The sequence below is a fragment of the Strix uralensis genome, chromosome Z, assembly GCF_047716275.1.
Source record: "Strix uralensis isolate ZFMK-TIS-50842 chromosome Z, bStrUra1, whole genome shotgun sequence".
In the NCBI taxonomy this organism is placed as follows: domain Eukaryota; kingdom Metazoa; phylum Chordata; class Aves; order Strigiformes; family Strigidae; genus Strix; species Strix uralensis.
The window spans coordinates 34860685-35004863 of NC_134012.1; the positions used below are offsets into that span (position 1 = coordinate 34860685).

Sequence of the window (144179 nt, forward strand, 5' to 3'; positions counted from 1 at the left end):
ATACATCGGAAAATTAATTTGTACAATTTCCATCTTCTTCCAATTTCCTTAAAAGGAAGTTTTTGTCCATTTGAGAAGTAAAGAAGCCCTGAGCAAAATTAATAATGTTCCTTACTATATTCTCACTGTAAATATCAGTCACACTAAGTAAAACAGTTAAAATATATGACTTAGCAATTTCAAGACTTTCATGTGTAGATGGATCTGTTTACAAGAACAACAAAAAATAACTAGTGAAATACATTTGCTACTTGAAGGTGAAAAGGAGAAACACTGCAACAATAAAACATAGCACTTAACAAATAACATTTCTAAATACTTCTAAGGGGAAAAATTTATGTGGTAGGCATCATATTGTGCACCAGACAGAACTTGTAGTTGAACACCAGCTGTTAAACTATTTTTCCTTCCATCTTCCCCAAAGCAAATAAAGGGAAATTTCTCTCCACCCCATCCATACAATGCTGATGCACCAGGATATTGGCATATCATCGTACACCATTCAAACAGTTAATTAACAGGAAACCCCAGTAGCATTAATTAACAAAATCACTGTCCACTTAGTTTATAATAGTACATCTACTACCTTGCATAAAGACCACATGGTATCTATTAAATTTATAAAAGCCCATCTATTACATAGTTCTGCCCCAGAGAAACAAGTTAATTTTTAAATAATTTTAACGAAAAGTTTTTGTCTGCAATACTAACACGCACAAATCACATAAAATCATATTTGATGGTCTATAGTGGAAAAAAGAAGAAAATTTCTTTAATTCCATATAAATACTTTCTTTGAACATATGGAAAAATGAAAACACAAACTGTTTAGTGTTTGAAATAAAAAACAATCAAAGGTAATCCTTTAAAATTAGGGTTCAGATTAGTATCTGCAAAGGATGCTGTTTAACTGAAACATCTGGCAATGTTATGTAGGGAGACAGGCCTTTTTTAACTTTGGAAATTAGATTAGTAGATCAGTTATTTGTACGCATCCAAGTAATTTCTAATTATTTTATCTGGGTCACAGATAATCTGCTTTTACAGGGCTCTCACAATGACATCAGAGGATCACTGCTGAACTGATTATCCTGTTACCTTCCACCATCCATGGGAAGACAGGATTTTCCTTTTGTACAGAGGAAGAGAAAGAAGTGGCTGATTGCTTCAGACAGGTGGCAGCCAACAAAATAACGAACACCACAGATCTTGAGAGGAAGAACACCTCACATGTGCAAAAGGTACCAGCCTTAAAAAAGGTCAGCAAGCTGAATGGTTCTTAGTAGTGTCTGGTGCAGTTTAAACCTCACTAGTTATGAATAAATATCAAATAATCAGACAAGCCACTGTTTAAAAAAGCATGCTATATTATTTATTACTTGTTCTACAGTAACGCCTTGTAGATCAAACATAACCAATGTCAGACTCTTACTGCATAAACAGAAAAAACTGGTTTTTAACATCATTTAACTGAAGTGATGTGAAAGACATACAGAAGTACTTTCTTAAAGCAAAAATAGAACATAAGCAAGAGGAATACAAATTCCAGGGCTAGGCTTGTACTAATACATACATGAGCAGCCCGATGGTTCCACCTTTATAAAAGAGCCTGAATTGCAGCTCTTTAACTCCTAGAATCATAAATCAGAAGCAATCTGTAGTTGATAAGAGATTTTTTTTTTCTAGGTGAATTTATGTCTTTTCCTATGAATAAATGAATAAATAGGCTAGTTATGCATTTTTTTAGGAAAACAAGTGTCTGTTACATATAAAAATATCAAATAATAGAGGACTTAAAAAACACGTCAAGAAACTAGGTCTTGAGAAAGCAAGTAAATTTCTTGATAGCATTTCATTTGGCTTCCAATTAAATTTTATTATTTAAGGATAACTACAGAAAAAAAGTGATTAGAAATAAAATCAAGTAACAGAGATATGTCCTCCTCTGATTTTCTTCTACATTAAGTGCAAAATATTCTTTTCTAGATAGACTTTGCATGGTAAAGCAAGCACCAAGCATGGAAGATAAGCAGGCCTTCAATATAAATGCATGATCATTTTGGAAATTACATTGGACAGTGCTTTCTTCATGGGTGAAACTGATTTCTTCCACCCAGTTCTCTAGAAACATGAGAATTATAAGAAGACTAATTGTTATGCTGAGATTTTAAGAAGAGTATCTTCTTAGGATCATAGAGTTCCTAAATTAGGATCTTAAATTTCTCCCTATTTCAGAGGCTTCTGCATTAGAGAGAACTTAGATACTTCTATTTCCGAAGTATCCAAATAAAATGCTGGAAGAAGCGTTAAAATTCAGGATGATGATGAGACTAAAGGCAAACAGACCTTGGGGAAAGCAACTGGAGAAGGAAGATGAAAAAAGCCAAGTGCCCCTTCCACTAGAAGTGTGTTTCACATATGCTAGTTTCTAGGAAGAAAGCACTAATCTCCTATATAGAGGCCACCTCAGCTGGTCCCCTCTTCATTGGAACAATTCATGTCAAAAGTTCCTCTAAGGACATTTTTTGCAACCAACGGTTCTCTCGTTGTAGGAAGTCACCTCTTTGCTCTTTGGCTTCCTGGATCTCCAGATGATAGCCTTGTGCTAATGATGTAAGAGAGGCTGTAAATGTACTCAGAGAAATTACTGCATGTTAGCTAACCTGGCATATCAATCACCTTCTCAAGCCTTAAGAACATTCTCTGTTCAAGAGCCAAATTTGAGTACACAAGCTACAAGGTTTTAATTTTTACCAGAGAACACATTTTTCCCAAGCATCTTAGTATCTGTTGAACACACATGAAACAGGTTAACAGCAGATTACATGCATTTTTTTTCTTAAAGAACTTTTACATAATGGATCTACTGTTGTAACCAATAAGAGTTACGCAAAGACAGGCACAGAAGATCAGTCAACTGCACAGTAACACTGAATTTTGGAAAGTGCCAACACACACAGCAGAATTATTTCACCTGCACTTCATAATGTGCTGCTTTGCTTTCCTGTTTTAGCTACTGCCCCGTTCCAGAAAAACATGCTGGAAAATATCAGATATATCCTTTCCATTACATGTTCAGTTGGGCAACATTTTTTGACATCTGAAAAAATTTATCAAAGAGGAGAAAATGCCAGTATTTCCCCTTAATATCCTATGAAAGACCTGTACTCATTCTTATGGCTTGTCAAGTTATCACTTAGCTTAATTCTAGTAAAGAGCAACTCTGCTTACAAAAATGCTGTACACAAAGGTCAGTTAAGGCAGATTAATTCTATACATTCAACTTTATCTATCTTGCTGCAATGACAAAAGGGTAAACTTACGTAAATACAAAGAATCAGCATGAGTGCTCTGATCTAGGGTACATATTGTGCTTCATAATGCACTGTACATTCTAATCATTTACATTTGAGCAGAGCCATCAGACTGTGGAAATCAACCATAAACAATGAAGCACAAAGTTGCCATTTCAGGTCCTAGCTCCTTATTACTGATGATGCTAAAGAACAAACAACTCTGTGGTTTTATCATCCCACATCGCTTCTGTGAGACTGACACTAAGCAGAGCACATTCTGTGTATGTAGAAGATACTGGAAGACTGGGGATTTTTTTTATATGCATGTCCATATTCCTGCAAAAGTTAGCTTTATATTGCTTGGATGAAACAGAAACTAGTGGCTTGATTTCCAGAAAATTATTCAATGACAGTCAAACAAGTCTACCTTATGGAGAATCAGTGAGCTTTGCTACAAAAGGGTCAAAAGTTTTATAAATCTTGAGTTTATTTTTCTTTCCAAAAATACAATTTTGGCAGCATTTGAAATATAGGTAAATAATAATGTTAAACCCCACAAATCTGAACTCACTGGACACATTTAGCAACAGTATGTATCAATCAAAGTTTAGATCACAGAGCTGCAGTGCTGATCGTCTCTATTATTTAAAAATAGCTTTTATCCAGGAGCTGTGGAACTAATCTTGGTTTGATGTTAAACTGCGAACACAGGCATGGAGCACGAACTAGGAAAATGTTTATTATCTGATTTCCTGTACAAGCACAAGTTAAGAGCTCCTCTGCTTCACCTTTTTCAAAAGGCCCATGCTCTTGTCCACCTCTCTTGCACACATCCCTGGGCAGCTTCAGAAATCACTGAATATTAATGCTTCCAAGAATAGCTACGGAGCAATTAATACAGCATGAATGCTTTAACTGTGCATATCTCTGCCTTCAATTTGAGTTTCTTTTAAATTAACCTCAAGTCTGCACTATTACACTTCAAGGACAGTGTTCTGCTGTTAAATACATTTTGATCTGTACCTTCTACTAAGTTAAGCTTAATTTCATCATTAATTCATTATTTTAAATAGAGCTCATTTCAGATATGATTTGCTTAGTTTATACAGGAAGGTTAGATGCTGAACAGTAACTCCAGCACAGTACACAGTAGGAACATCACTGTCTCTTAGTGATCACGGTTCATTGCTTCTACAGGGCTTGAATGTCTTCCATGCTGTGCACTCAGCACTGTGGGTGGGTATACCCAGTTTCTTTGTTTCCCTATTCTATGCATCATAGGCATGTCTTTGGGGAGCCTGCAGCGAAACTACTCACTCACCTGCTGCCCTCTCCTCTGCCTTTCCCACTGGCTCGCCAAAGCTGTTACTAAGTGCTTATGGAGGAAGCAAATCCCCACACTACAATGCTGACAATAAAAAAACATTTGCACAGAAAGATTTTCTGATACAACTTGCAGACTAAGCACAACCTCACCAAACAGATTTGGCTTTGTTCGTTTGAAGTCTGACTAGTTGTTCCCAAGCAGATTTCCTCAAAATGACTACATTGTTTATTCTTGCCAATTCTATACTCATGAAGAAAGGAATGAAAAGAAAGAAAACAACTGTGCTGCTGGTATGGAAATGCTTTGAGCAGGGTATGGACTTGATGACCTATGTTCTTCAATGAATCAGTGCAACAGCATCCACATGGTGTGAATTAATTAGAGTTTGGAGATCCCAGTAATGGATTTCCACTTCCCCAGCAATCTCAACCCAACAATCCCAAACCTAAAAACTTGTCCATATGAGGCAAGCCCAATAGCTCCTCCTCTACAGGTAAGGTGAAGTGAGGGGCCCTAATGCAAAAGATCTGTACTTTCCAACATCTGCCTCATAGCCCATCCATACCGACAACTACTGTGGTGTGTTTGTTCCACAAAGTCTGACAAAGAGGACAAAAGAGACTATCCAGGCATACTGCAACTCAGCAATCCACAGCATTATGATTTGAGCACATAAAAAGAGGTTGGCCTTGAAAATGCTATTAGCCCACATCTGTTCCAGGGTAGTGGCCAGCTCAGTAAGTGTAATGGGATGTGCTTCACAGTATATTATACAACTGACATAGAATAAAAGATCTTTACAGCACTTTAGAAGAGTTTGAAGTGGTGGTAGCAGCCTGACAGTGTTAAGGCTCAGAGCAGTGAAAGAACACACTGGGAATTCATGCCTGTTGCAGACGCAGCACAGTTGGTATCCTGTGTCAGAACAGAAACATCCCAAGTTTCAGGTGTATCTGACAGAATCAGGTTCAGTCTGAGAGTTTTATTTCATGTACAGTAATAGTATCTGAATGGATGCTGATGGCCACTGCCAAAATTTAGTCCAGCTTCTGGCAGCACACAGAACACAATGGTAGACTCGAGTTTTGTTCCTTGTTTTCTTCTCTATCATTTCTGTGTTTTAGTGTAGTACCAATCACACGGCTTTTTGTTCCTTCTCATATATTCATTTAACAGAGACTAAAAAGACATCCACATTTCAGCATCTGAACTCTAATGTTCCCTGAGTTTGTCTCTCCCACTACTGGAAGTGAGGGTTAGCAGAATTCAGTTAGATACCCAGCAAAGCACAGTATCAGATTAGAAAAAAATCCCAACTCTAGAGGATGCAGACACAAAGGTTGTGTGCCAGCATTTAAACAGGGAGGTGAGAACCTGTCAGCAAGACCCTGGAAAAGAAATCAGGCACACAGTAAAGGGGCACAAAGGTAATCTGTAGACCTGAGGGTTAACAGAAAGTGCAGAAAGCAGTCTGGTGAGGTAGCTGGAGGATGGCAAAAATAATACACAGCATAGCTACAGTCACACAAAGAGCAGAAGGCAGTAAACTTATGTAAAGGTAATACAATAGAAACAATAAACAATATTATTGTTTTATCTAACAGAAGGGAAAACTATACAGTAATTTTTGTCCTTTATTCCATACAAAGGAATTACATAATACAGTTAGGAGGTTTTCCATTACGCACCTAGAAAGGTTAATACTGTGTAAACCTTCATAATCCCAAAATGAAATCTCAGGCAGATCTCAATCAGTTGTAGTCCCAAAGATGCTGTAATCTTGTACATTATTGTCTTTAAAAGGTTTTTCAGGCCAGATCATACACCCTTTCAGACACGTACAGATACAACTAATGTACTCTCTCTGTTCAACACTGCAGTACTTCAAACACTTCTATGGATTCTAAAGATAACTTCCAAGAACTCATTGGCAGTGATTAACTTCTAATTTACAGAGCAGGATGTCACAGCAATAAAAGCTTGTTTCTTTTAGATATTTATTACATTACCAAATTCATTTAACTGGAAAATTTTTTCCATGTAGAGGATTTTTTTTCTGTACCTTTAAACACAGAATATGCATTTGGACTATAAATTGTACATGATTCCATTCGACAGTTTGGTAACTGAAGAGATAGGAATGTAAGCACATTTAATAAAATACTTAACAAAAAGTCTGTGTTCTCAGAATATATGATTTATCAGTGGGACTCACTGTCACAAAGTATAATTGAGACCAGAACACATAAGAGTTTAAGACAGAAATAAAAATCAAAACCCACAAATACATATCTTGTATGCTGCACGATTCTGGGACAATGTATGGTTTTATTTTACTAATACAAATCAGGAAATTGCCTTAATAGGTGAATTATTAGACACTTGTTTGTTAGAAAGCTTCTTAAGATTCCTTGGACACAAGAGGCTTGACAGAGCACATACCAAATAGGTCCCCACAGTGCAAGTGTTTCTCTATTCTTCCCTTAAATGCAATCTGCTTTTCTGCTTTTATTAATTTTATTGAAAATAAAACATATTTATTTATATATACTTCTAAAATCAGATACTTACAGTGAAAATACCCATTAGCTGAGTGTAAAAGAGTCCACTTATTCCACCTAATATTATTAGACCCATGAAGGCAGATATTCTTAGGAGAGCAAGTTCATGCCTAAATACAAAAACATCCTAGAACAAGACAGAAAGAAGAGAGAGAATTTAGCCCTTAAAAATTAATTCCGTTCTTTGAACCAACTGGAAATACTACATAAGAGCTGTTCCCGAAGACTTACAGATAAAGGCAAGTATTGGATTTTTGAGCTACACTGGAAATCACTGATATATTTATGTGCTATAAACTATTAATCTTTTATTTATTCATGTAAACAGTTGGGGGTTTTTTGCCAGACTGTTAAAAAACCTTATTCAGGTATTTAAGGTTTAGGAACAGATCAAGCTCAAATGGGTTATTCCTGGATCTTCCATCTCAAACTGTGCCAGATTGCTACACACAAGCTCCAGAACATAATAAAACCATTCTGTTAAACAGTCTGATTTATAAGACTCCTGTATCTTGACTCCCAGCCACAGAAAATTTAATTTCAACATCACCTCTTTTGTAATAAAAATAACATTCCTAGCCTGACTCTTGCAGATGGTACCTACAAAACCCAAGTATCTCTATTGGATTGGTCTCATTGTAATGCTGTCTATTATCCAACATAAACCTATCTTCACCTTTTAAATTTTGCCCTTAAGTGGATTATTGTAACTTTAGATATGGGTGCACAACCCAGTTGCCTCAGGGTACAGGAGAAAATGAATTTACTGTATCAGCTGCTCTGGAAAGCCTGCTCTCACCCAGCAGAAAATATGAAAAGTGTAAGAGAGTTTTATAGATCTTTTTCAAAGGATAAAACACCTTATTTTTATCACAGGAAAACATTTGTATATGGCAGTTACTGTAGATGTACTGCAAGTTCACACCCCATCTTACCCTTTGATAATGAGTTAACACACACATTCTCTTATTTATAAGTTACAATTATGTTCTCAAGGCTGTCTTTTGAATGTACACATCTGTTTTTCCACTTAGAAAAGCAAGATCACAGCAGGAAACTATTAAAACCTTTCAAGTAAACTTTAAATTACAACCAGAACATAAAAGTGAACTGAATGAAAAAAAAACTCACTGCTTTTGAACTTTCCTTCTTTACGTTCAACCAGTAGGACTTAACAAAGAGGAATTCTTAGATTCAGGAATATTGGGTTTTAATTATACAGAGAATAGTTAAAGCAAATTATATTTAGTAAAAAAGTGAGATCTTAGATTTAAATTATATCCATGAAGGTTCAAAATATAAACCCAGGAAAAAAGCTTATACTGGCTACTAAAGCTGTGAAGAAAGACAGTATTTAATGAACAAGTAGAAATCTCTAGTTAACCAGCTAAAACAAAAAGCAAACCCCACCAGTCTTTTCTGAACTGGTAAGCCAGCTCTTGTTAGTATTGGCCTTTCTTGCTGCTATAGAAAATGCATGCTTCATTTCCATTTTTTAAAAAAACTCTTCTTAGTTAACAAGTTAATTCAAAGTTAAATCAACTCAAAATAAAAGCATTCACATAATCTTTATTCCCCTTTCCACCATCCCACCAAAGCTTTAAAGAAAAGCAAGGTAAGACACAAATTCTAATAGCTGTAAAATACTTTCTCTTCATATCTTCATAAATATGTTGTTTTATTATATCAGAAATGTTTTAATGTATTCAAACTCGACAGAAAACAGCGGAAGAGTAGAGTGCCAACAGTGAAGTCACACTCTGGATCTAGCATCACATTAGAAAAAACTTTATAACACAGCTCTTAAAACTCTAATTAGAAGAGTTCCTTCCTTCTCTTGAGCATCATCTTCAGCAGGAAGAAGAGACATCACCCTACACATGAAACAGAAAATCCTAGCATAAGAAAGGCAGATTGCATTTGCATTTGGCCCTTCTAACCCATGTTAAAACTAGAGGTACAGAAAAGGAAAGACTTTTCATACTGAAGTGAGGACCAAGGAATGCTACTCTGTCTTTCCTTCCTTCTGGAAAGATGAAAGTATCTATCGCAAAAGACTGGGGATGCTGAATTACTAGTGAGAAGAGGTGGCATCACCAGTGTTTTTTCCAGCCATTACACAATCCTAAGGGAATCAAAGTCTCTGAGGCAATGACGACCTGGAAATCAATACTGAGCTCTCACCTAGTAATCTGTACAGACAGAACAGCATCTTTCTATAAAAAACCAAAGCATATGCAGGAATAGAGTCTTTTGGTAATCAGACCTTAATAACAGAGCTACTTTCACAATTCTGCATTGAAATAAAAACATGTGACTCCATGAAAATAGAAAAAAAGACCATTTAAAAAAAAACATTTAAATCACAGCAATAATAATTATTATGATGATGATAACAATCATAATACATTTTGGATGTTGCTGCTTTACATAAAAGCTCAACCCAATTTATTTTTATTATTCCTTCTCAGACCTTACAAGAACATTTTTCCCCTCTAAGAAAACCAATCAAAACTATAATAAATCAACACCCAACACTAGTCAGTAATTAATCAATCCCTCTTTCAATGCATTTTGAACAGATCCTCTTGTTCAAACACCATTTAGGACTCACCAATCTCAGTGCAGTGTGAGTAATGAGACTGCCTGCCCCCACAAGCTCCAAAATCACACTATCTGTGCTAAGAGAAAGAACTACACAGACTGAGCCACAAAGCATAAGCACATATAAGCTAACATCACCAATGCATGAACTCTCATGGCACAATAGGGTTTTGTCCCATAGCAGTTTTCTTCCACATTGGGCCAGGCTGACACATGCGGTCTTGCCACTGTTAAATGCACAGTTTTAACCATGTGAGAGCTGCCCTTCAGATAGCCCCTTTTCTCCTCTCCTTTTGTCAGCATCACAACCTAACTGCTCTGTCAAAACTTCAGTTCACATGGGTAGCTGCCGTTGTCTTTCTACTTAGCATTTCATACACAGCTCAGACCGTGCCCTCCCTCTAGGCTGTTGCCTGTTCTAAAGGTTTTTAAGTTCCCTTTAGCCGCTACTTCTATCCATCCAGCCAAACTGCAAGGATTCTTGGCTACTTATAAAAACGGATAGAAACGTGTACAATAGAAACTTGTCACAAAATAAGAAACAAAGTGTAAATCTGTAGGATTATGTTGAGGAATGGATTACAAACCATGAGATCTGGCATCTTTACGCTAACAAGCAATACCAAAACATTCCACAGGAAGCCTGTCTCTGACGGATTCACGTGGGACTTCCTCAACCCCATGGCAGAATACATGACATGTCTTCATTTGTGAGCATCAAGTGTTATGGATGACCCCACCGATGAATGCTACCATTGACTAGGAAAACAGCTATTACAGCTTCATGCTACCATACCGGAGAGAGATCAAAACCAATGATGGGTCCAGCTCACTCAAGCTCATAAGCAATGATATGACCACTGCTTCCAAATTCAACTTTCTTTTTACCCTGCTAACAACTGAAAAAAAGGCATGCAAACATTTAACAGGTCCCTGACATTCCGAGTATTGGGTTATTATTTTCAAGGGTTTACAGTATTCCTTTAAAAACAGCACTCTTTACAGAGGATAGAGCTTTCACCAGGACCAACAGAGTTCTATTGTATCTGTTCCAGAAGAGACACGGTGAAAAACAACCTACATAAATTTTTATTTACAATGTAAGATTAATTTATTCAATCTTGATTCTTTACTGAAATATGATATACACAGAAATTAATATACTAACAAAATATATTAAGAGACTTTATCTTTCTCTTGGGGAAGAGAGATCTCATGTAACACATGTTAACCTGATCGTCTATTCTCAGTTGCAAATGCCGAGGATGTTTGTCCCAGTCTGGTGAAGTCAGTCTATCAACTTGGCTATCATAAAAACAGTGTAGAATATAGAATACAGCCAGGCTGTTGGATTCAGAAAAGCTAAACAAAAAATAGAGACTGCAGGTTTTGCAGAGAGAAAGAAGGAGAGGTACAGGAGAAAATCCACTCATGTTTAAAAAAAAAAAAAAAAATTTAATTCACATTCTGTATGTCATTTCATATCCATATACTAATGGATAACTGCAGAACGGGGAACAAAATTAAACTAGAGCAAAGGGGTTTAGGTTTTTATATGTCAGTGGTTTTTGCTATGACAATCATTCTAGCAACATTTCTAGGAAACAGAATATATCAGCAAAACTTCTTTTGATGAAAAGATTAAAAACCTGCTATGAATTAGGTAGAATATACTGCCAAAACATTTATTTTTGCTTCTACTTGACCAGCTGTGTCTAGAACCTGTGACAGCACAGCCATGTAGAGAGCAACTATGTAGTCATGAGAAGACTAGTATTTATTCTTCTCATCTCACTATCCACAAGACTGAATACTTCCTCAAAGATACAGACTTCCTGACCTTAATGTTTTTTAATGAAGATACAAAATTAAGAACATTTCACTCTTAGCCTCTGAAAATCACCAAAGCTAGCAGAGGAACTCATATGCTGCTTTATTCGAATTATATATTTTTCTTCTGCTAGGATCTTACATAGACAATTTAATTACCATTTCCTTCTTTTCTAGCAGTAATTGTACTCCTCCTGCTGGACAAACAGAAGCAATAACCACAATTCATCTTTCTGAGGGTGTATAAATTACAGGAGCCAAGAATATTATGAAGCAATGTTCTGCTGTAAGACCTGAAGTAGAAAGATTGTATCTTTATTGAATTGCTACCTCCATTAGCTTTAAAGCTATCACCCTTACCTTAACATACGTAATTTAAAATGTTTGGAGTTAGCTCTTTAAAAATAAAAACACAAGTTTTCATTCAGAAGGAAATACTAATGTACATAGAGTGATCATATTTTCATAATGCATTAATCAGCACTGTGATAAAAAGATTACTTCACAACAGCATTAAAAGCAATTTCAGTTCTACAGCTTCTGTCTTATGTACTATTTTATATCCAAAGAATAAAAATTAAGATGAAGGCACACCGCCAAAAAATTCACAAGTATTTTTAATGAGCAGGAATAAGCTAATTCCAGATGGCTGTTTAGAAAAAATTACCCAGTTTTTTGAATCTGTGCTGAACACTGACCCCTGTCAATTTTGAAAATGTAAGCTCCTGGTTACAGGCAGAATTTCAACAAAGAATAGTGCTTCCATGAAAGGTAGAAGGTACTGTGGTCTCTGGAATGCTGTGGTATTTCAGCTTTAATTGATATACAAAGACTGAAAGAATCTTGCAGGATGCTTACCTAAAAATCTAACTAACAGTAAGCAAATCTTCTCACTGGTCCTGCTCATTTGATGTCAAAATGACATAATTCTGGCAAATTATTCTGTGGCACAAAGTTATATGGCATCATATCCTTAGCAACACTTAAAAAAATCAGCTCAATGGGGCTCTGATGCCATCTTCCAGGCAGATATATTAACTAGACACCCAAACAAATTATTACTGATTTTCCGTGCTTCTGTGTGTGCCTCCCCAATCCTGCAGCTGAAAAACTGAGAAAGCTAAATACTATTCAGTGTAATACTAGACTTAACAAAGGTCTGAAGGGACCAGACCTGCTGTGTCTACTAAGTTTTCTATAAGGTATTAAACATATTTATCTGAGGCACAGAATGTTATATACTATAACATAGATACAGTTTTTCAAAAGGAAGAGAGTCACTTGAAGTGTCTACATATGCAAATTGATAAAGCCAAAAACCCCACAGCTAAATCAAAACAAAATACAACAAAGTACACCATTTTTTTCCATGACTCTAAATTTAGGCAGCCAAACATGGGAACCTGATCCACTCCTCAGGCAACTATGGTTACAATAATTATTGCGTATGTATTCTGCCTCCTAACCTGTCCCATCTTCTAAAGGATAGATATTAAAAATAGGTCTTCCTCCAAAAGACTTGAAATTAACCCAGTTAAACCATCAGGAACAAAGTTTTATATATAACTTTCATATATAAAAATAACTATTTATTATTACCTTTTTAGAGGTTGTAAACTGTCTGAAGTAAACATGATTTTCCTTTTCCTCCCTTGCACAGACCATCTCCAAGCAAATAATTTGGTTCCCTTTCATTCTCCTTTTAAAAAGCAAGGTTAATAAATAGAACTTGGGTTCATTATCTAAACACAGTGTAATTACTTAAATTTGAGCATTCAGGAGACTCTCACAATAAAAAGGAAATATTCTACCATGAAATTACACTATTAGAGAAGCAATTTCTGTCAATTTCATACAAAGATTTTAACTTTGGAAAATAACACTCTTTTAGAAGCACTGCAATACCCAATCCAGTATCACTGAGAAGCCTTTGTGTTTGAAACCTGCAAACCCTGTGCATGGGAAGCCTTCAGAATACAGAAAATATAAGATTACTCTGTCAAGAAATGTAGTCGGTTAACTTAGTGTATAAATTAAAAACAAGTTTACAAAGCTACTGAAACTAGAAGCAAAGTAATTTACCCTTAGTTACCTTTCAAAAATATTAACATTCCAAAAACCCAAAATGTAACATATTGGTAAGAAATTTTACTTAGATGACAGATTTCTTCACTAATACAGAAAGACTGCGATTTCGTATCCCTTTAACTTGACTGCACCTACAACAAATCAAAATAACTCCCTCAAACCTCACAATGCCTGTAAAACAAAGTGAGTATGAAAAGCCCATCTGCAACAAACTGGAAACAAAATGACAAATGTGAAACACATTTAACAGGTCTGTCTCAGTTTACAGCGCAGTAACAGACAACAAATTTTTCTCTTTTCTGTATTTTTAGAGTTCCGGTTTCAGCTTGGATAGAGTTAATTTTCTTCCTAGTAGCTGGCACGGTGCTGTGGTCTGGATTTAGTGTGAGAATAACATTGATAACACACTGATGTTTTAGTTGTTGCTAAGTAGTGCTTATCCTAAGGTAAGGATTTTTCAGTTTCCCGTGCTCAGCCAGCGAGCAGGTGCACAAGAAGCTGGGAGGGAGCACGGCCAGAACAGGTGACCCAAACTAGGCAAAGGGATATTCCATATCATAGAACGTCATGCTCAGTACATAAACTGGGGGGGAGTTGGCTGGAGGGGGGCAGATCGCTGCTCAGGCATTGCTCAATGGGTGGTGAGCAGTTGCATTGTGCATCACTTGTCTTTTCTTGGGTTTTATTTCTCTCTCTCTTTCTGCTATATTAATTTTCATTACAAATATTATTACTTTATTTTAGTTATTAAACTGGTCTTATTTCAACCCATAAGTTTTACTTTTCTTTCCTGATTCTCTTCCCCATCCCACCAGCAGGAGGGAGGAGTGAACAAGCAAGCTGCATGGTGCTTAGCTGTCAGCCAGGGTTAAACGAAAACAAATGGAAATATTCACATAGATGAAAAAACTTTAAAATTAAATTCCTTTAGAATGGAAGTTATTTTAAGAGAAATTTGCAAAAAACCTCAACTTTGATATGTTCCATGTAATAAAAAGTTGTTAACTATCAACTTGAATATAACACTGTTATCAGTTCTGGATGATCCAAGGAGTAGTCTTCCTACATTTTCAGCTCTCCTTTGACACATCATCTTCACATACACTTTCTTGCGAACATCACATCCACTGCAGACTGATATGGGAGCAAGTAAGAAGTTTGGAAGGCTATGCCCCATTCTTTTGCAGAAATAGAACTTTTCAGGAAGTTTAATACTGTTACTTCATACCATTTAGGATACAAAACAATATAACAAACTTAAGCTGTTCAACCAAATGGAAAATGGGACTTGCCTTACCCATAACCAAGGCTTCAGTAGCCTTGAAAGATGGGTGTGACATCATCAGCAGAGAGTATGCTGGGGTGTCTCATTAACATGGAATAAAAAATCTGCAGCACTTCGGTACTTGGAAAAAACCTCAACAAAATTTAAAGTACACTACAACTCCTGGGATGGTCTTAGACTCTTCACTTACCTAATTTTGAATATGTTTTAAACTTGTTTTCTAGGTTTTTCTCTTTATTGTGTTTATATTTGTTATAGTCCAGTACAAAGTCCATTTCAGATAGAAGTTTTTATGCTTCCTTAGGCATAAATTCTCATAACACTTTCTGCAAAAGAAAATCACCCTTGCTGTTCTAGCACTTTCAAGCATTCAGCAGCTATCAAGCAAACCTCTTGAATATTCTGAACATTACAGATAATAGACAAAAATGAGCACCAGACACAGAGACTTCATAACTTCAGTTTCATAATGGAAGAAACTCCTAATTTTTTACTCTATTCCAATCCATAAGTCCATTTTCTCTGTGTGTTCAACTGTGTTTTGCTGATGCCAAGATGCTGAAATATGATAATGGCATAGAGTCCAAGTAAAACAAACTGAACTTAATTCTCCCTTAAGCCACATGACCTTTTCAAGGCAACACAAAGTATAGCTTCAAAACCAATGTACATTTTTCTCCTTTCACAATGATCATATGTTTTTTTCTCATTTTTCTGGCAGTATCAGCATTTTTAAACAGGGACTTAGAATACATGCTCTGCATAAATTTACTTTGGAGAAAGTAAAAAGAAAATTGAATACACCTAAAGTAGTTACCTTGCTTCTTCCCAGTATTCATGAATCACTTCTGAAGGAACATAACTGGTTCTGTCATCCTTTCCTAGACTTCTAAGAAAACTAATGTTGTGTTTTTAACACAGAAATCATATACCCTTTTAGAATGATATTTTGTTACTTACCATAAATCAGTTTGCTCACTTGATAACATACATCTAGATGAACTCTCTTTACTGTCAACAACTGAGCCAGCAGAATTGTAGTAACTAGATACCAAAATAAATTACATTGCAGTACTAGCTATTTATTCACTTCATAGAGAAAACAGATTCTTACCCAGTTTTCTTTTTTCAGAGGCAAAAAGTAGTAGTAATGGCAGAAATCAAGTATCAGTGTATAGGAACTAAGGATCTGAGTGTAGAAACACAGCTGTAAAAACAGCCAATGATTGTCTTCACCAACACAATTATTAATCCTGCAGAGAAACAAAGTGTATATATAAAGGCAGAAATATAAAGCCTTTAACACTGCAGTTATGATACTGTGAATAAGAGAAGTTATGATTATTTATGGAGCAAACATAAGAACTACTGACCAATCACTCCAATTTTAATCAAAGTGATGTTCTGTATGTTAGAAATGGCAGTTACTGTAAAGAGTGGTTTCCTTACACTGCCACCTGAAGCGTAGGTTGACTTACTGAGATCACTGCTTAGAACAGGAGACATATATCTCTGTATCTTCATAGAGTAAAGATACTCCTACAACTTGAAGGAATAATCAAATAAGAAAATTATTTTTATAAACTCTGCAAAATTTCACAGTAAGACATATCATCTCCTGCTACTCAACACATTTCACTTATTGTGAACTATGTAGAGTCCAAAAACTGGAAATGCAAATGAATGGTTTGAAATAAATGTGATCACAGGGTACCCCAATGACAAATAAGCATGACTTAGGAAGGAGCCTAAGACACAGAAGACTAAACAGGCATCTCTATTCAGAAACTCCTTCTGTATACTCTAACATAAAGGAGTAAAGGAATCACAAGGATTCTAGAAATATTAAGTATGATATTCAAAACCTTTGAAATCTAGGTCTAGTCTGCTTCACAGAAGTTACACTGATGCAAAAAATGCAGTCAGGGTGCAATTTCATACAAGCATTGGCACAGACATCAGTACCAAGCTAAGCCACAATGACAAAAACACTATGCTGGCACTATTTTCTTAAGTAGCGATTGACAAAAAGGGTAGTTTGAAAAATGGCTAAATCAACATAGGATGATCCTGATGTCAACTCTGTCCTCTGCAGTTCATCACTGCAGTCTTGCTGGAAATGATATCTCAGAACTATTGACAGAAATGTTTACTTTAATTTTAAGCTACAAACAATCAGTTTAAATAGAGAATTTTAGCCAGATTAGTTCATTTTGACTGAACTAGTTAGAGAACACTAAAATAAGCAATTTCACTCACAAAATTGGAGAGCTTATGGCAAGTGGGGCATGGTATGAGTCAATAATATTTTCTAATCAGCACAGCCATTCGGTAAACCAAAATCCCAAAACTGTCTGAAACCATGATCTATTTTTATTACTATAAAGAGCATCCCCTCCTATGTTGAAATTGTAATCTTTTATTTCAATCCAAGAAACATAAAAAACTGAAAAAATGTAGTCTAAATTACTACAAAAAATATTTTTTTCCAGCATCAGAAACTAAATTGCAACAAATGAAATAAATCTGCAATGCACCAGTTAATTATGTTGAGATCAGTTTAGGAGTAAAAATTCCAAGTCTTTAAACAAAACATGTGAGTTTTCCAAAACTATATGGCATATAACAATTTGACAATGATAAAATGTTACACTGCAACAGTTCTTACTGTCAGTTTTACTTGTAGACATAAGGAAGTCTCAAAGCTGTTCTTTCCCTGCTCTAAATGTCTAAATGATTAAGCACTACTGTGAAGGAAATATGACAAATGAGCAACAGTCAAGACCATGGACTTTGAAATGATTCACTAGAACAACAGCAGATTGTTGGAACAAATGTCCTGATCTTACCATGGACAGTGGTGATCCATCCTTCTCACACAATGTCCACAACGACTGCAGTGGTGTGAACGCTTTGGTCTCATCATATTGCATTTGTTACATAATTCCCAATATTCTCGTTCTAGGTGAAAATTTAAAGACACCTTAGAGGGATTTAAACTCACTACAGCATGCTCGTGATAAATCTATATGCTAGTGATTCAAAGAGAAAAAAAATCATACCGTAATGTGATAAGGGTAAGCAGCATACAAAAAACTTTTTTCCCACTGTCACCTTAATTAAACTGGAAGATATTACTGCCACTCTGTGCCAGTTTTCTGCTCCAAAATCCTCTCTCCTCCTATATATTTCTAAGGAGTAATTATTACAGCACAAAAGCTGTCACTCAAACAACGAAGACCGTAATTCAATTATTTTCTTACACATCTACTGTGAAAAAACTATTTGCTAGACAGAATCATCACAGAACCTCACTGTCATTCCAAAACCTCCTGAAGAAATACTGCTACTCAGATTTGTAAAAGCTAGTTAACTAAAATAAAATACATAAGGAACACTTCAGGAGCATCTTCCATCTCAAAGCATTTCATGACATACATCTTACAACATGCAATTTTACACATAAGACAACCACAGAACAGATAGAGGATAAGCTTGTATTTAAAAATATACACTATTTTCGGGTGCCCAGTGTGAGATTCTTTAAGCTGATCTCCAGAGATACTGAGAAGCTGAAACCACTAGAAGCCACTATTGCTCAGTTTAGCTATTATTTCTCTCAAATTGCACCACCCATATTAGAGGAAGCCTTTGAAAACAAGAATACAAATCATGTATTCAGAAAGTTCATCTTCACGTGGGAAACAAATTGCACCAATGCTGTTATACTTCCATTCACAAAAGCATATATTTTCTGTCTTTAAGGAAAATAGGTGCATGAATGAGAATCTTAAATACTTTGACTGGTTGTTTCTATCTAAATGGAACTTTTTTTTGATGCAGAGAAATTTCTTACATCCCGGGGGAAAAAAAAAAAAAGCTTAGTTTTTACAGTAGTGCATTCTGAAATTTTATATGGTAAAGCACTGTCCTATGTAAACAAAGTAACATTAAATTTAGCACTTCTGAGCCACCTGCAGGCAGCTCTAATCTTCTCTTTCTTGCTGCAAAATAAGATTCAGACACTGGAAGTAAAGAAGCCCAGTATCTGAGACCATTAAACTTGCAATAATGCCAGATGGAAACTGATTTATAATCTGTTCCCATAAATTCAGAGTCACCAAGGTGTCACTCCCTAATAGGGTACCTACCATCAGAGTTCAGAAACACCCCAATCTCATTTTTTAATACAATTTATACTACACAAAAATGTGTCTTCCTGTCAACGTAGAGAGTACCAGAGAAGTAAAGTTCTACTTTAGAAAGTACAAAACCCCTGATATAGCACACACTAAATCACAGTATCAATGTCACAGTCAAGCCTAAGTGTTCCATCTTCAGAAGTATCTATAAAGTATCATTGCTGTATGAAATGAATGGAGCATGAAGAGGTTGGAGAGCTAGTCAAAGGGATCCCTTAAAACAGAAAGGAACTTTTATGCCCAAAGGGAAATTTTACTGGTCCTGGTATTTTGCAGGTAAATGAACATTCAGTCATAAATGTAATTGTCTGTAACTGTACTGAGTGTCTTCATTCTCCTGCTCGGGTTGCAGAATCCACACTGTCTTTCCTGCAGCAAGAACTCTGACTGCAGAACCTAAGTCTGAGCCACCTTTCATTTTACCATATCAAAGGAGCAGAAAGTACACGAACATGACATTTTCTGTGATATTTCATATATGAATCCCAGGGAGATACAGCCCTTTCTACTATCTGCCACCTAATTTGTTCACATTGTAAAATCAGTGCTGAGGCTAAACAAATCATATTTCCAAAGACATCATCCTAGATTCTAACATCAGGAAGAGTAAAAGTATTTTCTGTTAATGTGACAAAGCTCATGCTGTTTAATGGCCCTACTCCATTCTAAACTATTATGTAAAACTGTGCATTAGGCAAGAACCTTAAGAGCATCAAACAGTTCATAAAAATATAGACTTTCTCTGTGGAGAACTACGGAATCACAGAATCATCAAGTTTGGAAAAGACCTTGAAGATCATCTAGTCCAACCATTAACCGAACACTGACAGTTCCCAACTACACCATATCCCTCAGTGCTATGTCAACCCGACTCTTAAACACCTCCAGGGATGGGGACTCCACCACTGCCCTGGGCAGCCCATTCCAACACCTAATAACCTGTTCTGTAAAGAAATACTTCCTAATATCCAGTCTGAACCTTCCCTGGTGCAACTTGAGGCCATTACCTCTTGTCCTGTCGCTTGTTACTTGGTTAAAGAGACTCATCCCCAGCTCTCTGCAACCTCCTTTCAGGTAGTTGTAGAGGGCGATGAGGCCTCCCCTCAGCCTCCTCTTCTCCAAACTAAACAACCCCAGTTCCCTCAGCCGCTCCTCGTACGACCTGTGCTCCAGACCCTGCACCAGCTTCGCTGCCCTTCTCTGGACACACTCGAGTAATTCAATGTCCTTTTTGTAGTGAGGGGCCCAAAACTGAACACAGTCATCGAGGTGTGGCCTCACCAGTGCCCAGTACAGGGGTAAGATCACTTCCCTGTCCCTGCTGGCCACGCTATTGCTGATACAGGCCAGGATGCCACTGGCCTTCTTGGCCACCTGGGCACACTGCTGGCTCCTGTTCAGCCGGCTGTCAATCAACACCCCCAGGTCCCTCTCTGACTGGCAGCTCTCCAGCCACTCCTCCCCAAGCCTGTAGTGCTGCTGGGGGTTGTTGTGGCCCAAGTGCAGCACCCGGCATTTGGCCTTATTGAAACTCCTCCAGTTGGCCTTAGCCCATCGCTCCAGCCTGTCCAGATCTCTCTGCAGAGCCTCCCTACCCTCGAGCAGATCAACACTCCCACCCAACTTGGTGTCACCTGCAAACTTACTCAGGGTGCACTCGATCCCCTCGTCTAGATCATCAATAAAGATGTTAAACAGGAGTGGCCCCAAAACCGAGCCCTGGGGGACACCACTCATGACCGGCCACCAACTGGATTTAACTCCGTTCACCACAACTCTCTGGGCCCAGCCATCCAGACAGTCTTTTACCCAGCAACGCGTGTGCCCATCCAAGCCACAAGCAGCCAGTTTCACCAAGAGAATGCTGTGGGAAATGGTGTCAAAGGCCTTACTGAAGTCAAGGTAGACAACATCCACAGCCTTTCCCTCATCCAATAAGCAGGTCGCCCTGTCGGAGAAGGAGATCAGGTTTGTCAAGCAGGACCTGCCTTTCATAAACCCATGCTGCCTGGGCCTGATCATCTGGTTGTCCTGCAGGTGTTGTATGATGGTACTCAGGATGAGCTGCTCCATCAGCTTCCCGGGCACCGACGTCAAGCTGACAGGCCTGTAATTTCCCAGATCATCCTTCCGACTCTTCTTATAGATGGGCGTCATATTGGCCAATTTCCAATCTGTTGGGACCTCCCTGGTCAGCCAGGACTGCTGGTAAATGATGGAAAGCGGCTTGGTGAGCACCCCAGCCAGCTCCTTCAGCACCCTCGGGTGTATCCCATCTGGTCCCATAGACTTGTGTATGTCTATGTGATGCAGTAGGTCACTGACTATCTCCTCCTGGATTGCGGGGGGGTCGTTCTACCAGTCTCTGTCCTCTGGCTGAGAGGCTGGATTCCCTCAATACAACTAGTCTTGTTATGAAAGACTGAGGCAAAGAAGGCATTAAGCACCTCAGCCTTCTCCTCATCACTTGTTACCATGTTTCCTCCTGCATCTAGCAGGGGATGGACGCTCTCCCTGTCTTTCTTTTGCTGTTGACATACTTATAGAAACATTTCTTGTTGTCCTTGATTGCTGAAGCCAGATTAATTATTAGTTATTAAGTTTTCAAATTTCCTCCAATTTCTGGAGCATCTGATATCATACAGGAATTGTGGGATAAATTCACCAGGACAGAAGGAATTCTCACGTTAAGTTGCTGCTCTATTGCAATGCAATATAATTAGTATCACATTTGTTTGGTTAACAGCCCATAAGCCACTGGAAAAAAAGTGTAAAAAAGGCACAGGTAAAATCCAGCTTAAGAGTACCTTCTACCACCACTTTCAACATCTTATAAATTTACTTAGAAAAAAAGCTGTAGAATTATAATGACTAATCATCCTTAAACATTGCTTATTAAATATTATCAAGTTAGAAGTATACGCAGTATGTTTGAAAGCCTAGAATGCAAAACAATTCTTCCCATGGAAAAATTTCCTAGCAGAAGTTCCTACATAACTAAACTTCTGATGGAATACAGGTTTTGAAAAAGAAGTTTTGAGTCTACACAAGGGAAAGCACTGGAAATATACCAGTTAAAAACAGTGACATACCAATTTTAATTTCATTAACAATATAGGCTTCAGCAGAGACAGCTTACGGTTTCCACCAAATCTCACAAAATCAAATTGATTCCTAATTCTTTTGAGGACATTACAATAATTTTTATTCAATTATATAGAAACAACTTGATGTACCTGTAATTGGTATCTTTGGGTTTTCAGGTAGTTTTCCTGGATCAGCTACTGAGGCTCTTAGTAATGAAGCTATACAAAACAATGAGCAGAAGTAATAACCTGAAAAAATAAATAAGCATTTGTTAGTCTTTTTCAGGTGTACAAACTATCTCTATACACTGCATCAAAAATACAGATGCTCCAGAACTGAGCTGGAAATTACTCAGCCTTCTCATTTAGTTCCAGATATATTTTTGGTACTATACAGTCTACTCCCCAGTCTTAAAAAGGGAGAGGAAAAGGTAGCAGTGAACACTGTTTTGACAGCACCAGCAGGATGCCACTATGACCTTACTACTGTATTTAAGAAGTTCCTCCACTGTCTTATCAAATAAGCACCAACCATTCTAGACCTCAAAGCCTCTATGTGAAAGGACATTCCCAATAGTCCACCCTCACTTTAAAAGTTGGTTCATTATAATTCAAGCCTTTTCCTCAGCAAAACCTATTAGCATAACTCATATTAGTTGACTCATCCAGGGATGTATGACAAAACTAACAAAACGCAGTTTGTCAATCATCAGTACTACCACCCCACATTCTGACAAGCACTAAGAGTTGTGGGCCTGAAATTCTCTGAAAAGTTCTAGCTACAGGATCTGAAAGCCATATTAATGCTTTTTCCACGTTTCCACACAAAAAAGTTTTACCATAACAGCTTTGAAATGAATTGTCTCAGCAGTTTGAATTTGAAATGAAGTGTCTCAGCTTCTCAGAACACAGAAATGTAGGATGCATCCCAGTACTCTTATCCTTTATCCTTCACCTTATTCTTTATTTTCTGACCTTTCTCACCTATGTTAACTACTACCTAAAGATACTATTTTACTAGTAGAAAAAAGGGCTAAGTTAAATTGACTTACACAAAATTGCCACAACTGAAATATGTCCCTCTTCGTAGTGAGGAAAAAGGATGACTTTTGGAATGAAGATTGTATTGTACAGCCAGACAAAGATAATCAGGCCCATGCAGCACCAACCCTGAGGGTCAACCACAAAGTGAATTCGTCGTGCCATTGAACACAAACAGGTAATAATCTGTCATGACCCGGGAAGAAAATATTATCCTAGAGAGATAAATAAAATTTTAAAAAAGGAGTAAATTAACTAGTATCATGCAACCTACAGGATTCCATATACATTCAAATAGGAAAAAAAAAAAAACAAAACAAAACCCTGTCAGCTATTGATTTAAGGAATTAAGTGAAAACCCACAGACATTTTGCATACACCATTCAAGCACCAGGAAGAGAAATATGATTTAATTAATTAGTTACATCTCAGTAAAAAGTAACTTTATCATGAAGATGCAAGTAAAACAAGTACCTGGGAAAACTATTCAGTAACAGATAAAGTAAGCAACTGTCAGACAGCTGGCAGCAGCAAAGGATATAAACATTAAAGAAGCCTCCCATCAGAAAGGTTGCAAAGCCAAGAAGGAATACAGGGAATGACTTACGTTATACCAGGATTCATCCCACCTATCATAGTCTTCCAACTATATTTCAAGATTATTTTTTAAAAGCTTGTTTGTTAAAATAGTCACAAATTTCCCTAGAAAACTGTCATTTTCCCCTGCTTAACAGACCTCCTTCATGTCATTTATAGCAAACCAATAGCGGAGAGATCCACACTACCCTAACATCTTTCATGTAGATCATTAAGAGGTACCATACAATAGTGAGTTTTCTTACTATTAATCACACTTAAAACATCAAGGTTTCCATTCTGATAGTTCAGTGTGCTGGGTTCTTTTTCTGGTTTAGGCTGAAGAAACCCCGCCAATCCTACAGTATGAACTTCAGAGCTTCATAAACTGACCTTCATAAAAATGCAGCAACAAGTCATAAGCTCTGTTCAGTAGAACCTTCAAGGGAAGGATTACTACTGTTACTTTTTTTGTCAGGCTGCATTCATGTATGTATCTTGATATTGCAACACGCACACAAACCCCAAACTATTCTCCTATCCATTAGTTTCTCCAATTTCTGGGCTTCAGGAAACTTGTCCGTTTCTGATGAACTTCCTTCCATGCCTTTGAACTTCTACTTGTGGCACTGAAATTTCGTTTATCAGTCAGACATGTCTGTTTCCAGGGGTTTTGATTACTTGTTTCATGTTTGTCTATCCTCACTTGCATTCACAATTTCTCTGCTTAATATTATCCACAAGTTTAATTGTCTTTTCTTCTTTTTCTAGATCTTTAATCAAAATCAGACCCAAATAAGCTGACATTTTTCACACCTCTCCTATGCACTATTTATCATAACCCTTTGTTTGCTGTCTTCCAGTACAAGTGTTTTCATTCAAGTATAGCAGAGTATTAAGTGCTTATTTTTATCTGAAAAATGCATCAAATTTGCTAACACTTGTTTTATAAATCCATGTGGCATACTGAATACAGCTACTGTGCCCTTAAAACTGTTTTTAAGTTCATGATAATCACAAAAACCTACTTAGGCCTATATTTACTATTCATTTTTAATTTTACTATAAGTAGCATGCATGCACCCTAGTCTGTTGTATACCTGATATTAATATACTACACACATATGTACAGTCTCTAGATATATAAATGATGTAGTATTATACTCCTGAATCTGCGAGTTCTTAATGTGCCTCTGTTGTAAGTTAGCTTTGGCAACCAGCAGTTATAGAATTAAAAAACATTTTATATCCTTCTAAACGTGCACTTCTGAAGGATCTGTCTCATCAAGCAGACAAGCTGTGGGAGGAGGTGAGCAGACTGTACAACATCATGGATGCTGAAAAGGAGATGGACCAGATCCCCTCCAAGACTCTGCAGCTACAGGAACCCTCACTGCACCGAGGAGAAGCCAGCAGAGCCTTAACTTGTCAAGCTGGACACGGAGATAGATGCCAAGTCTGGTGAAGCCAGGGAGCTTGTGAGCTTTGGCACCAGGAGGACAGTTCCTGATCCGCTTGCAGCTCCGACCTACAGAGCAGGTTCTGAGCCCTGTCAGCAGGCAAAGACAGGGAGCTCTGTCCAATGAAGCCTCCGAATTGGATGTGCCCGAGTCCTGTGGCAGTGCAGGCAGGGTGGGGCAAGGCACAGTGGTGGGAAACTCCCTGCTGATGCAGGGACAGAGGCACCGCTGCTGGCCCAACCTGTCACCTGGCAAGGCTTGCTGCCTGCCAGGGGCTTGGGTCCTGGATACTATGGAGAGGCTGTTACTGAGGCTGGTAGCTGTCTGGCCATCAGACTATTACCCTCACCTGCTCTTCCATATGAGCACCACGGATATAGCCAGGGGAGACCGGGAGTGTGTCAAGCATAACTACATGGCTCAGAGGGTGTTGGACAATGCTTGATAGCCAGGTGGTGTCTCTTTTGTCCTGATGGTGAAGGGGAAGGCCTGGAGGAGGAGTAGACAGATCCTGCAGACCAGCAAGTGGTTGTGCAGCTCGTGTCAAAAGCTGAGATCCACCTTTACATCCACAGAACCTTTACAACCCACAGAACTGCTGGGGAGGGTGGGCAGGATCCACCTGACACTATATGAGATAAAAGCATCTTTACCAACAGGCCAGTCAATCTGCTAGGGGAAGGCTTAGACCAGGAACGATGAGAGAGGGAGGTAGTAACCTATGATCGATCAAGGCAGTGGTGGTTAGGGTTTGTAAGCAAAGAATGCAGGATGATGTGGACAATCATGTGGAGATCTTCTAATCAACAGAACAGAGGTGAAGTGGGGCCACACACACTACAGAAATACCACTTGGGTGTACTGGGATGGTATTAGGAAAGCCAAAGTCCACCTGAAGTTGAATCTAGTGAGGGATATGAAGTTCAAAAGGAAAGCCTTGTACACAAGCAGTGTACCTGGAAGGCTAGGGGAAATGTGGTCCTGCTATTAAATGGGGCGGAGTACCTAGTGAAAAGGTACAAAAAGGTCAAAGCACCTTCTTTACCTTGGTCTTTCTGGAATCCCAGGCCCCTGAGACCAGTGGGAAAGTCTGCAGCAAGAAAGATTTACTCTGCGTGAGGGAGGATCAGATTAAGAAACCTTTAAACAAACTGGACATAACACTTCCATGAGACCTGATGAGATGCCACCATGAGTGCTGAAAGAGCTGGCCCTGTCATTGTGAGGCCACTCTCAATTATGTTTGAAAGTTTTAAGCTGGTGAGTGAGGTTCCAGAGGACTCAAGAGAGCAACTGTCAACCCTGTCTTCAAGGGCAAGAAGGAGGATCCAGGCAACTACAGGCCTGTTAGCCTCACCGTGACCCCTGGGAAGGTGAAACAAATAATATCAGAAACTGTTTCCAAACACAAGAAGGTGACTGGGAGTAGTCAGTGTGGATTTACAAAGGGGAAATCATGCAGACTGACAGAAACACAGAGGGCAAAAAAAACCAGAGGCAGAAACACTGCTGACTGCTGAGGAATCCACCTGTTTTCCATCTTACCAGAGCAGCAGAGACTCCATGACTTCACAGCACTTCCTCAGAAGGGGAAATAACAGCTCAACAAATAAAAGAGAGAGATATAAGTACTGAAGTACTTGTTTCTGAGTGACCTAGTAAGTATAATGTGTGAGCAATTAGCAGCGAAATTCTGCAGAAAACAGTAAGAATGCTTTTATATATATACACACAATAGAAATATATCCCAGATTTTTATAACTCAGTGACTAACTTTTACCTGCATGACATTATTCACTTTTATAATTAGAAAAACAAAGGAAAAAACACCACCTCACTCAAACCCATACCTTTGATGGCAAGTTCCACAAATAAGTTGGAACTATGCAGAAAAAGGCCCCATTCTCAAGAAAGGGAGATTCTTCATCATCTTCTCTATCTTTTCTGAAAGAGACAGAAAAGAGCATTATACTGAAACAACCATCATCACTGGTTTGAAAGGCACCATATCTGGAAAATAAAGGGATCTGGACAGGCTGGAGCGATGGGCTAAGGCCAGCTGGAGGAGTTTCAATAAGGCCAAATGCCGGGTGCTGCACTTGGGCCACAACAACCCCCAGCAGCGCTACAGGCTTGGGGAAGAGTGGCTGGAGAGCTGCCAGTCAGAGAGGGACCTGGGGGTGTTGATTGACAGCCAGCTGAACAGGAGCCAGCAGTGTGCCCAGGTGGCCAAGAAGGCCAATGGCATCCTGGCTTGTATCAGAAATAGTGTGGCCAGCAGGGACAGGGAAGTGATCTTACCCCTGTACTTGGCACTGGTGAGGCCGCACCTCGATGACTCTGTTCAGTTTTGGGCCCCTCACTACAAAAAGGCCATTGAATCACTCGAGCGTGTCCAAAGAAGGGCAACGAAGCTGGTGCAGGGTCTGGAGCACAGGTCGTACGAGGAGCGGCTGAGGGAACTGGGGTTGTTTAGTCTGGAGAAGAGGAGGCTGAGGGGAGGCCTCATCGCCCTCTACAACTCCCTGAAAGGAGGCTGCAGAGAGCTGGGGATGAGCCTCTTTAATGAAGTAGCAAGCGATAGGACAAGAGGGAATGGCCTCAAGTTGCACTAGCTGTGGCTGTGAAAAGCTTCAGATTTACCAAAACATGACTGAGTCTCTCTTACATGATGAAAAATTGTTCTTGCCCTTCCAAAAATTACCTTTACTACAGGATGCCTGGACAGCATTTTTTCCTAACCCTTTTCCCTCTGCCCAATTCAGTTAATGTCATCATTAAGTCAGTATCTGTTCAGTACAGTCACCCCCAATATGACTTCTGATGTGACATCTACTGAATAATGAGACCAGAGAATGAGGCAGGCAGGCAGAAAGTCACTTCCAAGAAATGAGAAAGCTCTGCAGTAACCAGAAATATTAACTTGAAATAGTGTTTTAACAGGCTCATTTGAATGCAAACTTCAATTCTGCATCAAGACAAGTCATAAACCCAATACAAGCACTACTCAATTTCTTATCCTAAGAAGTATGAAACCAGCTCTGGTGACATCTTGCTCCTTACACTTTTATGGCTGTTGCAATGATACATAACTAGAAACCAGGATCCTATACATTCTGCCTCACCTTAGCCCTGGACTTCTACTTCAGTAAGAAAAGTAAGACTTGTGAGATCTGACTTCCAGAACCTTTTTCACAAATACTTTAACAAGTCCAGAATGACACAGATCAATAATTCATAGTATCGTTCACTGTGAAACACAATTTTAAGACTCCACGCAAACTGAACAATACTATGGTCTATAAAACACACTTCTGAAGTGAGAAAAACACCACTTTCTTAAAAAGATGCATTCTAAGCCATTCAGACAGAAAAAGGAATGGAGAGTAGAAGCAGGAGAGATACACTTGCTGTAATAGTCGTGATAGCCAAGGCAAGGCCATAACAACCAACAGCTTCCGTCAATTTGTGGATCCAGCTGTGGTTTTAGATGTGACTTTCCTGAAATCTTAAGAATTACTGCCAAAAATTACTGATCTAAAACTAAAAATACACTTCCCCAGGAAAAAAAAAAAAAGTGGAACTAAATTATTTTCAACATTTTAAATAAATCACTTACATGTTGTTATCAAGTGTCAGAATTACCATTATCGTTCCTGCAGCTCTTCCATTTAACAAAACTAGTATCTGAATAACCAGTTAATACAAACAGCGGTATATTTTTGCCATGACAAAATCCCATGTACCTGGCACTGCACACGCTAATACAGATGGTTGTTAGTAGAGACCTTGGCACTACATAGTTGCTAAGTGGCAGGTTGGTTAAGGTAGGCAAGAAATTCCCACCCAATTCTTTTTCATAGATAGGATCTTGCAAGACATACCTGTAAACACCTACTGCATTCATGAAAGATGTCACATGGGCCTGGACTGGGACGTGGCTTGATATTAATGTACACACACTATATCCTCACTGATCACAAATCCCTGCAAACTACCTTCACTGACTGCTGACCAAACAGCTGCTTGGAGACGGATAATATACGCTACTTAAGCACACCACTGCTTGGATACTCAGTGCGAAGGGAACGAAGACCTAAATTTCATTTTACTAACTACCAGAGCTGGAAAATAAAAGTGTGAAACTCCTAAAGGTCAGAGGGCATTGCATTTCCTTGTGCTGTTTCTGGAGCACATAGCCAACAAAACCCACACACCTCTTCCACTACCACCTCGAAAGTGGCAAGTGCCCTCCTCCTCACTTAGCAAAAAAAAAAGCAGCACTGTGGAGCTTCATGAAAATGGTAACAGTATGTCTTTATTTCATAGACCCGGAGATACTCATGAAGTCTCCCTCCCGCAACTCTCTATAGGTAAAACCGCACTCCTGAAGTTAAAGCTAATACAGGTGAAGCAGACATCGGAGACTGGTAACGCAGATTTAATACGAGCACAGCCGACATCCAAGTCTGGCGGCAGGGAGGGCCCAACGCGCCCCACAGAAAGCCCCCTGCCAGCCAGCCTGCCTTCCCAGCCTTCCCGGGACAGGGCCGACGCGGGCCCCGAGCGGCACCCGGCACTGGCCACTCCACCGCCGCAGGCAGGGCGGCTCCGGCCCCTCGGTGGAGCCCCCGCCTCGAGAGCAGCGCTCGGCCGCGGGACCCGGCCGCGGGACCCCGCAGCGGCCCGCCCGCAGGGCCGCCCCTCACGCCCGGGACGAACGGGGGCTGCCCTGGGACCGCCCCGCCCTCCCCCGCCGCCCCCCTCCCCAGGGCGCGAGGCGGAACCAACCGTTGGGCGAGGCCGGGAGGAGAAGGGAGGGGCCGCGGTCACGCGCCCCCCTCTCCCCCGCTCTCCATAGCAACCGCGGGGCCACCCCGGCCGCTCGCAGCACGCGCGCCCGCACGCGCCCAACCCTCGCCTCCGCGGCACCTTCCGCTTCCGTCGCCCGCGCCGCGCATGCGTGCTGAGGGCCCACGGGCGGCGGGGCGGGGCAGGGGCCTGCGGCGGAGGGTGGGCAGGCGGGCTGCCAGGCGGCTCCGCCCGGCCCCTGCCCGCACCCCGCGCCGCATTCCCCTCAGGGCTGGGCCGGGGGCTCCGCCTCGTAGCTGGGCTGTCGTGCCTCCTGGCGTTAGGATCGCCCACACAGGGGGGATGTGGGGTGTGTGCACTTGGCCTTCCCTGCGCAGGCGGGAGGAGCCGCACTGAATGCATGGTCTGCCCTGCCCAACGAGAAGCTGTGGGAAACCTGTTTGCCATAGCCGCCTCAGCGTGCAGCTGTTCATCCGGTGTCGGAGCTTACTCGTGCAAGCCCGATCCTGAGCACAGATGTTAGTCGGGATCAGTCCTTCTCTCTCCTTCATCTCTGTGGTGTCCCTTTGCAAAGTGCTGCAGACCAGGCCTCTGCCACGGCCTCCCAACTCCTGTTAGGAGACTCTCATTCCCTAACTACTGTACCAGTTAGTCTTTACAGCATGAAATTGTATGAACTTTCTTAATAGTACGAAATTGTATTAGCTTTCTTAAGCGATTCTTATCGTACACTGGTATACTGCATAATCATGGTTAGGTCAGCATAAATGAAGGGCCCCAGCTCACTGCAAGGAGGACAGTCCCCACCTTGGAGAAATGGGTCTTTTGATTCTTGGAATCTTAAAGCCGCCCACAAAAAAGAAAGGGTACCCCTGGACTAACAAGATTGCAGCAGCATCTCAGCCCCTCCCACACCTTTGTGAAACCTTCCAATTATCTGGCTTCATAGCTGAGTAACTATAGCAAGACCAACTCCTGGGACACCTAGATCAAGAAAGAAGATGGATGACAACACCACAGAATTATAGTTGGTTTTCAACACAGTAGTGTGTGCTAAGTAGCGAGTGGTCACACAATCACAGAATCATCCAGGTTGGAAAAGACCTTGAAGATCACCTAGTCGAACCATTAACCTAACACTGACAGTTCCCAACTGCACCATATCTCTAAGCGCTATGTCAACCTGACTCTTAAACGCCTCCAGGGATGGGGACTCCACCACTGCCCTGGGCAGCCCATTCCAACGCCTAACAACCCCTTCTGGAAAGAAATGCTTCCTAATATCTAGCCTAAACCTTCCCTGGTGCAACTTGAGGCCATTCCCTCTTGTCCTATCGCTTGTTACTTCATTAAAGAGACTCATCCCCAGCTCTCTGCAACCTCCTTTCAGGTAGTTGTAGAGGGCAATGAGGTCTCCGCTCAGCCTCCTCTTCTCCAAACTAAACAACCCCAGTTCCCTCAGCCGCTCCTCGTACGACATGTGCTCCAGACCCTGCACCAGCTTCGTTGCCCTTCTCTGGACACGCTCAAGTGATTCAATGTCCTTTTTGTAGTGAGGGGCCCAAAACTGAACACAGGAATCGAGGTGTGGCCTCACCAGTGCCAAGTACAGGGGCAAGATCACTTCCCTGTCCCTGCTGGCCACGCTATTTCTGATACAAGCCAGGATGCCATTGGCCTTCTTGGCCACCTGGGCACACTGCTGGCTCCTGTTCAGCCGGCTGTCAATCAACACCCCCAGGTCCCTCTCTGACTGGCAGCTCTCCAGCCACTCCTCCCCAAGCCTGTAGTGCTGCTGGGGGTTGTTGTGGCCCAAGTGCAGCACCCGGCATTTGGCCTTATTGAAACTCCTCCAGTTGGCCTTAGCCCATCGCTCCAGCCTGTCCAGATCTCTCTGCAGAGCCTCCCTACCCTTGAGCAGATCAACACTCCCACCCAACTTGGTGTCATCTGCAAACTTACTGAGGGTGCACTCGATCCCCTCGTCTAGATCATCAATAAAGATGTTAAACAGGAGTGGCCCCCAAACCGGGCCCTGGGGGACACCACTCGTGACCGGCCATCAAGTGGATTTAACTCTGTTCACCACAACTCTTTGGGCCCGGCCATCCAGCCAGGTATCTGGAATTGTATCTGAATGCTTGAAAGGCATAAGAACCATGTGTAAAACTGCATTTGGTGTGCCCCAATTTGAATGGGGCACCTCATGCGCATGAATAACAATTACTCTTGTAATTCTATACTTTAAGTCCTAGCCTCTCTCAGTCAGCACAGGCCAGTTGCAAAATTTTCATGACACTCGGGTCCCCTGCTGTTCTCCTTTCTCACAGAGGGCCCTTACAGGGCCATGGAAGCCAATCTGTTTTAAAAGATAATCCAGACCCATGAGGGATTAGCAATGGCTAAGATTTACAGACAGCTTGTAACAGACAGCATTTTCAGTGTTCCCAGCTGAGAATCGTCCCTTCAGCACCCATTGCTGATGCACATACATGATCTTTTGGCTACCTAAAGGTATCCCCATCTGTCTGAGTGGCATGGTTCCCAGTGTAAATTGATGGGCTCTTGCCCTGAAGCACTTTTGCTGCACAATGATGGATGAAATGGATGAAGAGTGGTGATCACCACTGATACAGAAAACTCTTCTTTATTACTGATAACATTCTTTGTAAAACTTAATCATAATACGATTATTCTGGAAAGAAAGTACCCAAAAAGTCACTTTAGGTGGATTTCAAGCTTTTGTTGGGACTTTCGGACCTTGTCCTGATTTATTTTTCTGTGTCCACAGGCTTCTGTTATACAGGGAAATAGTCAACATTTCAAGCTAAACTTTCTTTGACCTGAAAACATATATTAGCAGGACCTGGAGGTTTCCTGAAAAGAGATTGAAGCATGTTCCAGGTAAAAGAGAGGAGAGTGCTTTCTCAAGAACAACCTACATATGTTCCTAGGAACAGGTAACACTCAAAATAATAGACATATTAATTGGACTATTGAAAAACATGGGGAAAAGAATCACTGGAAAGGTTGTCATAATAAAAACCAGCCTCTGCCTCTATTCCATGACAAATTTCACATGTAAATTTATGTCTATATGTAAAAGACATAATAAGCTGTGAAAACTTTTCACTGATTTGAAGTATAAATGTAAAAACCAAAATCAATACCCAACCAAGGAGTGGGAAGGAAACCAAGAACTTGGGAAATAAAATGTAAAGATAAACAAAGAGAAATAGTATGATCAATGAAAGTTTGTAGTAGAGTGAAAAATAATCATTCAGTAATGTGATCTTCTAGTCAACTACTGGTGATTTGCATTTCTGTAGTGATACACTGGTAATGGATAGTCATTAGATCTGCGGTCTTACCAGACAGATTGTGTTTTACTCTTTTCTCCTCATGGATGTACAGAGTAAACACAGGTTGTGGAACAAGGGCAGTAGCCTATTCTGACTCAGTCATAGGCACAGCAGTTCCCATTTGTTAATATTTCTTTTGGGGAAGCACAGTGCTGGAAGAAAAGCAGGCAATCGTGCTGGACTTCCCAACTGTATCTGCAAATGCTCTGACTATAGGAATTACCTGACACTTTTGCCAGAGTATCAAATCCAGATAAATAGATAATTAGTCTTTGTGGTGAACTCCATTCTGAAGGAAGAAACATACCTAGGGGAAATACTAACTTTGCATAATAAGGATTTCACATAAAGTCCAGTATGGATGTATTAATAATTACAAAGATTATTAAAAGCCTGAAAAATTAGAAAAATACCCACATTCTTTGGTGCTGAATATTGCACAATAGCGTAGAATTCCTCTTGGAATTTCTGATGTCTGTGTTGTGTTGTTGCTGTTTATAAATTACCACAGGAGCCACCAGCTGTCATCATATAAATTTTATTGGCACTCTGTAAATATTAAATCAGCATGCTAAAATCAAGCCATGTGCAGTAACAGCTGATGCTCTGTTACAGAGAGCACATGCAAGAGAGAGGTGTGCACTGCGACTCCCATGATTCTTACTGCTTACAAGCCCTTTGCTTCATGAGACTGTTTTCCAGGATTTGTTTTGAGCCAAATCGTGCCCTTTGATTGATGTGCAGAAGGGGTGCTGCCCATGCACAGGTATCTTGTGGGTTGAGAAATCAGCCTTCTCAGTAGTACCTACCTTCCTGGGTCCTTCTAAATTGTCATTTATTACTGCCACTTCTTTCCTGCAGCACCACTGCATTGCTCACTTCCTTGTAGACTTTGCTGATGTACATAGGAGACACTTGTTAACTCTAGAATAGGAGCAAAATTCCTTATGTCATGAAGGTCAATGTCACGAAGACAGAGGTATGTATTAATGATATGCTGTGCTGAAACAAAACCTGTCCTGGCCCAGAAGTTTTGTCAGTCACAATGTCACAAACCAAGGATGAGGCAAGTAAAGGCAAATGACTCTCAGGCTCCGTTTTCTCTCTGAGCTAATCTCTGGAAAAATCAAAGGCAAGATATGTTTTCTGATCTGTCTGCCTCAGTAGTAGGCATGGTGAAATCTACTGATCCCCCAGCCCAGATAGGTTACATGGGGGCTAAGCTAGACCAGGCAGTTGTCTAATTTAGGGAGTTAATTTTCATCCAAGGCACTTCAATGGTGTGAATAGCTCTGCTCAGGTAAGGTCCAGCTGCAGATGTCCTAGCATTAGCTCTTCTAACGTCTCTCTCCCTCCAGAAGTTGCTGTCTGAAGTCCAGCCAGGGTAACAGACTGCCTGAATGCTTCCCTATCTGTTGCAGTGCAAGGTGAGTTCAGCAGAGGGTTCAGCTGAGATACTGCCTTGTTCAGAAAGGCAGCGTAGGTTCATGACTGCTTTGTTTGAACACCCTAACTGCAGGCTGAAGCCGCCAGCAGATCAGACTAAATGGCTTGGAATAGCAATGTGCTAAACCAGCAAAACGAAAATGCCTCAGAAAAGACCTTAAAGAAACATAAGACTGGCCCTGACTTTTTTTTTTTTTAATTATTATTATTATTACTCAATTTAGCTTTTGGTCCTTTTTTGTTTTTTCAAGGTGAAGCGCATTTTGTGGATGCCACGGAGCACGAGGCACTGTAAACAGGATGGCTTTGTTCTCAGTGTGGACAATTAATATTTTTATCAACATTCTTTCAGCAGGCCAACTACTGAGTCTTCTCATCCCCATTCTTTCTCATCGGAACAGAGGGAGTGTGTGCAGCTGTCAGGGAGCGATTTCAGGGGAGATGAAGTTGGTGTCTGCATACCAGATATTCAAGGTTTAGCAAAACAACAAATGTAAAATATTTATAATTCACTGTCAGTGTTTCCTGTTTTCACTGGCAAGCTGCCTGATGGAGAACCTGAGGTAGCCTCAACCCCACGCCTCTTCACATGCACAGAGCACACAGTCTCAGACATAATGTGGTTATGCAGCTGTAGAGGCTGACAGGGAGCTTCTCTCTGAGCATGGATTCTCATCGTCTTGCTATTGCAGCAAGGAGCTAGTACATTTAGGAGAAAGTACTGCAAGAAATTTCATCACCTGTCAGTAAAACATGTTAAAGCTTGTTAGCTGATAGCCATGAGGTTAGCTGTGAATATTTCATAAATGGTGAACAAAGTACCAAGCACAGCATGAAGCACAACTTCAGAGACCTTTCCCTAGAACACATGATTGCGCAGAATTCAGAAAGAGTCTGATGTAAATCTAGTGTTTGATGTAATTACAGGCATTAAAGCCAGTTCCATAAAATCCTTATTTAAGAGAATAGCCTGTATGGAAGATCTATTTTGCTTAACCAATTAAAATAAACATCACTTCAGTTATTTTCAAGGCAAAGCACACCCATTTGGAAAAGAGGCAGTAGGTCAAGTAAAATGGCAGAAGTGTATAAACTCCACTTGGGATTGAGCTGAATTTTCAGAGCACTATGGCTTAGTCATCTTCTGTAAAATAGGTTTGCACAAGGAGTGCTCTGAAATAGAAGAAATCACATTAACAGCACTTCCATTGTAAGCATAGTTACATTGGAGGAGCTTTCATTACAGAAATCATAGAACCTCTGAATGGACACAACTAAATTAAAGTCGTGCAGGTTTGCTGCTATAATGGCATTACTACTGGAAGCATCCATATAGTGGTATGGATCATACCCCTCACCTTACTGACCCACATCATTATACTAGTAGAGGCTATCATAGTTGTGCTGAGAGAGCAAAATCCTGTTAGCCCCCAGGTTCAATTTATGCCTAATAAGGAGTTTTTAAAGGCTGAGAAATCTGATCCAATTAACACATTCTTGATTTTGCAGAATATTGTGCTAATTACATGTAACCAGTCATTGCTGGGTTAATTAAACATTCATCCAAAAATCCTACAGCACTAATCTAATTAGCAATTACCACAGCTGTCATTACCTCTTTTCACCTACTTTTAAGGTGTGCAAATTCACACTAAGAATCTGGTCCTGCAAACTTCTTACATGAATAGCTTGCTTTCTTTGACTGCAATAATGCTTCAGCACACAGAAGGAACTTTAAAAATTAGGCTGAATGCTTTACAGCTCACAATATAGCTTCAGTTCTGCCATTCTTATGTGAAAAAGTCACAGTTTAGCAGTCAGTCGTGTAAAATTATGTCACTCTGGAAGGGTTTTTTTTGGTCTTACTGGGAGTGTATGTAGGTCCTACCTTCGAGTGGTTCTCTGCAAGTATCAAACCTAAAATATACTTACATTGCAGAAAAAAAGAAAATGCAGACAAATATTCTTATGTACTCACACAGGTTTAAAACATCAGTGCTTAGAAGCCTCAGAAGATTTAGCTTTTTCAGATTAAAAAATGAAGTTGGGAATAAAGAGAAAAAGGTTGGGAACTTTGATGCTTTGTGTGCTTTTCTTCCTCAGGCTTGATTAAAAATGATCACTAATAATCACACACAATAACTCACAAAGGTTTGATAAGGTGCTGAGGTTTGAACCTTATGGTAAGTTAGCAGGGAGTTGTTTCTTAGCTTTTCCACTTGTACACAACATGCTTTAACAAAGCGCTAATCATTAGGGCTGACTGTGCAGTTGAACATGTACAGTGAGGAGGAATCTCTACTGGAGAAAGCATGAGCCATAGAGAATGACTTTGTTCTCTGAAATTATACAGTTGCTAGCTAGTGCTACTGTGCCTGTTAGAAAAGCTTTTCTTTCTTTGGCCATAACCTGAGCCCATTCATGCTCAAAGCAGCCTAACAGAAGGTAAATTTCTGAATCTAGGTGCTAGTTCATTTTACTAGCATCCTGAGAATATTAATCAGCATTATAAAGCTAGAATAAATATTAAGTTAAAAGAAGTGTTTCCTGTACTGCATTCGATACAGGGATGATGAGACCTTGACAGCTTGTTGCTTGGAATGACATCATATATCATGCCATAACATACAAACAGCCATACACAGTTCGCACATCAGTCCTTAGTGTAAAAGGATAGAGAGAAGGCTTTTTTCAGTTTTAGTATACATTTTTTATTATTTAAAAACGGGTTTATATATAATGAAAAGTAACTATATACTAATCTTCAATTTGCTCACTGCAGGTGACCTGCAGAAGCAAATAGCTATTGCAGCAGTTCAGAGCCAGTATTAGAATATCATTCAGATGCAATTTTCAGTAAATATTAAACATGGGCCTTGCACTCTAAAACCATGCTGAATGTATTTTTTGACAGGATATTAAGACACTTCTTATCACAGTGCAGTTCAAATACAAGAAATCATTTACCCAACCCTTGAACTATATCAATACTGAATTCCAGTACCCCCAAAAAAGAGCTGTGGATAGTTTAACAACAGGGGCCCGGGTCTGAGAGTTTGGCAATAGCAGTGGAACAGATTCCCAGAGGACTGAAGGAGCTGGGTTAGAAATAGTCTGAAGTCCAGTGGCTGGAAGCTGATCAACATCTGCTGTGCTAGGTCTGCAATACAAATCCAACGAGAAGCAGCTGGAGAGAGCAGAGAATCCAGCAGTTCAGCTAACAGCTGTGGGTTCTATGTTGGCTAGTGCTAGACTCAGACCTTTCCTAGCAGAGAGTTTTCTTGGCTGTTCCTCTAAAGCTATACAGGTATTTCCATGCTGATAAAATCCTTCTGCAGATTTTCTATCACACAAATGCCTTTTCTGCTCTAGATGTTGAGAACATTACTTAAACTTTACCTTGGAGTCACTGAGGTTAAAATTCATCAGATTGGAAAACATATATTGCCTTTCCACAGTGAATGTAAATAATAACAAAATATTATAAAAATAACAGTCATTCATTTATTATGTTTTCTGTGGTTGTATACCATTTAAAATATTTTTTTTCTCCTACTATGTAACACTTCTAGTAAAAAAACCTTGTAGAGCAAATGCATGCAGAAGGAGAGTAAGTGGTTTCTATGGCAAAATATCCTTTGCAACCACTAATTGTGTAAATTGTGAGGTGTAATTAGTTTTCACTGTGAACTGAACTCCAGCTGGGAGCAATCAGAATGACCTTCACTAGTCACAGCTTTCTGTCTGCTTTATGTCCATTTATATTTTACTCTCTAGCCACTAACTTGATGCAAAAGTAAACCTGTTTTTGCAAGGAAGAGACTAAAGCCTCATCTGTGTTGCTAATGGAGCTATATCAGCAGTCCCTGCAAGCAAAGGCAATGTAAACCAGCCCATATATTAGGTTTTTTGCACAGGTAAATCATGCTAGTTCTTCACCTGTTTACTAGCATCCTAGAAACAGTGACAGGAAGGCTTGAAAATTTTTTTCAGGGTTTCCCTTGTTAAAATAAGAACTCTACACATAAGCGCACTAATTTTATCTCCATTTCTTTAACAGCTGCTAGGAAACATCTGTTACATTTTAGGTAAAGTCATTGTTGAAGCAGAGAAGCTGTTCAAGTGGAAAGTCTACATCTTTAATATTTCTGTGTACCAGTGTGATGAAAACTAGGTTTGGGGGTTTTTTCATTGGCAAATTCTTATGATCAAGGAGTTAAAAGAGTTACTTTGCACAGGTTAATTGTGTTCATGTACATTTGCATGCAAGTCTGAGAGTAGAGATCCAATTTCAGGGTCTTTAATCTTCTGGGTCTCACATTTACACTCTTCTACAATCATGACTTCTTTGACCACTGGGACAGAACTGGTACAGTTGAGATCCAGGCGTTTCATGGAGAACTTGCTGGGCAGGCAATGAGAACAAAAGGTATAAAGACGATCTCCTGGACCAGGAATATGAAAGGAACTACATTTTCCAAAACACAGATTATTCTGTACCATCACCTTCTCACAGCTCTCATGAGTAACACCCTGAAACAGAAAGCAGTTTGAAGTTTATGGTACATGAATGGCCTTTGCTAGAAGGCATGAAGGCAAAAAAAACCCCAACAAAATACTATATTTTTTCTTCTCAGAATATTTACTTTAAACATGTTTGGGTTTTATGTCAAGCAAGTGGTAAACATAAGAGCTTTTAAAAGGAAACTTTAGCGCTCCTATGGGTAGTCCTTAGATTGAACAACAAAGGCAAAAATCTGCTTCAGTCAAAGCCTTTGTGAGCTGATGGGGGAAAATCCAATAGATTGGATTGTTGTATTTAACTTTTAATAACTCTTTTTAGTTCTACATTTCTGACACGGTTAAGCAGTCTTACCCACTTAGCAAGACTTAAAACATCATTTTGGTCCAACATTCCTGTATAGAAACCACAAGCTGGACTCAGTTATAATCTTGAAGATTTGTCTTTATGTGAAGGAGGCATAATGTTCTTTAGCAGGTTTTTTTTAAATGAAAATCTTAAAAGTGCAATGGAAGTTCTGTAATCTCTTTGTTTGGAAGAATAACAATTCTCTGTATCAGGAGAGCCTATGTCAGCTCCCAAGTTGTAATAAGCTAGGCTGAAGTTAGCACTTTCATATTGGTATAACTGCAGCCATCCTGGAGAAATCTTGCCATATTACATGGCACAAAAAGTGAAATGGTAAAAGTTTCTAGGCCACATCTATATTTACATATGTCTGCCAGTGAAATAAATTGAATGAGGGATGTGAAAAAACATGGTTCTTGAAAGAGTGTGATTATAGAAACACTGAGAATAGATGTTGTCTTACAAGGAATATAGCACTTTTATCTATACTATTTGCTTGTCTTAATGTTACAATGTGACAGACTGGCTTCATTTGTGCATAACACAATCTATCATTTCTCCAGCATTCTTAGCACAGAATTAGATGTGCTAAGAATTAATACAGCAGAAAGGAATCCTTGCTTAGCTGTAAGAAAACAACCAGCTTCTCCTGCAGATACTTGCCCCGGGACTCTTTGTGTATGTGCATATGTGTATATGTATATACATACAAATATATAGGTAATTCATGTATTCAAACTGTTTAGCTGTATATTCATTGAATAGATAATTACTCACCACTGCCCTGCTTGCTCAGGCTAGGTCAGAACATCTTTGCATAAAAAGAATAAATAACTCTCTAAAAATTGAATGTGTGGCTTTCCAGTGCTACAATTTAGCAGTTTACCTCATCAGACTAAAGCATTTTCAGCCTTTTGCAGTGGTGTTTTTCAGCCACTTATAGTGTGTGCATGTTCTGAAGTGGCCCTGTGACTTAGCAAATGAAATAACCCATGTGTCTTTAGTGGTTGATTACAAGAAGCAGAGGAAAGGACACATTTCTTGATCTTGGACACCTGTTCTTACCTGGGGAAAAGGCAGAGTTCTGCAGTTTTCTTGGTGCATTTCATTGGTCTTGATTGGCAGGACAACCTCTTCAGATGCTGAATTTTTCTTTAACATGAAGTGGTCCCAAAATTTTCTGGCATCTTTTCTATAGGGAGGCTCAGCCTCCCTCTTGCTGGAATAGTGGGATGGAGAGAAGTTTTCCACAGGAGAGATCTCTCTGGGTGCTGTCCAGGTTCTCAGGTCTTGGTCTGCATGGAGTTCTGCATTGGGAAGAATGAATCTGGACATTTTTTTCTCCTCTTGCTTCTCACTTTCAGATGCCATCTGTGGAATTGCTACAAAAAAGCTTGGTTCCCCCAGGGTTTCCTCAACACCTACTGGGTTTTCCCCTACCAGCTCACGAAAACTCTGACTTTCAAGCAGATTTTTGTCCAGATAGAAAAGGTGCTGAAATAGCCTTCTGCTTTTCATTTGCAGTGAATCTCCCTGCGGTGCTGTGTCTCCAAGACGTGAGAGCACTAACAGATGAAGGAGAAGCAGTGACATGATCCTGTAAGGTGCAACCCTGTAGACCTGCTGCTGTTGCAGTGAATGTAGTGTGCGAGCTTTATACAAGAGCATGTTGTCAGTTTATGGCTGCTGTCTGGGTGCAGAGGAGGGGAGGGCTCAGAAGAGACACTGGTGTGGCTAATTGCATTCATTTACTGTAGATTACAATTATGATAGGGGAGTTTGTGCTAATGAAACTCTGCTTTCAATCTGGATTATGTGTATTAGAAGTTCCTATCTAAAATCTAGTAACCCAGAATGGCATGGGGGACAGAAAGAGTCAACAGGAAGAAATGTTTGGATAAGCTGTCTAGTTTAGGCCTAGGAATTAAGGAAACATTTGAGGTTGTGTATTAGCATGTTCAATGTGGTCTTCATTGTTTATTTTGACTTTCCATTCCACAAAGCCAGAGACTGTCGAAACAGGGAGTGTTATTTCATCACAACAGGAAAAGGCAAGCTGATTAAAGTTTGCTAAAACATGAAGCTGGACCTGGAGACATCAAATCAGCCCATGTTTTCAAAAGTTGAGTCTAATTTTGGTCTTTCAGATTTGGGATATGACACTGCAGACTGGTGCTCACACACCCAGAGGAATCTGGCAAAGAGCACTAGCCCTTGCTTCACCTCTTTCACAGTAGGTTTTGCAGCTGCTGGAGGGCAGACATACCACTAGCCCAGAATAAAAGGTCCCAGGTGAACAAACTCTGTGCCCCAGATTCTGAAGATTAAGTAACGCTGCTGCATCCTGTTCAGGCACCAGATCCACTACAGGCATCCTATAAAGTTGGTAAACATAATGAGGATTTAAGCAAAACATATTAGAACTGACATATTTTATGATTCTAGACCCTAAAATGGAGGCATCTTTTACAAAATTATGCTATGCAACATGTAAGAAAAAAATCTGATACAACATCATACAGAGGAAAGTTTTGAGAAAATGAAAAGATATTTTCAATAAGCTTTGCAAACATTGATCCTAATCTGAAAATACTGAAAGGAAATTCTGCTTCAGATAATTTGCTGTTTAGGTACGCTAATCTCTACATACTCCTGTTTCTACCAGAAAGAGTCTGTCAATAGACCCTTAAATTTGTAGCTAATCTGTTCATTATTCTTGAAAATTTAGGTGGTCTGTGTACAGAGTTATTTGACTTTCATTTCCAGGGAATTAATTTATTGCCTGTAAACTAATTGCTTAGCAACATCCTCGTGAGGCACTGACTTACAACTTTAGCATAAAGTTACTGGAGAGCTTTTCCATACTGTATAATTCACTTGAGTTGAAATTTGTTCTAAACTTGAGGTCCATCCTGAGACAGAAGTGCATGGAGCTCCAGCAAGAATGGGGTTCACACACCAACATTAGAGTGTATTTGTGCCTTGTCCTTAGTGGGATGATCTCATTAAGGGAAGCACAGCCATCAAGCACAAGCTTAATCACTCTGTAACTTCAGCCAAAAGCAATTTAATTCTGCCAATAGTTTGGTGCCTTTCTGAAGTCTCAAGTGTGCCCTTGGAGGGCAGATTTTCCCACAGTTATCAGGAGTAAAATCATAGAAAATACTGGCATCTGCAACAAGATCGGCTGTGAGGTGTGCATGCAAAAAGTCCTTACATCATATTTACACAAGCATGTGCAGCACTAGGGTGCAGCAACAATGAGTCAAGAGGATTAATTTGATGGTAGATAATTAAGTAGCCTAGAAGTGCAGTTTGAATCCTCAGATCCTATCTTTATTGGCCAACAAGTTGAACTGAAGCAGTTGACCACTGGAACTAAAATTCCTTGTATCTAGTGCATGTTAGTAGTCATTCAAAATTATTCAGCAAAGCTAAGGACATTACATTTGGAGCTTTTCTTCTGTTTTTTCCCTCTTTATTTTAGTTGCTCAGAGAGTTACAAGACTGGGCTGATACTCAGAACTATGTATTGTATTATATTGACACAGAAGGGTTTGACACATTTGGCAGTGTTTTTCAAACATAAGATTTGACTATTTGAAGCAACATATATTTTTGCAGATTTTTGCTTCAGAATTTAAAAATATAAAGCTATCTAAAACAATGTAAAGATGATTCCATCTAGATTATAGCAACACAATGGAAGTGTTCTTTCTGTTTGCTTTTATCTGTTTCAGCTATTTTTCACTTCCTTTGTCAGGAAGTGCCTTTTCTCTAAGTCTAGACCAGCTCTCTCTGTTTAAAAGTTCCAGCTGTGGCCTTAATCCTGTAATGTCTGTATTTAACTTTATCCATGTAAGCCAAATTGTGTTAAATTACTCACATGTATGTTTACAGAATTGTATACTTACTAAGTGCCTGAAAGGCCCAGATAACCTCCCTTCAAAGCCTGATTAAAAAATGCCACCATCTTCAAGGTAAAAGAAAAAAGGATTTTAAGTCTCAGTTAAATTTTATCCCAGTTTGCCCTGAAAGAAAAAACCACATGTGTATGTGTGCAGGTGTATTCTGCCCTTCTTATCTGATGTGGCTGAGGCATGGTATGGTGCCCAGATAGCATCTTAGTTTCTGCCGGAGGGTTTTCTTCTTTGTAACAAGAATATTAGCAAAATAATTTCATTACTGCTGTTTACAGAGGGTTCTTTCTGTAGCTCTTCACAAAGAATAAATCATGTTACAAGCAGCAAATATGGTGCAAATGATTTAAGAATGTCTCTGTCAATGCAAAGATAAAAATTAAGTAAATGGTAGTACTGGAATGATTGGGCTGCCCAGACACTTCTATTTAAAGTAAACTCGTCTGGGTTATTGGTGCAGTGCAAATATTAACAAGAAATGTATAAAAACCTTAGCATTGGCATACATGTATAGACATTAAGCTGCTAGTCTTACATTTGCAGTGCAATGGCACTGAAAAAAAACTGTTCAAGATCAGGATCCATTCATGGTATGTACCATTCTATCCTGTGGCATACAACAAGAAAAAAGGCCTGCCTTACAGGGCTTCAGAACAAAATATTATTTACAGAAGAGTAGAAGAGGCTGAAGCAAAGCACTCTGTAAGCCACTCTGCAACCCAAAGGCAGAAAACAGAGCTCTCTTCTCCTCTAGGTCAATCCTGTACTAGTTCCTGGGTTTTCTTGGGATGGTTTTATCCAAGATCTGCCAAGGGCCAGAAGCAGCATGCCAGCTATGGTTCTGCCAGGCCTAATACTGTTCCTTTATGCCTGTGATAGTAAGTTGTAGCTGCTTTCTGAAAGATGAAGTTGGTAAGAAATGGGACCTTGTACCTCTGGGCAGTTTGCTCTGTATTTACACACTGTCTAAATCTGTTTTGGAGTCAGCTGCCTGTATAACTGTACACAGGTAGCACATCTATCTTCAGCCTCTCAGCTCAGCCAGGATCCTGCCTGCATTACAGGAAGGCATACCAGCTCAGACAGCGAGTTCAGAGAATCATTGTGAAGTTAAAACCAGTATGTATTTATAAGTCAATTTCTGGTGATATCAACTGCATAGACTAACAATTGACAACAGAGATTGGGCTGGACACATAATCACTATATTCCAAATACAGCTAATCTCAGATTTCCACAAAAAGCAATGTTATGTCTTTTATAAAAACTTGTTTTCCTGCCTGATTACCCTTTCATATAAGCATAGCACATGTTGTCACTGTATTTTGGTTGTTAAATCTTGTGGCTAAATGCAGCAGTGTCTTTCAAGCAGGCTTTGATTTGCCTTCATAGTAGCAATTTATTCAGGACATTCCATTTTTCACTAGAAATAGTCACCATGAATGTTTGCCCATCCTTTTAAAACTGTCAGGTCTATAGATGACAAGTGCTATGCAAATGCAAAATGGTATTATTCCTTTGTTTCAGAGATGGAGTTTATTCAGTCATTATGGACATAAATGGAGTAATTAGTTACACTGCCAGTTGATGCCTAAAAATAATTCTTAGGCAGTGCTTGAATTACTTGCCTTCTGTTGAGCTAAATAGTCTCATCATAGCATGATTGATGATTAAGTGATTAAAATGGATTTTATTTATTAGAGCCCAATTCACTATCTTATCATTTTCAAAACACATCCCATGTAGACAAACTTGTATCCAGATATATCTTTTACAGAACCCGTATGAAGACCTCAGAACTAATGAATTAGCACTATGCAGTTTATTCTCCAATTATTGTACTTATCAAAGAAAGCCATCTGTGATCTTTGTTTTACTGAGTTTCAAGGAAACAGATCACATACAGGCCTCATGGGAAAGTTATAATTATGAAACCAAAAGGCTTTTTACAAGGTATGATATGAAAGAACAGGCGATAAATCTGTTTAGTTTTGTACCTTCAACCTTAGATACTGTACGTCATTAATTCCCCCCTTTGCTATTCAGTTTCAAGTCCTCTATTGCATTTTTTCCTTTCTTCACTCATCTATACCTTTTTGTTCATATTTCTATTAATGTTTCTTTTCTCTGTGCTGTAGCAACAGAACTGAAAACAGTCTTGTTTCAAACTGCTGCCAAACTGTAGATGCTCACACTTGAAAATGTTCGTGTGTGTGTCCAGCAGGGCTAGGATAAGTGTCCTTTCATGTGTATAGGCCCATGTTCTCGTGGCTGCAGGTATGTACACATGATGCAATAGATGTTCTTCTCTCTATTATAATTCTCAGGCTGGTAAATTTTGGACAGGTGTCCACCTCCTGAAGCATCTCCAGAATGGTACTGGCACATATGTACTGCCTAATTGAGAGTGTAGCCAGTTCCAAACCCAGCCAGAGGAGCTATGTTGGGTATGTGCTTGATTGCTTCAGGTTGTTAAGCTGTGGGACAGTGAGCCAGGGGAGAAAGAGTCTAGGCAAAGAGACATTTCAGTCTTCAGGGAAACACATCTTTCTTGGATTGCTGTGAATAATTTGAGAGAGCAGTGGTGATTCACTGAAGAGTTTGACAACACCGAGAAAATGTAACAATCCAAGGAAGAAGATGCAGATCAGATTTCTTTTATTAAAGTAAAAATATATTTAGACTTATCTGAAAATTTCATCTGTATGAACAAAATATTATTCTTTTGCTTACTGTCCTTATATCCAGTACTTCAGATACCAGATTCCTATTCATTAGGGCCACATCTGACTGAAAACAATACATTAACTGAACGCTATAAAAAAACCCCACACAAACCCTATTGTGTTCTTGTCTTCTAGCCTTCTGCTTGTGTACTGATGTAAGGAATAGTAGTTAAGCAATAGAATTAGAGCAGCAGAGGTCTCCATATTACAAGCAGCATAGCTTCTTAAAGGGTAATGAGAGAACTGACATCTGCATCTCTTCCATGAAGATGACTGAGTTAAGGAAGGACAATACATTCTCCTTTAAATCAAGAATCATATTAAAATTCAATTTTATGACTGTGAGAGTGTCAGCTCTGCGCAGCTGTGGGAGATTCAATATGTTAAGAGTCAAATCATGTGTTACTGGTAAATGATTAAGAGGCAAGTCGGCATTGGCCTGTTAGCCCTGCACAGCTGTGGGAGATTCAATATTTAAGAGCCAAATTGAGGTTGGCTGGGGAGCTCTGTTTGGGGAGCTTGGTGAAGGTGAGGAGCTCTGCTCAGGGAAGCTCTGCTAAGGTGGAGAGCTCTGTTCTGCGCTGGCTTGGAGAAGTGCCAGCTCTGCTCTGTGCCAGCCCTGAGAAGCAGCAAGGCTTGGAGGAGAAGCAGGCCTTAGAAGAAAGATAAGTCAGCTCTGTGTAGGCCTGGAGAAGCAGCAAGGCTTGGACGAGAAGCAGGCCTTGGAAGAAAGATAAGTCAGCTTGGGGAAAGTATGGAGCTGTTTCTGGGAGAGAGGGTTGATGACTATCTAGTTGCTGATTTGTTTATTATGAAGTAAGAGCTTGGATGAGAGCATAAGTATGTATTATTGTATGAGTATGTATTAATGTAAGAAGAGAAAAAGAGATATTAAAGAAAATAAACAGCCCCTGCCCTACAGAAAGAAGGAAGAACACTGTGATGTGTGAATTATTTTGACTGCTACAACTTAGTACAACTTAATACAACTTATTTAAATTTAATACAATGGGCTGACAGCCTTTCTTGAATTCATTCTTCCTCTTGTATATCTGCTTGCAGATCTGTAACTCTTCTTAAATTTATTTCTCAAAATAAAGAGCATTTTCTCTTTTAAAAATGGTTTGCTCATGATAGAAATGTTCCTATAGTATTAATTCAGGAATAGGCTCATGCATCAGAAGAAACAGATTTCAGAAACTGCATAAACAGTAGTTATATCATGCTTAATTATAAGTGCATTTCTACTATGCCCAACACTATAGTTTTCATCACTAGAAAAAAAGCTTTTGTGAGATTATGAAACTGAAGAAATAATGTATTCAGCAAAATATGTTTCAGTTTTGTATTAACACACATTGCAAAGTTAAACATAACAATATAGTTCTGAATACAAGAATTACAACAGCACCAGTCTTGTGATGTAAATAATGTAGAATCACAGTATTCACTGAATTGTATATATAATTCTCTCAAAGCTATTTTTATAATTTTAGAATGAGTGAATAAAGACTTGAAGGCATTCAGTAAGTTTCAGGATGTACAAAAGAGATCTGGAAAACTTTTCTGATTTTTTTCAGATTAAAAACTAGATCTCTGTGAGGTTAATAACACAAATGTTTTAGAATATTTTGGCTTGGAAGAAGTGCTCCTGTGACCAGTTGCCTGTCCGTTTTTCTCATAACCATTGCCTTTGAGTCAGCTACTTCTCTGTCAGATTTGTTTGAAATTGGTCAACAGATTTAAAAGATACTTGACAGGGGGAGAAGGTGGTTAAAAGCGACAGGCACACAAAGAGTTCACATTGCCCGTTCCTTTATAGAAGTCTAGGCTAACTGCTGGGTTCTTCTCACTGAGCTGTTGTGTCTTGGTTCTGTTGCTTTAAAAGGTATAGGGATAGTTCTGGTGAAATAAATGCTTTGTTTATACAGAACAGGTGTATCCATAGGTGAACACCAGAATGTACATGCTCCTTGTTCTTACTTTCAGCTTCTTGAAATTTCCCTGCTGATGCTGATCCTCTGAATAGTGATTTTCCTCTGAGTTTACTCAGAGTCTAATTCAAAATTATTGGGCTGGAAAAATTCCCAGTAACTTCTCAGGATTTTAGGCCCTTCCTTTACTAAACCTCTTGGAGACAACAACTTCCTATAGCAACAGAAAAAACTGATTTATTTGTGCTTTCTGTGATTTATGTCATATTCTTTGAACTCCAGTATTCTAATAAAAGCTGTAAAAATCTGTGAAAAAATACTTCACTTCTAAGGACAGAGAAATGAAAATTTATGAATAAATATTAAGAATAGTTCCTTGTATTGAAAAACAATTCAGCAGCCTTTCAGGGCAGAAATATCCTTGCACTGCAATATAAGAATTTTAGCTTCATTAGTGTACTGTGTTAGATCTAATGAAACCAACAAACATACTGTTTGCACAACTAGCAGTCTATTGTGTACTGAAATCTTCATACTCTTCAATCATTTTCAAGTATTTCAAATGAAATACAGAAAAGGGACATTCTCCCCTCTTCTCACAAAATGAAACCACTGAGATCACTGTTGTCTCAGATTAGGCATGAATTATTTATTAGTTACTGATCAAGTAACAAGCACCTTGGTCAAAATTCCCTCTCTGTTGATGTCATTTATAAATAATTAGGAGAGGTATTTAATAATCTTGAGAGACTTTATCAATATAGCACCAATTAACTCAAAGTTTTTATAAAAAGAAGGCCCTAAAGAAATAAAAGTTTATGTTTATGTCTAACCAAGCTATCTTAGTCAGTTTTCCCTGCAATTCCAGAATAAAACAGCAAGAGATCCCAAGAGGGCTTATTTAGATCCTAATTTTTTTTGCAGTGAAAACTATCAGAAATAAAAACAGGTCTAGATGGGTACTCAAGGGTACATGGTTTGGGGAATTCTTGAAACAATTAGCCTGTCTATGTTGATCCAGAAAACTCCTTAAGCAAAAGTGTTAGTGTCTAGCAAAAGCGTCTAGAAGCTTGTCATAAAGATTACTGTGACAAAAACAAAGAAATCCTGAAAATATCTGTTGGTACCAACCATAGGGGTGAGCAGGTTCTGTCCACAGTATTTTTGCTCTAATTTTGCTATGCAGTTGTGCTTATGTGCAACAGTCCTTTCAGAAGGGTTCTCTCCTATATACAAAGACTGTCCAGCTACTCCCATGGATATCCATTTAATGTGTCACAGGCAAGGAGGAAGGATTAATAACCCACACATTCCAAAGACAAAGAGAAGGCATAAATAATCTCTGAAACAGTGTCCCTCAGCCCAGAGAGGAGGGGTGATTCTGCTGCATCTGTCCCTCGAACTGAGAAACTGCTGTGAGGAACCCCAGAAGGAGGTTTTGCATCTCTGGTGCAAATAGTGTACAGATGCAGTTGATCCAGAGGCTGGCTGAATAGATGAGCTGATAGGGGGCAAGGGGAGCATCAACTGCCGGCAGCAGGCAGGCAGATGGGAGGGATGAGAGTTCGTAAGGTACAGGACAAATACACCCTACTCAGTGCCACACCAGCTGTCACACACTCACCATGGGCCTTGACAGTAGCTTTATTTTTTTGGGAAGCTTATGACTTCTTTATTTTTTTTTTAAGGCTGGCACTAAGAAGGTCCTAAAGCAAGATTTTTGACAAGTCAAACATACATTTACTATAATGTTATGAAATGGCAACTCCGCAACTGCATATATTTAAAATAAGTTAAAATTAAGTTACGGGCAGCTGTTTTTCCTATTAAATGCTGATTTTTTAAGCCTTTCTCAGAACTAAATCTGGATTTTTAATTATTATTTTTTAAAACCTCAAATCCCTAATAAAGACTTAGATTAATACTTTCCAAAAGCCATAGCTGCTTTAGTACAAAATATGTCTCATGACTACACTGGTTTATATACACATATAAATCCTATTGATGTTCATGTATCACTGAATATCCCAAAATAACATTCTAGGATTAAGCTTCAGTATTTTTTTTTGTGTAAATCATCCTTTGATATAGCATTAGATTTACAGAGGTCCCATTATTTAATTACACTAGACATTACGGTACCATCCTGCAACTCTAAAAAACATTGAATGCTTTTGGTTAGGAATGTGAAACATTATGCAGGTCTGTGTGACCAGATCCATTAGGATCTGAAGCTGGCCTTGGGAGGTAGAAAAAGAAATACAAGCCTTTGCTCCTGTTGGTACACTCTCACTAAATCCTGCCATCGGTATCTTCGTAAGACATTGTGCTAGGGCATCCACCAAAGAAGACCTGACATAATGTTCCTCCTCTTGTCACCCAAGAGGACCTGTTTTTAGCCAGCAGAGTGTGCCCTCATTTCCACCCCAAGTAGTCTTCCTCTTTTTGTGACTGCAGGGTAAAACTGCAGGTTTTATTGCAAATGAATTAAAGTAACAGCCAAATCACAACCCCTCCTTTAGAGTGGAGCAAATCAACTAATGTTCTTCTTCCTTTTTTAAAAAAAAAAAAAGTAGTATTTTTACACAGAAATGTGATGAAAGGCTTCAGGCCTAGCTCTCTGGTGTGAAAATGTATACAAGTGACAGATCAAAGTCTTTGGAGAGAGTTCAAAACCTTAACCTGAACTTAATCTTTGCAACTGACCTCTATTCTTTGGTTAGAGTCTAATGCATCTGCACCTCTGGCAGCATATAAAATAAACCTTGCTAATAATTAGGACAGTTTTCTTACTGAATGCCCTCACACGTCTGCAGATATACACAACTGAAACAACATGAATGTCCATGTGCTTTCACAGGGATTCTCCATTCTTTACAGCTTTCTTGAACATATATAGCTGTTCCGTTTGACCTTTCTACAGTCAGTTGCTTGCCATTTTCCTCGCTTCTGCACCAACACACAGTTTCTTCCTCTCTTTGGAAAGTGGTAGGAGCCTCCTCTCCAGTTTATGTAGGTTACAGGTTCTCCTCCATTCCACTCCCAATGTCCAGGATTGACTTGGTCATTCAAGCCTGTGTGAAATTGGTAAGACCAAATCAGTGATGTTTATTGTCTCTGCAGCCTGATGCCAACATGTTGTTCTATCCCTTTGTTAAAAAATGAATACAATGTTGTGCTGAGAGAAAAAACCCATCTGGAAGAATACAAGTAAAATACAATTTAATATTTCATAAGGCCATCTGAATCACAATTAGTGCCATCTGAATAAGGGAAAATACAGTCTTCTGCATTATTGCCTATCTAAAATGTTTTCTCTCTTTCCATCTATTGCATGTCTATCACCTCCCAGATTTCTCTTTTGATACTTAAGATGCCAAGCAGAATGTTGTATTCAAGTCTGGGTAGCCTCAGATGCCTTCAGATTCCTTCTGAAAATAAAATCCTGCAGATCTTTGTAGACCTGGTTTACACTGTTGAAATTAACAGTTGTGAAATTAGCTTGTGTTAATTAATACAACCTAAACCACATCTTTCCACTTAGCCTCTGAGTTACTAAGATCAACATGGGTGGCATATTTTCAGACATGACCTGTCTTCTTAGCTAGAAAAGACCAAGATCAGAAAATTGACACAATGGTCTTCTAGTCTTTGTTCTTGTCAGAGGAATTTGTTTCTCTCAGATTAACAGAATCATGATACCATTGAACATGATCCCAAACTAACTATAGGGGTTTTAAGTTAATTTAGTGTAGCTTGTAAATCCATCTCAGAAAAATACTGAGATGAAAATTGCAGTTCACAATTGGAAAAAAGAACCTAAAATTTAGACAGTATAGCAGAAACAAGAAGAGCTAAAAGAAAGTCATAGCACTAGTCCATAAGATAAGGCAGTCATTCACAGATAGGGATCAGGAGGTACAGAGAAGGCCCATCTGAGTTCTTTCCATTTCTCATGAAATGAAAGGTGCATAATAAGAAATGGACAGCTAAATCTAAAATGATGTGATGAAATCTTCTTTAGCTGGTCATCTGATTATTTCACAATATTTCTGATACAAGATGACACCATTAAATTAGTAACATAAAAAATTATTTGAAGTTAAAAAGATAAATTAGAGATAAATAAAGTAACAGTCAAAAGAAAGGTGAGATAAACAAAAGAGTAGAAGCTCCACCAGCATTTATTTTACCAGCTAGTATTAAAATGGGAAAGGTTTCAAGGCAAAAACAATCCAGCAGTAGGCAACATGACAAACTCTTCTTTTTGATAAAGATTTATAAAATTAGCCAGGTAAATTATGGCCTTGAGTTTATGCCTTGCTCTGAAATAATAAAAGCAGCATAAAGTTGAGGAGAATGCAACATTTGAAAACTGGGCTGGAACTGCTGTGTCAGTTTCTGCTTTCCGATGTGCACAGGAACTGTAATCCTCAGAGGAAACAGACAGCTGATGTACTTGCCTATCCAAAAAGGCTTCCTCCCACTGAAGTCCCATAGCCACTGCATGTGTTGTTCATTAGCCACGCTTGCTAGACTCCCCAGGTATCTAGGCTCAAGGAGAGGGGACAGAGTAATTAGCATTCCACAGAGTGACAGACAGCTCCCAGTGACTTATCAACAAGGGACACTGATTCTAGTATAAAGCATATAAATACTGTTTCACAGAAAAACCACTACTTACTGTCATGAAAGAATAATTACATGAAGATAAGGTCTTAAAATTCTGGATTACCTGGAAAGGAACCAAAGACCTAGTCTGATTTTTCTAACAGAAAAATTAAATCAGCCAAACAACTGAAAGAAATGTATACAGGAAATGTGTACCTCATACTCACAAACTGTGTTTTAAACTGTTGTCATATTCATTGATACATTCTTTTCTTTAAAATAATAATCTGCCCACACTAAAGTCCAAGCCACTGAAAGATACAGATTCACCTATTTGGTAGTAGAGCAGACTATCTCTTTTTAAAATCATGTTCTGGCAAAACTAAAGCTTTGAATCACATAGTTAAAATCTTGGCCATGTTTCAAAACAGAATTAAGTGTGTGCAATTTAGGGGTCTGGCTTAGAGTGGTAGTGTGGTTTGTAGAGTTAAGTTGGGTGGTCTGCAATGACTATGCATTTAGTTCAGATCGGAGAGCAGTTGTGGTGTGTATTAACCAGACTGTTTCAGAAAGAAGCCAATGCATAAGCTCTGCTCTGTGTTTGTACTTAAAGTATGCCAACCCCAAAGGAGAACTGGCAAACCCTAGCCACTGAGTGGTCTTGCCACTGTGAAGTCTTCCAATCAACACCAAGCATGTAAGCACCAGCAGGCTGCTCTTAAGCCATTTAGAGATTAGGCTAAATCCTGAAGCATTAAGAGACAAATGGTATCCTTCACATTTGCGAGGAACTGTCAGCCATCAGTGGCTACACTTTCTTATTTATCCGTCTTTTTGCCTGCCTTGATATCATGTCACCTTTTTACCTGTCACACCTGCTGTTGCCTTCCCTCATGCTGAGCCTCTGTCATTTGTGTTGTCCCATATTTTTGACTGCCACTCAGTCTAACAGTGATACCAACCCCTTCAGCCTCCCTGAACATCCTGGGTGGTGCTTGATAGGGCCCAAGCAAACAACGCTGCTCATCAGAACATGTCTTAAGAGACGAGAGCAGAATAAGTTAGTGGCATTTTGATGATTTTTCTAATTTCGTGACTGTTGCCAGATAATGGATACAGAAGATCAGTATTTCTCCAAAGAAAGTAAAGACTGTTTTCCTTAAGAGCTGGGATGACAACCAGACCTTAAGAGTGGCATGGCACAATTGAATCCACTATGGAGACCATGAACAGATCTTGGGGTGTAAGCCCACCACCAAGCCTGCTGCCCAGTTAGAGACCCACGCCTGGAGCTCTATTCCTGTTTGCTTCTAACAGTACTGATCATCTGGATGCCATATAACACCACACAAGACAGAGAAGCCGGCCAATTTTACATCAGGAGTTCAAAGTAGTAGCCTAGTAACCCACAGTATTCTGCAGAGTCCCCACTGCACAAAACCTGGACCATTCCTTAATTTGGGCACGCAGGGGCATGGTATACAACAAATTGACTGTAATGCTGATGAGATGCTCCTGCTGCAAAGGCTTCCTCCGTTATCCCTCCAATCAGCCAAAGCCCTCTGCTCCACTTTGCACAGTGTGTCTGCCAGGGTCTGCAACAGCTGAGTGTTAGCCCTCACAGTCTGTGTATGCATGGCTGCCTTAGACCAAGCACTGCACAGTTAACGTAGGTCCCATCAAGGGCCCCCTAAGTTCAGAGGCCACCAGAGAACAAAGTGTAAAGGATCTCATTGACATCTGTGTACACTCTCCTCAGGTAGAGGTGTGGCAGGATGGCCTCAGAAACATTGATCATGACTTTAAAAATGGGAGACTGTCCCAGCACAAAGTGGCTAGCAACTGTCTGTCAGGGGTCAAGATTATGCAGCTGCTTATGGTACAGGCTCCCAGAACTTCACCCAGTGAAGCTCCCAGTGGAGGCTTTGACTGTGCTTCTCACCACAGTAAAGTTTTATGTGTGGTGTCAGTGCCTGTATGTCCCATTGGTGGCATGTTTCCACAATTCTAGGCCCATCTAGAATCTCTAGTGAACAAGGAACAAAGATGTTACAGTGACAAAAGCTCGGAAAGTTTTGTACTCCGTCTTCTTCCTTGGACAAAAAGTCCAGGCAAGCAGGCTCAGTAAATTCAGGGTGTCCACCCAGGGTAACTGATTCAGCGACAAGATACCATTCCCCCTCACAGTGACTGTGGTTGGCCACTGACCAAACTTGGGACTAAGAAGAAATTGATTTCAGCAGCAGGCTCTGTGGTTATGAGTACTAGTCGAGCAGGAACAAAAATAGGGCAATTTTGTCTGACTTCTGCTTAAGGGCAATCAAAGCCATGGAACTAGTCATTTACTTTAAGTAAGCATAGCTTACTCCTGTTGTTTCAATTGCTTTAGAAAATGTGAAAAGAAGCATCAGTAACTGCTATATCATTTATGACATATAGGGGTGGTCTGAGCAACCACAGTTTCAGACTTTTCTTCAATTCAAGTACCAGGGAGAGACTCTAGCACCATGAAAGGAAAGCACTGCAATAATTATAATGTTATCTAATCTTTTCTCAATAGGAGTGCTTTCTAAATACAGCCTGAGAAGCACACATGACTGAAGAGAGAACAACCATTCTGATTGTTACACTTAGTCAGGGGTTTTGAAGTATTGTAGGGAAATGAGAACAGTCCTGAAGGAACATACCACTTACGATACTATTACTAGCTGTACCTCTAGTCAGAGCGCCAGCCACAGGAAATGACAAGATAATGTTACTTATGGATTTACATAAAACTAACACTTCCTAATATAAATGACTCTAGAGAAGCGGTCATAATGCCTTATTGACAGAAAATCAAAAAACAAATACCCACACACATCACTGACTTCTGTGCTGAATAAGTCCATTTGAAATTATTCCTGTCTGCTTTAAAATTTTTGCTATCAAGTCAAGAGCATCTGTCATCTTAGAGCAGTTGCCCAAATCAAGGAAATGTTTTGGGTAGCCATTGACCTTGAAGTATTATATGCAAAACACTTAGCACAAAGACTTTGCTGATTTTGGAGCTTTGTACCATTCTGATAAATTTAACTTGAGCAAAAGCACACTTGACGAGCTATGAAGGTCTCCACATCACAGGAGAACATTTAAATTGAAAAGCTCACCAAGCTACTTTCCATCATTTACCAGCAGTCCTGGCTGACCGGGGAGGTCCCGACAGATTGGAAACTGGCCAGTGTGACGCCCATCTATAAGAAGGGTCGGAAGGATGATCTGGGAAATTACAGGTCTGTCAGCTTGACGTCGGTGCCCGGGAAGCTGATGGAGCAGCTCATCCTGAGTACCATCATACAACACGTGTGGGACAACCAGATGATCAGACCCAGTCAGCATGGGTTTATGAAAGCCAGGTCCTGCTTGACAAACCTGATCTCCTTCTACGACAGGGCGACCTGCTCACTGGATGAGGGAAAGGCTGTGGATGTTGTCTACCTTGACTTTAGTAAGGCCTTTGACACCATTTCCCACAGCATTCTTCCGGTGAAACTGGCTGCTCGCGGCTTGGATGGGCACACGCTTTGCTGGGTAAAAAACTGTCTGCATGGCCGGGCCCAAAGGGTGGTGGTGAATGGAGTTAAATCCAGTTGGCGGCCGGTCACGAGTGGTGTCCCCCAGGGCTCAGTTTTGGGGCCTCTCCTGTTTAACGTCTTTATCGATGATCTAGACGAGGGGATCGAGTGCACCCTCAGTAAGTCTGCAGATGACACCAAGTTGGGTGGGAGTGTTGATCGGCTCGAGGGTAGGGAGGCTCTGCAGAGAGATCTGGACAGGCTGGAGCGATGGGCTAAGGCCAACTGGAGGAGCTTCAACAAGGCCAAATGCCGGGTTCTGCACTTGGGCCACAACAACCCCCAGCAGCGCTACAGGCTTGGGGAGGAGTGGCTGGAGAGCTGCCAGTCAGAGAGGGACCTGGGGGTGTTGATTGACAGCCGGCTGAACAGGAGCCAGCAGTGTGCCCAGGTGGCCAAGAAGGCCAATGGTATCCTGGCTTGTATCAGCAATAGCGTGGCCAGCAGGGACAGGGAAGTGATCTTACCCCTGTACTCGGCACTGGTGAGGCCGCACCTCGATTCCTGTGTTCAGTTTTGGACCCCTCACTACAAAAAGGACATTGAATCACTTGAGCATGTCCAGAGAAGGGCAACGAAGCTGGTGAAGGGTCTGGAGCACATGTCGTATGAGGAGCAGCTGAGGGAACTGGGGTTGTTTAGTCTGGAGAAGAGGAGGCTGAGGGGAGACCTCATCGCCCTCTACAGCTACCTGAAAGGAGGTTGCAGAGAGCTGGGGATGAGTCTCTTTAACCAAGTAATGAGTGATAAGACAAGAGGTAATGGCCTCAAGTTGCACCAGGGAAGGTTTAGACTGGATATTAGGAAGCATTTCTTTCCAGAAGGGGTTGTTAGGCATTGGGATGGGCTGCCCAGGGCAGTGGTGGAGTCCCCATCTCTGGAGGTGTTTAAGAGTTGGGTCGACATAGCGCTGAGGGATATGGTGTAGTTGGGATCTGTCAGTGTTAGGTTAATGGTTGGACTGGATGATCTTCAAGGTCCTTTCCAACCTAGATGATTCTGTGATTCTGTGAAATCCATGTCCTGTACTGATGGTGAAGGTGGAGGAGTGACTGAGGGGCCCTGCTTATCCCAAGCTTTTGTTTGATCACCTAGGGAGTAATCCTGGTGCCTTGAAATAGGTGTCTAGTGTTGCTTACAACACCTTGTGGTATTCAAAACATTCAGGTGAGTCTGGCAGACATGATGCAGAGCTTATGCCAGCCCTGCTGTTGAGTCAGACAAGATACACTGGGCCTTTAAAATTACTCTAGGAACCTGAATCCCTGTGCTGGAGTCATCAGCAATAATATAAGTTAAAACAGTCACTTACAGAACTAGCACAGCATTAGGAGAGGAGGGCAGCAGGACCCATCGTGCTTTGCACTAGGCAACACTGAGCTGTCATGAATGGTCTAACCTATTATTTGAGATGTGGTTCTGCCTGTAATTCCCAAGGACTGAGGCCGCATGCTGCTAATATACAAACACCAAACAAAATAACAGCCCCTGCCTTACAAAGCTGGCAGTAAAGGATCTAAAATCTGACCACATTTAAGCTCTAATTAAATGTTCATCTTCAAGAAGATGAAGGTGTAATCTGACTAACAAAGCAAAAGATGCAACTGTGGGTTCTGTTTATCTGGTGGAGGGTCCCTTCAGTGGCAGTAGTGGAACCATCTCACATGCGAATGACCCCAGCTGCACTGACCCTTGGGGAGGACATGTTCCTATGGGATAAACAGGAACTGTAACATAAATCATCAAAATTGCTGCTAAATCAGGCTGCTGTGGTATCATTCAGCTCTAATATTCCCCAGATGCTTCTCCTCATGTTGCCAAGAGCCTCTTCATGCATACAAAACAAAACTGGAGAAATGAGTTCTTAATACACCTTTCCCTCTGATGTATTGGAGAAGAGTTAGAAATGGTGCAAGATTTTCACATCAATTAGCTGAGATTTTTTTTCCACCCACACTATCACCATGGCATACAGCAACTTGCGTCAAAACAAGAACATTTTTGTCTCTGCTTCTATCCCTGCACATGGAAACTGAAGAAAAGGTTGGTATGCCACCTGCAACAAATGGATGCCATGGACGTCAAAGCTCATTAGAAGCCCAAATAGGTTTGCATAAACCCATATGTCCAGACAACAATTGTTTCAGCAATAAATTGATAGCATTGCTTTGATGGAATAGAATCATAGAATACCAAGTTGGAAGGGATCTCAAAGATCATCTGGTCCAACCTTTCTTGGTAAAAGGACAGTCTAGGCAAGATGGCCCAGCACCCTGCGCAGCTGAAGCTTAAAAGTGTCCAATGTTGGGGAATCCACCACTTTCCTGGGGAGATTATTCCAGTGGCTGATTTTTCTCATTGTGAAAAATTTTCATCTTTGTGTCCAACTGGAATCTCCCCAGGAGTAACTTGTACCCATTACTCCTCGTCTTCTCCATGTGACTCCTTGCAAAAGGGGAGTCTTCATCTTCTCTGTAGCCACCCTTTAAATATAGGAACATGGTGATAAGGTCTCCCCTAAGCCTTCTTTTCTCAAGGCTGAACAAACCCAGTTCTCTCAGCCTTTCCTCATACAGCAGGCTTCCCAGTCCCTTGATCATCTTTGTGGCCCTTCTCTGGACCCTCTCCAGCCTGCCCACTTCTTTTTTGCATAGCTTGGTCTCAAGTCCATCATCTCAGATTAACAGTGTTTTCTGTAGGAGGTTAGAAGATTGATTAGTTGGAGACTGTTACTGAAACAACTTTAACAATGCTTGTGCTTTATTCCTGTTCTGTATAACAGAAAAAGTCTATCAAGAAAATTGAAGTTTAAAATAAAGCCATTTTTGTAGTAACAAAAAGTATTCTTATTTTTCAGTGAAATTAGCTGATTTACTGAAAGTCAATTCTAATATGAGGATTGACCTCCATGCTGATTTTGTTTGCTTGTTGGAAATGTCAGCTATTTAAATGTCAACAGTAGAAGTATTAATAACAGAAATACCACAATTGGTGGTGGTGGTGATTGCCAGGAGGGAGCTGGGCAAAAGCACAAAATAAAGTTTATGAAGTTACCTTCTTGTACCACTTTTAAGTGTGTGCCTGGGGTTGTACTTTTGTAAATCAGTTCCAGATGGAGGCCAGGAGTACTGCATTTACCAGGATAAAACTTCCTCAGTCTGTGGTAGTCTGACATTAATTGAATCATCACTAGTCTAGGTTTCATTTGCTTGTGGATTCACTGATATGCCTTGACTTTTGTTTAGCTGTTTAACACTGTTGTTAATTTACTGTTATTCATCTTAACATCTACATTGCACACTATAGCCTTCAGAAAGAAGTTACCACCTGCAAATAATATGGGTCACCAGGAACACACTGTTTAAGAAAATGGGGAACACCTCCAGAAGATTGACATACATTCCTAAAGGATCAGTTGAATGTTGAAGCCTTCAGAAAAAAAAATACTAGAATATTCACAATTGACGGCTTTGTTTGGATAAGTAACAAAATAAAAGCAGGTGATATAAACCATTTCAGGAGTTGAAATTTTAAGTAAACCAATTAACAATGTGAAATTTGTGGTGAGCTCATAAGAGCAGGTAACATGTACATTTTAGTAAAGAATAACTTCCATCAGCTGGGAGGTATTAGAACCAAGTCTTTCTTTTTGCGTGTTACCAAGACAACATAATCTGGCATAACTGAGTGGAATGAATCAAGGTTTGTTACGCATGCTTGTCCACATTTCATGTTTCCTGCATGTCCTTCAACCACTTATGGAATATATTCTGTTTCTATCATCTCCAACTCTTCCCTGTTTCAATTTTCATTTCATGGAGTAATGAAGAGGTCTGTTAAAGCCCCTCCTATTGTTCAGCTTGGTCTTCAACCTGGTGCTCACAATTCAACACAAGGTACAGAACATGCATGATACCAGGGCAAGCTCCTTGTTACCATTATTTCTTTCAGTCCTAAACTATCACTCTGTCATGGTTTGAGCTCGGCTGGCAGCCGAACACCACACAGCTGCTCACTCACCTCTTCCCCCCTAGCGCTTCAAAGCAGAAAATAAGCAAAGACATCTCTCACTTCCCCCTTTCCCCCCAGTGCTTTGAAGGAAAAAAGCAAAGGCCCAGAAAACTGAGATTAAGGACAGGGAGGGATGATCTCATCCTTTAAGGCACGGGCAAAACCCAGACTCATTAGGGGAAGGAAAAAAAGAACATAAATTTATTACAGACACTAGCAGCAACACTCAACAGACAGAATGTGAGAAGCATTACCACATCTTGAAAACACCTTCCCCCACCCCTCCCTTCTTCCTGAGCTCAGCTTTGCTCCCTATATCTCTACCTCCTCCTCCCTCCCAGAGGTGCAGGGGCAGGGAATGGGGGGTGCAGTCAGTCCTGCCTCTTCTTCCACCTCAGGGAGGTGGGAGGAACTTCTGGCATTCCTCCCCTGTTCCAGCGCAGTCCCCCTCTCACAGGAGACACAAACCAGCTCCGACATGAGTCACTCCCACAGGTGTGTGGGTCACTCCCACGGGCGTGTGGGTCACCGCCACGTGTTACAATCCTGCCAGTGCTGAACTACAACAGTGGGGGCTTCTTCCCATGGGGTCCCGGCCTCCTTCAGGCACAGTCACCTGGGTTGGCGTGGGGCCCCCCACATGCTGCAAATCAGCATCTGCTCCACCAGTGACCCCCACGGGTGGCAGTGGGGGGTGGCCATGCCATCTCACCATGGGATACAGGGGAGTCTCTACTCTGGCACCCCCCGCCCCCCTTCCTCCTCCTTTCTTCCACTGACCTCAGTGTTCGCACAGATGTTCTCCTCGCAACTTCTCCTCAAAACTCCAACAGCTCCTCACAGGTTCCCCTTCCTAAATACATTATCGCAGAGGCACAGCCACCATCGCTAACTGGCCCAGACTTGGTGCAAAGGTGGGTCCCACTTGGAGCCGGGGGAGCTTTGAGAAGCTTCTCACAGGGGGCCACCACTGTAGCTCCCTTCCCTACTACCAAAAACCCCTGCCACTCACTCAAACCAGGACACACTCCTAAAAACAAAATCACAAAGCAGGCCTCCAAAGAACAAGACTGATAGATTTTCTATTTGTCTCCTACTTTGAGGCAACTATTATTATTATTATGTATTAGCTTTTATTTATCCTTAAAAGTCAGCAATTTACTTTTAAATTGCATGTTAAAGTTTTCAAGTAGTTACAGAATCTGAAGATCTGCATCTTCAGAAGAATATGGTGGGTCACACAGGGTACTGTTGCTATGTCAAGTGAAGGTAGAGCCAAAGAAGTGGTGGGTCAGAGAGGATGAAAGACTGAGTTGTTGCTCTGTTTCTCTTCTCCCAAACTAATTCTCCCATTAGCAAAGCATCCTCAATGCATGTGGACCACTTCAGGAATTCATGTTGTGAATAAGGTAGCATTACCACATTATGAGTCTAGTAATATTTCTATCCTCCACTGAATCTGAATCCCAGGGCTTGTTCTACTTTTTTAGAGAGCTGAGCATAACCAAAGTGGGGCTTATCCAAATAAACTCAGCCTCAAAAGCAGCATTCAGTTCAGGACAACAGCAGTGCACAGCAAATACATTCACTTGGAGAAGTCTCTTACTGTTCTCTGCAAGCCCGAGCAGCAGTGTTCCAGGTGACCTTGTGATTCACCACCAGGAAGTAGCAGCTACCCTCGTGATGACTCCATCCGGAGGGACACTTCTTCGCGCTTACCTCCTAAAATAAAAGAGGAAAAGGCAAAACAGGCTTCTGCTCAGTGATCTAGGTCTGTGCATTAATAATCAGACTGAAGGCTGGAGGTGCTGCTTATGGCCTCTTCAGAATTAAATTGAACATGAACTTTGGTGTGTACCAATAAAGCTACGCATTGCTTAAAAGATGTAAAGAAATAAATGTCTGTCAAAGGAGCCTACAATTTACAATGAGTAGCTTTAAAGGTGACACAAGGTTTCAGTTCCAAAAATCCTTTTAAGAAACCACATTAGCTTGGACACCATTTTCTGTCTCCTGCAGTCTGTGTAGGGAATGCAGTGCCACAAAATTCAGCATGACATCTTACATGGGGGGATGTATGTTTACAGAATACCTACATCAGCTAATTTTACTATCTCACATTCATTCTCTCACAGACTTCATTCACTGACTTTCTCATGCCCACATCCCCACAGCACCAAGACATTAGTGCTCGCGTGGTTTGTCCAGGAAAGGCAGACCCAGCAATCAAGCTCTAATCATGTCTCTGGGAATCCTTTTTTCTGGTGACAGCAAACCTGACTCTGGACAACTCTTTTATTCCCTGTACAAGTCAATAGTTTTTACAGGAAGGTCCTTTGCTTGAGAGTCTCACTCATCGCAGACTCCATGCTCTGATTTAGATGCATATTCGTGACATTTTTACCTTGCTTTGGGAATTCCAGGACTTCCATATTATCCCATCGCACTGAAATAACTTTTGAGAGCTTTCTTCATAATGCAAGAGCCCCTTTAAATCTGGTGTACAGGCCTTTGGAAAAGAGTAAAAGTCCTGGAAAGAGAAATGTCATTTGAACATTTGGAGGAAAATAATTACACAGCACAAGCAAGCTACATAAAACAGATCAAATAGGTCTTATATTGAAACTTTATGCCATGAAAACTCTTCAAGGATTGAGTTGTTAATTTATCTGTGTATTGGTTAAACTCAGCTTTGGTGTGGGAAGGGTTAGGCTGCAGATCTCAGAGGTGTTAAATCATTTTGGAAAACAGCATGACTGAAAACAGATGGTGAAAATGCCTATGAAACAAAAGGTTTCATACCTGATGTCTTGAGCTTGGTTCAGATGCGAGTTCTGCCTTATCAGCTTGTGGGATTTCTGTCTTCCTAGAGGAGACGACATTTGTCTGTGGTTGTGCTTGGTTAATTACTGACACTTGAGCCTTCTTGTTTGCTTTAGCTGATGAGGTGTCATCCTCTATTTTGAGTGATACCATCCTGTGATACTTCATTTTACATTATCACACACACAAAGAGAACAGGAGAGTGAGAAGAGAGGGTTAGCACATACAAGCATCTCTTAAATAAAATCAAATATAAAAAAAACTATAATACAAATTGTTGCAAATCAAGGGAAAGTGACATCAAAGAAAAAGAAAGGTACATAGAAAAATAAAGTATTGGTCATAATGAATTATTAAGAGTGATAAAGCCTGGAAAGAACAGAATTGAGATAAATCACAAAAATGTCCGAGCAATACTCATAATACTCTTACTTTGAAAACCACATCAGTTCCATTTCTAAATACAGACGAAGGATGAACCTGAAAAAGGTAGATTAGCAGAATGAGGTGGGCATATTCATGCATTATAGGAAAAAAAAGACTTCATGCAAAATTTACTACAAGATCTAGGTTACAAATCATGCAGAACATATCTTGGTTTTAGTTCTTTCTCTTTCAGAATGGAAATAGATCACCTCTGAAAACAGCCATTAAATATCACACATTACAAATGTGTTTATAAACAGATTCCATTAACTTTTAGGATCACAGTAGCAGAATGTTACTAAACCACCTAACTAAACCAATATAGCTTAAGCAGGAAAATCAATGGGCAAGTTTTAAGTAACTGTTCCCTGTTTAAGCTAAGAGTATTTTCAGCTTTAAAACTTCAGGACCGGATGCACAGCCTCTATACATTTTCCTGGCTCCCATGACTTCTTTCTTCTAACTGACCCATAATTTAGACAAGATTAGAAGCTGCATAATTGCTGAAGTTGCTTGATGCCTGTTTCTTCCCCCACCTGTTTTTCTTCCTCTCTTGTATACACGGATCTTCAAAATCAGGAATTTTTTATTTATCTTTTTTTCCTTGCAGTATTTTTAAATAGCTCTCGGGTCTGACTTAGAGCAAACTCAGGTACTTTATGGTTATTACATGGTCAGGTAGGATCGCTGCAAAAACTTGACAACTAAATGAAGATATCACATCACAATAAATTCACAAATCAGGCCATCACTGCACTACAGATGTGTCTTACTATTCTGCCATTTCCAGTCACTCTCAGCCTGGTCCTAGACTGATTCACCAAGCTGTGTTCCTGCCGCGGGTCCCCTCCATGCTCTCTCATCCCTTTGGAAGGGGATGGTGGGATCCCTTCCAAGGGAGCATTGCCAGGCCTGGAAGGTGTTGAGGAGCCCGAGGAAACTGGAGACAGCGTGCCTCTCCCCCAGAAGTCGTGCTTGCGTTGGCCAGAAGAATAAGAATAGCTGCACTGACCTGAAAGCATAAAAAATGGCAGATGGTCAGTTCTAACTGCATGAGCAGATAACTGGTCACGTTGACATGGGCACATAAACAGCTTGTCATTAAAAGTTGGATGATTCTTTCACTTGATGTGGTTGATTTGCTGTTTGTTCAGTCATCCTCATTTGTGGGGTATGCTATGACTATGACTGCAACTACTACCTGTATATGTATGTTTTTATATATAATGCATCCGTCTACCCACAGATCAGAATTTCAAACAAGCATCTGCTGAAAATGCCTGTTTTCATGCATAAATTGGGGTTTGAAGTGCTGGGGTTTTAGTCATGGATAGACAGGTATCTTTAACTAATGTTGGTGATATTTCCATCATGCCCAGAAAATTTTCTCTTCAGAAATAAAGGATGCTATTGTTCCTACAAATGAGTTGTGTCAATTAACTCTTGATTTACATTATGAATGTTAAAGATAAAATAGATATGAAATTTTAAAAGGAATTTTTGTAAAATGAAGACTAATTCATTGCAACACAGGTATTTAAAATATTGTTTCACTAAGCACCAGAAAAGAAAACACTTCAGCTTTCAGAATACTCAACTGCTTTGCTAATTGTTTCTATTTTTCTACAGTTGCTTCTTTTTTGGTGTGATTTTAGGCATACCACATTTGATCACTGAAAAATACAATAATGATGTAGACATAAAAGCCTAAACTTTGTAATGATCACTGCTGTCTGCTGTTATGTTGTGGGCTGTGTTTGTTAAGCATTAGATTTGTACTGCTAAAAGCTGAATTTAGCTATTGTGTTTCATTTTTGAGAGGAAAATAAATCTTTTCAGAGGTGTGTGACAACTGTTAAACAATAACTGGGAAAAAAAATTCTAATTTGTTTCCCACTTTAATAAATGAGAACTGAACTCATGTTGTATAAAAACTGTTTTTTTCCCTTGCACCCTTCTCATTATGTACTTGTTGCTTTCTCCATGCTGTGTTTCCTAAGAGGATGCGTATCATTGTGTGAGCAATGAAAGAGTCTGCAATTGTCAAGCCTGTTTTCTCTAAAAAGAAATAAAGCATTTTGATCTGAAGGCGAGTGTTAGGAACAACTTGTGGTTGAAAATAAGTAGCTACTCAGCCAAGATTGTCCCACCTTCTCAATGATGAAGATCAAAAGAGTATACCTCCTTTTGAGTCCAAAATTTTCACCACAGCTTTTGTCCGGGCACCAAGAACAGCATTCACAGGGGAGTTCAGAACTACTTCAAAGACTTCATCATCTTCCTCTAATCCATCATAGGTAATTGCTATATTCCACATCTTGGTTGACATTCCTAACAGAAATAAACATTTTAATTACTCTTTAAGTGCTATTTCAATCTATCAGGGTGTTAAAGAAATATATTAATTAACATGTCTGCAGCTAGAATGGAGTAGCTATTGTGCTCCTACCAACTGTTGTTCTCCCAAATAACATTAAGTTCAAATTTTTTCCTGGGCAATAATGATTCAGTTCAAGTGCACACACTGTAACAAAAAGCTACTGTAGATGTGCAATATGACACTACAATACATAAATTTAGGACTTCCATTGCAATTTTCAAGAGAAAATGTATCACATGCTTTTTATCTTGAAAGCTTAATTTTAGCGATAGAACAGTTATTTAAAATACCTACAAATGGATCAAAGACTATGTTAGATTGAAGTAGTTTTTAGGCAGATTTTATATTTGGTTACAAAATTTTTATTTGGTTGCTTGCCTTTACTGGGTAATTTCAGTTTTGCACTATAGGAATGAGAAAAGATCTTTCCAAGATAGAGGACTAGGCTGGTTGTTACCCAAAAGGCTACAAAATTTATTCAGGAAAAGTCAGAGGCAGCAGGACAGAAACAGATCTCAACATATACGTTGCTGTCAATCAAACATCTTGGGAACAGTGCTAACATCCAAAATGAGTATCAAAGATACATGTGCAACATTGTAAAAAAAAATCTCTACATCTTTATGACACTGCATAACCTCTATTTCCTTGCTTATTTCCAGTATGAATCCTCTAGCTAAAGAGAAGTTGTCAGTACAATCAGACCCATAAACTTGGATAGGATCATCTTCTGCTCCTTTCCATTACAATTTATTGATTGCAGCCTAATGTGCCAATCAGTCCAGAAAATCAGCACAGTTGAGGTTTGTTTTTAAAACAAAATTCCCAGCCTTACTACATAATTAATATATACTAACAAGCCTACTAATAAATACTACTAATCGATATCAAACATCTTGAATTTAGAACTAAGAAACTGATGCCTTGAATGTAATAATTTGAAGAGCGCTTCCCTAAGGTTAAGCCTAAACAAAGGACTTTTGAAGAGAGCCACCCAAAAAAGGACTGTGTGAGGGAGCTCAGCTGGCTTAACTAAGAAGCTGGCCAGAAAAGGAGAACAATGTGCATCTTTCCTGTCCATGTTCACAGTTAATTTTCATGTGGCTTACCACCATATACAGAAAGACAATAACAGTAACTGCATGGAGAATCTGCATGGATCAGCAGAAAAAGAAAATTCTAGTAAAGGGCCTTGCACTAAAAATCTCTTTACAACGATCTCTAGCCATTTCAGTCTAGAGGCTTGTAAGCTTGACTGTAGAGTACACTAGAGGAAAGAGAACTGGAATCCTGGGTCAGCACAGTATGAAGGACTTTTTACACTCATCTCACAGATCTTCCATCTGCTAATTAAAACTAAAAAAACCAATCTAATGCTAGATAAAGGGTCTCAGAGAATGGCTTATTGGTTTCAGAGGTTTCATGGGTGTTCCAGAAACACTGGAAATGACGTCAGATTTCCACCTTTCCAACCATCTCTTTTGGTTTGATTTGGTTTGGTTTTTTCTGCTGTCTGCTGGGTGTCCTCCCTTATCCATCTCTGAAAACTAACCAGCAGTTGCTCATTTTACACTTTTACATAAAATTTACCTTTCTCAAGATGGGCTGTAGTGGCTGATTGCCAACATATCCAGATCTGTGACTCTCAAAGCTACAAGTTTTCCTATGGGATAGCAAAGCAAAGCTGGGGTATATATATGAATTCATCCATGGCATTCAGTTCTAAATAATCACCGTAACATGCAGTGCCTTTTTTCCAAATAAAAAGCTTAAGTCCTAAAGTAAAAATCCCCAGACTTTGGCTGGAACTGACTTATTATATTCCCCATATCTGTTTTTTAAATGCAGATAAGCACTTAGACTAATTTTTTATGATCAGATACATGTTATTTATTTCAGCCTTTCACAGATGATATATTTTGTCTCCTCTGTAGTCACTGTGACTTTCTGCCACTGAAATCTTACTGCTGGCAGTCTTGGGATAACCTTTACTGGCGCTGCAGGCAACATCCGGGGAAGCCTGTGTGGACGCCATTTTCTAAACTCAAATAAATCCTGGACAATGCCAACAGGATGTGTTCCAAAAAACCTCAGACTTGCATATGAAAAGGAAGTGATTATGATAGCAGATGGGTTTTCATTCCCAGAGAATCTATTTACATGGGCAAAACCAAATTTTTCAGTGAAGCTGAATTTCTGAATGGTAAATTGTGAAACTCTCACCTCGGCTGTTTTTTCCCCGGACCAAGGGAGATAACCAATGCATAATAATGATAATTTGTGCAGAACAGAGGAAGCTTCTTTCAGTATCTTCACATTTGTATTCATTTTTACTATTGATTCTCCCTCAGCAAAAAAAAAAAGCTCCTTTTGATAATACAGTTACTATCACTTCTTGCAATTTACACAGCCTCAGCCAAGATCAGACTGCTGTTATGAGTACAGTGCAAGCAGAGATGAGGTTTGACAATTTTCAGGTTCTTTTGCATCTTTCTGGTCTTGGATACCTTGCATAACATAAGTCGTACTCAGTTTTGTCTAAATTTGACCAGCATCCTTGGCTTTACCTATTATGCGTTGAATCTTTAAAGCATCTCACAGCTTGGCTCAGAGTGAGTCACTTTTCATATTTTAACTGATGTGAAGGGACCATATACCATCTCATCCTAAGTAGTATGGATGCTAATTCACAAAGGAAGCCCACTGCATTTCCAGAAAATGAGCCCAAGTGTCTTTAATCCTATTCAGCTCCTGTAGCTACAGCTATGTAGTAGATTTCACTCTCCAAAATGAGAGTTTACACTTTCAAAATCAGTTAATTAATTTTAAAATTATTCAGCACACTGGTTCATACCTGGATCAAACTGAACAAGCTTGGAGGTAGTCACTGTAAAGTCCTTCCCCAGCATAGCAGATATTTCATTAACCTGAGAAGAAAGCAAACAGTAAATGCCATGCTGTGACCTCTTTCACCAAACCACTGCATTCTACTGTTGAAGCCACTGTGTGCCTCTCCATGGAGTCTGACATAGCGCTGAGGGATATGGTTGGGAAGGGTCAGTGTTAAGTTAATGGTTGGCTAGGTGATCTTCAAGGTCTTTTCCATCCTAGATGATTCTGTGATTCTGTCTCAAAAAGACATGCCAACACATACATGTGCTTAGGCTGGAAAAAAAGATGAAGGCCTAAAGAATGAACCTTGTGATGTGCAACTGTCATTCTGTCCTTGCTCATGGTTTAAAATTCATAATCAAAAAAATTTGCTCATCTTAAAATTTTCCCTCATCCCCTCTCAAATTGCTACTTGACAGCATCAGATAAGACTGCTGTTCACCATGCCTGGGGAGCCAGCCATACCTGGCTCCTGGACAGGCATGTCATGGCATCACAGAAGAGCAGCAGCAGTCTGGTCATGTTTTCCCATTTAGCCCTTTGAGAGGTCTTGGAAGAAGCATTTTCCCACAGAGCTGTCTGTCAACCTCAAAGACTTGTTGGGATGGGCATGAACCCCTACATACATAAGTATGGGGACTCCAGCAACTCCCTGGACTTTCACAGGAGACTGGCAGAGGACACCAGCTTCCACACTGTGTTCTTGATGCTGGGATAAATTTCACTGGTCTTTGTAACCAAGTGACAACCACAGTCAAGTCACTGGAGTCCGTGAAGTATAGTGGAGGATGTCCCCCAATGAATTCAATAGCAAAATTCCCACTGACTTCAGTGGGAGAAAAATCAAAACTATGTTCCCAGTTGGGGCTATAGTCCTGAGAAACAGTGAGAAAAACTTTTAGTATTTTTCTAGCAAGGGGAGCTGGTAAAATCCTGGAATTTCTGTTTTACAAGGAAATAAAATTTGTGAAGGCAAGTTGCACAAAACCTGTTTTACAAAATTTTAACCTGCAGCTTTCAGTTTAATTTTTTTGACATTAAGACAAAGACTGCTACTGAAGGTACAGAGTGTTCCTTGGGCTTTTTCCTAGGCTGATGGCAGGTGGGTAAGAAATGGGTGAGGCTTCCATGACTGTGGAGTTGAAGTTCCGACATCTCCTGGGGTCTTCCAGCCTGAGCAGGGAAATGAGAAGTCCCAAGGCCCCAGGTTGCCCAAAGCCTGGAATTTGAAGTGACAAATCCTGGAAATGCAGCTTCAGAGCACAGTGCCAGAGGAAACTGCCTGCTCTGTGACAGAAGGTCACCAAAACTGAAATACTGCTCCAAAACACTCCAGTTTTGGTTAATCAGCATTTCTACTTAAAACTCAGAAAGTTTTGTCAGAAATTTTTCAACCATCTGTACAGCAAGGACAATATCCTGGTACATCTGGTTTGAATTGCATAGCCTCTTTGCTGACTACTGAAATACCTTTAAATTCCGAAGAAGAAATTAATGGGCTCCACTGCTTATTAGTAAGTTTCCAGTTAGGAACTTGGCTTTTAGCTTTACCTTCACAGCGATAAAGGCAGACTCTGCAGAGTGTCCTGCCCTGGTGATTCTCAGAGACACTACTCCCACGCTCTCACACACTTCATATTCAGTCTCTTGCATTTCAATCCGAGACCACCGTAGCTCCAGCCTGTGGGAGAGGGGGTGAAGCCAGTGTGAAGCAAAGCCACCCACCCTGCTGTCCCCACCCCCTGCTGCTCCGAGGTTCATCGAGGAGACATTTCTCTCCTGACTGCTGATTTGGCCAATACACATACACTGTCTTTGTTTCCAAATCAACATATTTGTGTGATCTGGCTGATTAGAAAGAGGGAGAGGCAGTTAATAAATCTTCCAGTCAAGCCCTGGTCGACCTCAGACCAAGCCTGAACCTTGTTTCAGAACCAGAGGGGTTCTGCAGCAACTTTGAGAACAGCAGACTGCCCATAACACCAGACAGGCCAAGACAAGCTACCACTGTTTCGTCCTGTCTCCCTTTAATCCTGTAGTTTTATTTTACTCTTACTCCCTGGTATATTGGTCTCTACAATATCCTCCTTTCTTCCCACCTTCTTTCATCTATCCTCTAACTCTCCTCCTCTAGCATACAGGGCATGCTCTAGGACTTCAGCACCTCAGCGAGAGTGCCCTCACCACTCCCCTTACTTTAATACTCTGTATATTTCCCTCTTCAGTTGTAGAAGTGGCTGAGTTCAGGTGTCTCATACACTGAGCTTTAGAATTGGCTATAGGGGATGTGACCAAAGCTCGAACGATTGCATGCTGCACAGGATAGCCAATAAAGATCTCACCTTTTTAAAAGCTGTGATAAAAAATAGTGAGAGTCAGAGAGGAATGAAAGAGGGCAGAAAGAAGGAGAATGAGCTGTGCTACTTAGAAAACAATTTGAACTTCTCTAAAACAAACTTCTAGACCTTTCAGAGTTGACTAGCTCTAACACCAGTGGAAGTTTCCTCCTGTCCTCCTATATCCTCTGATACTCATTTTGTGGGCACCCCATTTAGAAGCTGATTTGCTTTATTTTTGCTAAAGAGGATGCATGTGCCAGATGTAGTCCAGCAGCATTCAGATAAAAGCTGGGATTCAATTTTAATAATATCAACATGCAAATCAAATTTGTATTTTGAACCAGTGACCATTAGGTGATAAATTGTTTATAAAAGAAGATCTCAAGCTTTTAAATCCAATATTAAAAATACTTTTTTTTTCTTTAAAAGCCAAATTCCCCTTTGTTCTGAGGTCCAGTGTGGCTAACAGGTAAATTCTGCTTCTCTGAAACTCCTATTTTCCATACAAAAAGTGTTTTGTCTTTGCTCTTTTTGTAAAGCTACATCACAAGTTGCTATCTATATAACAAGAAGCCACACTTTCCCATAAGCAGTGGCAGCGTTTTAATGGTGTTTTAAATACCAGTGCACCTGTGAGCCGGGACTGCGCAATGGGGAAGTGCTCTGGCTGATTGTGTTCAGATGTGTTTGTGTATGGGGGCATCTCTTGGCACAGCACGCAACTGCTGAAATGCTGCCTCCAGCTCTGCTCAGTTCCCATCCTCTTCCTAGCGTGCCGGGAATGCTCTGCAGAGGAGCCTGGCCCTTGGAGACAGCTCACTGCTCCTCTGCCCTTGCCATGAGTCCTGATTTGTGAGTAGCCAGTTTAGCCCAGGAAAACAGTGTTAGTTAATTTTCACAGTTACTTCTGATTAAATAAATTGGTTAAACATTCAGCCCTATTTTCAGAAATAAAGCAAAACATTGCCCCTGATGTAGAGTTACACCCGCTTTTGGACTTTATCATCAAAACACTGTTCAGGTGATACTCCAGTCTCTAATTTTTGCACATGAGGCTTTTTATATGTCACAAGGAAATTTTGATAATATACCTAATATAAATTTTGGCAGTGGATGACAAAGGAAGTGCTGTGTGCCCTCCACCTTCTTTCAGTGCTCTTTTGCAGAAGTATGGCTCTCATAGCTTTGGCTGCTTGAGAGCATCTCCTCCATCATGATCTTAAGCTTGCAAAAAAAGCGTTGCCATCAGCACAGGGCAAGAGTGACCTCCAGCTGCAGGACCACGTATGTGAAGCAACAGTCCCATCCCTCAGCACCCAGTATCTCAGATCTCCAAATGCTTAACTGCTGCTTAGAGTAAACTCCATTACGTTTTTCTGTGGGGACACGAAGGCCCTTGAGAACTGTGCCCCAGTCTAACCTGGAGCTTTGTATTTTGCCTCAGAGGGGAAGAAACTTTCTCTACTCTTCAACAAAAGAAATGGCAGTTTAAGTCATAGCCGTGTTCACGTCTGCGGGGCTTCAAGCCCAGGTTCATTTGCCCGGGGGGGCAGCGTGCACAGTGCACCACAGTGCACACCGCCAAGGGGGTCGGAGCTACCTTTGGGGTACCGCAGAGTTTCCGCTGGCATCTATGACTTGAAACTCCAAGTTGTCTGAATTCACTTCCTGCAATGGATTGATGACATAAAGTATGATTTTGCTGTTTAAATCCTTCTGGCTAAACCCTTCCTGAATAAATCCACCTGGGAAAGAAGAGAAATGTTTAGGTGAACAAAAAGCCTGTTACTAAGAACCACGTAGCTCATGTACACTGTTTTCAACTTTTTTTTGTTTAACACTTAGAAAATTTGGACTTACAGAAAGCTGGTTTTATAGCTAAACACCAACATCCCAGCCTGTTATAGCCCCAGCCAATTTCTTCACATACAACATGTTTATCAAATGGCCAAGTTCAATATTCATCTTTTTTTTTTCTTAACACAAACAAAAAATAGTTTCTCTATGGCAGCTATTCATCTCAAACTCTTTGAGGTTTCATGATGAGCATGAGACTCAGGTTTTAGTTTAAAAGCTTTCTTACTACATTCAAACCTTGCCCAAAGTTTGCTAAGAAATTTTGATTTCCTCTGTCAAGCTAGCATTAACAGGGTAGGGTTTGGAATCTGGTCTGGTATGTCCCAAAACACAGAGATTATAGAAGACAGCACCTGTTGTTATATTTTCCAGGTAGCCATAATGAGGACCTCGTAAAATCTTAAAAATTATGTTGTCATCTTCTGTATTGGGGTCAGATGCCTTCAGGGACCTGGCAGTAATATAGATCCCGTAATTGCCATTCTTCAGCACTTCCACATCAGAAAAGCAATGAAGATGAATAATTTTTGGAGCCATTTTGTCCAAATGATCCACCTAAATCAAAATTAGACAAATGTATATTCATATTACAGCATCAGGATATTCTCTGTCCTACTTTTCCTAAAAGCACTGTAGCCTGCTCAGGGTGGCAATAGCCACTTTGACTCACAGTCTGCTCTTCAGTTAATTACTACTTCCCATGAGAGGTTTCCAGGCTCACATTGCCCAGTCACTTGCTGCATGCAGCAGGATACAGCACACACTGGGGAGGGCAACACAAATTCTGTGTACTTCTGCCCTGATGTCCCACACTTCCCATAGTCCTTCTCCTTTTTGATGTAATATTCTTCATAGTAAATGAAAACTCCAGCAAAGGTTTCTCACCACCATTTTACAATAACAAGCATGGAAGCCTAAGGATTATGATAATCACAGTCATAGACCTGGCCAATATGTCTCCTCGAATCTGTGCCACCTTTCACAACTTCTGATGAACCTTCTAGCACTCCACAATGGTTGTTGCTGCTTCCATATCTCATCTTCTGCTGAAATGACACTCCTCATCCATCATATAACTTCAAACTTTGTCATCAGGAAAAGTTAGGAGCCTCTTTGTTAGTATCAGTGTTTTGAAACATAGAGAATTTTGACACGTAATGCAACCAGGCCTGCTTTGCATACTGAAACATGGCAGCTGATAGATACACACAAGAAGTCATAGCAAAGGCATCTGAACCTATGATACCCGGGGAAGAACTTGAAAATGTGGGAAATGGGAAGTGAAGAGAAAGATCCTAGTAAAAGAAGGAAGAATCGGAGCAGGCATCTTACAGAGACTCCTAGGAAGGAAGACAGGATCTCCAGTTGTAGGAGCAAAGTGGTTGTAATTCAAGATTCCTGTGGCATGTCATCCTAGTAACATCCTGCAGTAGTCATCCTAGTATCCCTCACATGCAAATCAGTGGGTCTGCTATCAAGTGTGAAAGCAGAGCAGGAGGAAGTTCATTCCTCCCCATAGCTGGGCTCAACTTTAGGGTTGAGATTTCTATGTAAAATATTTTAACAAATATAAGTATATAAGTAGATACTTGCTTATATTTATACAAGCAGGATGTACGTAGGATTTAAGTAGGCCTGTGGTCACACTTGCCTGAATGGTGAATGCCACTGGCTCGCTCTGCACCCTCCCATTCACGATGAAGCCTTGATTAGTCCTATCTGTTGCAACAAATGTAAATTTGTCAATCTGGGAATCCCCACCTCGGTGCTTGTATGCAACATCCCTGTTGTCCACATCTTGCTGGGTGAAATTGTACTGCAGTAGCACAGCCCCTCGATAATAAAGATGACCATACTGGGGGAGCTGAGCCAAGAGGAAGGTAAGGTTTTCCTTGGCAGTGTCTGGGTCTGAAAGCTGCAGGACATCAGGAGAAAGGACTGCCATAGTGCCTTCCACTAATCTTAACCCCGTGTTCTTAGATAGTGTGGGCAAAGCTTGGTCGACTGCCTCCAAGGAGATCATGAATGTCCCATGCTTAGTCCTCAGTCCATTGCTGATGATGAATCTGGCAAAGAGAGGCAAGGTAGTCTTCAGCATGTGTTCTTGATTCACCATGTACTGAAATGAAATAATAATGTACACCTTTACTACAGAACTTGCCTGTGTTGATACTGCAAAAGCAGTAGAGCTGCTCTGAGCTCAAACCCAGACTGTGGGTCAGGTGAATGTATAACTTAAAAACATGAAAGCAGGTGGCCAGGTATATGACAAGGATTACAAAGCATCTGCAGGAATCTGAGTAGATGCCAGAGGAATGGCTTTGAGGACGCACCCATCAGTCTCAGCAGTCATAACAGAGAGGATCTAATCTTCTAGCTCAGGTACAGATGGAGCAGATTTAAAATGATGGGATGGCTGGGGCCTTATTGCACCCTCTGGCATACATACATGTTTGTATACACCCTTAAGTATATCTTCACTTGGTTACCTGGCAGTGGCAACTGCCAGTGAAAGTGCTGGCTTTGTCTACAACTTACAGAAAGAGGTGTGTAAAGTACATAGTCTGCCTGGACAATTTTTTTTCCGTTCACTGTTACAAGACTTTTGTACCCAATAGCCCTAAAACTATCTAAAAAAGGAAACTGAAGAAAGATACATCCTCATCTCACTTTACAGGTTTGTTTAGGCATTAACTGTATCTGTAAATTTCTGTATATTCAGAGGAAATGATTTATGTTTCTTTACAAAACTCAAGTAAGGTTTCACTGAAATACTAAGATTCTGTGTGAGATACTGGGCAGAACTATACAAGGGTAATTTTAAAAATGTAGATGTCAATACCATGTATTTATTAAAGGGTCAGATCTGCAAAGTCTTATTCCATGCTGGGAATTTCTGTTAATAGCAGCATAGTTTCTTATAGTTCTCTCTCAAGCAGTGATGTTTCTTTAGATATACTAAAGATTTGATTGTGTTCTACAGTTAATTTTCCTTTCCTAAACAAGAGAAAGATAAAGTTGCCCAAGGCTGGAGAAAAAAACTGTTGGAAGCCTACCAGCTGGGTATGGGTTTTTGCCATACAAGTGACAGCATGTTCTGCATAAATTTATTATGAAATTTAGTTGGGGATAAAAGTAAAGAGAAAACCAATTTTTTTCTTCAAAATTCATCCTAGCTTTCATTGTCAAGATTATTACTTGAGTATTTTTTCTGAAAGCAATTACATTGCACATTGTCATGCCTGTAACAAAAACTTTTGAAGGTATATGAAACTAAAAAGTGCTTTGCAAGTGTCTCATGATCCTCTGTGTCCCATCATCATATAGTACATAAGCATTACCTTTCTTTCTACAGATGTTTCTATGGTTGTGCTTCATAGTAATGCAAAAGCATCCTGGAGAATGGTTTTCACCCAAGTTTGTTCTGCCTGAGCCAGAACAGAATCTGCTTTGCAAAGAAATTTGCTTGTGGCACACTATTCACATCCCTTGACCTTCCTTTTTCTCTCACCCTTCAATGGCCAGCACTTTGAATGCACATAGAGTTACATTTATGCAGTTGATCTTGTATGTTTCAGACAACATGAGGGCAAGCCTGGCTGGCTGCTTTCCACCTAGCATGCTTCTACCATACATAAGTGAAATGGGGAATTGCTGAGATTTAGATTATCTGCCTCCTCTCCTCTCTTGACTGCAGATGTCAAATAAGTATTAAAATAGTTACAGGGTCAGAACTTGGCCTACTGTTGTGTGCCTTGAATGTCAGTGACCTTCAGTAGGTCATGGAGTAGCTTACTGTGTCACACAGACTGTCCATCTAAAACTCCTCACTGCCTTCACCAATGCTGGATGATTAGGGCTTGATCAACTTGTAAGCTGGCAGTATGCCATGAAACAGATGGGAATGAGCATAGGCAGACCAGGGACTATGTAGCAGTTAGAAATACGTTTACTGAGGATGGTTTTCCCAGCTGGGAAGCTGGAGACATCTGTCTGCACTGACCTAATGCTATTGTGCCAATGGTAAAGGAGTTGTGCTATCAGTAATCTAGTTGAAATCAAATACAAAACTAGAATAATGATAATAAATACTATGCTAAGGAAAAAAAAACACGTTCAGACAAGACCTTAATCATCTCTCAAAAAGTCTGGAAGATTGCAGCGGAAGTGTTTTCTCTGGTTATTTTGATGGCTGTAAAATCATTTGGATGACATCTCAAACAATATTTAAGTGAAAGACTTAGCTAATTCAGTTAATGAAACTGAAGATTCATCCAGTCTTATACAAAATACCAAGGATAGGAGCTAAACCTCCTGGTTATACACATCAGGCTGAAATTTACAATGCAAATGTCATATGCCACTTGATTTGTAATGAAGCTGCCTGTGTCCAAGACATCCTTTTTTCTGTACTTTGGGAGATTTTGGTTGTTTGTTTCTGGTTTATGGCTGCTTCATCTTTTCCTTAGGAACGGAGAGAAGCCAATATTATCCTCGGACAATTCTCGAGCACAGTTAGGAGGACATGTTGCATGGTTTGCTTTCACCATTACCAACATTTCATGCTTTCTGGAGTTTGATGGCAACAGAGCTGGCTGTAGGACCTACCATCTGTCATGGCATTTGAAAGATAAAAATGGAATCATAAATAGTGCCAGCTCATTACAAAATCGAGCCAGCATGTCAAAATGGAGGACATTAGCATGTTCTTTTATATCCTGCTGCCAGCATCTGATGTCAGGTTGCTAATCACTTGAAGTCATCTGTCCAAATAAGCACTGCCAAATCTTTCTTCCAGGCCAGCAGCACCAAACAATACAGGCAAATTTATCTCTGAAGGAAGTACTTCAGTGGAAAGTAAAAATCTGATCAGCTAATCCCCCCCACCCCACCTGCCATAATTACCCATATAATTAATGTAACCATTCTTTGTTTAAATAATAATAATATTCTGCCACAATATTTATATGTCTACACAAAACCAAATTCTTTTCCAAATGATAACATCAAGGAACATCAATTATTGTGATTTTAAAAGTTACTGAATATCAATATTTATTAAAGCATCATAAGCTTACTTTTACAAGACTGACTTACCAGTTTGGTTCTTAGACATTGGCTTAAACAGAAGACATGAACAGTTTCCCTAGAATTGTTTGGACTGCTTTCATTAGTGTGGTATAGAAGTCATACTTATGCAAGCCATTTCTACACTACCCAAGCTAAGGTTGGCATGATTGAAACCTTACTTGTCTAAGCTAATTCTAATTTTGGTCATAGTGTTTCACAACTGAAAAACATAAAACCAGAGAATCTTGCTCACTTTTCCTGTTATAACTACAAGTGGATCAGACAACTCTTCTAACTCGAATTTCCACCACATTGAATTTAATGGAAGGGATAGTTTAAAATGTTTCAAAATTCCTTTTGGCTTAACTGTAGCTAATGTCACCTGAGCTGATTCAGTGTCATAGAGAGGTTTATTTGATGTCTCCATGCCCCACTTGCTTGCCTTCCCTGCAAAAAACTCTCAAACTGGATGATGCAACATGTTCTTGAATCTTCATCATGAATCATGGAAAATGCCTTTCAGATCTGGAATCTATTCATAAGAGAGGGTAAAAAGGGGTATTTTATGAATTGCAATTCAAAGGAGCTAAATCCGGCATTTTTCTTAGTCACAAATGAAAAATCCATACACTTTTATTTTTGTATGCAAAATTTGAATTTTACAGAAAGTCCATTTTCTATCAAAAGCTCTTTTCAGAGGAAATTGTCAATGCTAGCAAGGAGTTAGCATTCTTCCTTTAGAAACATTTCCTTATTTCTAAGCTTTTTCTTTTCCTAAATTTGCTCTTTTACAAAAATATCCATGAGACTTTGAGCAATAATACATCTACTCTGTCTTTACCTGATGATAACTCATTACATCATTCCACTCTATAACCAAGGGAGGTTTACTTAAGAGCAAAATAAGGAAATATTCAGTTTAGGAGTGCACCTAGTCTAAGCTGGTCTAAGGGTTCAGAACCAGGTGAAAGTAAACTTTTATATCACTAGGCTGCTGAACTGGGCCTATACATAACCAAGCTTACCCCAAAAATCCAATTGTCTACATGAATTTCTGAGCTATTGTGGTGTCAGACTAGGTGAGTGGACTGGTTTTTAGTATGTTCAAGAATCACTTATGGATTCAAAAATCCTGGAACTGAATAAATATGATAAATAAGAATAGACGAGAAAGCAGTTATTTAATACCTGGATGGACCAGTTCTACCACATCCAGCTGCAGCAAGAAACCAAAGGAAAATTCCACAAAGTATGTTCTTAGTTATTCTCCCCCACTTAAATCTTAACAGCTGTGTATGTTGGGGGCTATAATAATATTGAAGCTAGCATCATTGAGTGAATGTAGCTATGGCTACAGTTTCAGGATCAATTAGAAAATGCATTTGTTACCAAAGCAGTCACAAGTATGTGTATTATAGTAGAAATATCTTTGCTATATAAATATTGAGAATTCCCACAGAGCTTCCACCTCTTTTAAATAATTTGGTTTGGGAGTTCTGTTTGGTTTGTGTTGTGGCTTTTTTTAAGTACCCAAGAAATCCAAGGGGAAAAGTTTGAGGGGTGGGGTGTTATGCCTTACCTGAATGTATCTTCAAGAACAACTGCCTCTGTGCTGTGAACATAGCAGACTATCTGTCTTGCTACATCCATTTGACTGAAGCTTGTAATGGGAATGCCAGGATAGCTGACATACTCTATTTGTCCATATTGGGTTGGGGAAATTATCACATAGAGGAGCTCCTCTGGCTTGTCAGTACCATCCAGTGCAAGGAGGACATCAGTTGTAATGTAGCCCCGACCCCCTTTTGGCACTCTAAAAGGCTTTATGAAAACAGCAATGTCTCCTGCAGGACAGACAAAAAAACAGTAAAATAGTCATATTGAATTGTAAGTTGATCTGTTATGGATTATTTAGTCACATGCAAGCCATCACCAGTAGAAAAATTGTAGGATTATACAGAAATTCAGGCTTGAAAGGAGTTCAGGATGTCTCTAGTCCAACCTTCTGCTCAAAGCAGGATCAGCCATGAGATCAGCCATAACGAGGTTGCTCAGGGCTTTATCCCATCGGGGGCTGAAAACTGCCAAGGATGGAGTCATCACAACCTTTCTGAACCCTTGTTTCAATCCTAGCAGTGTCAGGTTAACTTGGTCTAATTTAGGTTTCTAATAGGGATGCAATAAAGGAAGAGAGACCATAAGACTAGAGAATAATCCTCTGAGAGAGAACTGTTCTTGAACAGTGTTTTGCCTACCTTATTACATTCTTGCCATTTTTCTGTGCTTTGATTTACTCATAAAGCTAGTTTCAGAAGCATATTTTCAATTATATTTGAAAAGTAACTGGGAGTCCTGGGAGGCAAGGTGCAACAGATTGCCTTAGGCAGATCCCAGGACCACTTCTTCGCCAGCAGGAACAACAGGACTCTGGCCAGCAGTGGAATCCAAGCAGATAGACTTTCAGGATCTGCAGGGAGACTTGCCAAGGGCTTATATAGCACTCAGGGAAGGATCAGAACATGTACTCAGATCATCTTTGCTTCAGAAACAGGCACTGTAAAACATCAAGTCTGGCAGACCTTTACCCTTTTCCATGTCCTTGATATTTATGTAGAAGTCCGCAGCCGGGGATCTGTTGTACCCATCCCACAGATAAAATGTGAAGCTGTCTTGGTTCTTGGACCCTATGGCTCCTGTATGGACGTATCTCACAAGGTTCATATCCAGTTCTTCCTGAGTGCACTTCATTCCAGTTTGGAGAGTCATCCAGACTTGGCCTACCTAGAAAGAATAAACATCTTCATTAAACAGATAGTCTTCCATGCATCCTCCCCAGTTAATTGTGGGGTTTTGCAGTTATGCAGACTGTTAGTTGCAGCTACCTGGCTTCCTTTCTAAGCTAAAGAGTCTTTGCTCAAAGTATCTTTTGAAGGACAGTAAATAGCTGGAATTGTTCCCAAGCAGCTATAAGGCTGGAGAAGATACAGTGATCATGAATAAAACGGAGTAAATAGAGTTTATTCACTTTTACTCCAGGAAATACATTTCTGCACACTTCTTAATGAGACACCAACAAGATGAAAATGAAATGATTCCTGACCCAGCCCATATTTTCTATTTCTTAATTTCACAAAGTTACTCTTGGCTCCATCTGAAACCATACCTAAAAGTATATCAGAAATTAACCTATGGGGAACTTCAGGGAAGCACAGAAATTTAGAGCCCCAGAAGTTCTCTGATAGAAAAAAGTGAATTGCCCAATAAAATTGCTCAATAAAATTTCCTGCTTTTCTGAACACAGCATAGTCCCCTATATTGGACTGATCTGTCCATTTGACATTCAGCCTGCAGTAACAGTGTCACTATCTTTGGAACAAAGTTTATCAAGGACAGAGAGCTCAAATACACGCAGATACCCTACACATTCAAACTGTCAGACTCCAGCCAGTAGCTGTCTCTCACCCCAGTTTTGCCCCAGTCTCACCCCTTTAATTCACAAGTCTCACATGATCCACAGATTTTTGCAGGAATCCAGCATCAAAATACTTTCCAGGGTCACAGGTCTTAGAAACTAATTTTTTGTCTATTATATATGCATGCAATTAAAGAGAGGCAGTTTTCTGTCTTTCTTCCTGTGACTTATCTTTGGTCAACAGATGGTCATCTTTCCCTCCATTTCTAATCTTATTTTCTGCCTTTCCTCTTGCTATATTCTTTCCATCTTCTTCCTTTTTAACCTTCCTTCCCCCATACTTTTCTTCTAACTCATGATTTATTACTCACTCTTTCACACACATCTCCCTCCATTCTTTCCGAACCCTGAAGTAATGGCTTACTTGTCACTTTTTTTTGATCAAGGACTTCCCTCCTATCCCCTCCCAGCTTTGATGCGTAGTTTTCCCCCTCCATGGGCTGATTCTCCCAGAACATCTCTCATCACCCTAGGTGATCTGCCATGCTTTTCACCCTCCCCCTCCTCCTGTTGAGGATCTGGTCTTTAGTGTCAAAGCCTCTGGGACAGCATCATTGTTTGGTTCAAACGCTCTTTCAACAATCAAACTGGCCAGAGCCATCTACTTTAAAACATGACAGATATTTGGGGGAAAAGGAAGATGACCTTCCTTCTACCCTAGAAAGAGCGAATTCTTTGCATGCCTGCTTTTTGTTGAAGTACCTTGAGCTGAAGCTGGCCGTTTTCTGGAAGTCTTTCAAATAAGTAGTAAATTCTCTCCCTTGGGGTATCTTTATCTTCCGCTGACAGAACAGCACTAGAAATTATTCGAGTTTCACCCATGTTCATTTCTATATCATCCTTCCTGCAAAAATTAAAAGTCAAGTATTGACGCAATAAAAGAAAAGTAACCTTTCCAATACGTAATTTCTCTGACAGGAATATGAATAACCCAGATGCTGACAGAAATTACAACTTCAGAAAGATTGGAAGGAGGGTGACTATTTCAGTTCAAAACAGAAAAAAAGTGAACAGGGTAGACCAGCTTCTCTATACAATGGTGCAAATCAACAAAGCAGACACCTACAACAACCTGGCATTTACCACATCTGTCTTCTTCCCCTGGGCCCTATTTCACTTCCATTACCTTCATACAATTTATAAGTAAAGGACAATGTAAACAAATAAGCTGTATTATATGTCACTGCTACTATAGAACATAGCTATACTGGCTCTAATAACCTGACTGTTCATTAAAGACTGTATTTCAAATGACTAGTCTGTCACTGCTTGCCTTAATCTTTAAGAGACACTACAAAGACCTAGCTGGCTTCTTCTCTGTGCTCCTCCACTGCAGAATTTTTGTGGGTTCTTTATTCAGAAAAGTAGATTAAGGCCGCTTGTTCCTTGGCAGAAATGTCCATCACTAGCCACAAATAAAATTTGAGGCAGCTCTGGGGAAAACAATCCCACATAGTTTGAAATCCATGCAGAGTCTTGATCCAGGATGATTTTCAGATTGTATGTATGTCCTCTGTTTCCATTCTCAGCTAGTAATCATCTTCCAGTTTGCCTCTGCACATCCTGCTTTATCATTTTACTGTTAACTCTCTTACAATTTTGCAGTATAGCACCCAAAGAGTATTATTAGACTATACAAAAGTTTCAAGGAGTTTGGAGGGGCTTCAGCATATTCAGTCACCACAGGGATGGGACCTGCTCAAGCTAATCTGCTCAGGGGCCATGAGGCAGGTTGGAAAAGGACAGACTCCTTAGGCATTTGGGCAGCTAAACTCTGTCTGGATGCAACTGAGCATGTGCAAGCCATGCTATTTCAAAGGCCAAATACACATAAATTTTTACAAGAACTGCTAAAGACACATTCTTCATGTAACTGCCCTTTCCTTTGCCAAGCTGCAAGTGCCTGTTCCAAAGAAGAGAGACAAATGAGATTTCCAAAGAAGAAGTTGTCACAATTATTTAGTGATTTTGCAAAATACATTTATTATTCTCAGAAAGAGTGGAGATTTCTTTCCAGAAGTTTCATATTCAAACTGATATGGATATGAGGCATAGAAATTTCATGTTTGGCAAAATGGGAAGCAGAGAAAATGGAGTCATATGACAAAGTATATCAAGTCATACTAATGACAGATCACGCAACCTCAATGATTTGCTCATACCAGCAATGAACATGCTGGGACTATGCAAACAGAAAGACCAGGTGTCTGACCCAAAGACTGTATAACCCAGAAAGAGAAGATTCAAACAAAAAAATAAGTGAAGATAAATACATTTAGCTACACCCTGAATGCCATCTAATCCCAACTCATTTTTCTGTGTAGCAGTTAGTTTGTTAGGTCCTTCTAGCATCCACATGTCTCATCTTGAGAGGAAGCTTTCAAGGGAAATGTATGAGGGCCTTACACTCCCTAAGGGCACTCCTTACTATAGGACACAATCCAAGAGGTAACAGATCAAGTTTTTGGCAATCACTGTGAATAAGAGTCACTGCCAGCCAAAAACATCCCATCCCAGATTTTCCAGTCTGTTGACCATAGCTAATGGAGATGAGAGCTGGAACTCCCTGGGGCAGAAAGGTGTCCCCAGATCAAAAGGTGAGAAGCAGCTTCCAGTTATTCTCAAATGCTCACCTGTAAAACACTGCAGTTGCATAAGGGAGCTCCTACCCCACAGCAAAGATGTGGTGATTGAGTGTGGCAGCTAAACCACTTTAATGGCAAACTGAACATGTTTCCTTAAAGCACTACTCCTTAACTGCTGACAGCAAACTGCATCTCAGTGGAAGAGTAACAGGCAAGAAGCAGTAACTTTTTATGATGAAATAACTATTTTGCAAGTAGATGGCTCACAATGTGCTACTGTCCACCACAGGAATGGCAAATGGTGAGATCTAACATCACCTGTTAAGGCAGCAACAGTTTCTGAATCCAGCTGGGCAAAACTAAAAAAATTTGACTTCTTGCACTCCATCACTCTTCTTCAGAGAGAAAGGGTGGAAAATGACGTATCAATCTTTACCATGTGAGGAACAAATAGGCAATTATCAGTAATTTTCAGTACATGATATGAATACATAAACTAATCCTGTTATTCTAACTAGAAATAGATTTTCTCTCTTGTTAGCATCATGTGGTCCTTGATAATCTTTCAGCTATAAAACTAACATTTGTTAATGCAGGAAGCTCTACATGGTAGACAAAACACTCAAAATTCTCTGCAATGGGAAATATAGGTCTGATCTGAAGGTAGGCCAAATATCCCAAGGAATGAGAAATTCCCACTTTAGTGACAGCCTGCTTAATGGGCTGCAAGTAATTTCCAAAATGCGAACTTTAGAGGTTCGGAGCTACAGCCCTAAAGATTTCAGTCCCCCAGCTCCCCATCTGCCTTCCTGGGGCAGGACAGCAGCCAGGAGGACAGAGGCCCTGAAGCTCTGTGGCAGGTCATCAGCTAAAAAATGGGGATCCCATGAGACAAGCTCCTTATTAAAATGTCCAGGAGATTTGGCTCTCTTACAGCCAGATGCCTACCTGCAAATGGTCTGCCAGGTAATTTTTGACCACATCTAATTAATTTATGATTCCGGCTTTGAATTGTAAGTTAGTGTGTACCTTTTCAGAAGTTGAATTATGGCTGAGCAATAGAATTTTATAATAGAAGAGAATCATTAAACTGAAAGGCTTTCCCCTATGAGGCACGGAGGCATCAACTTCGTGGATTCTCTCCTGCCAAAATCCAGAGCTGCTTTTAGAGGGGTGTTTTAGACAGGCAGTTGTCCCACTGAAGTGGAAAGCAAAGTAACTGCAGTCAATACAATGGTAGTCAGTGGCCAGCAGAGGTGTGCAAAGATCAGGGCTCTCTGGCAAACATCTTGAAGTTGTGAAAGACAAAACAAGCATGTTCCCCACTTTTTTTCCCCCTCTGTTCTTTTAATACAGAGTAACATTAAAGCATGACTTTCTTTCACTACAAATGTTTTATGTTAAACAGGCTGATAGAGACCCACATGGAAACATCTGTATTGACATTAGTCTGTGACTAGTTACGGCACCCTCTCCCCATCAGTCACCAATTTGCTGTTTTGATCACTTTTGGATCATTTTGTCTGAACTCATCCATCTGTCAGAGACAGGAACATGTGGCTTACTTGCTCAGCACTGGTTTCTCATCATTAACTGGAATGACCTTTACTGAAATGGTTCTGAGGACTTTATGTTTCCCATCTGATAGCTGGATTTTAAAGCTGTCAATGAGGTTTTCTGAATTGTCATGCATGTACATCAGCTTCATTCCTATGCAGGGGGTGGGGGGAAAAAAAGAAGAGAGAGAGGGAGAAATTGAAAGAACAAATAAATCTGACTCCTGCAAAATCTCTCACATCATTTCACTCTGCTTCCATCACCCTTCAACCATCTCCCCTCCCCATATGCCCTGGTCACAGCAAGCTTGTTTCAGCTACCAGAAGATGAGCTTGGCAAGCCACTGCTGATCATTAATCTAACAACATACTATTGACTCGGATACCAGACTGCCCTGAGTAAGGAGTGACTTCCTTCACAGAAGGGTCTCTGTCAGTCTGAAAAAGGCATATTTCTTCTCCTCTCCTCATTCCAATTCACTTTAACAGGGAACCACAGAAAGGATGAAACTACCAGGCAACACTTTCCTGAGCCTTAAATAATCCTCAGGGAGCTTTAAACAAGCCTTGGGGAGGACAGCTGGCCTCGTGGCTATGAGCATGGACCTGGGCTGGAGGTGGCTTGATCACCATTGTGGACAGAAAAAGAGAAAAGACAAGCAGTTGGAAGAGAGTTAAAAACAGCACTGGGGAAATCTAAGGAATTCGGGGTGGGGACATGATATTAGACCGACTGAGAGAAGAAAAATCTTTCCTCGGGTTTTGAGGGCTGACCTGCAATTTGGGTGGCAGGATTGAATTCATGTCCCTCTTTATAATGATAGATCCCATATTTCACTAAATGGCCACAGTCTGGAAGAATCCACCATATTCTTGGCAGCGTTAAATACACTTTTTGGTTACATGTCCTTGAAAAAGCTTTGCTACTTCAAGGCAGGTTAACTGATCATGCTAAGCTATAGAGCCCCAGCTCATACCTTTATCATTAGATATACGAAGGTATGATGAAGGTATATATTGTGGCCTTTCAATATATAAAGGAGGCTTATAGGAAAGGTGAAGAGACTTTTTGCCAATGTTTGTAGTGACAGGACAAGGGGCAAGGGTTTTAAAGTGAAAGAGGGTAGGTTTAGATTGGACATAAGGAAAAAAATGTTTTAAAATAAGGGTGGTAAGACACTGGAACAGGTTGCCCACAGAAATTGTGGATGGCCCCTCCCTGGAAGTGTTCAAGGCCAGGTTGGACGGGGCTTTGAGCAACCTGGTCTAGTGAAAGATATCCCTGCCATGGCAGGAGGAATGCACTAGATGATCCTTAAAGGTCCCTTCCAATGCAAACCATTCTATGATTCTGTGATTGTTTAGAGCAATATTTAACCCCATGATCAGTTAATGTGTTTTTAAATATCTCTGTTTCTGTTCTAGGTGCTGTCAAACATTTTGAAATCTGTTTGCTGATATATTACAATATTCCCTTTATTTTTTCATGGCAGATGGCATCCCCAGTCATATTACTACCCTTTCTGACATGTAGGCCTCTCCAGGTGATTTTATTGACAGTTCCTAAAATCAGTAGAAAACTGTAACATTAAATAGGTTAACTTCTATTCCTAAACATTGTCTTGGAAATACAGATAAGGCAAGTGAATAAGTTAAGTGCTGAATGTTTCTTACTGTGCCACCTTGCCTCATGAAAGGAATGAAAGACCAATGTCAGAAGAATGCTGCACCTACCATTCTTCAGTAGCTCCATGGAAAACTCATGAACAAGCAACCCATGGCTGTGGTGGTCGTGGTTAAATAGCTGTTTATAGTGTAGAATATCACTACCATGAACTCCATTAATAAGGAACCCATACCAGGGCCTCTGCACAACCCCAAATACCAAACGGTCTTGAGGCACATCCAGATCAACCGCATTGATAACAGAGAGATCCAGCTCTTTCATCTCCCCCTCTTGAACCTGAACATGAAAGAGAAAAATGCCCAATTCTTTTACATAAAAAGAAATTGTAGAATTTTATCATGGTCTCCTAAGTAGGGTATTTTTGTGTATGAGTGCATCTCTTTGTTTCCTCCACCCCTTTCCCAGCAGCTTTTGAACTAGCTACTGATTTGAACCAGTTTAAGAGACATAGAGTAGTAAATTGTTACAGTGATGAAAAGAGAAGGTGAGATAAGGAGTTTGTATCTGCCCCAATTAATAGAAAAGCTGTTAGGTAAGTAAACTTCATATTAAGTCCTATAGAATGCATGGAAGAGAAAGCCTTTAAATACATAAATATATATAAAAATATGGAGGCATATACATTTATACACATACATTAACTTTTTACTTTACAGTAAGATAAGCTTACACTGCCCTAGCATGGTGGTCACAGAATTATTACTTCTGTTAAAAGCAGCCTTCAGAGAGGGGAAAGGCTATGCCAAGAACATAAAAAAACTACAAAAATTATAAAAGTTCTTGAGAAACCAGAAGAAGCACAAAGATCCTTCTGCTTTCTAGATGACTTATGTGTTTAAAGTTCTGAGCCTTTTTTTTACTTCACTGCAAGTTACCAAACAGAGCCGAGCACTGCTCCAGTCTTACCAGTTTACATGGGATGTAACTGGGCTGTTAATGGCTGTTTCCTGAATTAGGCTGAACAACACAAAGTAAGGGAAAGATGCAGAGGAAGAGATGTCAGAAAAATGTTCTTATTTATAATAAAGAGTGTTTTCTGCTATAAAATAATTCTATGGCAGGCATCTTAATTCTTTCCTTACGGTAATATTCCTTGCTATGAACTCTGGGACTTCATCATTGGTTGGGTTGATCAGCACGAAAAATGGAGTCTCTGCTGAGCGATGTAGCCCATCAGTGACATAAAGTACAAAGTGGTCTGCTGTTGGCTCCATTCGCATGTGCCTGGCTTGTACATAGTTTATGCTCAGGGCTTTCAGGTGCTTCAGCTGAAATGAAGCTAGAGATTTTAAAAAGACGATGAGTTAGCACAGTCTTTTCCTGCCTTTTGGCCTTATGTATCACAAAAAAAAATCTGAAACTATATCTTTCCTTAAAGAACAACTAATTTGGATTTTATAAGTTCTCAGTCTCATTTTGGCTGAAAGAGTTACACTGCACATGTTACCACAGGACACATGCTCTTGCTCTAAAACAAAAATACATCCTTCTGCTTCTTGTGGAACTGTGCAACTTCATACTTCTCAGTTCAGTCTGCAGAACTGAGCCCAAATAAAAAGCTCCAATAACAGGTAGGAAAAGATCTGAGGTCTAAGTAATTACATTGATTGTTATTTGACTGACAGACCAGGAAAATGGGGACCAAAAGGCTCAGCGATTCTGAGTGTCCAGCTGGAGACACTGGTAAAAGCTGGTAACATTACAGAGCATGCCACAGTCTGTTTCACTGAGGATGAAACTGCCTTACAATGTTTGAAGGTGGACAAGGGAAGAGACCCAAGTCATCCAATATCTCCATCACTTTTGTAACTTTGGCTTGGAAACTAACATAAAACCCAGACTTTTCAAATTCTCAGCTAGAGTATTTAATTGACAGAAGTACAGGTGAAGAGAAGTAGGGGAGCCTTACATGGAAGAGTGAAGGGGGAGGTAGAGAGAGCAGATTAATATCTCATATGGCCACTTCTAATAGATTGCAGCTGGAATGCATAAAACAAGGATTGGCTTATTTACTTCCAGTGCCAATTCTACTCATTTGCAGAGCTGCAGTCTCCCTTTGAACTCCTCCCACACAGTCCCACTGCTCTTCATTTGCCAGCACCTGCCTTCCTCAATAAGGCCATATTAATGCACACACCTGCAACTACTTCATTAGAGCCCACCACACAGCCCTCCACAAGCCCTCTGTATTTCACCCACTTGATTACCATATGTCATTAAGACTTACCTATGCTTATACCAACGTTGCTCTTCTCAAACCCAGGAGAAGGCAGTATATTTTCAATGTAACCAAACTGGGGAGGAGAAACCAAGACAAACTCTAAGTCATCTGCAGTGGTGTCTGGGTCAGTGGCAAACAAATGGTTGGTGGTAAGGGCTGCTGAGGAGCCCTCCTCAACCACAAACCTTGCACCTGCACACAAACAATATGATAAGCATTATTGCTTATTTAGCTCAGTTTACTGTTGATTTTGTTAACAAGAATGGAAATAATAACTAAGGGGGAAATGACAAAAATTACTGCGTTACTGAGAGGTTTTGTCTTAGATTTTTTTTTTTTCTGCTTACTCCATCAACTCTCCTTTTGCCATAATGTAAATTAAGAAGAGGGGGTCATGAAATTATTTTACCGATAAATTATTAGGTATGGTTTATGTGCTGCTCAAAATCAGTTGTCACCTCTGTTTGTCAAAGCATTAATTACATGAGAGCTGTTACGAATTGCTCATAATGAACATTTTCTCAGGCATCACTGCTTAATTTCCCTGCTGGGACAATGCTTCATTTCCAGAACATTACTTGGGTGAGAGCCTGCAAATTACAAAACTACTCATACATATGCTTAAATATTTTCTGAGATACATAACATGTACATGATGCTTACAAACAAATGACATTGAAAAAGACAAGCATGCAGAAAGCATACCTCTGCAAACCTCATCCAAAGCTCAGGAAGTCAATGGAAATTTCACACAATGGGCTGTTGTTGGGCTAAATGTACACTACCAACACTATTTCCATTTTAAAAGAGTATTTTCAATCCTGAAGAGTATCATGAAAATGCGGCTTCGCATCTATTACTTTGATCCATTACATACACAGTCTAGATTTGTCTTTATTTGCTAACAGGTAATAAAAGATTCTCTCCCTTCATATAAGGGTCAGAGTCTAAATTTCTGTTGTATACTTTACATGCAAAGATAGATTATTTATGTTTATGTTTTTGCATTGTATAAACCTGTAACTGTCTGGACCTAAATTCAGTTCAGGGACAAGATATCAGTCACTTTTATTCAGACATAGCTTATGTATGCAGCAACAGACATGTATAGATGAAGGGGAGTAGATCTGAGCATTCTCATCTCTAACCACAGAATTTAAACATACAGCTGAAGAGACACAGTTACTCATACTTGCACCTGCAGATGAATTTGGTGGTTACACTCTACTAGCAAGAGAAAAAAAGTATTGATAGAAATTCTGATCCAAAACTTTTGTATGCTGATCTCAGCTGACTCTTTCTGATGCTAAGAAATAAACAAAAAAAACCAAAACCCCTGAATCTTTAGCCATTACAGTACTGCATAGCCCACATTATAATCCTATAGCGAGAGGAAGCTTTCACCAGTTGCAATTGATGGAGGCTGATTGTCCACTGGAAGTACAGTGATGTTAAGGTCATATACTGGAAATGGATCTTGAAGGGGAACTGGAGGAGGAAGAGGTCCATCATAGCAGCAGTCTTTCACATCTAGGCCAGCCTCACTGTCAGAGACAATGAAGGTTAAGATCTCAATGGAAGGAATCAGGCCAATCTCCCCACCTGGAAAAAATATTGCCATTCAGAAGAGATGTTTTGCCAAAGCTTCATGAAGAATAATTTTGTATCCTGCAAGGACAGTCTGCCGGATTTGAAGTCAGAATAAGAAAAAAAACAACAGCAAAATTACTAGAATCCTTAATTGTGGCAGGTGGGGGTGCTGTTTGGTTAGGGATTTGGTTTGTTGTTTGTAACTAATTTTAACCAGCTTACTTCTATTCTAGAGTAAAAGGGTGTAAAAATGATATAACTAGGTTAGTATTACTAATAATTATATTATTATTGCACTCTTATAATATTATATTGTAATTGTAATAAAATTGCTAATAGTCCTCATGATTCTGTTCTTTGTGCACTAAGGCATGTGAAAATGTACCTTTGTGAAGAAAGGGAGGTTTTTTCTGCATTCCTTCTTGAAGAATACAGGAAAAGATCTTTCTTTTATATCTATCTATCTGTCTATCTATCTATCTATCTATCTATCTATCTATCTATCTCTATGATAAGTGGTAATATCCATGCTCTTCCAGAAGAAAACATTTTTCCATACCAAGAAATACATGTATTCCTAGATGCCTCTTATCTCTACAAAATGGACTATGACAAGGGCTGTGCTTTGTTACTATACTGTATATTATGCATATATGTAATCACATTCAAATTGAGGGTCGATACAGCACAGGACTGGGAACTGCCACCCCTTGCAAGAAGCATCTGTGGCTGACAGTTCTCAGCACCTCCATCAGCCTGTGTCTTGCATTGCTGTAAGCTATTACTAATAAGCTGCCTGCAAAGGAAAGGCAGTGACTCCCACCCTCTCTTACAGTATCTACTGGCAGCACATTTAACATGTAGAAATGAAAAACACAGGCACTGCACCCTTGAAGGTCAGTTCTTCTACCCTTCATTGCCCCTGCAAAACACTGCCATTGAAATAATGTTCCCGATATCTTTAGGATGCTGAAGAAAACTTTGTTATGGGTGGCCATAATCAAGTACTTTCTTCTCTTCTCAAACACCAGCTGTTAATTTTAAACAGTGCCAAGCCTGAAAATACCGCATATATTCTCCATGCTAGCACAAAATTACAGACTAATTACACAGAAAAACAGAGCCTTTAGAAAAAAAGACTAAAGCTGTCATCAGAGATGTAGAAAAGAGAGCCCCTTTAATGCTAATTAAAGGATGAAAATAAGTAGGAAAGGGGGTTAACTGGCCCTTGATTTCTGTGAGTAATTAAAACAAAAGTATTTTTGGATTTTAAAGATAAAAATCACAAAATAACATCATTTTAGCACTCTGATTCTCTTGAAAAAAATCTGAACATCATTTATCTTGTGGTACAGAAATACTATAAGCTATCCAAAAGTGGATATCCCATCTAGATTGCAGAGACAAGCAAGAAGTACCTCATGTTGTTAGCAGTTTTCTATTAAAACTCAGCATCCTCCTTTACAGCATTACATTTTATCTAAACATGACTATGGAAAAAGGTCAAAGGTTTTCTTTTAACATCATGAAACAAATAAAAAGACTCTATGTTGTACCTAATTACTAGTAATTTTGTCCAAAAAGCCCAAGATATTTTATCAGCAACAGTGAAAGAGATCCTCCAGGATTATGATGCTTTCATGTACTTGTTCTAATATAATTTTCAGTTCAAACAGGGATTTGGAGAATACGTTATAATGTTTGTTAGTTGTATATCATCAGCCTTCTTTTGAGGGATTCAGGTTAAGATTTTCTGCAAAAAACTCTCTGACCATTTTCCAGTTTAATTCTGTCCATAACTCACTTACTAGTGTGCTTATATGTGACTAAACCAGAGATGACATCAGCTTGGGAGAAACGATCCACAGCAATGCCAGCTTTCCTCACTACCCCGTGGTAGGGCTGGTGAGCCAGCATAAACATCAGTTTCATGTCATCACTGTCTGCGTCTGTGGCATAAATGTACTTTGAGGAGAGGACCACTTCTTCACTCTCCAGGCAGTGGAGCACAGGAACAAGGCCTGTTCGCATAACAGGTGGCTCATCATTCACAGGCAACACCTAATCAGAAAAATAATTTCAGATCTTTTACTTTTCATTTCAGTGGAAACCTGTTGTTTTAATTCATTGCTTTCCAGCCCAAACCAGCAGTATGGTGTCAGAGTACATTGAGCTCTCTCTATGAGCAAAATGAAACCCGCTGAATTAGGGTCACTCTCAAAATTCAAAGACAAAAATAAACCAAACTAGATAATTACAGCTTGAGAAAGAAATGTCACTCCCCATATTTAAGTACAAAGAGAGTAATTCCAGACAGAAGAACCTAATCTAGAGCAAGCACAAATATCTTTCAGCTAGTATGAGCCAAATCTCCTCTCAAATTTGCCACATAAACCTGAAAGCCAGGGGCAAAATGGAAGCTTAACAAGCCCATTATCTTCCAATTTCTGAGGCAATGCAAAAACTTTCAGAAGTCAAGCTTTGTACACTGACCTTGACCTGCAGGATGAACTCTACAAAGTGGATGCCATCTGTGACTGCAAAGAGGACATGATCAGTGAGAGTCTCAGAGCCATCATGCCGATACCTGTGGGGAAAAAAAAAAAAAGAGCTACACAGATTTCACATGAAGAAGCTGTGCTTTCTGGTCATGCCAGACTATGTGGATCCCTCCCAATATAAAAAGCTGATCCCTGTGCAAGGGTGTCCATCTAAGACAGCTGATTCTGGATCAGAGTGTCTTCAGGGGGCTTGTGGGTCTCCTACAAGAAGAAAACCCCAAGATAAACAGACATCATCTGGGAAAAAGGTTTCACTGAGGCTTTGTCAGCTATGTTCTGGCTGCTTGTGAGGTGTCTACCAAACATCCATGCCCTCCCTGCGGTAGGTGCCCTCTTTGATGAAAACAGAGTCAGGGAGCTCTAATTCTGCATGCATGTAGAAAGCTGATTCTTGTTCTTGGCACAAACATAGCAGCAAAATTTTCACGTCTTCTAGGTTAATCAGTGTTAATACAAGTCTTCTTGTAAACTGAACAAGTTTATTAAACACACAACTTCCTTAAAAGAAAAAAGCTGGCATCCTTTGACTTCTTCACAAGAACTGCACGGCTGAATATAGAATATGCCTCCTCATCTGCATCGGGCAGTGCTTTAAAGGGAAATCTATCTACATCAGACATGGTTGCCAGCTCCCGCTTCCTGGGCACACAATATGTTGCTCAGTTTCCACAGTGACAATTGTGGTCCCAAGGCTCAGCCAGCAACCTTGGCCTGGAACAGCTCTGCAAGAGCTGTGCTATGGTGAGTATGGCTGGCTGTGGCCTCTGCACTTCGCACCACTTCACTGCAGGTCTTTCACTCATCTGACTGAGAGAGTCAGCCACCACAAGAGGAAAAGACAGACACTCTTCTAACCTGACTGCCAGGCTACGCAGGTCCCTGCAGAAAAGCCTGTCGCCTTCATTCATGCGAATGCCATCCAGCTCCACCGCCCCATGCTGAGGCTGTCTCTGCAGGAGGAGGTGGAGGTGCTCCCATTTTGTGTCCATGTCAGAGATGAGAACGTGTCCCTCTGTGATAGGGCTCAGGCCACCCTCTTCCACTCTCAAATGGCTTGTAAAAACCTGCATGGAGGAGAAATGCTGAACTCTCTTTCTACTGCACCTCCAAACATACTCTAAACAGGGCAATTTCAATTTGCCCTGGTATGAGGACAAAATAACAAGGCTGTACTATTTTCTGCTGTGTTAGGAAAACCTAAGGAATTACTAATAGTAGGCCTTAATACCTGCAGCCCAGTCCTGATCCCATTCACGGAGGCTCTTGGCCTTCACAGGAAATAGGCAACACAAAGAGGAGGGATGTATTTTTGCTATCCAGGATGTGATACACAAATTTTTGTACAACCACTCAGATGCTGAAGGTAGACCTCAGCTTATTTAACACAGAAAATCACCTTGCACACTCACCAGACTTCACCTTCCACTTCAGTCCCATGCAGGCTATGTGCAAGACACTGAAACCCTTATCCCATGGAAGATTTAGTTTTAATTTCAGTCAGATCAGGACATCTCTCTGCATTCCTGTTTCTACCCAAAGCCATTTCCAAGTCCTCTTTCCAAGCCATTTCCTCTTGCCTTCCCCACCACTCTACCTCTGGGGCTTGATTGTCCACAGGAAGAATTGTAATATTGAAGCAGATCCCATATAAAGTGCCACCATGCTGATTACTGATGGAAAAAATAAACTGGACTTGCTGAGGTTCAGGCCCAATGTCCTGCAGTGGTGGCATGTAGGCAATTTTCATATAGTTCACAGCATGCTGCAAAAAGAGAAGAGGGGCACATGTAAGAAGAGAATGGGAGTAGCCATAAGTCAGGACATTAGGGACCTTTCTCATCCCCTAATTAGATGTTATTCCAACTTTCAAAATTAGTTCCAGAAACTTTGCACGTACTTTTTAGCTACTAGCAATACCTCAAATAAATGCATCTTTAGCTACATATCAGGTGAGTACGAGTTCAAATACTCAAACCTGTAGCAAAAAATACAGACATGGTTTGTAAGTGATAGCAGCAGCAATGGCCATACCTTCTTGATGGAGCACTTTAAGAATGCTGGTCCCAGGTCCTTTTCTAACTGTGACTTTAAAATAAACAATTCATCAAAGCATAGCTTGTAATGTAACATCTCCCAGAGCAGCTGAATTTTCCCTCACCAGTATGAATAAACTGCACACCCTGCCTCCCCAGGAGAAGGCAGGCTGGTGAGAGAGAGGCTAAAATAATCACCAAAATCTTGCATCCAGACACCCATATTAGGCACATGATCAAGAATTTGTAGGCTCAGAGCTCTCATTATGGTACTGTAATAATCACCATTGTGCAACTTTAACCATACAGCAGGATATAAAACAGGGCACTTTACTAACACTCGTAGGACACCTGGCAAACTACAGAAGCATGAAAACTGAACAACAAAAACCTGAAAAAGGCCTGTTCCAGCCTGTACTGTATCTATCAGCAGGGACACTGAGAAGCAGCAGGAAACTGTCCTCATTTCCACATTTTGTGTATTTTTCCCTCCTCTTAACATCATGCTGGAGACAAATTCAGCCTACCCTAAGCAAACTGCAGCCCCTGCTGGTTTCAGGAGAGTTGTGTTTACATATTGCAGAACTGAAGCATGATGGAAATTTTTTTAAAAACTGGAATTGAATTCACAAAGTTTTGAGCTTCTTAAGGAGCATTCATGACAGTACTGCTCCTGATTTTTCACCTCTTGTTTTCCTATCAAAAAGAAGCTGTACACTTGTAAATTTTTAAAATTGTTTAGAACTGGTTATAGTATTAGGTGACATAACAAACCTGAGTAAATGACCGCAGTGCAAGAGCAGCAGGATCCTTGACCAGCTTGGGAATGGTGTCCACCATAAACAGCTTCCCAGCATCTGAGTGACTGTACAAAAATATGTATGTCACACCCTGATTAGCAATACTGAAGAACAGGAAAAACAACAGTCACATAGCTCAGTCTTGCATTTCAATTTAACTTCCCACTCCCAACTACATTGAAAAGAAAAACATTTTTCTTTCTTCTATCCTTGTTATTCATTTAAACATTATCACAGAAAAATGACCACAGAAATATTTTTCAGAATGGCCATGAAAAGTCATTGCATACCTTATAAGCAAACTCTGGGTTTGCTACAAGTATGTCTCTGCACACCCCAGATATCATTTACACCACGTGCAAGTCTAGTCACAGAATCACAGAATCATCAAGGTTGGAAAAGAAGATCATCTAGTCCAACCATTAACCTAACACTTGACAGTTCCCAACTGCACCATATCCCTAAGCGCTATGTCAACCCGACTCTTAAACACCTCCAGGGATGGGGACTCCACCACTGCCCTGGGCAGCCCATTCCAATGCCCAACAACCCATTCTGTAAAGAAATACTTCCTAGTATCCAGTCTAAACCTTCCCTGGTGCAACTTGAGGCCATTCCCTCTTGTCCTATCACTTCTTACTTGGTTAAAGAGACTCATCCCCAGCTCTCTGCAACCTCCTTTCAGGTAGCTGTAGAGGGCGATGAGGTCTCCCCTCAGCCTCCTCTTCTCCAGACTAAACAACCCCAGTTCCCTCAGCCGCTCCTCGTACGACCTGTGCTCCAGACCCTTCACCAGCTTCGTTGCCCTTCTCTGGACACGTCGAGTAATTCAATGTCCTTTTTGTAGTGAGGGGCCCAAAACTGAACACAGGAATCGAGGTGCGGCCTCACCAGTGCCGAGTACAGGGGCAAGATCACTTCACTTTCCCTGCTGGCCACGCTATTGCTGATACAAGCCAGGATGCCATTGGCCTTCTTGGCCACCTGGGCACACTGCTGGCTCCTGTTCAGCCGGCTGTCAATCAACACCCCCAGGTCCCTCTCTGACTGGCAGCTCTCCAGCCACTCCTCCCCAAGCCTGTAGCGCTGCTGGGGGTTGTTGTGGCCCAAGTGCAGCACCTGGCAGTTGGCCTTAGTGAAACTCCTACAGTTGGCCTTAGCCCATCGCTCCAGCCTGTCCAGATCTCTCTGCAGAGCCTCCCTACCCTCGAGCAGATCAACACTCCCACCCAACTTGGTGTCATCTGCAAACTTACTGAGGGTGCACTTGATCCCCTCGTCTAGATCATCGATAAAGACGTTAAACAGGAGAGGCCCCAAAACTGAGCCCTGGGGGACACCACTCGTGACCGGCCGCCAACTGGATTTAACTCTGTTCACCACCACTCTTTGGGCCCAGCCATCCAGACAGTTTTTTACCCAGCAAAGCGTGTGCCCATCCAAGCCGCGAGCAGCCAGTTTCACCAGGAGAATGCTGTGGGAAATGGTGTCAAAGGCCTTACTGAAGTCAAGGTAGACAACATCCACAGCCTTTCCCTCATCCAATGAGCAGGTTGCCCTGTTGTAGAAGGAGATCAGGTTTGTCAAGCAGGACCTGCCTTTCATAAACCCCTGCTGACTGGGCCTGATCATCTGGTTGTCCCACATGTGTTGTATGATGGTACTCAGGATGAGCTGCTCCATCAGCTTCCTGGGCACCGACGTCAAGCTGACAGGCCTGTAATTTCCCAGATCATCCTTCCGAACCTTCTTATAGATAGGCGTCACATTGGCCAGTTTCCAGTCTGTTGGGACCTCCCTGGTCAGCCAGGACTGCTGGTAAATGCTGGAAAGCGGCTTGGTGAGCACCCCAGCCAGCTCCTTCAGCACCCTCGAGTGTATCCCGTCTGGTCCGACAGACGTGTGTGTCTGTGTGATGCAGTAGGTCACTGACTATCTCCTCCTGGATTGCGGGGGGGTCGTTCTACCAGTCTCTGTCCTCTGGCTGAGAGGCTGGATTCCCTCAATACAACTAGTCTTGTTATGAAAGACTGAGGCAAAGAAGGCATTAAGCACCTCAGCCTTTTCCTCATCACTTGTTACCATGTTTTCTCCTGCATCTAGCAGGGGATGGAGGCTCTCCCTGGTCTTTCTTTTGCTGTTGACATACTTATAGAAACATTTCTTGTTATCCTTGAGGGTTGAAGCCAGATTAATTTCTAGCTGGGCTTTAGACCTCCTGATTTCCGCCCTGCATAGCCTCACAGCCTCTTTGTAATCATTGTGAGTGGCTAGTCCCTTCTTCCAAAGGCCGTAAACTCTCCTTTTCTCCCTGAGTTGCAGCCAAAGCTCCCTGTTCAGCCAGGGTGGTCTTCTCTGCTGTCGGCTTCTCTTACAGCACCTGGGGACCGCCTGCTCCTGAGCCATTAACACTTCCTTTTTAAAGAGTGCCCAGCCTTCCTGGACCCCGATACCTTTCAGGATCGTCTCCCAATGGATTCTGTCAAACAAGTGCCTAAACAAGTGAAAGTCAGCCCTTTGGAAGTCCAGGATGGCAGTTCTGCTGCCCCCTCTCCTGGCCTCTCTAACAATAGAGAACTCTATTATTTCATGATCGCTGTGCCCTAGTCATCCTCCAACTGCCACATCATTCACCAGTCCTTCTCTGTTCACAAAGAGGAGGTCCAGCAGGGCACCACATTCTTATTACTTACACACGTGCATTTATTTTTACATAGAAAAATAAATTATTTCTGGGTTTTGTGCATCTTATAAACTTCTGAAATTAACCAGTTTCCAGCAAGCCAGCTTTCCAATAAGCAGTAACCAGCAAACTGATAACCATGTGGTTATTTGACTGAATAGAGAAACAGACTGAATGTCCTTCTCCCCTAGCTGTGTATTGATCCTCTGTTGATTGAGGTCAAAATTTAAATTGTTGATCTTCAGTTTAAACTGTACAATGGCTGGATTTTAAACTTTTTTATTTAGGAAATTGTTGCCGATCCTGTCATGAATTTACCAAATGGTGAAACAGCATCAGCAACATGTAAACTGCTACTACACCCATTCATCCCATAGCCCTATTGCCCCCCTAACCTGTTCTGCCTGCATTCTGCTCCACAGGTTGCTGGTCCAGGACCAGGAGTCTTTCACAGTGCCATGGTAGTAATACATATCCTAGAAAAAGCTGTAGCACCTCTTCTTAGTCTGAGATAGGCCTAGGTCAGCCCCACTCTTATCAGTTAGGAGAAGTGTTGTGACTTGTGCTCAAAGCTGTATAGGATCCCACAGGCCAGTGTAAGATGCAAGTCCAACAAAAGGAAAGAAAAGATTTCAGGTGCTTTCTTCCTCCTTATTTCCTGCTAAACTATGGTGGGTTTTTTTATTACTCTGTGTATTATTCTGTTGCTTTCAGCTCTAGCTCACCCTTAATCATCAACAGGAGAGCTGCAGCCAGCTGTTGTCACCTGCACTTTAAGCAAGCAGGTGAAGAACCTGAGATACAAGCATGCTACTGCCACTGAGGCTCCTTCTCTTACATGGGTCACTGCCCTGTTCAACCTGAAAGGTACAGCAGGTCACACCTACCCATGTGTGCAAGAGAAAAATGGAGAGGTGGTTATGGTGTATGTGAGTTCCCTGTCTCGCTCTTCCACATCTATGAAGTGGAGATGTTTCTTAGTTAGGTGAGCAATCTCAGTCTCCTTAACAACCAGGTGACGCGTCACTCCTGGGGCTTCTCTGGGTAGCTGATCATCCACAGGAATAATGTGCACCATCATCACCTGAAATCAGGAAGACAGTAAAATCAGCAGCCATTCCTCTCAGTAAGAGAGTGTTCAAACAGCTGTTTACAAACACACTCACACAGAAGTAAATGGATCACTGGAATATGAGAGAGAGATTGTGGCTGTCATGCCATATCATGACACACAAGTAATGGAGATATATAAGAGTTAAATGCAAAGCCTATGAATCTTAGCAGTTTCCTTTTAAATTAAAAGCAAAGTTAAATTCAGTATGTTGGACTCCTGGGTAAAATAAATAGTCTCTTCACAGTTGACTTCAGGAGGACTTTTTAGTTTGTTTGTACCATCTGCAAAATCTAATTTGTTTTCAACATTTCATTTTACAGTGTAGGAAAAAGTCTTTGCAATGGACTTGTCTCTCTGCAGCCAGGCAGAGAGAATTACCTCATGGAAAGCAAGAACAAGAGCTAGCTCTGGAGAAGGTTATTTATAGTGATGACCGTGAGGATGGCAAACAGAAAAGATCTATACCAGTTTGATTTGAAAGTCTGTCACAAGGTGTAAAATCATCAGACATTTGAAGGAAAAATGCAGGACTCTGCCAAAGATGCTTCAGTTTCTTACCTGTGGCTCTGAGAGATTGGGAGGATCATGGCTATCGCACAGCACAAACTCAAGGGAGTCTTCAAATACCTCTCCTCCCAAATTACGATAATAAATTATTCCATTAAATAGATCCTTCTGAAGAAAGCTGCTGACAGAATACCCTGTTGAATTGAAGAATATATCTTCTGTTGAACAGTGCATGCTTTTAATAATTCATAAAAATTACCCACTAGCTGTGCAAGTAACTGGTGAAGCATAATGTCCTTTTTCTCACTCTAACTAGGGCAAGCCCTTTGAAATGTTATCTCATTGTCTTCCACATTTCCTGAAGATCATCAACCTCTTTTCTATGTCACTTAAAGATCATTTAAAAAGAATCAACAAATGAGCCTAAAGCCTTGTTCAGAGGACAGAGGAGAATTTGCAGGACTAGCAGCCTCTGCAGTCTAGCCTGGGAATTTCTGAGTTTGGTTAAATGGAAGGAGAGCTTTCTTCCTCTTCTAACATCACTAGCATCATCTAATACCTTTGAACTTGTCAGGGATCCTTGCAAATAAAATAACGCTTGACTAGCCGAACTTTTCTGGACGAGAAAAGTAAGGTAGGGAAATAGACTCAGAATGGAAGCATTATGTTCACAGGTATAGTTATCCTGGTGCAGAGACCAACATTAATTAATGATGGGGTTTTACACTACTATGAAAGAAGTCCAAAGTTATCATGATATGTCCTGAGCCAAAATAAGTTGTCTAACTGTAACATTTAATGTAGTTAAAAAAGGAGAGCACAAAGAAAAGCTTGCTATTATGGATGTGTTTCATTACCTATCAAGTTTGGTCCTGGTTTCTTCATGATTTCTCCAGCCTGTGGTGGCTTGGTAATATTGAATAGTATGTAATCATCACTGGAATCCATGTCAGAAGCACGAAGCATGGAGCCCTGAATCAGGACCGTCTGTCCCTCATGAACTTCAATGACCACATTGCTGATAAGAAATGGAGGACTGTCATCTTTAGGGAGGATATTGATTGGAAACTTATGGCGAATACTGTGGAGGCCATCAAAAATCCTAAATACCACAAAGTCCTTAGCAGAATCACTGTCATCATGATGGTAGTGAACAACTCCAGCCTGAATGTCAGAGACTGTGAACATGAATCCTTTCCCTCCTGTCAGAAACAGTGGAAGAAAACACATCAAAAATGTGCAGTTCAGCCCAGAGGAGAATCCTTCCACTACTATGTATGTTAGTAAGGGAGAGAGAAGGAGAATGCATTTCTAACTAGAAAAAATCAAACAGAACTTCACCTACTGGAAACAAGTTTGTACAAGTGGGAATATTTAATAAGAATGCAGAATTTGCAACTGTGATAGCAGCAAAAATGGTCCAAATGTCCATTGCACTGAAGATAACCAGAGATATCAAGGATTTTTAACTGTGACTGTTTCCACTTTAATTTCAACCTCTACATTCTTATCAGAACATTTTACATGTATTTTAAGCATCAAAGAGGTTATGCTTTATAATTTCAGATCAGCATTTCATTGCAAGTAAAAACTAATATTTGTGGGTCTTGTTTTTCTGCATATTGAGGTTATTGTCTATAACAAGACAATTTTACACCTCTGGTTCACTGGACATGTTATGCACACACACAAATATTCAGGCAGGTTAAAGGTTTCAAGAACTGCAAGCTGATGCTGGAAGATACAATCTCCCCAGGGCCTCCAAGGAATTTTTTTTTTGTCCTCCCTGCTGTGTAACATCAGCAGAGACACCCACCCACCCACTCCCTTTGCTCTTTACTTGGAGAGAATCATGGGCAAACTTTAAGATGGAGAAATAACTGCCTTACCACCAAACAAAAACCTGTTAAAGGCGACAGAAGGCAGAGTACAACATCATACATACCTCCTTCTTTCAGGGATTTCCTTTAGCTCTAGGACTGGCATTACCAAACCCAGCAAAAGAGCATCCAAAACATTGGGCTGTTCCACAACGTGGTTCCCCACGTTAATGGGAAACCCTCCACTGATTCAGTGGGCAGTGGCTCAGACCATTTGCCGGCAGCATTAGTTATGGTGCAGCTGGAGGGCTAAACCTGAGCTTTCCTTTAAAGTTTTAACATCAGTTGGTGCTTGCTAGACAAAAAAGGCAATTGCCGTAAACTGTGGTGATTATTTCCTTTGCTTGTGCCTATGCAGACACATTAAAGAGAAAAAGGCACAGTCACTGGAGTAGAAATATCCACCCCTGGCTGGCCCACCGGAGGCTGGGAAACTCGGGGGCGGGGGGGGGGGGGCGGGGGGGGGTGGGGACGGGACATGACACTGCGTGTGTGGATGGGACTGCAACCACGAGATGGGGCCTGGGCTCTGCATGCTCCTGCAAACACCGCTGGTCCCCTGCTCCACTCCCTGGCTGGCTGCACACTCCCCTGCCCCCCCCGTAACACCATCTCTGGGGCTGAGCCTGTCTAACACTGCTGACACCACAGAGCTTCTGTTTGTAACAGTACAGGAGGATGATCGTGCAGACACTGAACTCCTTGGCAGTAGTTTCATGAGGTGAAACATACTTCTGAATAGTTTCTGTTTCTACTAAATTCCAAATACCACCATCCCCTTTTCTTTAAATACTTGCCTTATGTCTCTAGGCTATGCGTTTTACACAAATACATTTCACTATCAAAAAATCCAGCATTGATAGTGGCAGCATCTTTCCACCCTGCCAACAGCAGAGTGGCTTTTTTTACCTAACCATTTTCCCAAGGAGAGCAGCACTTTGTTGACTCATGAGGTTGCAAAGCAAAATTAGTAATATTGATAATGCAGAAGGCTAACAAATTAGAAGTCTAATTTAACTGCCACTTTTTGAAATAAACCTTAAAGCTGCCAGTAAATAACAGCTGTATCCAAATGTCTGTATTTGCCAACAAATCAAAATCACTCGGCATTCCATAGCACCTTCAAGCAGAAATGTAAGAAGTGAAAATATAGTGACTAAATTTTGCCTTGGTCATGCGTGCTCAATGAAAGCATAGCTGATTTCTCTGAAATTTGAGCTTTGGGATGTAAACGTGCGTTAAGAAAGTAAAAGCTTAAACACTGAGTTTTTCAATGCTCTTGTTTTTAATCCCCGTGCCTAGCGTGGTTGTAGCAGCGAAAACCGGTCAGCAGAGGGAGCAGAGCTGCCCGACGAAGCCGGGGCCGCGGGCTGCAGCGCGGGGCGCCCGTCTGCCGCCGGCTGGGGCGGGGGGCAGAGCCGAGGGCGGAGGGCGGAGCCCGGCGGGCTGCGGCTCCTGCGGGCCTGGTTCATCGTCCGAGGGGAGACCTGCAGAGGATGCATCCTCATGGCTCTGGTTTTCTTGTTTGCTTTGAGCGACACAGAGCAATATTCGTCCATGCCGGCCTTTCTCTTGTTTTTGCGGTGGCATCGCAGCGCTGTCTCTCGGGGAGTTGCCCATCCTCATTTAGCCGTGATGAGACCAGGCGGTTAGCTCACGCCGCCTGAATTCACTGCCAGAGAAGCAGCTGAGAACCAATTTCATTTTCAGACGAAAGCGGTATGTAGGCAAAATGCCAGATTTACAAGTATCTCCGAGTCAAGGAGGTGAACATTTGCAAAAGTGTCTAAGCTATGCAACTGGCTTTCTCATGAGCTTGTGAATTTTTTAATTTCTTACTGTCCATCCACATATTTCCTTCCACACCTTCATTCCTGTGTAAAGCTGTCTCATGCTGGCAGCCCTTAGCAGGGAGTGACATATGACTCTATCAACATCTTACTGACTGTCACATTTTCGTAGCCATTTGTCACTAGAGAACATGTTTCCAGGTCCTCAAGTTGAAATTATTTACCTCTCACTGTAAGCCGCCCATGCTGTAAGCCATCAACTGTGACCAAGCGAACATTTTGGATGTCATCATTGTCTACAATTTGGAAGTGCTGCCATGTGATCGGTCGGGATTGACCCTCCAGGAGGTTGAGGCCTGTAAAGAGCAGAGCGTTATTTCACCAGAGCATCTGCAACAGTCAAGGGTGTCAGCATCTGACCTTTCTAAAGGTTTTTGTAGTCAGGAAAAAAAGCATGTTTAATTCCATCTACCTGTGACAGACATTTCAAGGCCAGTTTAAAAGCGTGATATCAGCTTTTATTCTGACATACTTGACTTAATCAACTGTCTTTAAGGAATTTTTTTCAGAGAAAAAATGTATCTGGTTCCCAGTGATCTGATACACTAGCTAGGCACATTTCTGGACATTTACACAGAGCATTGCACTTGCAATCTCACAATGTCCGAAACTGGGCACACAGCTTCCTTAGTGAGTCTACATTTAAGAGCATATATTGAGCTTCATGACAGAGAACAGTATCTCTTCTTTTTACTCAGACAGTCATTTCAAGTGGGGCTTCTCTGGGAGACATGAGGTCTCTCCTTCTCAGCTCCTTCCCTTTCCTGTGAGGAGACTGCTCTTTGGTGTTAACTTCAGGCTTGTCTGATCTTACACCTTTGCCTTTTGATGATATAATATCAGTGTACATTTTTCAATCTAGATGGGAAAGCCTGTCCCCTCCCCAGTGCAGGCATTATAAATCTGTTTGAATTGGCCTTGGCCCTGTAAGGTTTCCAGGCTTCAAATGGCTGGTAGTGTATCATGCACTCTTTTTCTAGTTCATTTTTGCAGACTTCCACTTTAAACAATACAAACAAGTCTTTCCCACACACTACTACTCCTATTCCATCACATATTTGTCTTTACTATTTTTATATAGTCTATACTCTTGTGTCTGGTTTGTTCATTAAGAAAATGCTATATACAGAAATCTTGATTCTTCCTGTAACTCCCTTTTTTCTTTATTTTTTGTTCCAGTTAAAACTTAAGATTTTTTTCATGTTGTTGTAAAATGTTCCCCCCAAAATAGATAAAAGCAAAAACTAAATTTACACTCCCCTCAGTTTCATGATCCTTAAACTCTAGGTGTAAATATGAATTTTAAAGCTTTGTCAAATGTATGTGTCAAAGTGTTACAAATTCTGTAGCAAAGTAAACTGAGGAAAAGAGATCTCACCTGTATTCCATGAAACACGAGGAGTATTTGTATCTGTTGTTCTGATAGAGAGATGCACAGTGATCGGTAAACTCCTTTCAAAGTAGAAGTCATGAACCTCAAACTCCACCTGTTGTGAAAACAGACAAGATATTTACTGAAAAAAAGAGCCTGAAAACCAGCTGTACCTCAAAATTTATAGTGCGTTCTTACCTGAGAGATCTTAAAGTCATCTGATAATATGTTGGCAAATGAAACTTGATTTAGCTTCTAAAAAGAGACTGAGGTTCTGCACTAGATTATATATCTGTCTTCTGTGCTCTTCATGGTGAATGCTGGGAAAATTAGTTTGCAATGTGTGGAAATGAATGGGAAAGATAAACATTTTCACTGCTGTTTGGGGTACAATTAACTCAATGATTAACATAGGACTTTTTTGATAGTAAGAGGAGGAATGGGCATTTCCAGCTTATTTAACATATGTAGGAAAAAATATTATGAATGAAAATATATGGACTGGCAGAGGAAAAATTTTAAAATTAAAAAAAAAAAAAAGCCAAACTCTAGAATTGTGCAACTCCTGAATTGTCAAATTCTTGAACCTCTGATCAAACAATGCTGAAAGCAGAACAGAGAAGAGGCACTTAAGGAGCAGGCAGTTTGTTAGGGTGACTGATCTTCATACTAAGGAAACAGAAAGAAAGGAGGTTCATGTGACAGCCAAGGTTAAAAAAAGGCAAGCCCTGTAAGCATCAGGTGCCAAAGTTACTCTTACTGTTCCTCTGCTTTCCAGTTCACTCTTTCCCCAGCTTACCTTGGTCTGATTTTCTGTCTCTTCAGTCTCATTACTTTAGTACCAACCATTTTGTTTTGTTTGGGTTATTGCTTAACTGTCTTATCAGATAACTATCAGCATATTTATATACTCCCTCAACTAATTTCTCTTCCTCTTACATCCCCTTTTTAAGACTATTGCTTATTTCTCAGAGTGCTGCCACACTGCTGAATTAAACAAAATATCTAGCCGTACTGGGTTACTGAAAAAGTAAAGTAACACTCTACCCAAAGTAGGAGACATTCACTATCAGGACTCTGTGACAGATCCGGAGGGAGAAACATCTCTAGCAGCCAACACAGAAAAGGTAGAAGTGGTGCTCTGTTTGCTCCCGTAAAATGTAAACGTGTTCCTGCAGCCTTGGTCTCATAGATCTGCACTGTATGTTTACTTGCTTACTCCAGGACCTGTAGGTAGCAGCCTGCTCTCATTGTTTGCATCATGTTCTCTATGTTAGTGACGTGTTTTTACTCCTCCCAGCAGGAACTGTATTATGTAGTGTATCATGCCCTTTTTCTAGTTGTTCATTTTTGCAGGAACTGCTGGGAGTCCCTCTTTGTTACCCCCATACCATCACTGCCACAGTAGATAGGGTGCAAGATCAAACGGCATCCCTGCCATTTAGTTGATCCTTCTTTCATAGCTTTAAGTATGTCACCTGTCCACAGCTCACAGGGATCAGTACATGGAGATAAAAGCAGTGTGATAAAGGCACCACTGATCCTTCCAATGGCTCTTGATTCGATCTACAAGTAGTTTTATTCCCCTATTACCTTCATAAAAAAATAGTAAATAAAAAAAAATTGAAAAAGAAGAACCAAAAGATCCTGTTTTAGTATTCTTAGTCAGAAGGGATAAACATCTTTCAGTACAAAGAAATTCTTAAGTAGTGACCAACAAATATCTGATTTGTGTTAAGACAATTAAGCTGATGAGTCATAGGAGAAAGTGGTAAAAGATTTTACCTCTGCTCCTGCACTGGATATGGTTAGAGAAACTTTTTTTTTTTCCCTGAAAAATATGCATTATAAATGAATGCATTTATTTACAGCTTACTGAATCTTAAGGAGATGAAAACCAGCAAATGCTCATACATTACCTCATAATTCCTCCTCTCTGTGTGGCTGTTATTTGGAGGTTGGTATGCAATAAGCATGTCACTGAGATCTTTCCACGTGAAGGAACCAACAGCTTTTGTATGGTCAGATAGATGAGTGATGAAACCCTGTGGAGGTGGCTTGGTAATGTTGAATACAAGCAGGGACTTTGGAGTTTCATTGTCTTCAGCATCAATGGTTGTGGTTGTAATGGGGGTTAAAATAAATTGATCTACTTCCAGAATGAACTTTGCCATCGGGGCAGCTTTGGGTATTTGATTAGGAATAGCACCTCCAATCTGAACAGGAAGCCATGCATACTCAGTCTACAATGGGGAAAAATGAGACAACTGAAAGGACAAAGTGAGGCAAACAAAATAAGTTCAATTTCCATTACCTTCACATAGCTAATTGGGGTACACGTTAAAGCAATAATTAGTTTGAAAAGAAAAATTGCAGCATTTTAATGAGAAAATGCCTAAAGTAAATATTTAGACCTCATGAAAAAGTCTTCTTGATTCACTAGTCTTATTTGTGTCCTTAATTTTGGGCTGAAATAACTTGCTTAATTTGATGTGAGTTTAATGAATAACTTTACCTGACAGAGACATGCATGAGCCATTAATTAATATTAACTGAATCTGTTCACATAGCTCTAAACTTATTAATTACTATATATGTTGAAGTCAGTGCAGCTCATACTCTATAAAAAAGGTGGAATTGTGCCAGAATTAATTTTGTTCTCAGGCTAAACTACTTACACCTGCCAGTAAACAACCAGAGGTGTTCCTCTGTAGCTATAATGGTCTAAGCATAGCAGCATGGAATGCATTTCATTTGCCCAGCTGGCAATCTTGCAAGAACTGAACAAATTTTCAGGATCACTGTCTCTCTTCAAATGTGAAAAGGAGCAACGATTTTAAATTTTTTGAAAGCCAGAAGGACAATCAGACATCGTAATGTTGTGTAAAAGTCTACCTTGTGCAGAGTTTTGCTTCTACTGTCTGTGAGATCCAACCTCACAGGAATGTAATCAGTGTCAGGCGAGGGAGGGTCAAGGTGCTGATATCGAATCCCCATCTTCAGAAATTCTTCACAGCTCATTTTTGTGTCATGAACAGCTCCCAGTCCCAGCATGCAGCTCCCATTTCTGCACTTCTGGTCCAGGCTGTGCTCTGTAACCGGAGAGAAGCAATAGTGGAACAGTTACAGGAGCAGAAACCAACATGGGAAGCTGGTCTGTACAGCTAAACTAACCCTGATAAAAAGCCACTGTGATGAGAAATAGGACTCCTTTCCTAACTTAACTTTTCCTACAGGATTTTGTTTTCAATTGACATCTTCCAACTCCATCCTCCCTTGGTCTCTTGGGTAGGTGCTGCCTCCAACAACTCCCTGTGCTGTTTCTACTGTGTCTTGGCACTCCCAAAGCTGTCACATTGGACCACATGTCTAGGAGCCAAAAAGACTCCAACTGGGAGGTTATTGACCCAGATCTGTGATCTGCATTGTGCCCCACAAAAACTTCATGTCCCCTTCAGTTTCCATGATAGCTCAAGCTGTTCATTAAACCTCACATGACCCACTCTTACCCAGTGTGTCTGAAGCAACCCACTGCTGCAGACTTAATCTGGTGGGTCTCTTTGAACCTGCTAATACAAACAACTAAAGCACATCATACTAGTGCCAGGGAAGTTCTGTGGCTGATCTCCACGAAGCTGCTCTTGCTGCACATCCCCAGTGATGAGCTGGCCATGAGCAGGCAGGTGGGTCTCCAAAGAAGGTATGGAAATGGTGCAATCCAGATTTATCTTCCTGTCATAGTCAAAAGTGAGGATGTTCTTGTCAATCACCGTGGACAGACCATAGTACTCAGGGACCTCCAGGGCATGGGAGCGCATTTTGATGATGTTACAGTCTGGCTCAAGTAACTGCACATGGAGGGTGAATGTTTCTATAAACGTTTCTGTTTCTGTAAACCTGCAGGTGATAGAAGGAAATTAATTATGCTTCATCCCATCTTCTGTCACTCAGTGAGTTTGACATTGGCCTCACCTTCTAAATTGAATTACTTGAACCCCTTTCTCTCATGTGCCCTCAAACTCCAGATTGCCAGAGTCCATGAGGTGCCAGACATTGCTGCCACCTCCTTGTACTTGTAAAAAGGGTGTTTGTGCAAAGGAAAATGTTACTCACTGTGTACATGCAGGGGTCTGTGTCCCTACCAGCAGGACAGCATAGAACATACAGTCCTCTGAAAATACTGTTGTCACTTTCAATAATAACAAGCAAAATCACTGGTTTTCCATAATAAATAAGAAGTATATCATATTTCTTAATTCTAGCAAACACATTATTTGAGTGTATCTGAAATACATCGAGACAAATGTTTCTGTAAACAGATGGTCACTTGTTGACTAATGATGCTGCTACTGGATCTAAACAGTTATTGTATGTACAGCAGAACATGCTTTTACCATGAAAAATGGACTGTTTGCTCTTCCTGAGGGCAGCTGTGTTCCTGGTAACATTGAAGTGTGATCTCCCACCACTGCTTACCTGTACAGCCTAAGCATAACCATGTCGTCATCTAAAATTGGACAGCCATTGTGGGTATATTTGACTTCGTTAGGAAGGAAGTGACAGTCAAAAACCTATGAAGGAGAAAGAATAGACAAGTACAACACTGCCAAGGATGTTAACTTCACAGTGTCTGTTACGCTTCTCTCTGACTGTCAGGAGTGCATCAGACTAAGGAAATGTTTAATCTGTAGTTTGTTTCTGTGAACAGGTATTCACTTTTCTGTGGTCTCTCAGTGAGAGCCAGAGCAACCACTTTAACGTGGGACTGCTGACACTCTATGAGGGAATGGGCATATAAATTTGATTGTTTCAGGCTGCCAGGTCCCTCCTCCAGTACAACAAATTTTAGGTGCACACTCACACAGCCTGCAGACTTACAGTTGCAGTTGTATTCAGTGGGAGAACTGCAGTGAATCTGAAAAGGCAGCAGTTCTTGCAGTACATTAGATTTATTAGCTTTTAAAGTTGCTCGTGGAGATAGCTTGAGTATATAAATCCTGCTTTATAGCCACTGTCATTGGACTACAGAAATATGATCCTGTGAAACTTCTCTGTTGGAAACTTTGCTAGCCCAGATACAGGTTTTTGGAACACTGTACAAGTAGCCTTTTACCAGATCAGATGTCATCTCTGTGCCATACCAACACTCAGCCCCAATGTCAGTGTAATCCCACAGCATAAAAGCAAGCAGAATTTTTACAGTGTGTCCACCAACTAACTCAAAAGAGACATACTTGGTACAGATCAAATTTGCAAAGATGGCTGGCCACAGATTAAACTATCTGTTTCAGGCTGACTGTTTTTATTTTATGGTTTGTTGACTTGTGAAAGTAAAGCAATGAGAAAAAATGCCTCATCCAAATGGAAAAAAGATTGCTTTGGAGAGTTCTGACACACCCATTCTTTGGAGCAGGGATTTGGATTCTGGGGCATAGATTTTCATGTCCTCACATATGCACATTTGCAAGTCTGGCAAATTATAATTCCCATGTAGCTACATTTCTTTATAGAGTTTAACAGCTGAAAGCTCCTAGCACTGGGAGACCATCTCTATGTTATTCTTGTGATAACAGGGAACCCCTGCACAGCCCATGCATAGATGGAGGATACTCATGTTTCTACAGAGAGTCAGGGCATATTCTTGCCAGCAAGAAAGCAAACACCGATAGTTTCATTTCCTGAGTGTCTCACCGTGAAACTAAACATGGTTTTGATTCAGTTTTTATGGGCAGTATTCACACACGATTAGTTCTTCTATGGACTGAAGTAAAATCTGTTTGGCATTCACTAATAGACTTGATGAGGCCATAAGGATTAATATACGTATGCGGCTAACTGACAAACCATATCTTTTTGCAGAAAGGTCATTTCTTACTACCACTCATTTCTTAAAATACACCAAAGAAATCATGAAAATGAAGTGCCTTGCCTGAACCTGCATTTCCCCAACCACTTTGGAGGATGATGAAATGAAAGGGGGATTTTTGTGGGGTTCTGAAATGTTGACTGGAAGTGCACTGCCTAGAGAAAGTCTTTGGATACTCTGACTTTCAGTGTAAAAATAAAGTAATACTTTAATTCCTAAATTAGTTGTTAATGCATAGTCAACTGAAGCTCATCATGACCACTTCATGGATTTACATGAAAGGATGTAAGAACTAGTGACCTTTGTTTCTTTCTAGCCATGACACAGAATTAGAATGTACATCTTTCTATAATGGAAAAATTGGAGTTTATCAGCTTTCATTATTACTGGCAGTGTCCACCTCCACTGAAGTTATTCTCAGACTCTCAAATTGTCTGGTAATTTTTCTGTATCCCTAGTGATTTTAAAATGTATTGCCTGCTTCTAACTTTCATCAAGAAAGACATTGTATGAAGTCTTTTTTTTTTTTTTTAAGTATTGAGTTAGTTGATTATCAGATACATACGCATGGATTTACCATGTTTCCTAATCCTGGAATAATCTGTAATACAAGATGCTATGGAAAGTATGATTGATTTTATTTATTGGGACTGCTCAGAAAGAAGGGACAAGAACAGCTTGTGAGAAACAAAACTGCTCTCATATGATGAAGGTTTTGACTAAGTTGTGGCTTTCGGTTGTGTATTGTTTTCTGTATTGTAATTCTGTTTTGTATTATTTCACAGAAACATGTGTTTCGTTATTTTTCACTATTCAACAAACAGTAAATATGTCTTTTTCTTACTTAATGTCTTTTCTTTCTTAGTACAAGCTAACATAAAGGAAGGTGATTAATTAATTACATAGTCCTAAGTGACATCCTACAAATAGAAAAAAAAAATAAGAGAAGTAGTTAGGTGTTGTGTTACCTTAAAGAAAAAAAAAGTACATTGTATATAAAAGCCACTCATATTACAGCTTCCAGTAGTTTAATTGTTGTTAGTTGTACACTGAAGATGAGATTCTTCACTGATGTAAATCAGTGTAGAGCCTTCAAAGTCAGTAGGGTTTTTGGTGACATGTAGGTCTGGTGTGCACCTGCCAATGAGATACTGCTCAGATGATGCATCCCTGTTCATATCAGAAGGGACTGCCCACAGCAGAGAAGATGGTCTATCATATAAATAATTTATTTCTTTCTAAGACATCATTAGTTCCATCTCTTAATTGATAACAAGGGGATGGAAAATGAAGGACCTTTCCACAAAGGTCTGTTACCACTGACTGACAGTCATTTTACATGCATATAAGACACAATCTGCTTTGCAAAAAGAAACATCTGTTTCATGTTTTCTAATACGTTTTCATTTTATATGAACAGGCAACTCTAATTGTCTATAAATTCACTGGGTAAGACAAAGGAGATCTAAATCTTTTCCTAATTACTGTCGAGCTTTGGTTTTTTTCTACTTCAACTGGTTTTCAATTATAATTTATAATTAAATTGACATCCATTCCTAGGACATTACTCACTTTAATGGCAGGAAACCAGATCAGATCAGAGACATTTTCCGGCTGCAGAATCTCCTGGTAGAAGGAGCATGAGTGGCACTGGGAGGGCTGGACTCTGGCACCTTTTTTCAGGAATAGTGAAAGCTCAGACAGCACTTTCCAGTGTCTGGCTCAGGATTTTGTCATTTAAAACAGAAGCCCTCAACTTACAAATGCCATCTAATTCTTTCCCAGGAAGGAAATATGACTTGAGATAACCAGACTGCCTATCTCACTGGCAGTCTCACTGGGGGACCCCATAGTGGTGTGTCTCTGGCACTCCCACCTCCCCATGGTTGAGGATAAGGTGCCTTTCCTAATGGGGTGGCCCTCAGGCCAGTAGCTGTCCAGGGGAGGTATCCTGGACACCGCCAGCAGCCACAGCCCCTCTCCTGCCTGGTAGCTCAGGGCCGCCTGCCCAGCAGAGCTCACCCCGCCAGACAAGGTGTGCCTGCAGCCTCCAAGAGCTATGCTTGGCTGCCTGGGCTCACATCGGGGCCATGAAAGGATGGGCACTTAATGGAGGTGGGGTTGGGAGTGGGGAAAGGCAAGGACCATGGGTATTTTGGAAAATAAGGTATGGTGAGTACATATCTCCTGGGGTCTCTGGAAGACTGCCTCTGACCCTGTGCTTGAAGCATGTCAGGTTACAAAGGACAAAGTGGCTTTTTCAAAATTCCTTGTTCCTACTGCACATAGAGGCTGAGGCAGAAATTGAAAGCAAAATCACTCAGCCAGACAGCCAGCTTGCATACAGAAGAGGTTTGCCAGCTATCAGACATGTAACTCTCTTTTCTCCTCATACACCAAACTAGACTGGGGAAGTGGAGAGGGGGGACTACAAGTCCCTGTGCTGACAGAGAGCAAGCTCTGGGGAAGTCTCAGCAGAGGCATTGCCATCCTGAGGCCAGTCTCTAGAGAAGATCACACATTTGCCCTGCTCATTGCCTCCTGTTTTCCCTGGCGTGCCTCTGCTCCTCTGAGTGTTGGTTTAGCTGAATTCAGTGATCTGCAAAAATAATGATGATGACCAAGCCTGAAGCTTTGAAAAATCTATTGACATGGGTGCTCCTGCATCTGCCTTACCAGTGACCACCAGAAACCTCAAAGATCTTTAAAACAATATACATATACAAACATATAGAAGCATGTGCTCTATGGTACAACAGACAAAAATTTTTGAAAATAGACAAAACCTGTTTGGTTATGGTTCATTAAAAGCATCCATCTTCTATCTCTACCATTACATCTTCATGTCAATTACTTCCAACTCCTTCCTGCTATGACTCAGGTGGGAGATTTGTAAGGCAAATGAGTAGCAGAACGGTGATATGTGAAATACAATTCATTATTCCTACAAGCTTGAAATTTTGTCAAAAAACTTTTTTTAATGTATTTGCCATCTGCTAGCAATTTAGCTGTTGCAGAGCAGAGCAAACAGTGTACACAATGTGCTTATTGTATGTGATGATTTTTTTTTTTTAATTGCTCCCTAAGCAGTGGCTGTGTGACTAAAATGCAAAATGCTCTAGCGGGCTATGCATTACCCAAGGGGCACTGGTTACCCTCATGGTAGAAGAACAAGCAACTGAGAGATTGGAGAATATCTCCTAACCAAAAGTTTTGAAACACCCATTCTCCACTTGTGAAAGGGGACTCTGACTGAACTCACTTTTATGCACTCATGTTACCAAGCTTCGCTTTTGGATTTCAGGAGTGCTGTCCTCTGTCAGCTGGCTACTTTTAACAAAAGGTTGAATCTCACAGACTATTCAGTTTCGTGCCTTTTACTCACTACCGCCCCCCCCCCCCCCCCAAAAAAAAAAAGTAAAGCAGCTCGTTCTAATTTCTCCCACACCTGCACACACATGAACACTCAGAGCAGCACAATGGAGCCCAAATACCTGTGGAGTTAGTTTCCCAACCCTCTGTGTTATTGGCTCATTAATCACAACTTCTACTTTGCAGACATCCTTCTCTCTGGGGATGGAAAACTTGAGGTCATCTTCTGACAGGAAGACAGACTGTCCCTTCATCACTTTCACCCCAAGGTTGACACTAATAAAGGAGGAGCATACAACTCTTAGTACAACAGGCAGCAGTAGAAACAACCAGCTTTTCTCAAAGGGCTTCATATTATGAGGGGATGCCAACTCTTTTCCACCAGTGAAAGTGTTCTTAACAAAAGAAGTCTTCTCTTTATCCGCCAGCAGATTTTCACCATATAATGAAGGACCAAAATGTTAGTCACAGGTAACAATGTACCACATGTTTTCTATTAAGATGCACCTCTTGACTGAAATTTGGTCAGCAGCCTTTCAAAATATCCTTGGGTTTTTATAAAATTCATTGGTCAAACCTGACAAAATGATGAATGTGTCTCTCAGAGTACTTTTAAGGTTTGTTAATCCTGGAAAAAAAAAGAAAGAAAATTGATATAAGGCGTTGAGTAACTATTGGGGGGGAAAAAAAAAAAAACCCACACAAAAAACTTCCTCCATTTCTGACAATTGCAGCTCATTTCAAGCAGCAGCTTAATTTCACCTTTGAATATTATTAAGCGCACCCATGGTCAGAAAATTAGCTATGTATCAATGAGACTTCTCCCTCAACAGATCAGGTCTCAATATGAGTTTGAGGCACCTTTGATCCGTATGTACATACAAACACTTGTTGTGTAGGATCCTTTGTTACTGGTCTTTTTTACTGCTGGATCAAGTAGGTATTATTAAAAGAATATGAGCATCCAAGTAATTTGAAAGTGCAGGAGTAGGCATTTGTCCAGATTAAATATACCTGAAAGTGGGCTAAAGGAAGAGTGGCCTTTTGTTAAATCTATTTTGCTTTGCCATTGAAAGTGGAGTTGAAAACACCTTGCCAGTGCCTCTCTGCTCTTCCTGCTATAGCGAGAAACTATACCAGAATGTCAACATAGAAACATGTGATATGGCACAACAAAGCTGAATTTTTTCTTCACAAAAGTCATTCATTTTGAGGCAAATTCAGTGGAAATAAGGAAAAAATAAAATATGTTAAAAAAATTACACAAGCTCCTCATGCCCACAGTTACAGTTAAACTTCATCTTTTGTGTTTATAAAGTCATAAGAAAAGCATAGTTCTTCTGACAATGAACAAGCACTACTGAAATCCTTATAAGACCCTAATTTCTACAGCTGTCCAAAGTAACTGAATCTATGGCCCAAATAATAGGCAACGGTATTGATTTAATTAAATTTGTTAAGATCATAAGAATTTCAAGCTAGTAAAGCATCAACATGTCTTCAGTTTCTTGTAAATTTTTAGTGCCCTGACTACTTATTTGCACAGCCTAATTTAAGCACAACCCTACCACCAACAGTGAGTTTCCTGAAAGTGAGTTAAAAAACAAATGCATGTGTCTCTATTTTCTTCATCATTGTTAAAAGAGAAGTGTTCACTCTACTGTTTCCAGCAGGATGACCTTCTGAACAGCCTACAACTATATGCACATATCCGTCCAGTGTTACATTTTACTGAAGAATGATCAGCAGTTAAGAATTTCTTTAAAATTATTCACTTCCTAAAGTAACGCAAGACAGATCCAGTCACTTCAGCTCAGATTCAAGATTGAAGACATTAGAACTAACATACATTTAGCGTTAGATATATGTTGACTATGTAGTCTGGACTGCAAATCTTAACTGTTTTTCTAGCTTTTTATCTGAAAATCTTTCCATTTTGATCTAAAGTTATGCAGCCAGATAAGTTTGAACAAAATCTGAGAGAAAATGTAGAATTCTAGCCAGAGGAAAGGGAATGAAATTCATGGCTGAAAAATTTTTTATCATGTTCCAGAAACAAATCAAAATCTCAATACATTTTTTAAAAGTTTACTTACACAAACAGCTTTTACTAAAATGCTGATATGTAAATGTGCCGAAAGTACTTGTTAATTTTTGTTTCTTTCTAGTGGGATGGGCACACATAGCACCACTTCATTGAAATAAGCACATCTGAGACAGCACTCCACTTTCTAAAATTCACAGTTTTGAAGCACAGTCTGCAATCCTATAATGCACGATTTAGGAAGAGGGAGAGGAAAACAGATTACACTTCAGCCTGCAAGCGAGAAAGTATAGTTTACAGCAAGTGCAACCTTTTAACCTGAATATCTGACTGGCAATTATCCCACAATGCATGGATTGTTAGCATTCATCAATTATAATCTGTGTTTCCTTAAAATACCATCTGCAAAGCATGGAAAGATGTTCTGAGTTAAAACCTTCTCTACTGCTGTGCACTCTTCCTACTTCCTGAAGATAGTGATGAGGGAGGTGAAATATCTTCCTTGGCATAGGTCTCAAGAAGATGCTCTGTCTAACATCTCATCTGACTTCAGGCATGCCAGGATCCATGGCCAGCAAGAAGCCCCTGGCACAGGGACTGCAATGGATTTTTAAATCCTTTGACTCCAGCCCCTGATGAAGAAGCATGAGTAAGTCTCAGCTAGTTTCAGAGAAGATGCAGTTTCTTAAATGTCATGGTTTGAGCTCAGAGGACAGCTGCTCACTCCTCTCTTTCCCTCCAGCTCTGAGAAGGAGAAAATAAGCAAAGACGCCGCTCACTTTCCCCTTTCCCCCCTCAGCACTGAGAAGGAAGGAAGAAAAAGGCCCAGGAAACTGAGATTAAGGACAGGGAGGGATGATCTCATCCTTTAAGGCACAGGCAAAAGCCAGACTCGTTAGAGGAAGGAAAAAAAACCCATAAATTTAATACAGACACTAATAACAGCAACACTTAACAGACAGAGTAGGACCGTGAGAAACATTACTACATCTTGAAAACACCTTCCCCCACCCCTCCCTTCTTCCTGGGCTCAGCTTTGCTCCCTATATCTCTACCTCCTCCTCCCTCCCAGAGGTGCAGGGGGCAGGGAATGGGGGATGCAGTCAGTCCTGCCGCTTCTTCCACCTCAGGGAGGTGGGGGGAATTTCTGGCATTCTTCCCCTGCTCCATCACGGTCCCCCTCTCACAAGAGACAGTCCTCCACAAACCAACTCTGACATGAGTCACTCCCACGGGCGTGTGGGTCACCCCTTGTTGCAACCCTCCCAGCCCTGAACTACAACAGTGGGGGCTTCTTCCCATGGAGTCCTGACTTTCTTTGGGTGCAGGCACCTGGGTCAGCATGGGGCCCCCCACATGCTACAAATTGGCATCTGCTCCACTGGTGACCTCCATGGGTGGCAGGCGGGGGCAGCCCTGCCCTCTCACTACAAGATACAGGGGAGTCTCTGCTCTGGCACCTTGCCTCCCCTTCCTCCTCCTTTCTTCCACTGATCTTGGTGTTCACACAGATGTTCTCCTCACAACTCCCACCACTCCTCCCAGGTTCCCCTTCTTAAATACGTTATCACAGAGGCGCAGCCACCATCGTTAACTGGCTCAGCCTTGGCCAGAGGAGGGTCCAACTTGGAGCCAGGGGAGCTCTGAGAAGTTTCTCACAGGGGCCACCACTGTAGCCCCCTCCCCTGCTACCAAAAAACCCCTTCCACTCACTCAAACCAGGACATTAAGCCATAGAGGGGCTCAGATAAGAAGAAAATAATTAGGAATTTTAGATTCTGACTAGGACCCAACAAAGTGTAAAGAGGCAGTCAGTGACTCTGAAGCATAGACCTAGTGGTTTACAGCTCATGACCATACCAGTAACTTTGTGTTCCACAATACCAGGCTGAGGCACTGATTTACAGTGCAAAATGCCTTTATTCACAAGGCACTATGTGCCTTATAAGAAATGATAAAATTAAAGCCTGAGCAGTTTTGACTTTCTCCACTCCCACCTGGATAGCTACCACAAAACTACATTATAGTCCAGAGACAACCTAATCACCATTTCAGAGATGGCACTGTCTGGGAAGTGTATTGTTCTCTTTACACCTTACATATGTGCTTAGAAGAAGGGGAAGCTATCTGTCTCTCTCCAGCAGGCACTGCCAGAGTCATTCATGCAGAGACATCTGCACCTCAACTCTGATGAAGCCCATGTCGACCTGGTAGCTGCTTCTGGTGGCTGCCCCATAAACCCCAGCACTGGGTACAGGTCTAAGCCTCAGGCACAGGCAGTGATTTCTTTGCTACCTTTTCTCACCCAGCATCAAACACTAAGAGCAGAAAGGCTCCAAGAGGAGCCAGGAGTATTTTGGCCAATTCTGTGGTGGTTGTGTGAGCCATTCACTGCTACAAAATTGGTCCCATGTTGTATTACAGTCTTGCTTTGACTGCTTTTTCTTTCAGGCACTGCTCCTGTATCATTATACACGTTTGCCCCATATCTTCCAGCAATGGGCCCCTACTTGTCAGCTGCAGGGCTGTCTCCTTATGTGGCCAAATGAAGATCTTGAGAAGTATAACCTTACTTTCTCAATCATTTATCCAATGACAGCAAAATAAAATGACAAGAGATACTTCCAGCACATAATGGCAATAAAATGAGAAAGTTCTGGAGTGAATGCCATGAGATTAGCATTCTCGCCTCTGTGTGAAGAAGGCCATTACTTCAGCAAAGTCTCGTGTGTGCTGCATGGTACTTACACTGATCCACAGTGACAGTGCATTGCTCTCTGGCAGCTCTACAACTGCTGGTGATGCTGCTGCCATATTTTGTGGCTTCTTTGGACTTCCTTAGAGTCTCCGTACCTCTCTGCCCTTAATACCACAGCTAAGCCTGATTCATTCCTGCTATTCCTTGGCATGTCACCTGTGTATCCAGAATGAACAAACTGAGGTACTATTTAATTCCAAATGCACCACAATATTTCATATATACTTAAAGGCTTAATGAAATAATGGTGTTCATGAACAACACATTAGGAAAATCAGTATTTTTAAACTAAGCTGTTTCCTCCTTGATTTTCTAAGGGTCTGTCTATATGGCAAAACACCTGAAGCAACTCCAGGTGCACTGCATGCCTACAAGCTCACAGAAAGCTACCAGCTTTGGTCCCAGAACTAAAATAACCATGTCAGTTCAGTGATATATCATGTATTAGTTGTTATCCCTCCTTGGGAATGAAGGACATAATTTATGAGGAGAGGCCGAGACAGCTGGGTTTGTTCAGCCTGAAGAAGAGAAAGCTTATTGCTGTTTTTAGACATCTAACAGAAGCATGCAGAGAGCCTGGATATGCACAGCAAAGGGACAAGATGCAACCCACAAAATTTACAACAAGGGAAATTTACATTAGATATTAGGAAAAAAAAGCTGTGGTGAGCATGGTCAGTGGAACAGGTTTCTCAGAGGGGCTGTGGAGTTGCCATCCTCAGAGATATTTAAAAACAAACTGATGAGGGTCTGAGTAGCCTGATGTAACTTTGAAGCTGCACTTGCTGTAAAAGCTGTATGTGCTGAGAGCAAGGGGTGAGAGCAGTTAGCTACAGAGGTCTTTCACACCCTAAACCATATGATGACTCTAAACTGAAATGACAGAGCTGCTTGCCTCCCAGGATCCAAGTTAATTGCCTGGTGTATTTTTGCAAAACACTGCAGTGTACCCCGCAAACTGTCCAGTAATTCCCATGGGATCCAATATAAAACCGTACTGGTATAAAAAATGTGGTGACAAAGAAAGAGACCTCCTTTCCCATAATTAGAGGTAGACTGGCCAAGCTGACCTGGAGATTTGAGAGCCTGGAAAAGGAGTCCTGAAGACATGTCCAAGGCATTGTGCAAGGGACACTCGGCAAGGGGAACTCCAAGGAACTCTTCACCTGCTGGCAGACCCCTGCCCATCTCTGCAGATAAGCCCAGGCAAGAAGGCAGAAGGAGAAGGAGCATCTGAAGAGGCAGTGGATGTGACACTGTAGAGTTAACAAGGAGACAGACCAGACTGGGAACAATATAGGGTAGGGTTACTGAGGACTTCAGATGTGGTTTGTTAAAAATTTCCTCCAAATGCCAGAAGAACTAGTTTTCCCTCAGGGCTGCTGGTGCACATGTGAGAAATGATGCAATGGCTAATTACAAACATTAGCGTTCTCACCAAGCACAAGGGTTTTTCAAGATTCTAAAAAAAAAAAAAAAAAAAAGAAAAAAAAAGGAAAGAAACACTGCAAAAAAGTAACGCAAAGACTGCTGTAGTTCTCATAATCACAAAATGTTTGACAAAACTTTCCAATTTGTCAAGTGTTCATTGGCTTCAGGAATCTGGACAACTGCATGAAGTCCCTAAGAGCATCTATGAGTTATTGAAAGCTAGATGTCTTTCCAACAGCAGACTCTGGAGAAAATGTACATCTGTGCAGATACATGTATAAATTCTCAGTTGTGTGTCTCTAGATCCATGTCCAGTAGATCTGCCAATTTAGGTAATTTTTGAATATTTTTTTTCATTACAACTTCTTCATAAATTATATTTACTTCAAAGAATGCAAATATCAATACATTAGTGGGAAGATTTCCAGCATTTCTTCTGATTTTGAAGTTATAAAGGTACAGATTCCTGAGTCTGATTCTGAGGAAGGCTAATGTGATGTAAATAAAGGCTAATCCCAATTATTAGATAGCTACCTAGTAGTGCAAAACAACTGAAAATAAGATCAGAAACAGTACCAATAACTCTCAGTTGTAATACCTAAAACCTGACTAAAAATTCTGTAATCACTAGTGACCTTGAGCCAAGTCTCAATGACACCCAAAGTCTTCAATGGGAATTGGATGAGACCTTAAGAGTTCCTCTGTGTGTGACAACGTCTCTGGTTTCATGGGACATTTCACTAAACAACTGGGTCCAAAATTGCCCTCTTCTTTAGCAAAGCTTGAAGGGGATTATGGAGGATGATTGTTGTGGGCTGGGATTTGGACTGTTTTGTTTTAATGAACACCAGAAAAAGTTTACAAGAAACAGAAAGAACACAGGATTTTTTTGTTTGTTTTTAGAGGATGGGATTAAAGAAAACAAATAGCAGCCTTCCATGATTTCTAGGAAACAAGACGAATATTATTGCAGCAATTAAAACTTAGCCCAGGGCAATGAAAGGATCCTGAGCTATTAAATTAGGGGCTTGTCACTTCAGAATGTGCAATTAACATATGCACCCCTCGGATTGTTTGCTATTTAATGTTTTTGTTCCATGCACTACAAACAAGGATTACAGGTCACATAGAAACTAAGAATTCTGCAAGGTATTTGCTGAGTTAAGGAATGGTAGATAACAGTTCCCTTCTTTTTTTCCTTTCTCAGTTTTGGTCTGTGAACGGAAGTCCTGTACACTTTTTTGACATATCCTGTACACTTTTTAGCAAAGGAAACAAGAAGTGTTTGATTGCATGGTCAATGAATAGGCCTTTTCTCACCAGGGAAAACAGCTCTAGGGCAGGAAGCACATCAGATATATCCAGGTTATTAACGTTTCTTTTTTCCTTTGTTTCTTTGTTGTATTAAAACAGAATACTGTAAAGTAGAAAAAACCTGTTTTTCTTCAGTCTACCCTCTTTCACATTACAGATATTTTAACAGTGATTATCAGATTAAGACCTAATACAGTTCCAATTTACAGAGATTATTTCTGACTTCAATGCTTATTCTCAGGATGATATTGTCACCATCATACACTGTTACAATTCACCCAAGTTTAGGATCCTAGGTAGTGGAAACTGAGTGCAGAAGTATCCCCATGACGGCCAACAGAAGACTAAAAGCATATTTAACATTAGACAAAGGCAGACAAGTAGTAGAGGAGAAAAAGCTGGATATAACACCATAGACATTATTGCACTGTAATGCCAAGTGTTGCAGCTCAAGGCAAGGCTGAAAACTGAATTATTCTTTTCCACGGGTTTCCTCTGTAGCCCTTGCTGAATCCTTTTAACTTCCACTCCTTACGAGACCCCCTTCTGCATCAACCAGAAGTTGTAAAACCAGAGAGGTTTCTGTCTGAGGAGCAGTGCTCGGCTCTTTCCCATTAAACAGAGTTAAGCTGTAGGGGGGCAGGTGGGGGGCTCAGACAGTGACGGACAAGAAAACAAGGGGAAGGAGAAACACTGAGAGGAAGACTTTAAATTAATCAGGAGCATGGACACTTAACAGCTTGGCCTTCAACCATTACACAACACACTTTTAAAAGGCAGAGCAGGTCAGACTCCAGACTGAGACTAACAAAAGGAGCTATTGATTGTAGCTGCCCCTTAAAGACCATCTTGACGACAGTGCATTGTTCCCTTTTAAGTGTTAAATAGATCTGCTTACATTGTTAGAAGTACTTGAAATTTTGAGATAGAGATAGAGATCTCATTGTTAGTAGATGCCTGTTATATGGAAGACAACTGCAAAAGCAAATAAAATCAAGCCTTGGCTTTCATTTTAATAAGATAAGAGACTAACAGCTAAACTGCATTTTCTGAACAGGTAAATATTTTCTCCTCAAAAGACTAATGAAAACATCTTTGCCCACAATCTTTTAAGCCCAGAAAACTGTCTCACATAACAAAAGTTGAGAAGATAAAGATGAAGTGATTTTTTTTTTTTCTCTTAGTTGTCCTTACGTGTTTTTAAGATCATTACACAAATAGGAACTGCTACCAGACATGGATGCTGAACTGGAACAGAGCGAAATGCAGAAATTACTCTGAAAAAGAAATAATTCTCTCTTTTTGAGAGTTGCCTTAGGAATTCCATAAAACACTCCAGCTTCCAGTGATGTTCTTCCACTGATGTTATTCATAGGTTACTATCCTGCACATGGCCCTCATGCTCCTGGGTCTCAGTACTCACTGATTTCCCATCTTCCCTTTGGGAGTATAAAGCTATAGGCAATAGATGTCTGTAGAGAGTCAGGCTAGCCTAGGAGAAACACAGACTGAATCAACCTCTTTACCATTTCTGGGACTAATTAACTTTTCAGAAGGTTTGAATATTTCTACTTAAAATTGTCGTTCAACCATCTAAATGCAGCAAAAGGTTGGTTTTTTGGCAGTCAAAGGGACTAGGCTACTTCTGTGTAAATGTTAACACAAACCATTATATTTTTTAATTGTCATTGTCTTGTAGTTTAATGTCATACTGGTACTCCCCTAAAAGCATGACACAGTTGTAAAGATCAGGAGCATATTTAATCTCTCTTCTTTTCTGCTTTTCATGTACAAGAAGGGAGAGAAGGATCCTGGAGATTCTCAGTTCTGGGAGGGAGGGAGGGAGGGAGGGAGGGATATAAATTAGGGGAAAACTAGTGAAAACAGTAAAGTAAAATGACTAGATTAGCCATCCTTTTTATTTCATGTGTAATCGTATGCACTGCAGAGGGGGAATAAGACCTACTCTTCTTAACAGAAGAACAGTCAGTAATAACATGTAGGTAGTGGATGGCTTCCCCTAATCCACTCAGATAATGACTCAAAAATTAAAATGAAAACTACCTCTAAAAATGGAAACTGTGGATGGGTGAAGAGAGTGTAGTGAATAGACGAAATCTCCCAATACCATTGACTTTGAAAAGACATTTCATTTTAGCAAGTACCTAGTAATGGATAGAAAAGAAACTACTGAAACTCAGCAAGCAGCCTAGGATTAGTCAGTGACCGTCGTGCTTGTGTTAAAAGGACAAAATCATTAACTTCACCTTGATCCATAACTTTGGTGAGTGAAGACAGAAATGTCAGCATTGCATTCAGCATCTAATGTGACAACACAAGGCTTCAAGCTCTGGAGCCCCATGCTTTTCCATGACCTTTGCAAGTTATGGTCAGATCTCATTCATGAGGTGCTAGATGATGTTGACTTATGGCAGAGCAGCTCTACCAGAGAGTGAACGCATCCCTGACCCACAAGTGTGAGGGTGTCAAAACCCATAGAAAAGGAGCAGGAAAAGCCTCCTGCACAAGGAATAGCAAGGTGAGGAGGCAAGGACAAGGAACCTGTGACCAGCTGTCAAACAATGGTATTGTTTCATTACACAATGAACTGCAACTTCTGATACTTCTGAGAAATAATCATCAGGCAGTGGTGGTGAAATGCAGTACCACTGACATATTGAACCTCTCCATGATGTTACGCATCTGCTCATGTACTTAGCAAGTTGTATGTGATAACACCCAACCGTGCTCTACATAGAAGTATAGAGCAATGAAATAGCATTGGACTTCCATCTCCAGCACCCTCCCTCTTACAGGTGGTAACCTACATGAAGCACAACATGTGGTTTTGGAGTTTTTAGAGTAATTTCCTTACGCACTTCTATTGGTGGGCTGGCTAACTGAGTGTGGGGGAGAAGGCTGAGCTTTGAGCTGATGAGCCCTGAGGGTAATGGCAAAGGTTTTGAATTTTTGAGAAGGAAGACTTTGCAGACTGTTCTTCACAAAAACAAGCTCACTGAAGGCTGTGCTGCATCTCGCAGTGCTAAACAAAAGACTTGCAATCTGCTGCATGAGCTACACAGAGGATATTTTTGAATGCTTAAATTATAACAGCTGGTAGATGGTATGGTTTACAGTTTCCTGCAAATACACTGACTTGGCTCGTCTCTTTGCACCTTAGATATGTGAAATTTAGATGCTCACTTGAGATTTTTGCTGGGATTACTGCTATATTCTGGGAGCAAAAGATGTGCCTCCAAAGAGCAATTCGTTCCTGTTTATATAGCTATCTAAGGGAAAGAGGATAGATTTAGCCCAGACACAAATTTAGGTTTCCAAAGATATGTGATGGGACTCCACTGAGAATCTGATGTTCCCTACATACAATCAAAAGTGAATTGAGGTTCTCTATGAAATCTAAAAGTTACTTAGAGGTGCTAAAATTGCTTTCAAATTATGTTTTATAAACAAGGAGTATGTACTAGATTAAATAGTTACACATCTCATCAAAATTAATCTAGATCCACTAAAAAAACCCCTGAAACCATGGTCCCTCTTTTGTTAACAGTTTTCATTGATAAATGTATATCCTTTCCCATTTAGGATGCCTGCACAGTGCTGCTACAACCCGTCAGCTCATGTAGTCTCATAATGGTTTTAGACAACATTTGTCAGAAAATCAAACACAATCCAACTACAGTTTATCTTCACAGCCAGCTATTAAGAATTCTTTGAAATACTGTTGCAGGCTTCACAATGATAGCAACTAGAGACGGAAATAACACATTCATTACGAATGTTTAACAACTTCCTATTAAGTTTTTTTTTTACACAACTGCACCCAAAGGCAGCTGAATCATCCTAAGAATCTCGTGTTGCAAGTTGTGAAAGCATGAAGTTGTGCACGGACACCCTAGCTACAGTAATTATAGCCCACACTTCCATTAGCATGAGATAAATAATCTGGACTCACAACTGACTGACACAGAATCTCAGAAAATGAAAGAAGCAAAGTTAAAGTATTGATGATGAATGATCTCCCTTTATGCTCAACAGGTACAGTCAAGTGGATTGTACTTTTAATGTATCATTATTTGACTAGCATGTGCTATTTTACCATGATGTTTTTACTGTGCATACTATCGGTGCTATCTAAATTCACTGTTAGGTTGATGAAGTCAGTGATCATTTCCCCATTAATAAATTAATTCCTGTTGTACTGAAACTAATTTTATCATAGACGTGTATTATCAAGACCACTTGTACTGTAACTAATATTGTCATAGACTACTATTATCAAGAATACTGCAAGGACTGCAGAAAATTAATATAATGAATGAACAGGCATGAGGTACTTTCATTTAAAAAATCAAGTCATTGTCCAGAAACTTGTTTAATCATTTGTCCTTATACTTGCCTAATTCTTCTCAGAGCAGAAATCTATGCTGAAAAAAAGGTTAAAAATCTAAAGGTGCCCAAATGCAAACCACTATAGGTCAAAATTATTTCCACGCAGTGTTGCATGCAAAATAAACACTAGGGAAGAATCATGAAGAAAATGCAGGAATGCTGGCAGATCCTCAGCAGTAACACCCCAATAAGAGAAAAGAGATGGAACAACTTCTACAGATGTGTGTGCTCTTTTATTGTGAAAGCAACTGGTGATTTACAGTGCCAATGCCTCCCACAGACACCCTGGACACATGTCAACAGCAGAGGTACATTTTGCCTAAGGTAATGTGCAGTCCTGAGTTAGCTGAGATGATGAACTAGTAGAATTCTCTAGCTAGCAATAACATAACTTGCAAAATCCCCTTTTAATAACCGTTTCAAGAAGCTGTGTAATTATCTACAGGATTTGTTGAAGTGTCTCCACAGAACACAGTGACAGCAAGTAAACACTAAAAGATGATGTTTCAGAGTTTGATTTTAGATAAATGCACAGAAATCAGCAGGAAATGTGAAAACTGTGCAAGCATGTATGTGTGTGTGTGTTCAGAAATACACATAAACATTTACACACACATATGACCAATGAACATCTGTCTAATTCAGATGAAGTCAGCTGTCTGAATGTACATGAAAATGTGAAAACTCTCACAGATCCCTACTGCAAAATAAAAGTCTACAATTTTAAAACATGCACTTAAAATAACAAGTTCTCCCAGCTAAATTAAATATATCCTTTAGAAACACTTCCTAATATTGAAAGTTTTCATTATGGTTTTCAGTGCTTTTTATCGAATTTCTCTCTCCCAGTGTGTCTTACTAAAAAGGCAAATTTAAGAAAAGAAATCTTGCTTAGTTCTTCAAAGCTCTTATAAAAGATAAAACCGTAAAGCTTTATTAGACCTGATGGAAGAAAGCCAGCACAGTTGAGAAATCTATATCAACTAGAACATTAGGATAAACTAAGTTGCTTGCAATCCTTAACTTCCAAGTTAACTTCTACTAAACTACTAGCAAGAACCAGTGCCTCTTTTCCTCCAAAGTTAGAACTGAGCTTTCATCCATTCTGAGTACAAAAATTACTGTTTGACTGCTTTGCTGTAACATTCAGCAGCAAACCGAATGTTGCAAGCTGTTAAACGCTATTACAACTGCAAACACAACAGCATTCAGTGTATACAACAAACTTGAAGCAGATACTTACAGGTAGCAGTGTTTCTCCAGGAGGCTGAACACGAGATCATACTGGAATAAAAGGAATAATGAATGTCACTGACCCAGTAATCTCTGGTTTAAAAGGCTGGCAGAGAAAGAAATCCTATGGGTGGGTGACAGAGTGAAAGACGGGGGTGGGGGGGGGGGGGGGTGGAGGTGGGGGGGGGGTGCGGCGGAGAGGGGGGAGAGAGAAAGAGATTAGATTCCAGTCTTTCTGGGCAGCTTGGCTGTAGTTTTCTCCGTACTTAAAATCCACAAGAAACACTCTGCTTGCAACACTGCTCCTCACTTCACAGTCCCACAGTACAAACACTTTCGGGGTCCCTATGATAAGGGCATTCTAAGATGACTTGTAGTGTTTACACTCAGAAGTGCTTCTCTGGCAGCCAGCCCCATATCTTCCTTTCCCCTTCTGCTAGTTAAGTCTGTTCGGATTAAAAACTAAGATCTTGTTAATAAGATTTTTTCATTTTTTCTCCCCACTTCTGCTAGTTTTCTTCCTTCAACACACACTCATTTATGTATTAAAGATTCATAGACAAAGTGGTGACCTAAAATCTTTTCAGATCAATGTTTTCCCCCACAAGAAGGGAAAAAGAGTTTTTGTTAAAATGCAGACATGATTCATTTCCTCCATAAAATAATAGCGAAGCAGATTTGATCTTAATTCAAGATGGCTGATGAAATTAAAATCAAGTGAATCACCAATTTAACAGTAATGCATTTGTCTACTTACAAATGTGATACTTTTACAGGCTGAAATGTTGAGTTGACTGCTGTTCAAAATCCTGATGCCCATTGAAGTATTAAGTATTCGAATTAACATACATTAATTTTACTGACTAATTGCAGTTGCAACAAAGGAAAAGCTTGGAGCATTCAATTTTTTTTTTTTTTTCCATTCAGAGCAACAGGAAAGAGGAAGGATATAGGCCAAATCCCACCAATGATTTAATATCTCGTAGAGCTCAAGATATCTCTCCAGCCTTCTGTCACAAGATTCATGTCAGATTTGCAGATTTGACTGGCTGGTGGGAGTCTAAGTAAAATTTGCTACCACACAGTGGCTCATTGGTGCGTCCTGAGGAGTAAGCTTGACAGCCCATATTTTCAGAGCACAGAGACTGTATTGCAAAGTCACAATACAAGGGACAGAATTATCAGGGAAAGACCACCCTATGTCTGTCTCAGAACAGGGACCAAAAACACTTTTAAGCGTAGCAGACCAAGAGATTTTCAGCCCAGCCACAAGGCATTGTTACAAGTGGAAGAGGGACAACATGGGGAAGAGCTACTAACTCTCAGGTTCCCTGTGTAAGCAGGGACCAAATCCAACACAACTGTAACTCTGTAGCATGTGGCCTTCCCTTGCCCATTTTTGAACAAGCAAGCTGACTTTGACCCTCGTATGGAAACAAAACCGCACTATAAAAATGCAAAACTGAAGTCAATAGTATGAAAGAAAAGAACCAGCAGATGTTCCTGTGGCATGACTTAAAGGCAGATGAAGAAAACAGATGGCTGTTAAAAATTAAAATTAACTCAAAGCTTTACCATGTGTAATATGATACAATCTGGGCTATATTTGCTTGTGAAAAAATACTAGGAAAAAAAAAATTTCTTTGAGGTAAAGTACTAGTATCAGAGTGGCATACTGTCCTGGGTTCCAGACCTGTAGTAATCCCCAGATTGTATCAAGTTTCAGAAAAACTTGGAATGAGTATTTATCTCGTGTGAGTCATGTAGATGGATGTGGGTTAGCTTGTGTGTTTGTGTTTGTTCTTGCTGGACTGTAGCTTCTAATTTACCGTGATGAATGGCCTATCTGTACTGCACAGTGATCTGGTTAGAATCATCAGCATAACTGTACTTACAGGCTGATTAAAAAAGTGGAGGCTTATTTTAAAGTATAATGTCTCTGACCCATTAATCTATAACATAATTGCAGAAAAACTCTTTTCAAAAATCAGCAATGAACTTGTCATCTCATTTCTTATTGTATGCCTTAACTACAATTAATTTTTGCAATCTATCAAAGTCACATTATCTAAAGGATAGACTAAAATTACCAAAGCTTTTCTTGAGAAATGCCAGAGCACTGGAGAAAAGACATGCTTTTTGTACACACACTGGCTTTTTATTTCAACATTTGTCCACACAAGAAATAGTTCTGTTTCCTGTGACTGAAACTTAAGCACATTATATATTCCTTCTTAGTTACTAGCTAAAATCGTGCAGCCTAGACTGTTGATATGAAGGTAATCAGTCAAATTCTTTCTGTAAGCTTTCTTTAAAAAGGTATAGTCATAATCAGTCCCTTTCTTTCCAGGCTTTTGTTTGGAAAAGAAAAAGGGTACCTGAGGCACAAAACATGGAAGAACACACACCCCACAAACACACACCGCCCCCCCCCCCACTCTCTTCTCTTTCATTTTGACTTGCATTGATAAGCAATGGCCTAAACTGCACATTGTCTGTCATCTGCACGTTCAGTCAACACTCCTGTAAGGAGGATGAGGTTCTCAAAGTAACAAAAGACTCATGCTCATCCCAGACCTGAAGGTTGTACAGAAGATCTGTTGAACTATGGGGGGAAAAAAATATGCAGTTATTTCCCAGTTATTTACTACTTGACAGAAATTTTAATCTGTGAGCGACAGTACCTGGCTGCAGCAGTCCACTCCTCAGTTCCTAATGCAGTCTGAGAACAGAGTGAAGTACCTTGTTTAAAAAATCTACCTTCTCCTTACCCAGCCTGTATATATAGTCTCTCCATAAAGATTCACTATCCTTCTGGCTACCGCAAATGCTGGTAGCCCCCTGAGTACACTAAGGTATGTTCTTCCTGAACAAGACCAGCAACTCAAGGTCAGAGAGTAACAGGAAAATAAGGGTTAGATATGTTGACAGAGAGATAATCCTGAAAGGGGCTGTCAATGTGCTAGGCTTGCATGGAGACTCACCTAGTGGTTCCCATGATTAAGTTTGTACGAACATGATAATCGTGTTCATGCCATCATAGCACTCTTCCTATAGAAGAAACAAGGATAATCTGGGACTACTTGTATAGGCTTGGATGGGCACAGGTTTTGCTGGGTAAAAAACTGTCTGGATGGCCAGGCCCAAAGAGTGGTGGTGAACGGAGTTAAATCCAGTTGGCGGCCGGTCACGAGTGGTGTCCCCCAGGGCTCGGTTTTGGGGCCACTCCTGTTTAACATCTTTATTGATGATCTAGACGAGGGGATCAAGTGCACCCTCAGTAAGTTTGCAGATGACACCAAGTTGGGTGGGAGTGTTGATCTGCTCGAGGGTAGGGAGGCTCTGCAGAGAGACCTGGACAGGCTGGAGCAATGGGCTAAGGCCAACTGTAGGAGTTTCAATAAGGCCAAATGACGGGTGCTGTACTTGGGTCACAACAACCCCCAGCAGCGCTACAGGCTTGGGGAGGAGTGGCTGGAGAGCTGCCAGTCAGAGAGGGACCTGGGGGTGTTGATTGACAGCCGGCTGAACATGAGCCAGCAGTGTGCCCAGGTGGCCAAGAAGGCCAATGGCATCCTGGCTTGCATCAGCAATAGTGTGGCCAGCAGGAACAGGAAAGTGATCTGTACTCAGCACTGGTGAGGCCGCACCTCGATTCCTGTGTTCAGTTTTGGACCCCTCACTACAAAAAGGACATTGAATCTCTCGAGCGTGTCCAGAGAAGGGCAACGAAGCTGGTGAAGGGTCTGGAGCACATGTCCTACGAGGAGCGGCTGAGGGAACTGGGGTTGTTTAGTCCGGAGAAGAGGAGGCTGAGGGGAGACCTCATCGCCCTCTACAGCTACCTGAAAGGAGGCTGCAGAGAGCTGGGGATGAGTCTCTTTAACCAAGTAACAAGAGATAGGACAAGAGGGAATGGCCTCAAGTTGCACCAGGGAAGGTTTAGACTGGATATTAGGAAGTATTTCTTTCCAGAACAGGTTATTAGGTGTTGGAATGGGCTGCCCAGGGCAGTGGTGGAGTCCCCATCCCTGGAGGTGTTTAAGAGTAGTTGGGAACTGTTAATATTGGGTTGATGGTTGGGCTGGATGATCTTCAAGGTCTTTTCCAACCTAGATGATTCTGTGATTCTGTGATTCTGTGATACTGCATGCTTGTGACTGGAGTCACTGGCTGGGGCTTCTTTGCAGCGCTGTGCCCTGCCACCACAACTAGGAGGGTAATGCTACTGCTCCAGGCTTTTGTCTTCATCCACAATAACCGAGAATTTACAAGTAAGAAGTTAATTAAATTGACAATGGAACAGCCTGCCTGTTATTTCCTCTCTTTATCCAAAACTATTTTCTGGAGCATTACCACGCAAGTACTATACAAGATATTCCTTTGAGTTCTCTCATAGGAGACTGAGGATCTATCTGTTTGTAGCGAGTTACAGCCAAGAAAGAAACATGCTCAGTTTTCACAGTAGAAAGCAATTAACATATATAACACAACGGAGTAGATGGTCCTTGCTGCAGGGAGTACAGCCATTTCCTCTTCCATTTCTGAGGCCTCATCCAAAACCAAGACACTAAAGAAATCCTCTCTGCTTGGTTAAACCCTCAGTCATCCACAGTCACCAAGTGGCAGTGATGCTCTGGAAAGGTTGCTGCAGTAGCAAACTGAATAGAGAGAGATGCCTATGCAGAGACACTGCGGCCTGCGGACTCCTTGTAACACATGTCCTACATATCACCATAGTTTAGAACATAGTCCTGGGAAGTTTTGGTGACTTTCATAAAAAACACAATGGTTTGTGGCCTGGTAGTCAGGAGATCTGGATTCAGATGACACGTAACTCCTTACAAGCATGGACATGCAACAAAGCAGCCCTTGAGATTGGTAGTACAGCTGCATGATTGAAGACCATTTGTTTTGGCTGCATTCCACAAAACCATTCTTGTCCTTGGGAAGGAAAAAGGCTGGAAATTACATGTAATCTGTGCTACTGAGTTTTATGTGACATAGCTTTAACTCTCTCTGTAATCTACAATAAGAATGTCAAGTGACACTCCAAACAGCATGGCAAAGGTTTCCACGCTGATGAGTCCAAAATGATAATGCATCACACTATTGACATTTCTTTCCTGATAAGTATCAGAAAACATTCTTTTCAAAGAACCGTTGTCATAGAAACTTGCCAGCATTTTAAAGAATCTCTCAGAGGCCTAACTTTTAGGGAGATATTTTTAGTTCCAGTGACAAACAATTGACCTCTTAATTTATGAACCTTGACATTGCTGCATTGTCTGAAAAAAGAAGCTGTGACCTAAGGGCAGTTTTAACCTGCATACACTTCCACTAAAGTGATAGAAAGACAAGCCATGAATCTTCAGGGAATGAGGGACGTTACTCAGATCCAATCCACTGACAACTACCCCCTTACTCAATACAAGGAAGCCTGGATTTACCCTGCTGCAAAGCCTCAAAGCAACAGAAAAATTACTGTTATTTACTTCAAATTGCATTTAGAGGTTTAGTTTGGGTTAAGTAGCAGGGAGAATCTCTCCACAAGCTCCCTCCACAACTGCCCTTCAATTTCCTTCTAACAGGTAATGAATATGGCAGAGACATGCCAGCATGTCAAAATGCTTGCCAGATTGAACATAACATCTAAAGTTAGACATTCTGAGTACTGGTTTTAGCTCAAAAGCTTTAGTCCAGCTTCCTGGAAAGCATTTGGTGTCTCAGTTCTCCTATCAAATGAAAACTCCGGTCACCTTAGTCATGTTAAATGACCTGATCCACTGATGTCCAAGTTACAGAATCACAGAATCACAGAATCACAGAATCATCTAGGTTGGAAAGGACCTTGAAGATCACCTAGTCCAACCATTAACCTAACACTGACAGTTCCCAACTACACCATATCCCTCAGCGCTATGTCAACCTGACTCTTAAACACCTCCAGGGATGGGGACTCCACCACCTCCCTGGGCAGCCCATTCCAACACCTAACAACCCCTTCTGGAAAGAAATACTTCCTAATATCTAGTCTAAACCTTCCCTGGTGCAACTTGAGGCCATTACCTCTTGTTCTATCACTTCTTACTTGGTTAAAGAGACTCATCCCCATCTCTCTGCAACCTCCTTTCAGGTAGCTGTAGAGGGCGATGAGGTCTCCCCTCAGCCTCCTCTTCTCCAGACTAAACAACCCCAGTTCCCTCAGCCGCTCCTCGTACGACATGTGCTCCAGACCCTTCACCAGCTTCATTGCCCTTCTCTGGACACGCTCGAGAGATTCAATGTCCTTTTTGTAGTGAGGGGCCCAAAACTGAACACAGGAATCGAGGTGCGGCCTCACCAGTGCCGAGTACAGGGGTAAGATTACTTTCCTGTTCCTGCTGGCCACACTATTGCTGATGCAAGCCAGGATACCATTGGCCTTCTTGGCCACCTGGGCACACTGCTGGCTCATGTTCAGCCGGCTGTCAATCAACACCCCCAGGTCCCTCTCTGACTGGCAGCTCTCCAGCCACTCCTCCCCAAGCCTGTAGCGCTGCTGGGGGTTGTTGTGACCCAAGTACAGCACCCGTCATTTGGCCTTATTGAAACTCCTACAGTTGGCCTTAGCCCATTGCTCCAGCCTGTCCAGGTCTCTCTGCAGAGCCTCCCTACCCTCGAGCAGATCAACACTCCCACCCAACTTGGTGTCATCTGCAAACTTACTGAGGGCGCACTCGATCCCCTCGTCTAGATCATCAATAAAGATGTTAAACAGGAGCGGCCCCAAAACCGAGCCCTGGGGGACACCACTCGTGACCGGCCGCCAACTGGATTTAACTCCGTTCACCACAACTCTTTGGGCCCGGCCATCCAGACAGTTTTTTACCCAGCAAAACCTGTGCCCATCCAAGCCTCGAGCAGCCAGTTTCACCAGGAGAATGCTGTGGGAAATGGTGTCAAAGGCCTTACTGAAGTCAAGGTAGACAACATCCACAGCCTTTCCCTCATCCAATAAGCAGGTTGCCCTGTGGTCGGAGATCGGGTTTGTCAAGCAGGACCTGCCTTTCATAAACCCATGCTGCCTGGGCCTGATCATCTGGTTGTCCTGCAGGTGTTGTATGATGGTACTCAGGATGAGCTGCTCCATCAGCTTCCTGGGCACCGAAATCAGGATGACAGGCCTGTAATTTCCTGGATCATCCTTCCGACCCTTCTTATAGATGGGCGTCACATTGGCCAATTTCCAATCTGTCAGGACCTCCCCGGTCAGCCAGGACTGCTGGTAAATGATGGAAAGCAGCTTGTTGAGCACCCCAGCCAGCTCCTTCAGCACCCTCGGGTGTATCCCATCCAGTCCCATAGACTTGTGTGTGTCTATGTGATGCAGTAGGTCACTGACTGTCTCCTCCTGGATTGCAGGGGGTTCGTTCTCCCAGTCTCTGTCCTCTGGCTGAGAGGCTGGATTCCCTCAATACAACTAGTCTTGTTATGAAAGACTGAGGCAAAGAAGGCATTAAGCACCTCAGCCTTTTCCTCATCACTTGTTACCATGTTTCCTCCTGCGTCTAGCAGGGGATGGAGACTCTCTCTGGTCTTTCTTTTGCTACTGACATACTTATAGAAACATTTCTTGTTCTCCTTGATTGCTGAAGGCAGGGTAATTTCCAGATGGGCTTTAGACCTCTTGATTTCCGCCCTGCATAGCCTCACAGCCTCTTTGTAATCACTGTGAGTGCCTAGCCCCTTTTTCCAAAGGTTGTAAACTTTCCTTTTCTCCCTGATTTGCAGCTAAAGCTCCCTGTTCAGCCAGGGTGGTCTTCTCTGCCACTGGCTTCTCTTACAGCACCTGGGGACTGTCTTCTCCTGAGCCATTAACACTTCCTTCTTAAAGAGCGCCCAGCTTTCTTGGACCCCTATACCCTTCAGGACCGTCTCCCAAGGGATCCTTTCAAGCTGGTGCCTAAACAAGACAAAGTCAGCCCTTTTGAAGTCCAGGATGTCAGTTCTGCTTAGCCCTCTCCTGGCCTCTCTAAGAATAGAGAACTCTATTATTTCATGATCGCTGTGCCCTAGTCGTCCCCCAACTGCCACATCATCCACCAGTCCTTCTCTGTTCACAAAGAGGAGATCCAGCAGGGCACCTTCTCTGGTTGGTTCACTCACCAGCTGTGTCAGAAAGTTATCTGCCACACATTCCAGGAATCTCCAGGACTGGTCCCGCTCTGCTGTGTTGTATTTCCAGCAGATGTCTGGAAGTTGAAGTCTCCCACAAGAACAAGGACAAGCAATTGTAAGATTTCTCCTAAATGCCTATAGAATATTTCATCCACCTCTCTGTCCTGGGTGGGTGGCCCTGTTGGCCTTCCCCCTGATTCTAATGCAAAGACACTCTACCCTGTCTTCACTACACTTGTACTCGAAGCAATCATAACAGTCCCTAACATACAGCGCCACCCCACCACCTCTCCTTCCTTGTCTGTACCTCCTAAAGAGCTTGTAGCCATCAACAGGCGCACTCCAGTCATGGGAGACATCCCACCATGTTTCTGTAATAGCCACAACATCATAATTTTCCTGTTTCATCATGGCTTCAAGCTCCTTCTGTTTGTTACCCATGCTGTGTGCATTGGTATAGATGCACTTCAGATGGGCTGATGTTTTGCCCCCTTCCCCCTTCAAATCTAGTTTAAAGCTCTGTCAATGAGCCCAGCTAACTCCTGCCCCACGATCCTTTTCCCCTGCTGGGACAGGTGCATCCCATCCAATGCCAAAAGGTCTGGTGCCCTGTATACCAACCCATGATTGAAAAATCCAAAGCCCTGATGGTAACACCAGTCTTGGAGCCACAAGCTCATCTGTTGAGTTCTCCAGTGTTCTTCTTCATCCATCCCCACAACTGGAGGGATGGAGAACACAATTTGTGTCCCCGACCCCTTAATCAGTTTCCCCAAGGACCTGAATTCTCTCTTCATTGCTTGAGGACTTCTCCTGGTAATGTCATCATCTACAACTTTTAAAGTTGTATCAAAGTTATTTGAAGGCATGATTGTTCTTAAGGAATCAAGGTGTCTGCTTGTAAATCACTGAGATTCTCAGCTGGAACATAATATAGAGAATAACAATGCTATTTGTTTCACATATCATGGAAAATGGTGTATTTATGCTTACTAAGATTGGTCTCTAAAATAGTGTACTTTTGGCAAAGAATAAAGGAGAGAAAGAGCCAAGGTGCTATTTTTGCCTATGTTACATCAAATAAAAGGTGGGTTTTTTATAAAACTGGAAATCTAGATGAATCATTCTTTGGATAAAGCCAGCATTTCTACAAAATCTGACTTATACCTGCAAAGCCTTCCTCTCCAAAACTGTCTATAGCCGTGTCTTAACATCTGAGATTATTGCAGGAAACGTGGTACAGCACATAACTCACCTTTACAGTAAAACCTGTGTGACCATATGAGGACACATCACTTGCTTTTGTGGAATTTCTTTTAAAATTTTATGCCATATATCCTGGTACAACTAACATTTCTCCCCATTTGGTGTAAATAGGCTCATTAGGAGCTCATTTTTGTATTTGTTTAAAATTGCAGAATCACAGAATGGTTTGGTTTGGAAAAGACCTTCAAAGATCATCTAGTCCAACCCAATATTCACTGCAATAACATAAATGCTCATCGAGAGTATTAAGTCTCACAGGTAGTCACTGTAACAGAGTCTACTACAGGCCATGTCCCCATTTTCAAATCCTCAGCAATGCAAATTTGAAAACATTGCTATGTGGTTCCCTGTGCTTCTCCACAAGAAAAATGAAGCACAGCTCTATAATGGTGCTCTGCAGGCAAGAGGGCTGGGAACTGTGATTGCTCATTAGGTATTTGGATACAATAGGAAAGGGCATGAGGAATAAAAATCAAGTGCATGCTGAATCCATAGTCAGTAATTGACATAATTTCTAAAAATCTTCTCTATTTTGAGTAGTTGCAACTCAATATATGCAGTATGTTTTTGTGAAAAAAAATTGTCTGATATTTCAATTAAAAGCAAACAAAGCATTGTGTCACAGATGATAAATAAAGAAAATAACTATTAATTGAGCTTCATGAAATGTCAAGCAATGAGTCTAAAAATAATCCACTTCAGGTTTGGATACAACTCCATGAAGTACAGCCATGCATTGCAATGCAACAAGCGTTAGCATTATAGTCTTTATTAATCTCACACAGCTTTTAAAGAAATTACTCTAATGCATTAATGTCTTACATGGAACACAGCTGTCAGGAGACCAAATGCACTGTGTCACTGCCAGCTGCTTTATTATTGGAAAATACAGAGTATGTATAACAGCAAAGCCCTTGATCGCAAAGACAAAATATTCAAGTTTTTGACTGCAGAAGAAACACTGAATATAAAATTAAGAACAGCATTCTGGAAAATCAAACAACTAAAAAGCCCTACAACAAATCAGCACAAAAAGCAGATCTAAAAATCAGAACATTGTCTGAAATGGTGGTTTGAGACAAAGGCGAGTAGCATTTTTAGTAAAAGGAGTAGCTTCATTGAAAAATCCATACTTAATGCTCTTCTCTTTTTAATCAGTTTTGTTTTTTACAAAATTATTTGTATCTTGGGCTAGACCCTCAATTGTTGCAGAGGAGCAGTGAATGGACATCTTTGAGGACTTCAGCATCTTGGCAGCCCCTGCAGTCCTTGGCCTGAATACACCTAGAGCACACTACCACTTCTAAGGTTTCTCCAAATTACACAGCCATAGGGATCAGCATACATACTGCAAATCATAAAAACACCTCTTCATAGCCGTCACTTTCTTTCTGGAGATGTGAGAGGGACTAGGCACAGCTGGTCGCACAGCAGCAGAGCCCTCTCTCCATCTCCTCCGGGGCAGCATCACTGTGGGGTTCATGGCCACCAGGGTTGTGGGACTATGTGACCATGAGAGATGGCCTGTCACTCATTGGATCGGGGTAGTAGAGATACATAACAATGTGATAGGAAGAGAAATTCAGATTACCGCTGTCCTTGCAGAGCATCTTCTGCAGCATTCAAAGGCACGCTTGTATGTTTCATGACAGAATTTCAAGTCTAGGAACTGTAGTTATGAATATTTGCGCTTGTGCTTCCAGCATCTACAAAGGTTTGCTTCTTCCCATTTCCCTTCCAGGCTGCTTCTGTACACTGCTTATCTAGGGTAAAAAGATAGAGGCTGTGTTTTTCAAAACTTCGGGTAGCATAGTATGAAATTGTTGGTAGCAGCTAAGATGACCATCAGCATTTCTGTCTTTTGAGAGTGGGGACAGTCTGGTCTGTCACACAGATGTCACACATGAGGCCATGATGAACCCTTTTCCATCCTTTCCTGAGACAACCAGTATGCTCACAGAGGGCATAGACAGGTCTTGAGCACCAAAAGTACTTACACAAAGGTAATGAATTTGGCACAGGTGGAGACAGGAACTTAATGAAGGCACTGGAGGAGCAGCAATGTCCCCATAATAGAGGAAAGAATTAGAGCTAGCCTATTCTTTAATGTACCTAACAAGGGACAAAAAAACCCTTTTTTCTTTCACATCAAGAAGTGCTGCAGAGAAAGGGTAAAGACTACATGTTCAAAATGTAGTCAGACACCACAGGTTAAAAAACCCTAACTGCATGAAGGACTGTTGCATGCTGACAGTCTGCCCACTCCTTATAACAGTGCTCACAACTAGGCTTCAAAATGCAAGTTCAAAATGCCCATGTTTTCCCTCCCTTTAAAATATGTTGTTCCCGCTCCAATCATTCCACCAAAACCCCCAGACCACACAGCTCTGTTAATGCAGATGGCGAATTGTTCTCATAATTAAACTACTATCCAATTTACTACAAACCAAAACACTTCTAGGAATATTACTTTATTGCCATTAAAATAATGTCAGTGCACTCAAAAAAGGTTCCTTAGTTGTTTTAATTGAGATTAATCAAAGTGAACTTAATGAGACTCTGAACATTTTTACCCAGAGTCTTTGAAAACTGAGCCTTTGGGAGTGCAGGGCTTTTATTTTGGCTTACATGGATTTAGACAACAGCTGGCACAACTGGATTTTCATCTCAGTTAATGCTTCTGAAGTTTCACCCACTTGTTTAGCTCACACTGCCACTGACTATGAAAGATCTGCAAAAAAAGTTTTCCAAACAATATAATCCATTTTATTTTTCTTCAGAAAGTCGCAAGTTCTGCAAAGGCAAAATGCTTCTCAGAAGTATAATCAGGTAGTACTAACACATAACTGATACCACTCCTGACCTCAACCGGTAGCTGCATCCAGTAAACCCATACATTTTAGAATATTGAAATCATCCTGTGCTTATCCTTGCACATGCTACACACAGCATCCAGTCTGAAAATCAAGAATGCTAATCTTCATAAAGAATTTCCCTTCCCTCTGAAGTCTACATTTTTACTTACAGTAATGCTTTAGTAAGTGTGACAACATATTCTGAAACCACTGCAATCCCTAACTGTTCAAAAGTTATACTGAAGTCATTAAGCACAGGATGGTGCTTTAATCTGCTATAATCCTCTGAAAGGATTATTTTCTGAAGAATTTTCATATCTTGGCATTCAGCCAAGGTTTTATTAAGATTTATTTATTTAAGATTGATTTATTTATTATCCTCCAATTAGAGAAAATTGAAGGAGCCTTCTGAGATACAGGAAGAAAAGAAACCCCACTTGTATGCACCTGGAGAGGGCTTAGGGATATCTAGGAAGGTGTGTTAATTATAACAGTACCAGATCTGATCCATGCTTGCAATGAATGGAATTATCGACTGGAAAAGTGAAGTTCAGACTTCTGCAGAAAAACCCCACTGCACATGTGGGTATTCCTGTGATCTTTCTATTTTAACACCAAAGCCCAGCTGTGGCCCAAACAGTATCCACTGTTGTCTGGGCAGATACAGACAACAGTGAGAATTGTTGAGAGAACAAATGAGAATTACACAGGAAGGTAGGAGAGAATGGTAACCTGGGACGTATGAAAGATAAAGCCAAAAGGAAAAGTAGTATAGGACAAAGACTACATTAGGAAAGGAGAGCCTGAAACCCAGGTATGAGGTATGGCCTACAGCTCCACCTCATACAGCCCAAGGCACACCTTTTCTTGGTATTCTTACTGAATAACATGGTAGTGTTAAACTATAATCTACTGAGGCCAAAGAAACACTTCCCCAGCCTGACAGATGTACAGACAGATAAAACCCGGCAAGAATATGTTAAGAAATTATGCAAGCAATGCAATTAAGTGCAGTCATTGGAAGCAATGAATAATTTTTTCCTCTTTTTTTGTTCTTAGAGTAGCTCATAGGATAGAAGGAGAAATTTCTTAAACGAGAACTTCTGAATGCCTGAGAAAAGGTCTTGAATAAGTGTTTTGAGTTGCGTTAACTTCATGATCTTCTATCTCTAGAAAGGGAAATTGTAAAACACACACCATGAAACACCCAGACAAGTTACCAAGAGCAGAGACTTCTCTAAAAATTCAACATGTAGTCACATCTGTAGCTGGTAGCATTTTTTTTTTTTTTTTTTTAAGTAAAGCAAATTATTCCTTTTCTTCCTCTTTCATTGCTTTTTTCAAGTCTTTGTTTTTCCAACTCTTTAAATGACCAGATGTAGCTCCATTCCAGTTTCTCCTCTTATTCTCAGTGTCTGTTCTTATTTGAGCCATTCCTGGATTTTTACTTTGTAAACTGGTTAGCTAGTATCTTGGTTTCCTAAACCTCTGTGCTAAAATTTGGACACTCAGATGCTTTCTCCTTGAACTGGATCGATATCTACTGCTAGTTCTGTTTTTTTTTAGTTCCTCTTTTTCAAAATTTCAACTAGACAAGGAGTCAAAAGTCATTCAGCTTCCTCCCTGCACTGTCCAGAGAGTGAGCCCAGTAAAAAAAAAAATAAAAATTAAAGGAACTAAATCTACTTCATTTAAAATCTCTTTCCAGCTAAGGTTCTTTACAGAGTACCAGTGAATGATAGCGTGAGTTCTCTTGTCACTTGGAAGTTTATCCAAACAAAATTTGAAATTAGCCAGACTAGGTCTGAGGAAAAAAGCACAAAGGAAGTCTCTTGAGGACTGCAGTGTGTTCACCAGAAACACTGCTGTTTCCAGAGACAGCTGGGTGTTGTAGAAGATCAGAAATATGAATAAGTGACAAAGAAAATTGTCACATTTTCTGACCTTCCCCTCCCAAAGGTCAAGGTTAGGTTCAAATAACGAGAGCACTGGATCACAGAAATTGGGCCAGCTGCGAAATTTCTAGGCCACCAACAAATCTCATGGAATCATAGAACCACAGAATGGTTTGGAAGAGACCTTTAAAGATCATCTAGCCTAACCCCCCTGCCATGGGCAGGGACATTTTTTACTAGATCAGATTGCTCAAAGTCTCATCCAACCTATCTTGATATAGATTTCACAGGATGTGTTGAAGCACATCTCAAGTGCCAGTGTTAGGCTGAAATATCCGACTACTTTATTCATCCATCCATACAGACAGAGAGAAGAGGAAGCATCTCCCCCAGAGTCTGGGCAGATTGATTAGAGACCTTTTCAGCCTTAACAATATTACAGTATAGTGGAACACAGCTATGAAAGTAAAGGATGTATGCACCTAAATTTGAAATGCCTGTCTCAGTCCCTCACAGCTTTTGCAAATGACACTTTCCAAACTGAGTTCAGAGTCAAACTGAATGATCTTAAAAAAATAACCTACCTAAGGTCAAGGCTGCTCAGTTATTTGGAGGCATCTAGGTCCACAAGTCCAAAGGAAGCTTTCCCTGCGGGGCACCACCATTCTGAACAAACCCTCTCTGGCCAGCGTTGAATGAATTCACTTGGCACCCACTAATGCGCAGACATGTCAACATGGAGCTTTGCCCTGGAGGATATACCCTGCTTTAAGCAGAAATAATGAGCTGAGGCATTACACTAATACTCACTGAGAGCTGCAGTAACATCCATCTGTCCTCATCTCCGAGTAGATTGTGACCTCCCTTGTCACAAGGGTGACTTCACAAGTGTCACTTCAGGTCACTGGCTCTGAAGCAGGATCATGGGAGGAGATGGCCTCAGTGCTCCTCAGCAACTTCAGTACAAGAACTGAGATAACCACCAGGGTATTTTCAGGATGCAGCCAAAACAGCTGAGGGTTTAGAACTGAAAACCAGCATGAACTGAATTTTTGTTCAACGTAGGCAGATCTACTTTAATCTGCAAAAAATGGGGCTTTGGTCTGACATGATTAAAATCTTTACCAAAAAAAAAAAAAAAAAGAAAAAAAAAAGAAAGTTGTGTTGTGAGCATATTCAGAGTTTCCCAATGGCTGATTTTTGGTTCATTTCCAG

The 144179-nt window shown here is 40.7% G+C and overlaps 3 protein-coding genes across 7 annotated transcripts in view; all 3 read right to left on the reverse strand.

The window, feature by feature from the left end:
- ZDHHC21 (zDHHC palmitoyltransferase 21) overlaps positions 1–30278 on the reverse strand; it is a 45206-nt gene extending 14928 nt beyond the window's left edge. Inside the window, exons 1-8 of one of the 5 annotated variants that reach the window (XM_074855798.1) lie at positions 30148–30278; positions 27207–27300; positions 26902–26957; positions 23332–23535; positions 22430–22528; positions 17841–17952; positions 16106–16244; positions 7195–7311 (exon numbers count right to left, since the gene is read on the reverse strand). In XM_074855798.1, the coding sequence (XP_074711899.1) occupies positions 7195–7311; positions 16106–16244; positions 17841–17952; positions 22430–22528; positions 23332–23485 (621 nt within the window). In that variant the 5' untranslated portion in view covers positions 23486–23535; positions 26902–26957; positions 27207–27300; positions 30148–30278. Of the gene's footprint in view, positions 1–7194; positions 7312–16105; positions 16245–17840; positions 17953–22429; positions 22529–23331; positions 23536–26901; positions 26958–27206; positions 27301–29240; positions 29380–30147 lie in introns of those variants that run through there. The other 4 variants (XM_074855800.1, XM_074855796.1, XM_074855795.1 and 1 more) reach the window with 4 other exon arrangements.
- An 8937-nt stretch (positions 30279–39215) lies between these two features.
- CER1 (cerberus 1, DAN family BMP antagonist) lies at positions 39216–41439 on the reverse strand. The gene is made up of 2 exons (XM_074856819.1): positions 40912–41439; positions 39216–39509 (listed from the first exon to the last, which is right to left on the reverse strand). Exons 1-2 carry the CDS (start codon positions 41437–41439, stop codon positions 39216–39218), a joined length of 822 nt encoding a protein of 273 aa, XP_074712920.1.
- Positions 41440–51300: 9861 nt separating this feature from the next.
- FREM1 (FRAS1 related extracellular matrix 1) lies at positions 51301–115970 on the reverse strand. The gene is made up of 36 exons (XM_074855710.1): positions 115721–115970; positions 110837–110931; positions 109952–110257; positions 109256–109445; positions 108280–108603; positions 106367–106475; positions 105153–105284; positions 102116–102460; positions 101310–101452; positions 100525–100721; positions 96929–97019; positions 95716–95883; positions 94977–95185; positions 94054–94147; positions 93369–93621; positions 91375–91572; positions 89977–90162; positions 88832–89028; positions 87797–88025; positions 86072–86216; positions 82624–82765; positions 81035–81230; positions 80029–80293; positions 75031–75445; positions 73733–73934; positions 73123–73267; positions 70735–70864; positions 69146–69218; positions 66093–66242; positions 64685–64923; positions 63918–63965; positions 63465–63647; positions 63067–63192; positions 62269–62384; positions 52890–52975; positions 51301–51500 (listed from the first exon to the last, which is right to left on the reverse strand). Exons 1-36 carry the CDS (start codon positions 115949–115951, stop codon positions 51301–51303), a joined length of 6558 nt encoding a protein of 2185 aa, XP_074711811.1. The 5' UTR covers positions 115952–115970.
- Positions 115971–144179: the final 28209 nt, after the last annotated feature.

Excerpts from the sequence above, each read along its gene's own strand:
- CER1 (XM_074856819.1), bottom strand. The coding sequence starts at position 41,439 with ATGTCACTGCTTCTCCTTCATCTGTTAGTGCTCTCACGTCTTGGAGAC. Across the intron at positions 39,510-40,911 it reads GAACTCTGCCTTTTCCCCAG|GGTGTTACTCATGAGAGCTG; the intron begins GTAAGAACAGGT and ends TTTCTGTTTCAG.
- FREM1 (XM_074855710.1), bottom strand. The coding sequence starts at position 115,951 with ATGAAGCCCTTTGAGAAAAGCTGGTTGTTTCTACTGCTGCCTGTTGTA. Across the intron at positions 97,020-100,524 it reads TTTTTCTCTTGCACACATGG|TCACTCAGATGCTGGGAAGC; the intron begins GTAGGTGTGACC and ends ATTTTTGTACAG. Across the intron at positions 51,501-52,889 it reads GAGGAAGCCTTTTTGGATAG|GCTTGAATGACCAAGTCAAT; the intron begins GCAAGTACATCA and ends AATTTCACACAG.